We start from the raw sequence: 108,729 nt of genomic DNA, 5'->3' as shown, positions 1-108,729 counted from the left end.
CACTCGAAGGTTCGTCTTTCGGCCGCATCCCTTGGCAGCGCGTAAGATAAACATTGCGAATGGTGAGTATACTGCTATCGTGTCATATTTTAGACGGAGAGCCTGTACAACGGAAACCGAAAGCGATAAATATACAAAAGGACGAAGCCGCCTTTAAGGCGGCTTGGTCCTTTTAAATGTCTATCGCATTCGCTTAGTAATCGCAAGGCGATTACTAAGATGAAAGCATCGCATGCAGCGTGGCAGAAAGCTGAGCTCTCAGCAAGGTTTGAGTCTACAATCTCCCTCAAAGGTATGCGCACGTTTCACCTTTTCGTGCCATCATCACTGGCCACTCTTAATGCCGGGCTCACCACGTACTCAGCAGCACAGGCATTTCAAGTGGCGAAGACCATACGTCGGCAACGGAAGTAAGAACTGTAACCTCCGAAGAGATCGAAAACACAACCCAAGCTCTGCGCCTGTCGTACGTGTGCATGCAGTGACGTGGCAATTAAATCGTGCTCTGCTCCGACTACTAACCGGCAGCCTTTAGTGCCCTTCCGAAACATTCTGCCAACCATATACACTGTTTGCAAGTTTCAGCACCGTGAAAACTCACAGCAGCACACGATCGTGCCACCCGCGTGGGCGCTGCATACTTCCGTTGCCCCAAGGAACAGTGGCGGCGCAGTGAAGCGGACTTACGGGCCCGTGCCCAGGCACGTCGCGAACGCTCAACATAAATTTTTGTTTCTCGCCAAAAACAAAAAACACTCCGATGAAACTTTCACAAATAAATCTCCTTTGTTTACTCTTCCCAACGAGACCAAGCGTGCATTTTTACTTGGACTGCATCACCACTCTGCATGTGCCTGAACGTGGAGCACTTCACACATTTTTCAATGTTTGCGCCCCTTCCACTTCGAAACTACTCGGTCATCGACTTCAATACTTTTTTGACACGCTTACTGCCAACTATCCAGCCATGTGATATAGTCCTTTTTTTGTCTGTAATATTTGTGGAATTTTTAAAAAATAATCAAAATGGGCGCAGAATTGCAGCATTGCTTCACCTCAAAGCACATCGTGAGACAAAGTAGCGGTCGTCAATGGGTGATAATAAGATAGTGCCATTCCTTTTCAAGTAAACAGCAGATATTTAAGGCGTTCCGTAAAGTATTGTATTTTTAGAGTATTTTTTCGCAACCTATGTTTCAACCACTACGGCAAAATTCAAATCACTGTAACAGACAAGAAAAATTTTTTTTCCAAAAAATACTTTCCGAGGGCAAATAGTGCACTGATATGAACGTCCACAATTTTTTACAATACAATTGGAGAGGGTCGAGCGCAATGTCTGGGACGTTTGGCGTGGAATGACCCTCAGCACAAGTGACAATTCGTGTCAGTAATAGTGTGTATAAACTATTGTATACTGCGAGCCCATATCCGCACGGGCATAGAAGTGACCTGAAACGATTTACGTCTTTTTATATCAAGGACATAAGTTGCCTTCTAGGCGAAGCTTCGATAAAAAGTATACCATATATTTATACATGAAACAGTTCTTTTATTGTCTCTTTCTGTTTTGATACAGGCAAAGCACATATCTTTTTTTTTTTTGCCGTGCATTTGGCTTTAATGTGTCCCGCTTAACCAAACCCAAACATAGAACACGTCTGCCTAGCAAAACGAAGCGGCCGTAGCTGTACGATATAGTTATATATATAATACCCAAGGACACATTAATTACGCTTTCGCCCACGTTTACGGCACCTGCGCTTCTCTTCGGGGCAACGCTTTAACCCTTTTCCTGCGGCGTCTCTCGGAGACGACGTCGTTCGGCATTTTTCCCAGGAATAAGCACCGGCGCTCCAAGTTGTCCTCGGCTTAACGCGTCGGCTCCTCACTCGCCGCCAGAGCAAACTCACGAAGAAAGTGCCGAGGCGGCAATGAAATTACCGTTACTGTGTTACTGCCGTTGCGTCCTTCCAGGGATACTCGAAGAAGTCCTTGCCCGACGAAACCGTTTAGCTCTCGAGGGATTGGTCTTTCTCGGAATTTGTTTTTTTTGCTCGTTTCTTTGGTTTTATTTTTCTCTCGTAGTGACGGTGCATGGCGCATATACCTCGTTAATCAACGTCGGCCTCAAAATCCAGGCATAATACAAGCCCGCAAAAAACTCGCCACGTACGCGATCGTTCAGCACCCCCGTGTTGCTCGTAAGAAGTTATCGAAAATGCTTGCTCCCTGCGGCATCATTTCCCAGGGCTTTACGCTGATACATCGGTCGTGTCCTATGATGCGGTAATATTAATGAAAGTGAAATAACGATGGGTGGACGTTACAGCATAGACGAATTGAAAAGCACGTGAAGTCATTCGTGTGATCTAAGACTGAGCACCTGAGCACAACGTGCGCGCCGAGCAGGTATCGAAATATCACGGTTATCTCGGTTGTTGAGCAGGTTCATCTATAACGCTTCATGTTTCAAGACGGCAGTCTCTACCCGTTAAGGGAGATACCCTTAGAGATCGCCGTATTCGGCTTTCGTGATGAGCTTTCTGCTGTATTACTTGCGCTCACGTTTCGAGGCGTGGTGTTTTGCGACTGCAATAACTAAATAGTAATATTTTGCGAAGCCGAATCACCATTACTGGGACCCAGTGGGTGATTTAGGTGCTCTTATTTGCACTCATTGCGCTAGTCTAAAGTTGTGCTAGAGTTGGAGCCATTGACTCTGATCATGCGTGGGTGGTTCTTGCGTAACGTTACCTGTAAAACACCGATACAGTCAGGCTCTTGAATTTTTATCAATTCTGGCATCGCCGATCTAACGCATATGAGTCGGGCGGCGCATGACCTCGCAAATGACTTAGCTGGAAGATTTATGTTGCGTTTGTCAACTCATACTGCCCCTCACTCATTTGCTTCATGTAGGGTGATGGGGAGTTTTCGGAAGAAAATGTGAATATTTGTACTCTGACTGCATAGAGCGACTTCGAAGTGAGGAGCCGTGCTTCAGCTCCTTCGGGGGATTACCGCATCGGTATGTCATGTCATTACTTATTGCTTCGGTTATGCCGACAAACCATCATGCTATTCTTGACTGGTAGGCCAACTTTTAACTCGCAATATTAACTGCTGCGTCCTAACGAAATATATTAGTGAATTTTTGCAAACAAGATGTGCGCCGTGTTTGAAACGTGGCTCTCATGGCGAAGAACGGGGCCTGTACAATAATGCTCAACAGCATAACACGATAACCATTCAGTTACCATGGTATACTCTCTTAAAGGACAACGAAACAATGAGTGAGTGCAATAACAATAATTAATATTAACTTTTTCTAGCAAAAATAACATTTAAGGTAGTAGGTATACGCCAACCATAAAATTTCTGGAGGCTATACCTAGGTTTGCATTATTACATGAAACTTTTGGACTATTTTACATTTCGACGAAAAGTGTCATTTCGAGTCTCTTGTTGGCGGTGTGCTACAGAACAATTCATTTAGTACGCACCCATCACGGCGACATAAAACCCTTCGGAATAAACGAGAAGGCGGCCTCGTCTCATACACGTGATTACTGCACAGAATCCAGCGTCTAGTCTTCAAAACTTGTTCGAAAGTATCCGGAAGCCATCCCTCTGAACAGTGATGTACTACTCAATGTTGGTGATTACATTGCTACTACCTGACAACTGCGCAGAATGAATGAATGAATGAATGAATGAATGAATGAATGAATGAATGAATGAATGAATGAATGAATGAATGGCACATTATATTATCAGTGTCACTGCTCGACGTTCTCATAAATATTTTTTTTTTCGTGCAGGCCACCCGATTGACTGGTCGTTAAAAGCATTCTCGATAAGGTACGACGTCCTTTTCCTTTACTACATCACGAATCACCAACCATACTCATGAAACTTGTGGGGAAAAAATAACGCGAATGCGCTGATAGGATTTTAAAAAAGCACCGCTCGCGTCTACGACACTCCGAACCACGCCGAATGCGAGGTTCTATACCGCATAATTCGTGCATGACGAAAAGGGAGGCTAAATCCAACCAGGTACACGCACTTGCTTCATCGCAGATGCGGCACCTTCGAAGACAATGAAAGAGACGTCGTTCTGGTAACAGCGCAATGCACATCTGCGCCATGTGCCGTCTATCGTGTTTACTGCCGTTGTACCAACGCGGGAGCCGTTAAGGTGTGCCTTCCGAATTATCCCTGTAGCATCGATTGGGGTCCTCAGAAGACTTAATAAAACAGGAAGAATAATCTCTTGTAGGTCATTCTTTCTTGCGTGTATCTGAAGCTTGTGGTGATCGAACATATCGTATACAGAACACCGTACGCTCCTTTTCTAATGCTTCATTCGCGTGATCGCCTATGGCAACGGGTGCAAGCAGCAGAGGAAAGCATCAAAGGGGCCGTTTAGGGAAAACAAAGGCGGAGAACGTTCGCAACAGGAAGATGTTTTAGGAGCTGGCTCCTTATGCTCGGGGCTTGCCCATCGACGTAGTAGCCGCTAGTTCTCATTGCTCCCGCTAGCTTGGCTCAGCCCACGCTCACGCGAAAGAGAAGTCTTCTTCCTCTTGTTCTTCGAGCGCTTTGATGATGATATTAACGCAGGCAAAACCACATATAGCATAGCCAACTGTAGCATGCGGCGCTCACTCCACTCCGGCGCATGCTCTAGTTTGATAGGAGACCGCTAGAGGGCCACAACTGCGCGCTCTTTCGACAGTCGTCACTCGTCAGTCAGTGCGCTTCGATACTAATAACATGAACGAAGAAGACAAGGCGGCGGAGGGCTCGCAAGGCAGCAGCAGCGTGGGCTCGCCGCCAAGACCCTGCGGTGAGAGCTCGCGAAGCCACTGAGAGACGTCAGCATAGTGCGGACCCCGAGATAGAAGCCCGCGAAGCCGAAGCAGCGCGGAAGCGGCGGCAAGAGAACCTCGAAGAGGTACGGGCGCGGGATGCAGCGGCCAAGCGCCGAAAGCGGTCGCTACGTGAAGTTGGTGGTGCCGACGCGCGCTTCAAGCGCGAATCAACATATAAACAACCTAGCTAAAGCCCAGAAACGACCGAGAAGCAACCTAGAAGGAACACTCATCACCTAGCTAAGGCCTAGAAACAAGCTAGAAGCAACTCGATTAGTCTTTAGAATCGTCCAGTTTCGCTGTGTCAAGCAATATATATATATCTATATATATATATATATATATATATATATATATATATATATATATATATATATATATATATATTGTTAAGCGGTTTATTGGACGGGACTCGGCGACAATTCGCTATGGCGACAGTCAAGGCCAAAGCACGGGCTCCGAGAGCGAGCGGCGTTTATAAGAGGACGACCCACTAGGAGCCGCTGGAAAACGCAACCGTTAAACAGTACCAATTGCTTCGCCACAATTAGCCCGGGTACGAAAAGGGAGCCGTCCGGCGACCTAACAGCTCGTCACTATGAGTGGGTCATAGTAGGCCGCGAGGCGCTCCACGTGGACTATGTCGCGCCCTCGACGGCGCATGTCCGAAGCTGGTTCGATGGGTTCGATCAAGTAGTTGACCGAGGATGTGCGCTCGACGACCCGGTATGGGCCTTCGTATTTCGGCAGCAGTTTTGACGAGAGGCCACTTGCAGTGGTAGGAACCGAGAGCCATACGAGCGCTCCAGGGAGGAACGTAGGCTCAGAAGTGGTGGTGCCATCGCGAATGCTCTTCTGCAGCTCTTGTTCCTGCGTCGTAAATGTCTTGGCAAGCTCGCGACACTCTTCAGCAAGCCTGGCTGTGTCAGAAATAGGCGCACACTCGGATGGATCCGGCTTTTATAGAAGTATCGTGTCGATGGTGTGCGACGGGTGCCTTCCGTACAGTAAGAAGAAGGGTGAAAAACCAGTAGTGCTTTGAGGGGCGGTATTATAGGCGTAGGTGAGGAAGGGCAGAATGGCATCCCATTTGGTGTGATCGGCGGCGACGTACATTGACAGCATGTCGCCGAGCGTGCGGTTAAAGCGTTCGGTTAGGCCATTCGTCTGGGGGTGGTAAGCAGTAGTTTTGCAGTGAACAGCATGACACTCTTTCAGAATGGCCTCCACGACTTCTGATAAGAAGACACGGCCTCGATCGCTGAGAAGCTCTTGGGGTGGACCATGACGTAGTATGAATCTGTGTAGTAGGAAGGAGGCAACATCGCGCGCTGTAGCCGCTGGGAGGGCGGCGGTTTCGGCGTATCGCGTTAGATGGTCAACAGCGACCATGGCCCAGCGGTTACCAGCCGACATCAGAGGAAGTGTTTCATACAAATCGATGCCCACGCGGCCCAACCGGACGGTTAGGGCAAGGTAATGGTTGTAGACCTGCTGGCGACACGTGCGTTGCAGGTTTTCGGCGATGGCAATCGAGGCAGGAGCGAACGAACTTCTGCACGTAGCGGTACATCCCACGCCAGAAGTATCGTTGTCGAATGCGGTGGTAAGTTTTGAATACCCCAGAGTGCGCGCATTGCGGGTCAGAGTGGAAGGCTTCGCATATTTCAGAACGCAGACTGCGGGGTATCACTAGTAGCCACTGGCGGCCGTCGGCGTTGTAATTGCGTCGGTGCAGGAGGTCGTCACGAACGGCGAAATGGTGGGCTTGACGACGCAACGCGCGAGTGGATGGTGTTGCCGACGGATCAGTGAGCAAGTCGATCAGCGAGGTGATCCATTTATCCTTGCGCTGTTCGGTAGCGATGGTGTGAACCTTGATTGAAGCAACAGCCATGTGAGATACTGAGCAGGGGGCATTGTCGTCAGGCAAGGGAGAGCGCGAGAGGGCGTCGGCGTCAGCATGCTGGCGTCCGTTGCGGTACAGCACGCGGATGTCGTAGTCCTGCAGGCGAAGTGCCCAGCGGGCGAGACGGCCTGAGGGATCCTTCAATGACGACAGCCAGCATAGTGCATCATGGTCGGTGACGACATCAAATGGGCGACCATACAAATAAAGTCGAAACTTTGTAAGGGCCCATATGATCGCCAGGCACTCTTTTTCCGTGACTGAGTAATTGGTCTCGGCTGTGGTAAGCGTACGGCTTGCGTATGCCACGACATATTCGGGGAACCCTGGTTTGCGCTGCGCAAGGACAGCGCCGAGGCCTACACCGCTGGCGTCCGTGTGTACCTCCGTTGGGGCCGTAGGATCGTAGTGGCGTAGTATGGGAGGAGATGTCAATAAACGACGGAGCTTTGCGAACGCGTCGTCACACTCGGACGACCACGAATTTAGGGGTCCGTTACTTCCAAGGAGCTTTGTCAGCGGCGATATGATGTTGGCAAAGTTTCGTATGAAGCGTCGAAAGTACGAACACTGTCCTACGAAACTGCGCAGTTCTTTTACGGACGTAGGTTTGGGAAGTTCGGCCACGGCCCGAAGCTTGGCCGGATCGGGAAGGATTCCGTCCTTGGACACGACGTAGCCGAGGATTGTCAGCTGCCGTGCTGCAAATTGGCACTTCTTCAGATTCAGTTGGAGGCCTGCGTTGCGCAAACGCGTCAAAACATGCCGCAGACGTCGGAGATGCGTGGAGAAGTCCGGAGCGAAAACGACGACGTCGTCCAGGTAACACAAGCACGTGTGCCATTTCAAGTTGCGCAGAACGGTGTCCATCATGCACTCGAAGGTCGCGGGCGCATTACACAGACCAAACGGCATGACGTTGAACTCGTACAAGCCGTCGGGCGTGACAAAGGCTGTCTTCGGTCGAGCGTCATCCGCCATGGGTACTTGCCAGTACCCCGAGCGCAAATCAAGAGACGAAAAGAATTCGGCTCCTTGCAGGCTGTCAATCGCGTCGTCGATTCGCGGCAGCGGATAAACATCCTTGCGAGTGATCTTGTTGAGCCGTCGGTAGTCCACACAGAACCGCACGGAACCGTCCTTCTTCGCAAGGAGACCAACGGGAGACGCCCATGGGCTGTCCGAGGGCCGAATAACGTCGCGTCGAAGCATATCGTCGACTTGCTCATTAATGACCCGCCGTTCCGCGGGAGACACGCGAAATTGACGTTGCCGCAGTGGTGGTTGGGCGCCGGTGTCGATGCGATGCGTAACAGCGGAAGTGCGGCCGAGAGAAGTTTGCCCGACATCGAAAGAAGAACGAAATTCTTCCAGCAGGCACAGAAGTTGGGAACGCTGGACCGATGTGAGGTCATCAGCAATGGAGGACCTAAACACATCAGCAGGTGACGAATCGGACGCGGAAACAGCACTGAGCGTACCGGAACTGGGACAGCGCGTCTCATCGGGTGCGTCCATAACTTGTGCGTCTTCGAGGGGTTCCACTCTGCCAAGACATTCCCTTCGCACCAACGTAACAATGTACGGAGATGGGTTGTTAACGAAAATAGCGGTACTGCCCTGAGTGACTTGGACGGTCGCGAACGGTACCAGCAAGCCTCTCCTTGTGCAAACGTGGTCAGATGGCGAAATGAGTGCAATGGTGTCGGAGAGACCGGCGCAGTCGACTGACACAGCCGTCGACGAGTTTGGAGGCACTTTGGTATCGTCTTTGACGAGGATCTTGCTCGATACCGATGAAGTGTTTGCCGGCGTCAGATCTGAGAACGGGGAGTGATCGATTTCGGCTTGTGCGCAATGAATTACGGCGTCGTGGCGGGAGAGAAAATCCCATCCCAGGATGACGTCGTGAGAGCATGCAGCAATTATAATGAACTCGACGTCGTACAGAACGGCCTGAATGACGACGCGAGCTGTGCATATTGCTGTAGGATGAATACTCTGGGAGCAGGCTGTACGGAGAGACATTCCAGAAAGTGGCGTCCTCACTTTTCGTAGTAATCGGCTCAATTTTTGGTCCATAACGGATACGGCGGCTCCAGTGTTGACAAGGGCAGATGCGGGAACACCGTCGACAAACACGTCTATCACGTTCGATGGGCTTCGCTGAGGGCTTTCGCAGTTCGACAGCGTCGCAGCCCTTGCCTCCTGGACTGCGACTAGTTTTCCTGGTCGCGTGCGACCGGACGTGGGCGCATCGGCGACAGTGAGCGACGTCGTGGAGACGGAGAGCGCCAAGTAGATGGAGCTTGGCGTGACGTCGGCGACAGAGGCGTACGTGGGACGTAAAATGTGCGGTTTGATTGGCTGGTGGCGGGCGAAACGACTTGAGGCGGTTGGACGCGATTGCAGTAACGCGCCACGTGGCCGGCGTAACCGCATGCGAAGCATATGGGGCGGTTGTCAGGTGTGCGCCATTGGTTTGCTGGAGCAGGGCCCGCCCATGGCGCAGGACGTGATTGACCGGGTGGCGACTGATATGACTGCATCGTTGGCTGCAGTCATGGCCTCTGCATGACGTCGGCGTAGGTAGCCGGCACAGCCGCTTCGAAGGACTGATGTCTAGCGGCGGCTTCGGCGTAACTGTGTGGTGCTGCCGTAGGTATTACTGGGGACGTCCTGGCGACAACTTGGGCGTAACTGAGTGGTGCAGGAGCTGGATGGTGCTGGTGGTACTCAGGCATGACCTCCGCGATTTCCTGCTCAATCGCTCGACGGAGGGGAGGGAGAAGAGTGGTTGACGGCTGTTGAACGTACTGAGGTTGAGCAAAGTCCAGCAGAGAGAACTGGCGCGCAATTTCCTCGCGCACGAATGACTTCACCTCTGCGAGCAAGGCGGAGTGGTCGGATATGGTCGACAAGCCAGCGAGCTCGGCGTCGCGGGATGGAGAGCGATGGGTCATCGACCGCTGCCGGCGCAGCTCCTCGTAGCTCTGGCAGAGCGTGATGACCTCGGCCACTGTGCTGGGGTTTTTGGCGAGCAGCATCGTGAAGGCATCGTCGTCGATGCCTTTCATAATGTGCCTCATCTTGTCAGATTCCGACATAGTGGCGTCAGCTTTTTTACACAAATCGAGGATGTCTTCAATGTAGCTGGTAAATGTTTCGCCGGCCTGCTGAGCTCGTTCTCGCAAACGCTGTTCGGCCTGCAGCTTACGAACGGCAGGGCGGCCAAACACGTTGATGATGGCGGTCTTGAAGTCGGGCCACGTCGTAAAATCGGATGCGTGGTTGTTGTACCACAGGCCGGCCACACCCGCGAGGTAGAAAACCAGTTGGTCAATTTTCCCGCCTTGTCCCATTATTGGGGACACTCACGCGTTCATAGATCGCGAGCCAGTCCGTCCACGTCGGTCCCATCTGCGCCAGTGAAGACTGGGGGGTCGCGGATACGAGGGACACCGGGACATGAGGTCGGTGTAGGCGGAGGCGTCTGCTGGCGGCGTCTTGAGGCATGGTAGCTGGTAGGGTACGGATCGAAGCTCCAGAGGCATCGAATGGGAGCACAGCACTCTCCACCAATTTGTTAGCGGTTTATTGGACGGGACTCGGCGACAATTCGCTATGGCGACAGTCAAGGCCAAAGCACGGCTCCGAGGAGCGAGCGGCGTTTATAAGAGGACGACCCACTAGGAGCCGCTGGAGAACGCAACCGTTAAACAGTACCAATTGCTTCGCCACAATATATATATATTCTAAGGGATCTCCAGCTAGACCACTTTTTGGTAAGAAGCTTCGCAAAAGCAAAATTTTGATAGACCTAGAGAATACGGTTTCTCCATTAGCGCCTTCAGCAGTTTGCTATCTCTCGCTGAGCGCTACGAAGAAATCGCTAATGATGTATGTTCTCTAGTCTGCGAGGTGACATCTCAGACAAGTTCACTCTCTCGTTTCTCCCCAAAAGCAGTGTAAACAACGTCACTTGGTGCATACGCTCGTGACCAGAGCGTGTACATATCAGAGGAGACGCTCTTTTGAGCATACGCTTTCAATACAGACTTTCTCGGGTTTTCTTGGCCTTTTTATTTTCCTCTCATTCTTGTGCAGCGAGCAGTAGTACCCCGTTTACCCTAGAAAGCGTGCGTCAACACTGGCGCAAGAGGCCTGTCGAAACACTTTTCTTACACGCGCATCTAATTTTAGGCGCGTTTAGCGAGCAAATTCTGCAGCAAACTGTGCGCACCCTTCGGGGCATGTCGTTGTCACGACGTAGAAAGTCTGCGCGTCCGTTCGCTAGCTTTGGACTTCCGAAACCCAACCCGCTGCTTTGCGACACCACCACCAAGTGAATCAATGGAAGAGGCTCGCTTATTTGGTGGTGTTGTCGATGGAAGAAACCTCCAGAGCGTAAAAGTACATTGTAGTATTCCAAGTATTGGCGTAGCCAACCAAGTGGCGGATGGGGGTGGGTATGGGTGTTCCAACATCTTGAAACTTTTCAATTTCGCATGTGTACATAACATGCACACTACAAACGCACGCACGAACATACATAATGTAAAAAGTGTTTACATAGTGTAAAAGCTGGAAGCATTAGCGCCTCTGCAACAGCGTTCTGTCAACGAAATGATGGAAAATTCATCGAGTCCGTTTGCGGTTCGCTGCATGGATCACCGAAACTCCGTGTTTGAATATGACCCGGAAGATTTGTTCAGCGAAATCCTGCATGCATTATTTCGACATCTGCTCTGTCATCCCGTAGTCTTCCCGATGACTCATTCGCTAGGACAACCGCGTCGGGAAGGTGTTGGTCCCGAGTTTGATTCCCGGGTAAAACTATTTCTAAAACTGCGAATCTTCATCTTTTTTTTTTTTGCACATCTACATTTATCTTTTATTGTAACATTGTGGTGAAGACAGGTGAATGTTTTTTCTTGCTTTCTTAAGCCATTTGCTTTAACTTATTGGGCTTGATCGCTTAGCGGTAGCCGTTGTGTACGGTTAGCCGAGTCGTAGCCATGGTTTAATAGTCGAAGTCCTACAGTATCGCTATGAGGGCGTTTCTACTGTTTCTTAGAGAAGCTGCACGACAGCGTGTGGCTGTTCATAGACAATGTTGTTGTGCAGTACTTGGAGAGTGGTATAGTCATAGCGGCTTTGTAGCGCCGTCATAGACTTCTCCTCTTACATTCTTCCGGAAACCATTCTCCTTCTCAAGTACAGGGCAGCCAGCTGAAAATCTTTCCTGGTTAACCTTCCCGCCATCCCTTTACCTTTCTTTCTCTCTATCTCTCTCTCTCTCATGTAAAGAAGCAAGGTGGCCAAAAAGTAAGCTCACAGCTTATTAATGACCAACGCTATACGCGTGATACGCCTATGGGCTTGCATTCAGTGGAACCACCTGGAAAGCCGTTCCTTTATTTATTTGTTACCCTGGAACGCAGCATATACGCCCACACTTTAAGCCTAGTGCTAACATCTGAAAAGCACTCCCCACGGTCGAAACTGCCCAAGCTAACGCGTTTACGGCGCTGCATCGTTGGGGTCAACTGGCCAGAAGAGCGTGGTGAAATGTTTGCCCTTGAAGTTCGTGCGCCATACGGCCTGAATGATGCAAGTATGGTTTGGAAATGCGCTCGGTCTTCCGAGAAGCGAGGCCAGTTATGAATTCGTGCGTGCAACCCCCCCACCCCACCCCCACCCCTCTTTTCTCTCTTGGACAAGTCACATTGGGAATCTGAGTGCCGTTGCGATAGGACTTGGCGCTAGCGATAGTCGTAACGTTCGGCTGCAGACGGTTCGTAAACTTTATCGCTTCGACGTTGGGTCAGCGAAGCACGCGATGCTGCAGAAATCAGCGCCCGGCAACGTCGGTATATATAACCGGCGTGAGGCGATCATCGGCTTCGCTTACGGCTTACATCAAAGCTCTCTCTACAGCGAACTTGCATATCTCCTCTGAGATGTGTAAAGGAAACGCGATGTCAGCTGCCATTCACGGAGGCTACGAGGTTAAGGTTCGAGGCTGCAGCTAAGCCACGCTTGCATCTGCAGTTTATAGCTCACTGGTGCGGCTCGATGACGCTGCAGAAAATAAATATTGACGGTAGCGTGCCGATGATGTGCCGGATACTTGAAGAAATAATGCATATACACTCTAAGAAAAAAAAGAGTATGCGTGACTCTTTTCGGAGAGTTCTGACTTGCCACGTATACGACTCTCTTTAAATAGTCACGGTGACTCTCCTGGTGTGTCAGGGTCGGCTCGCTCTAGGAGAGTCCCCTGACCCTCTAGGAAGAGTGCAAAGACTCTCATCGGGATCACGTTATCACTCATAGGGAGTCAGACGACTCTTGCCGGTAACGCTCCTAGGGGGGTCAAGGGACCCACACCGAAGCATCAAGCGACTCCACAAGTATTTTAAGCTACTCATTTGATCCTTGCTCTACTTTTGCGCGACTACTGTTGAAAATAGTGGAGTATTCATTTTAAGCAAGTCCAATAATACTTGCCGTTCTGCCCAGCGACTGTAAAAAAAGAATAGTTCAGTTTTAGCATTATTTTAATAAAACTCGTCAAAACAACACATATTTTCCAACAAAGTTACATAGAAAGCGCGAAAAGATGGTCTGTGATTTCCAATTAAGAAGTTTGGGTATTCCTCATTTGCATGCTTCTATGAGTATAGCCAACTAAAATGTGTGACTGTGATGTGCACAGTGTCATATGGTGCTAAATGAACAGCAGAAATGGCCATCATGTTTCCATATTTATTCCTTGTGATTAAGAATAAATCAAAAAGTGGTGACAGCGGGAAGCATCAGACTTGTGGCTTGCTAGGTTGTCGCTCCTGTCCAGCGTGAGCACCATGAAAAACGGTATCTGAAAAGCAGAACGTGATATTAAGATGAGAAAATGAAATTGCAGTAAAGGTTTGCACAACCTACACAATAAGTGGTTCACACAGACAATAAAGGCTAACAACAAAACAACAAAGCACATCCTCCGGCAGCCAGGGCATGCCGTGAGCGGTTATTGACCGCACGTTTTACAAACGTAACCCACCCTTAAATACTCAGATAAACAGATGCGAGTACTAGGGCCCGAACGACACCCAGCGCGTGCGTACGCCGTCTACGTCGAGATCAGACATGTCATATGCTAGAATTAGCGCACATAACTCCCACAATCACGTACACTCACTCGATTCTGTTATAGCGCCCAACGTCATCGCACTGTATGCAAACCACGAAAACAGCAAACAGCAAACAGAAACGAGGGAAAAGAGTGCACGCCGGCGGCCGCAACAACGCGCGCCGTCGAAAGTCTAGAGCTTTTTCACTTCACCGGCGAGGCGTGTCCAACTGAATGACTACCGCGTACATTCTGGAAGCCACCGTACTATATCTGCACCTCAAACTACCGTCTTTCAGCCAACAAAAACCATTACATATAGTGCGTCTGAGCGTTCTGTACACAGGCTTTTTTTTTTTCCACGTTCCCACGCGTGGAAGCACGCCGCACACTCAAGGTCGATGGAAATGTTATTATGAAGTAGACTAAAGTGCATCTCAAAACGACATCTTGCACCTTCAGTAGTGCAGACACGACGTGCGATCAGCAAGAAATGACCCTCGATTATTGTTTGCATCGCTCACTTTATGGGAGCTTGTACAGCAACGCGCATAAAGGTGGTGGCAACTCGTTAACTGACAGCTATAGTTGGCCATCCGCAACAGCCCCGCGGACACAGGCTGCTGTTGGAAATGGCTGGCAGATAAACTTCCGCAGAGCTGCTGCAGACGCCCAGCTAAAGCTGTATAATTAGTGCCTACGAAAGCAGTACACTCACCGTTAACTGGCGCCCGTTGTCCGTATCCACAGCTCCATGAATATTCCGCCCTCCAAGCGTCACTTCGTGCACGCAGCCGGCGTCAATACCATCAATACCACCGAAGACGCGCAACCAACTCATCCACGCAACGCATTCCAATAGACCAGGAGACTGAGACGACTGAGAGAGGAGAGCGGCGCGCCACCCCGGCGCCAACCCCGTCTGCGTCGCCGAGCAATGCGCCACAACGGCGCCAAAGGGCGAGCGTGCGATATGTATGGCGTATACGGCGGCTCTTCCGTATACCGAAGCCAATCGAAACGCGCTTCAGGAGGGTCCAGTGACTCCTTCCCAAATGCGAACTCTTTTTTCTGCTGTACCTTCCAAAGGGGTCAGATGGACACCCGAGGAGAGTCACGGTTCCATGACCCTCTTTTGACTCTCTTTTTTCTTAGAGTGTACGAGGCGCATGACATTCTCTATTTACTGGGCTTTTCTTTGTCAGCAATGCGCGGAATTCCGTCCGTGACGTGCTCGTTGTGCCATGTCGCGCAGCCGATAACTACACTACGAATAAATAAAGTTCTAGTATATAATATATAATTGTTGGGGTTTAACGTCCCAAAACCGCGATATGATTATGAGAGACGCCGTAGCGGAGGGCTCCGGAAATTTCGACTATCTGGGGTTCCTTAACGGGCACCTAAATCTAAGTACACCGGCCTTTTGCATTTTCGCCTGCATCAAAAAATGTGGCGGCTGCGGCCAGAATAAATAAAGTTCGAACTGCTTCTATGATATACAAAAATCGATAACCTTTTCGTTGAAACTTCGGGATATTTCCAAGATGTATATTCGATTTAGCATCCAGTGAGAGCTTATAATGTTGTTGGAGACGTTTACGCGCCTTATTTTCTTAATGTGGTGCAAGCGTGTGTTTCGCCGCATTGCAAGGTCACGTTGCGACGGGGAACAGCCCAAGAGGGGTTCAAGAGGGGCCAAAGAGATGCGGCAATGCGGTTCACTTGGTCCGCATACGAGAGCGTTAGCCAGCGGTGGGCCGGCGTTCAATCACAACTGACACTAATCAGTATGATCTCGATCATGTACGCATCACTGCGCGATGAGACGGGAACGCAAATTTATTCGCTGCAACGCTAATTAATTGGATTCAAGACACTCAGCAGTATTGGCCAGCTAGAGCTTTAAGTGTGACGAGATGAATCGGACTCGTCACTTAGATGTTACGCAGTAAGTAGTTTTAATGGAATTTTTAAAAGGCTTCTACATGCGATATAGCATGCAGATCGTCGTGCATCTCGTCCAGACTTCCCACTTTAGTTTTGATATAAGTAAAGTCATCAAATATTGGAATAAACATACGATTCTTTTTCCTTGAAACAAGCGTAAGTAATAACGTTCAACAAACAGGAGAGTGAAAGTGAAATACCAGTGATTCCACTCCTGCGCCAACTGCGCCAAAGTGCGCCAAATTGTATTTACTGCGCCATCCTGATAATATCGACGAAATTTGCGCCAAACTGCTCCAAGGTCTCTGGTTGGGGGCGTCTATCACCGCAATCGCAACCGCCGGCGCGTCACAACATGTGCAGCTCGATCTTGGGGGCTGCCAATAAAGTCGCAATTATGGACCAAGAATTATTGCGCTGAATAAATAGCGCTCGCGCGTGCGTTCCGAGTAAGCCACGATGCCATGCACGGTGCCGACGCAGCTTCTGTTCTGCAAGTCGGCTCGACAGCAAAACGCGCTCTCCGCAGAGGCTCGTGACGTCTAGGCCTATCAGTAGCGAGAAAGTGCGACGGCGATTTATCGGCGGACGTCGTCTGTTCCAGAAGCGCTGCTGATAGCTCGTTTCAAGCGTCGCACGGCACGTAAGGAAAGCATGTTCAGTAATAACTACATGAGTGCCACTAAAATGTCTGTCACTTCTGTTTCCGGACATCGCGGAATGAAATCTGGGATCGCTCGCAGTAGATATATGGGACAATATCGAATTTCCTTGCTTCGCGTTTATGGAAGAGCACGCGAACGGTGGAAACGCGTTGACACTTTTTCTCAGATATACTTTATCCATGGATCTTCATCCAGAACAGCTTTTTCGTAATTCCTTCCGCCAGCACGTCTGAGTTTGTAATCACTCTGCGGTAAATACCCCCTAAAAGGCCCTGCCCTTTCGAGCTCACGTGCTAGGGTTCCAATTCGAATTTTTTGCTTGCTTTTTTAGGGGCGAAGCTCCTTAAGGCGGCACCCGTTCGTCCCTCGTCGACGCCGTAGTGCGTAACCAGTCTTACGCTTTGACCTCCAAGGTGGTGCCGGTGGGAGATTTCTCCTGTGCGTTGTTGAACAATAAAAAATTCGCAGCGTCCGCGTTAACTAAAAGCCGAATTCTTCTGTCTCTCATTCCCCATTAGCAGCCATTGGCGTGTTCCAGTAGGAAACGTTAGTAGAAGTAGAAGTGTAAGTGTTAGCTAAAAGCCGACTTCTTCAGTCTCTCATTCCCATTAGCAGCCATTGTTTACCTCCAAGGTAGTGCCTGGTGAGATTTCTCCTGTGCGTGATTAAACAATAAAAATTTCGTTCAAAACGCCGTTGACTGATGAAATAAACCAACGAAAGACGCCAGATGTTTTCTAAAAGCAAAACGAAAAGACGCTAGATGTTTCTAAAGCAAAACGAAAAGACGCCAGCTGCTTAACGAAAGACGCCAGATGTCTTCTAAAGCAATAGTTTTCTAAACAATGAAAATTCACAGCGTACATGTAAAATTAAAGTGAGCTGCAAGTCGTCATAACTCTCATCGAACCTTTAGTATAAGCCCGCCCGATCTCACGTCGGTGATGATGTACTGGGCAGAATTCACGGAAGATTCACGGTTTACCGATGAACCTCCGCAGCTTCGCCCACTCATCATCATTCACTCCGTGGATATGCTGTGATTTTTTTTTAAAATGTCATCTCACTAGTAAAATCATATCTCCTGGTCGGAGCAGCCGCAAATGCGCAGCTGTCAGTAGTGGGCCCGTCGCTCCGTCGCTGACGGCCCACATTGAAGCGGCTACGCCATGTTACACGTCCGCCCCTCGCTTTCGAGGTCAATAGCTAACGGTTAAAAAAACCCAGTTTCGCTTAAGAGCGAAGCAAGGAATGCGATACCAAAAAATTGTATTGTGAAACGAAGTAAGACTAGCAGCTAACTCTTTTGGATCCAATCTCGCGTAACTCAACAAAACGCTGGTGTAAGGGAATATGGCCCCTCCAGGAACCGAATCGTTTTCTTGCTGTGAGTTCTCTAAAGACGAAGTAAGCGTTGAGAGCACAGCAAGTTTACGAGCCGTCTCCTGATGCCTCGAGATAGCGCGCGCGCAAGCGACTGCGCCCTTCGAACGATGCAGTCCCCTTCCCCCCTTCCGCTCCCCTGGCGTCCCTTCATGCTCCTTACGAAAGACGGGCGGGGCGTTTCCTCTCTGTTTGATGAGCAATCGACGGCAGGCCCGCACGCGGGAAGGTGTTATCTCATGCGCTGTCCGTGCGACGGAGACAGACGGCCGGCTAGTTTAATCTCCGCATCAGCCGCGTTCGTCGCCAGCGCTCGCGAGCTTTTACCCGCGGCTAGACTGCGCGTGGTGATGTTATTAATTTGGACTTTATACGGAAAATTACGACAACGGCGACGGCAAAAATCCGCCGAGAGTGTCCATATAATTGCTATCGCAAGGGTCAATGTACGGGGCAGATTTTGCACCCCCCCCCTCTTAAGTGATTAGGGGGGGGCGGCCGCCCCCCCCTGCCCCCCCTGTGCGCACGCCTATGTTCCTGAGATGATTTTTTCCATGAGATGTGCAATGAATAGAAACATTTCTAGCCTTTATAGGAGCCCCATAATAGTACTCAGGTGCTTGAATGTTAATGCAATATGCTTCTGTATTGCACTCCAGGATGTAAAAGTCGCTGCTCCAAAGTGCTCCCAGATGCAAAATTATCTGCTCCAAAGTGCTCCAAGTTGAAAATTTTGGTGCTCCAATGTGCTCCAAAACGGAAATTTTGCTGCTCCAAAAATTGCTCCAAATCGGAAGTCCTCGGTAGCATCACTGGAAATACAAATGATGAAAAAAGAGTGCTAAAATGATAGATTCTTGAACGCAGAAATTTGGGCTAGTTGGCGGGTGTAGAATTCGTGCATCCTTAGCAAGCGCAACAGAACAAACACACACAAAAAAAGACACGTAAACAGGGCGGTAAAGAGGACGGTTTAGAAACAGACACATAGACCGTCCTGTCTAAGTGTTTCTTTCTTCTGTGGTTGTTCTGTTGCGCTCGTTAAGATTCACAAGTTCTACACGAAAGATTCGCGTAAGACGGTAGTCATATGTTACGAAGGTATATGCACTACTACTTATTATACAGAAAACCACCGACCAACGGCATTCTTGCGTGTGTATTAACAAATGTGTGTTAATGCATTCGCATTTATGCCAATCAATCAGTCAATCTAGATAATTAATTATTAATTAATTAATTAATTAATTAATTAATTAATTAATAAAACCAATCACTCAACTTTATTGTTCATTATACATGTAACGACGGGTTATTATTATACAAGTAGGACCCAGAGCCCTTTCAAAGCTTGTGGCAGGGGTCTGTCTTTTTTGTTATGTATGTAACTGAAATACTGTAAGAAAATAAACGAATAAATGCTGCAGGGAATGGGGAATGCTCTTTGCTGAATAAGAGCTGTGTGATCGCCGCCACGACCATTGAAATACAGCCAGCTTCATTAAAATGTTTATCTCTCTCTCTCTCTCTCTCTGCACTTTATTCTAGTTGCGACATTGACAGATATAATTTATTTGTCTGTTTTGCCTTGTTTTCATCTACTCCGTGTATTTAAAGAAGATGCTTCCACTTTCCGGCGCAAGCATCATCAACAGGCAGCATAGCAAAAGTGAATAACGTCTTCTAAAGACGCAATTTGCCAGATTGACGCGCCAGAGCAACGAATGCTTGTTGTGAATGCCTGTCACCATTCTTGTGTGTTTTCACTTCACTGCTTAATCAGCCAAACACATGAGGGGCCGAACTTCGGAAATCTGAGTGAGTGAGTGAGTGAGTGAGTGAGTGAGTGAGTGAGTGAGTGAGTGAGTGAGTGAGTGAGTGAGTGAGTGAGTGAGTGAGTGAGTGAGTGAGTGAGTGAGTGAGTGAGTGAGTGAGTGAGTGAGTGAGTGAGTGAGTGAGTGAGACTTCATTTTATAGTATGTTATAATCTATGCATATCGGTTTCCTTGCAAAGAAATGTCTTCGTGTCTGTTAAGCCTGTCGTTCTCTTGCTCCTCTACTGGCGCTCATACTACCCCTCTAGCTTCTTGGTTAATCTCCAAGTCAAGGTTCAAGCATCAATCCCCGTCGATTTGTCTTGATATACAGACTATTCTGCTGTTTAGAACTGAATAAACCAAGACATAGCCTGCGGCGGCGTCGGTCACACTTACGTACTGACAAATGAGCCATGCACTCGCAAAGAGAAAATTACTAGTCCTTGCTCAAGAGTGTGCTCACAGGCTTCAATTCATATACGTAGGGCTATTGCAGTGGCTGACAATTTGTTTCGCTTGCGTTGCTTACGGTGATGCGCTACATAAACCTTTGATGTCCTAGTCTCAGTCAAATCTGGTTGGAATCACCTGAAGGCACGTTTCTTCGGCTAAAATAAAGCACACAGGCGTTTGAAAGATACCGGAGAACTAGAGTTGTTTTTTAGAGCACTCGACGTTCTTGCGCAAGAGAAGTCTCTATAAAAACGCTTTGTCGTTGCAAGAAAACTTACCTCTGTGCAATCCCCGACATCGTTAACTCGTTCTCTTACTTCTTTTGAACGCTACGAAAAGACTTCTTGTCTGTTGCCATCCGCGTAAAGGCGCATGCGCATGCTTGCACAGGTCGCGTCTTTCTTGTGTATAATGGCGTGCAGTGTTAAAAAACACAGGCTGTTGATTCTTCCTTCCCTCTTTCTTGTCGCATGTTTCGAGGCCTCAGTTGAACTTTTTCCAGCGTATTGGTGAGAATTTCCCGTTGCTTGCCATAACGGGCGATAATATACTGGGCTCATATCCAAGACGACATCTTACGATAAAATTGTTTCTAATACAAGATTCAGTCAAATCCTGACTCTCTACATAGTATTAATCAAGGCGAAAAGCCAATCTACGAAGAGAACTTAATTACCGACGAAGCGCTTTGCGATCTCTGCCACATTTTGTTTTTCTTGTCCTTTCTCCAGAGCAACTTCCGTGTTGAAAAAAAATATTAAGCAAGCATACGCGGGGCAGGCAGCACAATCACAGCGTAAGCTGGAAGGGTGGACTCCTGAGAGCCCGCCGTAAACTATTTGAGGACGCTTAATTTAGGTTCTAATAAAAAAAGTAGATACAACCTTAAGGAGAACCAGCAGACAATGAAGCCAACGGGCGTATAGGGGACGTTATTGGTAGTGTTTTAGCTGTATCGTAGTAATTGGGATGTAAATGTGAACAAATCAGAGTGGGCAAACGACAACTTGCTGCCGGCGGGGACCGAACCTCCAACCTTCGGATAAAGCGTTTTCGTCCGCTTTACTTTCTTCACGTGTATATCATAATTACTTCAATACAGCTAAAAGCCTACAAATAACGTGTCATATACCTTCCTTTATTCATTGTTTGTTGGTTTTCAATAAGGTTCGGTCTAACAAAGAAACCGAGCCCTTAAATTCCCCTTCTTTAGTTAAGTCATGGAGCGTAGAGGTACTATGTGCAATCAAACTGCTGACCTCGTTCAGCTCAAGCAAACAATAAGGACTACAATGAAACGCGATTGGTGATTAAGTACAAATGCTCGGCATGCCACGGAGCGCAGGGGTAATAAGAATAGCGGGTATTTACAAAATCTGATAGCGCATCTCCCGTCGCCAGTGCACAGCTACGGCATAGGTGGCACATTACGGCCCACTCCGTCAGCTGTATCCTTAGGACGGAGCTTGTTCACCCTTTGTTTACTCCCCATAACGCGGGCATTCTGTGCCCAGCTGCTACGTGTGACGGTTAGGGCTCGGCTTTCAATAGAAACTCAACATCTGGCTCCTTCGAAGAGTTATTGTTGCGAAGATGTCATGCATATACCGGCCACTATACGGTGAAAGACGCCCAATATAAGATATACTCACACACTGCCGTCATCCACAAAGTGCCCAGACGGGCACTTATTAAAGCTCCAAATACTCGCCGCTTCACTCTCAAACAGGCGCCAGCAGAATTATATTGAAGGCTCACTTTAAGAGCGAGGGGACTTAAATATTGCGCTGGTCGCCATAGAGGAAGTTCTCAAGGCCGAAAAAAGATTAAGACTTTAATAAATTCAAGAAGCAGAGACTTTCATTATGAAACCCTGGTGGGCAGTTTGATATGAAATTTCGAAAGCTTGAAGATTCCTTTTTACTTTCTTGCCTTTTTTTCAACAATGTTGAATACTGTGTCAATTCACGCGAGAATCGACGCGATGGCACAATGACCAACACCGGCTGTTGCCGGTCCTTTGCAGTATCGGCCTTATTTCGGGCGGTGTAAAGTGAATTGAGAAAGTCTGCCTCTCTGGCGCATGGTCAGTACGGAGCCACGGATTGTACAATGGATCCCAGTGTAGGAGCTCAAACATGGCTCAAGACCACGATATCGTGATAATAGTGCATGCGCCGTACTGAGGGCGCAGAAGAAACGGGCTGTTGCACCTTGACACCTACCCGGCAGAGTCAGCTTAACATTCCGCAACAAAGAAACAAATTTACAGGCACTCAGATACCATGCGCTACATAACAAGAAACGCGTGGAAATGTTAACTTTTACACCGGACCTGTTAAATCCGAGCTTAAAAGGGCCCAGCATCCCTTTGTAATCATCCATTGGCTTCATCTATCTATCTATGGGATGGGGCTCATTCGGCAAGCATTATCAAATCATGAATGGTAGTCTACCACTATCTCTCAAGAGGAAGGTATATAACAGCTGCATCTTACCGGTACTTACCTACGCAGCAGAAACCTGGAGACTTACAAAGAGGGTTCAACTTAAATTGAGGACGACGCAGCGCGCGATGGAAAGGAAAATGATAGGTGTAACCTTAAGAGACAGGAAGAGAGCAGAGTGGGTCAGGGAACAAACGGGGCTTAAGGACATCATAGTTGAAATCAAGAAGAAGAAATGGATATGGGCGGGGCACCTAGCACGTCGGCAGGATAACCGGTGGTCATTAAGAATAACTGACTGGATTCCAAGAGATGGCAAACGCGTGAGGGGGAGACAGAAAATTAGGTGGGTAGATGAGATTAAGAAGTTTGTAGGTATAACGTGGCAGCAGAAAGCACAGGACCGGGTTGATTGGCGGAACATGGGAGAGGCCTTTGCCCTGCAGTGGGCGTAGACAAGCTGATGATGATGATGATGATGATGATGATGATTATGAGTTGAAATCAAGAAGAAGGAATGGATATGGGCCGGCCATGTAGCACGTCGGCAGGATCACCGGTGGTCATTAAGGGTAACTGACTGGATTCCAAGAGATGGCAAACGCGTGAGGGGAGACAGAAAATTAGGTGGGTAGATGAGATTAAGAAGTTTGTAGGTATAACGTGGCAGCAGAAAGCACAGGACCGGGTTGATTGGCGGAACATGGGAGAGGCCTTTGCCCTGCAGTGGGCGTAGACAAGCTGATGATGATGATGATGATGATGATGATTATGAGTTGAAATCAAGAAGAAGGAATGGATATGGGCCGGCCATGTAGCACGTCGGCAGGATCACCGTGGTCATTAAGGGTAACTGACTGGGATTCCAAGAGATGGCAAACGCGTGAGGGGGAGACGAAAAGTAGGTGGGTAGGATGAGATTAAGAAGTTTGTAGGTATAACGTGGCAAGCAGAAAGCACAGGACCGGGTTGATTGGCGGAACATGGGAGAGGCATTTGCCTGCAGTGGGCGTAGACAAGCTGATGAATGATGATGATGATGATGATGAGTATGAGTTGAAATCAAGAAGAAGGAATGGATATGGGCCGGCCATGTAGCACGTCGGCAGGATCACCGTGGTCATTAAGGGTAACTGACTGGATTCCAAGAGATGGCAAACGCGTGAGGGGGAGACAGAAAATTAGGTGGGTAGATGAGATTAAGAAGTTTGTAGGTATAACGTGGCAGCAGAAAGCACAGGACCGGGTTGATTGGCGGAACAGGGGAGGCCTTTGCCCTGCAGTGGGCGTAGACAAGCTGATGATGATGATGATGATGATGATGAATGATGATGAGTTGAAATCAGAAGAAGGAATGGATATGGGGCCGGCCATGTAGCACGTCGGCAGGATCACCGGTGGTCATTAAGGGTAACTGACTGGATTCCAAGAGATGGCAAACGCGTGAGGGGGAGACAGAAAATTAGGTGGGTAGATGAGATTAAGAAGTTTGTAGGTATAACGTGGCAGCAGAAAGCACAGGACCGGGTTGATTGGCGGAACATGGGAGAGGCCTTTGCCCTGCAGTGGGCGTAGACAAGCTGATGATGATGATGATGATGATGATGATGATGATGAGTTGAAATCAAGAAGAAGGAATGGATATGGGCCGGCCATGTAGCACGTCGGCAGGATCACCGGTGGTCATTAAGGGTAACTGACTGGATTCCAAGAGATGGCAAACGCGTGGGGGGAGACAGAAAATTAGGTGGGTAGATGAGATTAAGAAGTTTGTAGGTATAACGTGGCAGCAGAAAGCACAGGACCGGGTTGATTGCGGAACATGGGAGAGGCCTTGCCCTGCAGTGGCGTAGACAAGCTGATGATGATGATGATGATGATGATGATTATGAGTTGAAATCAAGAAGAAGGAATGGATATGGGCCGGCCATGTAGCACGTCGGCAGGATCACCGTGGTCATTAAGGTAACTGACTGGATTCCAAGAGATGCAAACGCTTGAGGGTGGAGACAGAAAATTAGGTGGGTAGATGAGATTAAGAAGTTTGTAGGTATAACGTGGCAGCAGAAAAGCACAGGAAACGGGTTGATTGGCGGAACATGGGAGAGGCCTTTGCCCTGCAGTGGGCGTAGACAGGCTGATGATGAGATCTATCTATCTATCTATCTATCTATCTATCTATCTATCTATCTATCTATCTATCTATCTATCTATCTATCTATCTATCTATCTATCCCCCGCCACGGTGGTCTAGTGGTTATGGCGCTCGACTGCTGACCCGAAGGTCGCGGGATCGAATCCCGGCCGCGGCGGCTGGTTTTCGATGGAGGCGAAAATGTCTGAGGCCCGTGTACTTAGCTTTAGGTGCACGTTAAAGAACCCAGGTGGTCGAAATTTCCGGAGCCCTCCACTACGGCGTCCTCATATCATATCGGGGTTTTGGGACGTTAAACCCCATATATTATATTATCTATCTATCTATCTATCTATCTATCTATCTATCTATCTATCTATCTATCTATCTATCTATCTATCTATCTATCTATCTATCTCAGAAGCCATGAGAAACTTCGTGATCACACACAAGCAGATATGGTTGCGTCAGGCTACCTTCTCATCCGGCAAACTACTTTACATATACTTAAAGGAAAACGCCATGTAAGATTACAAACGAAAGATAAAGAAAATATCACGGTTGATCCCTCCGTCATAGGAATCGGAATAACACGAAAGTAAAGCGTGCCCTTGCAGAAGTAACTGAATGCTTACTGTACATTGATATAAGAGAGTTTGCACATGTATATTGATGTCTGGCAGCTAATGGCGCCGTTTAACGTGTATGCACCCACTTTGATGATTGGTGGTACGTCTCCATCCCGACGACTAACGTCCGTGTTAAATGATTAAACAAACCCTTGTGGTAGCTGTAGTAGTTAACGGTGAAAGCGTAATCAGAGAACGACGTGTGATAAGCCAGAAGAGCGTCGCATATTGGACGCAGAACTTGGTCGCCATCCCGCGGCATGTTAAAATGTGATTGAACGCCACGGCCGGACTAGAGGGAAACGCAAAGCGCGTCGTGCCGCCCCGGTAGCACGGCCGCGATTTTAGGGGCGAAGCTCCTTATAGCGGCACCCGTTCGTCCCTCGTAGCGTAGTATGTAACCAGTCTTACGCTTTGACCTGCAAGGTGGTGCCGGTGGGAGATTTTTCCTGTGCGTTGTTTAACAATAAAAAATTCGCAGCGTTAGCTAAAAGCCGACTTCTTCTGTCTCTCATTCCCATTGGCAGCCATTCTTTACCTCCAAGGTAGTGCCTGGTGAGATTTCTCCTGTGCGTGATTAAACAATAAAAATTTTGTTCAAAACGCCGTTGATTGATGAAATAAACCAACAAAAGACGCCAGATGTTTTGTAAAAGCAAAACGAAAGAACGCCAGATGTTTCTAAAGCAAAACGAAAAGACGCCAGCTGCTTAACGAAAGACGCCAGATGTTTTCTAAGCAATGGTTTTCTAAACAATGAAAATTCACAGCGTACATGTAAAATTAAAGTGCGCTGCAAGTCGTCATAACTCATCGAACCTTTAGTATAAACGCGCCCGATCTCACGTCGGTGATGATGTACTGGGCAGAATTCACGGAAGATTCACGGTTTACCGATGAACCTCCGCAGCTTCGCCCACTCACCATCATTCACTCCGTGGATATGCTGTTTTTTCTCGGGGCGAGCGCGTGAGCATGGTACGCGCTGTTACAGCCAGATGAGGCAGACGAGCGTCGCAGAGCTATTTTTGGTTTGTATTAGCGTGATGCTGAGCGAGGCCGACGCTTTTACGACGCTTGGGATAAGGTCGCCACCTCGCGGTGTGTTAAGGCATTGACAAAATTAAACTTTTATTGAAAACGCGCCGAATGGGACGGACGCGCAAACGCGTCGCAGGTGCTAGTCGCGGAGGCCACAGCAATGACGAATTACTTTACCTTACCACTCCCAGAGGTCAACACCACCCAGCCGACCGGGAGAGTGGTAGATATAAGAGGCGCGTTCGTAAAGCCTCCAGTTTGTGAACGTGGCGCAGTGGATAGCGTGCCCGGCATGTGCTGTTGCGGACCGAGCGGTCGTGGGTTCGTTGGCGGTACCTTTTTTTCTTTGCCATCTGATTGTGTATATTTTTTCGACGTCATTTCCGTGACGGAAATACGTCACTGAAGTCTTGGTGGACACCGGCATAAAACACTTTCGTGTTAAAGAAACAGCAGCGCACATAAAGTGAATAGGCTTAACAAAAAGTATACAGCGACACACGGTGCTCACATGTGCCATTAAAACGTATGACTGCGGGCATAACGCTAAAAAGACATTTTGGCAGGAGGGCTGTCAAGTCCAGGTTATAGACTCGCAGTTGAGAGGAAAGAACAAACCAATGTGACTTATTTTTTGCCTCTCTTGTAGTATAACAGTAATAATTTCTTTAAACGTAGGTAGAACAATATAAACCGGTTGCTATGGCTAATTTCTTCACTGGTAACTAAAAGAACTACCTCTCTTATTTCTGATAAGAAGGACCGAATAAAATCTCCGCCAGTTGTTGGAGTGCTCGGTTCTGATTTCGTTTCAAGCAGTAACTGCGAAATGCCAAAAGCTGGCGCCGCTTTATTTATTTTATTTTTTTTTTCAGTTTGTAGGAGTTCTTGTGCATTTCGAAGCCGTTACTAGGGCTGTATTGTCCTTTTCATCTCTGCGATTGTGCTCAACTATTTATGTAAAGTGAAAATCTTACTACATTCGAATTGTGTCCCGCGCTGCAGTTTTTGTATATCAATACTCTGTCTGGCCCCCATGTTAATTATTCAACTTCTGCTTTCGCAGACGCTGCTTTAAAAGAGGCCAAGTTCTTAGGATGAAAGGGCCGAGTCTTGTCTTTACCTGGAATGAAAAAATATAGAAAAATTGCGAAATTTTCAGCAGTACAAATTGCTTTGCCGTAGATATGCTGAAACAAGGACGATAGATGAGGATATGAGAAAAGGGGCAAGACGTACGCTCCTTATATATGCGTGATATGGGCTTATGGAAAGATAGTGCACATTTTGTGTCCGCATTACTGACGCGTTCGTCTCTGAAGTTTAATCTAAAAGGTACTGCCAAAGAAGAATATTGCGAACTGAGTGTTTTCAACATTATGTGAGCTAATGCTCGGACGTTTTCGCCTACTGCTATCTTTTGTTTTGTTTGTTGAACATGATTGCAGAACAAATCTCTTCAAGTGTACCTGACCCAACCCCATGAATAATGGAATCTGCTGCACGGTTGCCTTTTTCTCAGGCTCCCTCTGTTCACACAGAGGCCCGTCCTCACTCGCTTCGGAGCTGCCGGCGCCCGCTGCTTGACGTCCGACAGCGGATGGCATGCTATTGGCCAATGGCCGGCATAAGTCAAGAGCGGCGTTTGGATCGCATGCGCTTCTTGCCACGGGGTGCCGGCACGTGCTGGCTCAGCGCTCCATAGGCTGCTAATACTACACAGTCAGCCAAACTCATGCACAAAAATAACAACGGGAGAGAGCGATCGCGTTTCATCAAGCGCGCTCAAAGTCAAATGGCGCGCTGACGTAACTTCTTTCGCACGTGCCATCCCTCACTGCTTAGCTTCCAGCGCGCAATGCGCTTAAAGTGCACGACAACCCCCCGTAACTCCGCTCATTCTTCACGGATTCGGGAAATTATCGCGGCAATATACGTGGGACGATAAACTCCGATACTGAAGTCATTCGATGGTTACCTGCAAAAGTGGTTCATGGTCATTTGAAGCATATGATAGAAATGTCGACAGATTGACACAAAATGTCACGCTACACCGAGCAAATCCTTCGACAATGCGGCTTACATGCCAGCACCCCTACAGCGTATGCGAAACTAACTACGGCCCGAGCAACCCACTCAGTGAAGCGAACGTACGCATTTTTCGATAGAGCTCCTACATTTTACACAACTCGTGTTCGGAGCAGCAGGCAATCTACACATATATAGTAACACAAACCACTGCGGACAGTCTGGTCAGACACCGCAGTGGCTTCGTGTAACTATCGCGTTCGACGCACTTTCGACGAACCTGGCGTTGCGACAGTGGTGATGCAATGGTACCCAAGTGGCACGCAGTGAAATAACGGAGGCAGCAAGGAATGACTCAAAAGTTTTTTTTTAATACCGCGAGTAAATCCCACGGGCCGTCGGGGCCAACGCCTAGTACCGCGCTTTTGATGTAATGTCGCAACTACAAGATTACTCCTTCAGAACGCGTAGCAAAGCAGGCGTACCAGCGAGAGATGCAATGAAAGAATAAAACGGGAAGAAATAAACAGCCAGTCCCGGAGGTGCGCACGCCAAGATGTCTGTTGCGGCATCGCAAGCCGCAGAGAGTCTGAGCACGTCTGGTTCTAACTCCTCCACAGCCCTTGATTTGGCCGTTATACGTCCCCTTGCTGGACACATCGGGTGGTTTCCTCGACAGGTGCAGTACAGGATTTGTGCGGGCAAACCACCGTAATCCTTCGGACATGTGTGTTGAAACACATCCGCGGCGAATAAGGTCGATGGACTGCGCTTGGAGGATACAATGGTAGAGATATCGATAAAAAGACGGCTTATTGGTGGCCGTGCGATTGCGCTCAGCGGCGATGCTCCACGTGCAATGACGTGAGCCCTATGAGAGCGCAGATACTCGTTGATGTTGATGGCTAACGGGCACTCGCAGCGGGAAAAAGCACGGCGAAATGGACATTGGTTTCTTTACGAGGCGTGGGACAGACATCAGGTGAAATATAAAGTATGATGCCTCGTATCTCGGTAACCCTGGCCAAGGCACATCTGATACTTACAAGGTTCATTTTTTTTTATTTGTCACTGGGCTTCTGGTACTGTGTTTCTATCCTCTTTAATGTTCCTTAATTGTTCGTTTTATTTATCTTACCCAGAAATAAATGCCCGCTTCCTAACGGAAGCCGGTAGTAGCAGCTACTGCGGGTTACCACAGTATATAAAGGGGAGAGGAGAGGAGTACAACGGCCCGATGCTCGGTGTTGTGGTGCTCATATCCAGAAAAGGTAGCCACTCCTTTCCGCTCTGGACTACCCCTCCCCCCGCCAGGCCCCCTTATGGGTCGCAGAAATAACCGTCCTTCCTATCAAAGCAGTACAGCTACTACTCCCTTCTAATCTGGTACCGAACCTGCCATGCTTCTCATTCGGAATTGTCATTTGTCATTGGTTAACCAGCTCTTCCAGCATCAGGATTGGCTCAAACATGCTCCTACGCCAAATGCAGACGGCCAGTGAGGAGCAGCACTTATGAACAACAAGCTTAATGGACTGAAACCTTGTTTTCTTCTTTTATATAACCTACCGTATGAGCGTCAGGTGCTGTAAGAGATCGCGTTCCACGCGCCTTATGTTGTAAGTGGGAGGCAAAAGCGTGGGCAGATGAAAACTGAAGGATTGCGGCTTGGTGTACACCCTCGCATCGCAGGCCCAATCAGTGTGCGTCTCCTCAACGTTTTTCCTGCTCTTTCTCCTCCATATTACAGTAGTGGCTGCCCACGGCAATCCGTGAAGCTCAGTGCCTACGCATCCCACGCACCATATCTATTATCTAAATTGGAAGTAAACCTCGGAGTCTGCAATGCAAAAAATAAGCAATGGCTGGTGGCTTCGAGTGCACTGTGTCCATACGCTCCTGTTTTGTTGACGGTCGTGCGAAGAGAGTGAGAGAGAGGGTTGTTATGAAAGAAAAGCTGAGAGGTCGGCCTGAATCAATTTTCCGACCTGCTACTCAGCATTAGGAATGGAGAGGGGTGGAAATGAGAAGAGAGAAAGTGTGAAGGGAAGTTTGTGAGACCCATCGAAGGGAAAGGTATACAACACGAAACGCTTCGCCTTCAGTTACAGGCGCTTTTCATCAGCACGCCAACATAGCGACAGCTTGTACCCGTTTTCTGGACATCGAGTAAGATCTCTTCGCGTTTGACTTTGAGCGTGTGGCACCCTGCTTGTTAAATCATATAGTTACTGAACGCCTACTGAATACGGAATATGTGTTCGTGCTATACAGGGTGTCCCAGCTATCACGCAGCACGATTTAAAAACAGAGGAACGGCGTTACGCGAAGCAAACCTACTGCATATTGTTCCTAGTACACTGGAGTAGCCACTACTATTTTTTACGTTAATGAGGTTTATTTAATTAGTGGTAATCATATTTGTAACTCGACAAGTACTCATTTAATTGTCAAAATGTCAATGAGGCGTATGTAGGCATGTCCAAATGGCATCTAACTGCACTACTTTCAACAACGTGCTAATTGCGCGCTCATTTTTTCCGCTTGATCAAGAAAGCCCGTGAAATATGAAAAGTGACACGTGACTAGACTGTTCCGCGCGTCGGGAACCAGCGCCCTCAAACAGGCTCCCTATGAGGTAGACAGTATCAAGGAAAAAATGCAGAAAGAAAATTCGGCAGATCCCACGCACTGTGGGAATCGATGTAATGCGAAGCAGCCAGCAAATAAGAGCTGCATACATCGCCATGTTTGTCTTTGAGCCAAATGAAATCATTCATGCCATGGCATCTAGTCCACCATATATCGCATGTTTGCCATGCACGCATGCATGCACAATCTAGTGTACACCATGCCAATGAAGCGCATATTCTGGTATATAAATGCATGACCTGTCGTTTATGTTCATCACGCCCTCGTGGCATGCCATACCAATTTTGGTATATATCACGTTAACAAAACGGCCGGAAGCGCACCATGACAGTGGCATGTAAATCATACCGCACATGACATGCATACATGATTCGCATGTTAAGACCTCTCATTTATGTTCGTCACACAGTCACATCGCGCAATACCAATTTTGGTGTATATCAAAGGAGCGAAATGGCCGCGAGTGCACCATGAGTAGAGCATGTAAATCATGCCATACATGACATGAATATTATGGTTTTTCATGTTACCACCTGTCACTAATGTTCATCATACAGTCTCATCGTGCAATACCAGTTTTGGTGTATATCAAGCTATCGAAACGGCCGCGAATGCACCATGAACGTGGCATGTAAGTCATGACATACATGGCATGCATGTCATAGTTTTCATGTTATCACCTGTTATTCATGTTCTTCATACAGTAACATCGCGCAATACCAATTTTGGTGCATATCAATCTAGCGAAACGGCCACGAGTGCACCATGAGCATGACATGTAAATCATGTCGTACATTTCATGCATGTCATGATTATCATGTTACCACCTTTCATTTACGTTCGTCATGCAGTGGCGTCGCGCAATACCAATTTTGGTGTATACCAAGCTAGCGAAACGGCCGGGAATGCACAATGAGCGCGGCATCTAAATCATGACATACATAACCTACAAGTCATGATTTCCATGTTTCCACCTCTCATTTACGTTTGTCATGCAGTCGCGTCGCGTAATACCAATTTTGGTGTATGTCAAGCAAGCGAAACGGTACGAGTGCGTCATGAGCATGACATGTTAATCATGTCGTGCATGTCATGCATGTCATGATTTTCATGTTACCACGCCTCATTTACCTTCGTCATACAGTCGCTTCGCGCAATAACAATTTTGGTGTACATCGAGCTAGCGAAGCGGCCGCGAATGCATCATGAGCGTGGCAATTAAGTCATGACATACATTACATGCATGTCATGGTTTTCATCTTACCAACTGTCATTCATGTTCTTCATACAGTCACATCGCGCAATACCAATTTTGGTGTATATCAATCTACTGAAACTGCCGCTAGCGCATCATGAGCGTGGCATGTAAATCAGGTCGTACATGACTTGCATGTCATGATTTTCATGCTACCACGTCTCACTTACGTTCGTCATACTGTCGTGTCGCGTAACACCAATTTTGATGTATATCACGCAAGCGAAACGGACGCGAATGCACCATGAGCGTGGCATGTAAATCATGACATACATGTCATGGATGTCATGGTTTTCATGCTACCACCTGTTATTCATGTTCTTCATAAAGTCACATCGCACCGTACCAATTTTGGTGTATATCAATCTAGCGAAACGGCCGCGAGTGCGCTATGAGCGTGGCATGTAAATCATGTCATACATGACCTGCATATCATGATTTTCATGTTACCATGTGTGAGTTATGTTCGTTATACAGAAATGTCTCGTCATACCAGTTTTCGTATGTATCCCTTCATTTAAACGGCCGCGAGCGCCCCGAGACCATGTCATGTAAATCATGCTGCACATGACATGCGCGTCATGATTTGCATGTTAGGACCTGTCATTATGTTCGTCATCAACTCTTGTCACGCCGTACCAATTTTGGTATATATGAAATTAACGGAACGGCCGCAAGAGCCGAAAGGCCGTGGAGTGTAAATCATGCTGTTCATGACATGCGTGTCATGATTTTCATGATATGACCTGTCATTTATGTTCGTGATAAGGCCATGTTATGACACACCAATTTTGGTACACATCCGATTAACGGAACGGCCAGGGAGCCCAAAGTCGTAGGCGGCTAGATAGATAGATAGATAGATAGATAGATAGATAGATAGATAGATAGATAGATAGATAGATAGATAGATAGATAGATAGATAGATAGATAGATAGATACGCTCAAAGTCGCAGAAGTTCGCTAAGAAATGCTTCGCATTTAAAAAAAACGCATCGCCCTATCTGCCACTCCCCGGCCTAAGAAACGCACCGCTTGGTTTTACAGAGTCGGGCCGTAATCAGAACACCTGCCGCGTTATCAGTGAGAACATTCGGCCGTGAGATATGGATGATTGTGGCGTACTATCGAATGGAATGAATCCCAGCGAAATTGCACGCATATTGTTGGCGCCCGACCTGTACTCTTGCCAAAATGCGGAACGCTGTCTCTGGCAAAGGACAACAGGCAAAGCGGTTGTTTGCAGTAAGCTTATTTGAGGGCGCTGGTTTCCTTTGCGGGTGGGAGCGTAGTCACGTGTTATTTTTCATATTTCGTGGGCTTTCTTTATCAGCCGGAAAAAATGAGCACGTAATTAGTACTTTGTTAAAAATTGCGCAGTTGGATGTCCTTTAAACATGCCTACATACGCCTCATTGACATTTTGACAATTAGATGTGTACTTGTCGAGTTACAAATATAGTTATGACTAATTAATTAAACCTCATTAACGAAAAAAATAGCAGTGGCTACTCCAGTGTACTAGGAACAATATGCAGCAGGTTCGCTTCGCGTAACGCCGTTCCTCTTTTTGTAAATCGTGCTGCGTGATAGCTGGGACACCCTGTATAACCCATGTACTATATGTTGTATAGACATTGTAATTGCGACTATAAATGGCACATCAACAGCCTTTGTTGTAAATTGTTTGAAGCTACCGCGGGGAAGTGAAGTGTCGACGACGTCGAGGAAGAAGAGAATGTTTTTCGGTGAAATGGAACACGCTTTTTGACATGGATGCGTGGTTTTGCGTCTCTTTACTCTGACGCCTTTAGACGCCGAAGCCTTGACCCACAGCCACAGCCTTTACGTGACGACGCTGTGACAAAAGTTGTGAGGCCATGGTTTCAGCTGCGCTCTGGAACAGTCACATACACTTGCCGCGCGCATAGTGAGCTTCGTTCGATTTGGAAAAACTCTCTTACTCTTGATTCAAGAAAGAAAGAAAGAAAGAAAGAAAGAAAGAAAGAAAGAAAGAAAGAAAGAAAGAAAGAAAGAAAGAAAGAAAGAAAGAAAGAAAGAAAGAAAGAAAGAAATGCTGTATTAATTGGAACCAACACAAGTGGGTCAGCGAAGCAGTACATACAGACGGCCACTTGTTCGTACAAAACAAATGGCACGACCTCAGATAAGTACACAGATTGCATAATAAAGTGTTTACGCTTTGGCTGTCAGCACTAAACATTTACGGTGACGGGCGGCGACCCGCCCAAACTAAGACAGCACTGTATTTATCCTCTTGAATCCCGCGGTAGGTAAAGCGGAAGCGATAAATCGATGCGAAATGGTAAACACTGCGTTCGCGGGGGCAATTATGAAGGCTTTCAATGCTGATGTTGCAAGCACGTCGAACAGCGTCGAGCGTAAAAATGCTTCGCCACTACCTGCCTATAAATGATTCCGATTATGTAGCCTGCAGAGTTACCAGCACGGATTTTTATTTTTAATCACAGTAGCCAATATTAGTTGTAGTAGTAGTAAAGTAGTAGTTTAGTTGAAGGGACGCTATAAGATAATATACGGACGATCTAGATTGAAAAGATATATATATATATATATATATATATATATATATATATATATATATATATATATATATATATATATATATATATATATATATATATATAGCTTCAGTAACAACTAATACATTGTTCACATCTAGAACAGCTTTAGTAAGCGAGCAAATTGAGAAAACTAAAAACACGCTGGAGTAAAACAGCCTACTTTAGACCGTGCCTCTAATGGGACGTCAGCGCTATAGCTGGTTCATCGAGAGCGGGGAAAATGGAGGTCGCACTGGGATGACGTCATGCCGTGTTCTTCCATACAAGCGATTTAAATTGAGGGGCAGCAAGGGGAATCTCCTTAACACTCTTCTACATAAGAACGTAATATATATCGCACACACAAAGATGACACTTAATTTCTTGACGAATAGTACATTCATCTAGTTAAGCGAACTGGTGCATATTCGTTATAAATATAATTGTTTAACGCACGTTTGCGAAACAAGAAGCTAAAAAAAAGAAATATCCCCTTCAGGCGCAACGTCCACATATGTGGACGCAACTTGTTTTTGCCAGTTTTTTGGACTAGTCGGAAAGAAAGGGCAAGATACATTGCGCATATCATCAATTGAACCTTCTGCATAGTGAACGTGCCTTGACTTAACCTCAATGTGCTAAGTATGACCATAACCGATCACTTTGGTGAAGGCACTACGATGTTCGAAGGGTTGTTCGACGTGCCGCATTCCAGGACCAACGTCATCAGTATTATTTTTCTCCGCACGAAATCAACATAACCAAAAACAAATAGCGCATGGATTTTAAGCCAACAATTTCCTTATTCTTATATAAAAATGGTACTTGACTGACTGCAGAGTAATTAAATATTCAATTATCATCTAATTAGGATTAATTAGCAAAACTCGCGCAAAACAGCATATTACTTTATTTTCTTTCTTGTAATGTAATATTGAGTGCCTTAGAATTACGTTGTGCGAATTTGAGACATTTGCAGACAGTGCATCATAATTCGCGCCTGAAGGGGATATTGTAGGCATGGCATGAAACGGTGTGGAATGACAGTCAACAATGCGCGATCTTCGCGAAGTAGCAATTTGTGAAAGCAAGTCAACGAAGAATCGCCTAATGTTTTGTGGTATATTTTATTTTTCGATTTGTTTTCTTAAGCCTGCTAAACTACAAAGAGTAACCGATGCTACCTAAGGGCGCCCATCTCTCCTATTTCAGAGTTCCGATAAAAGAACAAACGACCTAGCCTCTTTGTTGAATAAATAGAGAAGCACTGTCAGATGCGCAGCTGAAAGCCCCCCACTTTCCTTCGTCTCGGCCACGGTGTAAGAATAAGTTAGGTGATGACTCTGCCGCCGGCGCCGCGTCCAGATTGTGTTCGCCGCCTTGGCTGTTTCCTTTGGCTGCGACAGGTGGCGCTAGCATACGGGGGCTCACTGGGGAAAGGCGCCGATCCGCGCGTAGTAGGTTATTGCTGCGCAGCCTCGCTTGTTTATTACGTTCGATATACCTATGCACATAGATGTGAATAAATTAGTACACTGAGATTCTGCAGTAACGAAATTGATTTTTAATTGTATCGGAAGATTAATTCCCAACAGCCTTCTCGTCATATAAATGTTCCGACAGCAGCAAACGTTGGTCTGCAGAGCGGTCGTATTTTGACGCGACCGCGTTAAGGAGCTGGTTTCGCTCAAATTCCGGTGTCGGCGGCGTAGGCGTCGGCGTGTTTGGTTCTGAGCAAAAAAGCAGCGTTGGCCGTGAGTGAAAATTCGAGGTAGCTGCTAAAGGATAGCAACTCGAAGGATAGCAGCTCGAGGGCGTTTGCGCTTTGGCTTACCTTGAGGCAGTCTCCACCCAAGAGCGCAGGCACGCTAGCGATAAGGAAGGCGATAGTGTGCGTGCGTGCTCGTGTGTGTACTTGCGCGCGTGTGTGAGCCTGTATATGTGTGTGTGCGTCACGTGCCTGCGTGTGTGTGAGTACATGCGTGCGTGCGCGTAAGGGCATGTGCGTGCGCGCGGGTGTGCATTTGCGTGCGTGCGTATGTGTGTGCGTCTGTGTGCATGTGCGTGTGTGCATTTGTGTGCGTGCGCGCGTGCATGTGTGTGTGTGTATTGCGTGTGTGCATGCGCGCGCGTGTGTGTGAGTGCGTGCGCGTGGGTAAGGGCATGTTCCTGCTCGTGTGTGTACATTTGCGTGCGTGCGTACGTGTGTGCGTCTGTGTGGATGTGCGTGTGTGCATTTGTGTGCGTGCGCGTGCATGTGTGTGTGTATTGCGTGCGCGCGCGCGTGTGTGTCTGCGTGTGTGTGAGTGCGTGCGTGTGTGCGCGCAGGGCATGTGCCTGCGTGTGTGTCCATTTACGTGCGTGCGTGCGTATGTGTGCGCGCCTTTGTGCATGTGCGTGTGTGCATTTGTGTGCATGCGCGTGCATGTCTGTGCATGTTTGTGTGTATCGCGTGTGTGTGAGTGCATGTGTGCGTGCGCGTGTTTAAGGACATGTGCGTACGCTTGTGTGCATTTGTGCGCGTGCGCGCGCGTGTGTGCATTTGCGTGCGTGCATGCGTATGTGTGCGTGTCTGTATGCATGTGCGTTTGTGTGCGTGCGCGTGTGTCTGCGTGTGTGTGAGTGCATGTGTGCGTGCGAGTGTGTAAGAACATGTGCGTGCGCGTGCGCTCGTGTGTGTGCATTTGCGCGCGTGCGTGCGTATGTGTGCCTGTCTGTATGCATGTGCATGTGTGCGTTTGTGTGCGTATTCCGTGTGTGAGGGCATGTGTGCGTGTGCGTGCGTATATGTGTGCATTTGTGTGTGCGCGTGCGTATGTGTGTGTGTGTGTTTGTGTGTATGTGTGAGTGTCTGCGTGTGGATATCGCTGTTGCGCTCTAGTTGCTTAGCAAGCTGAACGAAAAAAAAAACTTCGTCAGAAAGTTTCAACCAATGTATCACGAAACTTACACGTGTTCTATTAAGAACTTCAATCGACACGCGACCCCTGCCAGTTTTGCGGATAGCGTCTCGCATTTGCTGCATTTTGGCCTCTGGCAATGTCGGCTGCATGATATGGTGTGAAGAACTTCATTGGGACCCGAAGGTCAACCCCTGGCAAACTGATTATAATCACGTGAATACCGTGAACGTAAAAAACGCGACTGCATCAGAGAAGTAGTATGTACAATGATTTCTGTTCACTGATTGTTCTACAATATTTAATGTTTCTTTGTCCTAATTATAGGCATAGATGAGGCAGCTCAAACAGTGGCATCTGAATTTTGAAACATAAAGTTGCCTTTCCGGCTTGATGACGACGTGTGTCGGTAGCGCATAGGCCACTCACACTGTCAGTGTTGTGTTCAGAAGCCTCCTGTTCTTCACGGGGAGGAGGCTCGTCGCTGCTGAAGTCGAAACGCGGCCTCTTGCGTTGCGTGCCCTTTGATTCAGCATCGCCATGCCGTGGAGTCGCTGTCTCTACGTGCAATACATTTGGCGTACATTCAGCGGTCGGGTAAGGCACTTCCGAAGCAGTTGAACCTTTTCGCCCCCGTTGCTTCCGAGAAGGCGGCAGCAGAGCCTGCCGTTTCGCGGAGGTTTCCTGGTTCTTTGCTGCAAGGTCAGGTATTTTGGGCAGCCGTCGAAAATGCTAGACACAGCATCCGAAGAGAGCGTTGGTCTCTTTCGGGCGCGCAACAGGACGTTTCCCTTGTACTCTGCATGATATGGTGCAGAGATCGCTTCTTCCGGGAAATGCTTGCGCACACATGGTCAGTATGCTCCAAAACTCTGTCTGCTCTCGGAATCGCCCGTTGCCACTTATCTAAGCGCTCTGGTTCACGCGCCGAGCCTTGAAAAGCGACACACGCTCCGCACAAGTCCTATACCCCGACTTGCAATTCGGGACAAAACATTTTTTGCCCATTTCGAGGCGCAGCCAGCGACAAGGCCGTTAAAGGGTACTCGGCATCATACACAGCGTCGAGGTATACGTGCACTCAGTCACAATAGAATTAGCAAAACAAATGCACTGACAGGGCTCATAGGCACAGGGCAACGCTTTTATAAATCACAAAATGTCATGCACACAAAGCTTTCAGGAAGATCTTTCTTTGCGCGCGAATTTCAGAATGAGCGCCGCGCGAGCCCCTGAGACCCCTGACCGTAGCGCCATCTCAACGCGCGCCGCGAAAACTGCTCGTGGTTCAAGGTCATCGGCGAACACAATCTGCCCGCGCCCTCTCCTCAAGCGGAGCGGCGAGTGTCAGCACCTAACTCTTTCTTACACCGTGGTCTCGGCATATCAATCGCGAGTTATTACGTCACGTTCCCGTTGTACATGCATTTCATTCACACGGCCTGCCTGCTGCTGCTGCTTAGGCCTCTGATTTGGCGGCGCGCCCAGTTGAACGAACGGCGTATCGGGAAATACCGTATGAACTCGAGTATAACCTGCAGTCACCTTAGGAGTCACACCCCCCACTTGAAATTTGAAAAGAGCGCTAGGGCGGGACACAGAATAGGAGAGACAAGACAACGCAGCTTTTAACTTTCAGTATGCATCAACAAGACCGCATTAATGCACTTCTTCAGTTTGTCCCCTACTTGACATGTGCTGGTAGAGACTATTATTATTATTATTATTATTAGTAGTAGTAGTAGTAGTAGTAGTAGTAGTAGTAGTAGTAGTAGTAGTAGTAGTAGTAGTAGTAGTAGTTGTAGTAGTAAACTTTATTGATTACAGCAAGGGGGATCTTCGCCAGAGGTGGGCGAAAACGCGAAATGCGGAAGAGTTTTGGCAAAAGCAACGTTGCTGCAACTACTCTACTCGCTGTGCGCGTGTGTCGTCCCCGGGCAACATAAATCTTATGATTAGCCTAACTGACACCGTGCATTTCTCGAACGATGAGACTGACACAGAGATGAGACGGACACAGGGAATACAGAAGCGTGCAATGCTCATGCTTTAAGCAGTATAAATATCCGCATTATAAAAAGTACAGCCTGCGTTCTCTTGGCAGAAATGAGTCACGTTGATTGCGCATGGCAATAAAAAAACTGGTCCCCGTGCGGGAGCCGCAACTCGTAATAATCGCGAAAAAACGAGCGCGGCCCGCACGAGTGCATACGGTATTCAAGTCGGGATAAACGAAACGACGTGCACGGCCATTTCTGGGCCGCACCACTTGAGACGCTGATTGCTCCGGCCCCCGAAAGGACGCCGATTGGTAATTATGAGAGTCGCCTATTTTTGTCTTGTCTCGTTATTCTTATTATTCTGTCTTTTTTGCTATCTCCCTCTGTCGCTCTTTCTGCTACTGCGTCACGCCCTTCAATGGCGCAACACTGGAGATGCCCATGCACGACGCTGCCGTGGTCGTCCGTCTATAGCGAAAGCAAGAATCAGGAAATTACGTGAATGTGCGGAATGCTTGTGGCCAATGTGTGCAGCATCACTCGCGCATTCCTTCTATATCACTTTCCCTGGCCTGCGAACGTGCGTGCTACCGCGATGTGGCAATATTGCCGAACACTAGACGTCTATGCGACAGTTCTGTGGGTCTCCTCTGTTTTTGGTGTCGCCCATATTTGCTTTCTTTCCTCTATCGCTTCATCGGTTCTTCCGTCTCTGCCTTTTAATATCTGGACGTCGGGTGCCACGTTGTCAAGCTTCCTGACGTGCTCTCCGTTACTCACGTTTGTTCGATTTTGCTACCCGACGCGCACAAACAGCTCTCTGCTTTTCATGTGGACGAATCAAGAGCGTGCACCCTTACGTAATTGAAGTCCCGTGATCCCTAGCGAATTTCGCTCATCCGTATTTGCGGCCCACGCGTATAAGTACCATCAAACAAGCCTTGGTATAATGCTGCATGAAACACGTTATCTATATGAACCGGGATCATATCTTAGCGCCAGCACTCAATGACAAAGCGATGACGTAGACACCACGTAACTCTGTCGACGTTTGGTTGTCGAGAAAGGGTGTAGCTTTGTACACCACGGTGTACAAGCCGAGCTTCATCCTTGGTCCGAACGCCACATTGTTCCTTCCAAAAAGGCGGTCTCTTTATCAGCAATATTATAGCAACTTGAGCTAGTTGATCCATCATCACGCGTAAAGTGCAGCGCGCATTGGAACGATGGACAAAAGAGAAGAAACACATGGTTTTGATAATCTAAATATTTATAGTGTTTCCTTTCCAACAGAAATTTTAGTTGAGAGTCAGCGCTAGTCATATTTGCTTCTTCTCTTTTGTCCGTTATTTCCGTGCGCGCTGTTCTTTATCAGGCAGGTCGACAGACGCAGCATTAGCACAGCTTAGAAAATTTGACCCGATAGCTCGCAACTCTACTGTTTAGCGAGAGTCATTATATTTATGTCTGACAAGACTACCGCAGTTATTAGACAAAGTGGCCCAGGCGCACATTTGAGGATGATCTGACCATCGCGGTAATTCCTTAATTATAAACTGTGTTCTTTTAAGGGACCATAAATGCACAGCCGAGCTGCATTTTCATTTCCTACTACATGAGAATCGCGTTTCACGCCCTCCACCTTTAGAGGTTCTACACATCTCTCCATGACTAAGCCTATGGATAGCAGTTCATGAAATCCTGGATAAGGACCGCGCTGTTTGCGTAGCGCGTCTTTCTAAATATAAACTGCACGCCAACTGCGCCAGCGATATTCAGGTTCGAAGATTTCATTCCAGATTGTGCAGACATTCAGGTTCCAAAGTTTGCCTCGCTCCGTACAGATTGTTTGCATATGCTGATGCGTCAACTATCATCTTCGCCTCCCAGTGACGTGTCCTGTTGAGTTCCGCAACTTTTCAACAACAACAAAAAATAATAATAAAAGGGATATATTGAAGGGCGAGTAAACTTCGTGCTTGATGTGCTTCAAGATTGCACCGTACGCGTTCTTACTTTCTTTTTTATTTCCTCGCGCCCATCCCTCAATTTCCTAGTGCATTCAATTCACTGCACCTACGTATAGGTATCTGGTGGCCCGAGAATTCATTCGTGTTTGACTAGAGCAGGCTGGTGTACTTATATTTTTCTCTAACGTTTCTACTTATGCTGCCTTTATGCAGGATTTTTTAAAACTCTCGCTCTGGTGCAAATGCTGCAAAACATTCCTTTCCTGCCTATCTTCATGACATTTCTTTCAATGTATCGTGTTTACAAAGATGCTTACACTCATGGAGTCGTGTGCAAACTGACTTTGAAGTACTCAGCACTTTGCGTTTTGTGTTGTTGCCTTGCTTTTGTCTGCTTGCTTGCTTGCTTGCTTGCTTGCTTGCTTGCTTGCTTGCTTGCTTGCTTGCTTGCTTGCTTGCTTGTTCATTTACTGGTCCTGTTTGTTTCGTGTATTTGTTTGTCACTCTTTCTCTCTCGCTTCGTCACGCTTTTAGCGTTTCCAGTTCAATGAATCCTAAGAACAACCAAAAAATAGGCGATCGAGGCGAGCGGTCAGCACTTCGAAAGCAGGGCGCACCGGTCGCTTCTCGATATTTTGTGATGCGTAAGTCGTCGCAGTATATATTTATCTGTCTACATGGGCAGACAAACGCCTTTCGTAAGCGTCTTCCACCGCACCGCCGGCGGCGACGTGGCAAGCTTACACAAAAAAAAGTTCCCGTTGGGGTTTATAAACGCGCCGTTCCAGACTGAACTTTTGTCGCATAAAGGGCTTTCGACTTTCCAAAAGGGCGCCGCGACGCGTGCTCTTCTCTGTACGCTCCTCTTACGGTCAAGCAGACTTGATACACACAGCGACGTTTGACGGTCGGCGCGCCTTTTTTGGTCGTCCTACGCACGCACGCAAGACGACAACGCCTGGAGGGTGACCTTTTCCTATCAACGTCCTTTTTTTTTCAATTTTTCGGTTGCATCTCGTAAAATTCAATGTCCGAAATGACCGCGCCAGCGCAGCTTCGCGCGGACACCACTGTATCAAATTTTCCCAACGTCTAGAGCCAGCAAAGTCCTCTAGACGTCAGAGCCTCGCAAGCGCTCCAATGTTTACGTTTAAGGGTCTATACTTCTTGCCGGAGGGCAGTAGCAACGCAACGTAGGCGAACTCTGGTCTCCTGCTTGCTTTTTTCTTGTCTTCGTTTCCTTTCGCTTCGAGATTCTCTTGATTTTATTTAGTCGGGTGCGTTGAAACATGGGTCCTGCGAATCCTCCGATGTAAACATTGTTGCGCCCTATCAAATGCTCGCCCTCTCTCTCGCTGACTGGTTTTCTCAAACAAATCTGTCATTCAATGGAATGGCTATACGCTGGCACTGTGTTGTAGGAGACACTGGCAACTTTGTTTTTCGTTTTACTTCTCCTTGAAGCACGGGGTACTTATTAGAGAAGCCGGTGACACTATTGATAATATCGCATTTTAAGTGCAGCGGCGAAGAATTGGTCCATGTGCGATCCTTATGGATTGAACACAGACTTATCGAATTCAGACTCATGAATTTCATGCTTCAGTGACAAAATAGTACTGTGGGAAAAAAAGCGCGATTTCATGCTTTCCTTAAGTTCCTTGAGTGTAAGAGCCGACATTTAGGGAATTTGGTATACTTTTCACCGCGAACGATCAAGTATGCTCCTCCAAACCAATTTAAATGTATTTTTATATTACTTTATTAGGTATGGGCAACGTTGTGAAAAAAAAAAAAAACTAACAAGACGAACCTTGCAAGGACTCACAAGACTGTGCTTGGCCCGGGTAGCATCTATGCAGCACAAAAAAAAAATACCCTCCATCAAACAATCCTTTTAAATGTTTAATAAAGCTCGCCACAGAAGAATGCGTGTCGCATAACATGGTATGAATAAGAAAATTACAATCTTGTACGACCAGAGAAATTGCATGCCAAGGATATTGGCGATAAACGATTGACGGTAACGCTGTTGTGAAGAGCGCTTGATAAAAAAGAAATCCCTCGAGATGAAATGCTTGCGTTCACTACATCATTGTCCGCTTCGCGGATTACCGCCGAACACGCCCTATACAAGGATTCAAGCGAAAACAAATGTGTTTTCCTGGAAACTTTCTTCTCCAGAATTCGAGTTTATGTCGACGTGTATGCATTAGTGTATTCTTTTATTTTGGTTCACACCTATTGCTCACGGAAACATTTACCGCTCCTCTTGCGTTGCTTTTTTTGTCGCTTTCCGACTTGACGCGTAAAAGAATTTCAAAGGAAAAAAATTGAGGGTAGCTACGAACTAGTGGTGCGAAGACTGGGGAAACAGTGGAGTGGGTGACGTTTCCCACCTCCATTCCCTCCTCCTGACCCTCACTTTCCTTTCCCATCCGCTTGCTATAACTATGTACTATACATAATTACTATACTAACTATACATACTACTATACTTACTATGCCATGCTGTACTATACTATGCTATACTATACTATACTATACTATACTATACTATACTATACAATGCTATGCAATGATTTATCCTCTCCTCTCCTCACTCCTCCTCACCCTCACTTCCCTTCCCATCCCCTTGCTATTCTATATTATAATGCATGGCTACGCTATGCTATAGGAGCTATTTGCCGCCGAGTTTTGTGTTTATGCTACGCAGACATACCTCGAGCTGAAACAGTTAAAAATCTCGTTGAGCAACATGTCGACACACTAGACCTCTCTAGGTTAGATAGTGGTTCACATGAAGCTATGAGGTAGCACCAATATATTGTAGTCAAACACGTTTGTTGGTCTCCAGTATACTCCGCGTTTCTTTTATGTCTTTTTTTTTTCTTTTTTCGTTTTTTTTATTTATTGGTCGACACCTGCGCACGAAATCAGCAGTTCGGGATCATTGTAAGCCTGGCAAGCAGCTTTGCGAGCTCTGGCTCCCTAAACGACATACCGTACCATGTCATAAAATTGGACTCTTAGGTTTAAGGAATAAAATTCTAGTTCCAGTCATACACCCGACGTCCCGCTCGTCAGCTGTGCACAGTGTTGAATGGCGCAAAAAGGACATTCGACCTTTCACTGACTGCATCTATAATTCTGAACAAAACACTGAACAAAATTATCGGAATTTTTTCCTGTGTCAACGTCAAAATGATTTGTAACCTGAGACGCGACGTCTAGAAATTAACGTTCACTCGAGCAGACAAATTCGTCTGTGCAAAACTGATTAATCTGAAAGTAAGAGTGATCGTCGCCATTTTTACCTTGAAAGGTTAATGCCGAATTTACGAATATTCGCATTGGTCGGGGGTAACACAGCACAGGACGTCCTGATCTTGTTTGTCATAGTGGGCTCTTGCTAACAAATTGCCAAAACATTAGTGAGAACGCAAGTATGAATGCCTTTTCCATTCAAATTTTCTCTGAACGTATAACAAAGAAACGAGCCCCTCGGAAGTGTTCTTCTTTTGTTCTTTCATAGCGAGGGCCTTGTCCCGGAAGACTTAATGCCTTTAGGTAGTGTGCGAGGGTTTATCAGTCAGCTGCTATCTCGTGCACACATCACGTGCCACGTAACTCCATCTGGCAAATAGAGTGTTCCACACTCGCCGCCGTGGCTACGAGTGGCGCTAGCTAACACTCCCGCCGTAGCTCAATTGGTGGAGCATCGGACGTGTAATTCGAAGGTTGTGGGTTCGGATCCCGCCGACGGAAAAGATGACTTTCATCCACTTTAATTTATTTCAATTGGTCGTAATTACTACCCTACAAGTTTAAAAGACAAATAATGTCCCCTATGTTTTCCCTGGCTTAATTATCTGTTTGATTAACTTGGCTGTGTCTAACAAAGAAAGAAGCCCCTCAAAAAATTCCCTTATTTCGTTTTCCATTGAAATAATATTACGAGCTCTCTGGCTCTCTGCTCGAAAGAAATAATGCAGCCTTTCTAAAATCTGAGCATAGCTATGAACGTTCTTTGCGCAAAACGGCCTTTAACGACAGGTTTCCCCAACAATTTTTCCTACACTACTTGTCCGGTCGCATGGAAAGAGTGTCCTTTTATGTTGTAAAAGTTGACAAAGTTGGCGGCAGGCTTTATGTTCCCGACAGTGGCACTCAGGAGCACTGACTGGCAGGCTAGCACCCACCTTCGCCACGCTGACGAACTTGAGGACGCGGGTTCGCTTCCCAGCCTCGGCGACCGCATTTTGATGTGGGCGAAGTGAAAAAAAACGCCTGTGCTTAGGATTAGGTACGCTTAAGAACGTCATGTGGTAGAAATTAGTCATCAGTCTCCCGCTATGGCGTGCCTAATAATCATATCGTCGTTCTGGCACGTACAAACCTAGCAATTCATTACTAGCAGCCACCTGTAGAAATAGCACTATGTTCCCTTTAGAAAACTGCGGCAAAGAGTTCCGCTTTACGTTCTGGAAAGTACATAATATCAGCGCTTCTGCGCCCCTTTTTTTATTTAGCATACCGACAACGACCAGGAGGGCTAAGCTTAGAAAAGAATGCTCGCAATTTTTTTAAAATAACGCAACAAGGGGTCGCGAAGCCATATACGTAATCTTGACTGCATGACTACGCTCGACCGGCGAAATCGCACGCCCACGTGCTACTAAGGGACACGTTCTCTATTTACGAACGGGCCACGCGCGCAAATCCGCTGCGCAATTTCTATAGCACTGGTGTTATCTTACCGCAATTTCCCACTGCGACTATACGTTAATCGCAACTCGCGAAAGAAGGGGCGAGAGGATTTCGGGCATTCATCATGCACGCCGCCTGATGAGAAAACTGTAATGGCGCGGGCCGTCGCGAGACTCGGATAACCTGACGCGCGCCGTTCTATCCCGCCGTGGTCCCAGAACAGTCGCCCAGAAGGTTGGGCGACGACTCTATCACCATGCTGGTGTTTGAGCACTAAACAAAACAGGCATAAGAAAGAGGGATTTAATGAGTCAGGCTTAGTGACGAGTCGTACCAAGTCTCAGCTTAGTTAATCACTCAACGCCGTGCATATTTCTTTGCTCTTTCTTTTTCACAGCAGTGACTCGTCCTTCATTTTTAGATTGAACGGCACCAAGATTGTTTGAAAGGTCGACAAATGTGCGAGCACGCAGTGGACTCGGGTTCTCGCGAAGCCCGAATCTCATGTGTTTCACCAAGGAAATCCGTCGCGTGACAGCATTTTCCGCTTACCTCGCTTCGATGAGATGCTCGGACAGGTGCCCTGCTCTCGAGACTTTCGTTATCTTAAAAGGAGAGGGGCTGTCCATAAAAAGGCACATTCGAACTCGCATATATCGAACTCACAAAAAAACGGGAATTAGTTCAATATATCACTTAATTCGATATAAAACTTTCATACAATAACCTTTTTTCCGTGCGAAATTTGGTGCGCAGGTTGACTTCACGGCACTACTTTACAGTATTGCAAAAAAGGGGGCTTCACAGCAATATGCGGGAACATTCTTTCAGTTTTATTTTTCAGAGGTTCGTAACTGGGGGTGCGGGTTATACCTGAAAACTACCGTATCGGTGTAAACAGCGCCTCAACATATTCATACGCGACTATGCGTACCGTCGGGGGCCGGAAGCCTCTAGTGCGCCTTGGCCCAAAATGTCGGCTTTGTTCTTCAATATCGCAATCTACGTGCTTCTTGGGATGCTGCACGCAGCGGCGACGTCAGACTTATTTTCTCCGCGTTCGACGGCGTTTATTATCGCCAGCTTTTAGAGAATCGCGGTAGAGAAGCGAACGGCGCAGAGAGCGAAGCGAATGGCGACCGCGCACGACACGCCGACGGGCGCGATCAAGAGGAATCCTGGGAGAAAGCAAGTGATGGCAAGCAGTACATGCTAGTCGCTCCGTACGGCGCCCTGCTAATCACACCGCTCGCTCTCCCAAACACATGCGGGAATGCCCCCTTCTGTGAGGAAAAGGCAACTTTCTGTGAGGGAAAGCCAACATCACGGGGCGTTTCGTCCCGCCCGATGTTCGCTGTATGAAGTGTTCCGGCTATTTTTGTTCGATGTAGGCGTATATTTTCCCACGCATTAACATTAAAGCTTCGATGTGCTCGAAAATAGTTGGATTCAAAGAATAATTCGATTTAAAAGAGTTTGATATAGTCGGGCTCGACTGTATACGACCTCTCCTTAAAACGCAGGCGGCTCCGCTCTCACTTTTCTCATACCCTTTCCTCACTGCCTTGAGAAAACCTCTGCAGCGGTTGTCTCCCAAGTGCATCACGCACTCGTTTTACACCCACCGGCAGAACTGAACATATACGCCGTGATTTTTCTGCATACAGCTTGCAATACAATAAACATCAGTCTATGCATTCAACTCCTCTAATCTTATTGCGATAGCAATTATATGGACACTGGAGGCGCATTTTTGCCGTCGCAGTCATGTTCCATACAAAGTCCAATTCGATAACATCGCTCCGCGCGTACTATGTCCTACGTGTACGTGCTAGCGAAAGCTTGCGAATGCTGCAGACAGGAGCTACTCAAGCAGTGATGAAGCGCGCCGGCCGGCTCCGGCGGGCAAATGAGCTTGAAGGGGTGTCAGTAGGGGGCTGCGTCACACGAGCAGTTACTGCGAATTTTGATTTAAAAAATTGCGACAAGTTTGCACTAAGCCGCGCAATGCGTGGCACAGCGAAGCATGGGCCCGTCGCCGCTCGCCGGGCAACCTATTTATCTATATTTCTCTACAGAGCTGGGCGGCCTTCTTTGTTTCTCTTTAGTTTTCTCTTTCTTTCTCCCTTGCTTTCTTGTTCTTTTTTCTCTATGTTCTTTCTGTCATTTTTGCCTCTGCTGATCTCTGTTTCCTTCGTTCTCTCTCTCTCTCTCTTTCCTTTCTATTTCTCTCTTTCTATCTTCATTTCCCTTTCTTTCTTATATTTGTCTCACTCTCTCTCTTTCTCTATTTCTCGCTTGCTTCCTCTTTCTTTCTAGCTTTTTTTTCATCTCTTTATTTCTCTCTTTTTTCTTTCTTTCAAGATTCTCTCTCTTTCTCTTTCTGCATTTCTTTCTCTCTGTTTCTCTGTTTTTCATTCTTTATATACTATGCTCTACACTCTCCCCTCCCCCTCTCCCTCCTCCTCATCCTCACTTTCCTTTTCTACAGCCTTGCTATTCAAGGCTATGCTATGTTCTGTCAACGTGCCTGGATAGCCGAGTTGCTGTTTCTTCTTTAAGCCTGGATAGGCCAGTGGTAAAGACGCTCGCCTTCGGATCGCGGGTGGGCGGGTTCGAATCCCGCCGCCTCATGGGGAATTTTTTTTTTTCGCCAAGATTTTCTCTTTCTTTCATCCTGTCTCTGTGTTTCTTTCTTTCTTTCTCTCTCTCTTCACCCTCACTCTCACATTTAGCATTCGCTTTGCGCCTCCCCCTTGCTATGCCGCACACATCGGCGCACACGTCCTGGGAGCGAGGCACCAGAACACGTGCGTCCGTATCACCCGTCTCTCGTGAGATATAGATAGGGTAGATACCACTGTGGCTTTGCATACATCATAATAAGATGGCGAGAAAGATCAAAGTTGAGGAGCAAGCCACGAGGCGCAGCCTTGAAACAGGTTCGTCTACGCGCCTAGCAACCTTGACAACCTTAACAACCATGACCGTTCACCCTCTTCGTCAAAACATTACAGACGAAGCCAAGCGTAACCGAATCTACACCTATAGTTTACCGTCTGTGTCCTGTCGTATAGCCACCGAGCTATACCAACTGCGAAAATCAAGCAAAAGGTTCTCTTCCTCACCTCACCTAACCTTTTTCGTACTCATAGTTGCATTACACTGAGCTGAGGGGGTAAGCCGTCGCCACGCGCCAACAGTGCTCTACCTCTAATTACACTTTCGACACCACGTGTGAGCTGAAAAAAGGGTGCAGGTACTCCCAGAAGCCACCCCGTCCTCTTCCATTTCGCTTTTGTCTGTTCATCTCGGCTTCTTCGGTTTCATCGAAACCTCGCGCAACGTTCTCGGAAAGCAACCACCCATCGCGCTTAACTCGCGCATGTTCGCGTTTACAGCAGCAGGCACCTCGTTACCCAGCCAATAAATGTCGTTGACATGGCAGGCAGGTGACGATACCTGCCCTTTCACACCCAACTCTCACTCCCTCAGCTCCCTGTTATTCTCCTTATTACTGTTTTCACCTCGTCATCCTATTCCTGAGACGCGGAGCCAAAACGACCGGGGTCGGATAACTCGAAAAGGCAATCTCTTCAGTTGGTAATCGCCTCTGCTCCGCATCAGCGCACGCTCGCGTTAATGACGCTCGAAAAAGACAAAAAAAATGCACCTTTGTAATCGCTATAGCCTGAGCCGCGATGGCTGCAGCGGCTGAACATGAAACTCCCTCCATACTTTGTCTGTTTATCATTTTTTTTTAAACGACGCGTGCGCCTATATAACTAAGCACGATGTCAGCTTTTCGCAACGACAGTGGCTGCAAAGAACTCAGAGGTGCGCGCACAGAGTGACAATTAAGGCAAAGAATTGAAGCTGACGCCCGTCTGCGAAGAAGCCACCTTTCGTATTACCATTATGTTCTCCTCCATTTTTTTTGTTTGTTTATTTCGTGTCATTCCGCCCTGCGTTTCCCTGCCCTGCTTCTTACTCTGTCTTTCCCTTCTCTTATTCTCTGTTCTCGACGACTCAAAATCAGCCTGTGTATAACATCTCGCGGCCCGCTTAACGACTCAACTCGTTATGCGGGTAACACGCGTGTCGTAATTCTTGCGCCGCATGTTTGAGTGGCGACGCTCCGGTAGCAGCTAACCGCTCTTACGTTTCATTATTCATTGCCACGCTGACATTGTTTTCTTTAGCTTCTTTCTTAGTCAGCTCTTTGTTTCTCTTTTTCTCACCTCGTAAAAAGGCGACCGTAAAGGATGCCAATAATAGCTATATCCAAGCGGCCTGTCATCGGGCCAAAGCTCATCTTGCAGGCCTGCCACGTATGTTCTTTGTTCTCAGTGTGGGCTGCGTCTCCAATAATATATGCAGGTGAAGAAGAAGAATAAACAGGGAACAAGCCGCGGGACGTATCGAGGACGCATGATATACCTGAAGGGTTTCGGTTTCCCGTTAAACGTTATCCCGGGCTTTAATGAACACTGTTCGCTGGCCGCCGTTGGACCAGAGAACTTTCGCTATCTCGTCCGGTGCAGACTCTGATCTGTGCCCCTCAGGGGAAACCGATATTATTTCTTCGACGTATTCCTTCGCTTCCCTTCAGCCCCCCCCCCCCCCCTCCACACTTCTTGGAATCGATATACTGCTTTGCGTGGCAAAAGAAAAAAAAAAAGTAACGAGAATAGTGACTGTGGACGAGACCGTCGTTCGCTTAATTGAGTGCCCAGTCCCTCAGGTTTCAGATCACGCTGGAAAAGTTCAGACGCAACGCCAGCTCGCGAAATGCGGAAGTTTTAATTAAGAACTAACTCGCTTGCACTATGTTTCTAGGACTTCAGGTGAGATTGAAGAAGAGTGGGGACGAGGCAGAATTGAGACAGTCCTTGGAAACCGATATAGGCGGTGTGTGGAGCCCAGGTGTGTCGAGGCGGGCAACGAGACGTATTGCGTAACATTACGATCAGTGTCACCCGCTGAAACCTTATCTTCTATATGTACTTTACACGAGTTTTTAAATGGTCGTACAACATTTAGTCATATGGAGCACAATGTGAGCTAACAGCTATGATACTGCCGCATCCCTATCTATCTATCTATCTATCTATCTATCTATCTATCTATCTATCTATCTATCTATCTATCTATCTATCTATCTATCTATCTATCTATCTATCTATCTATCTATCTATCTATCTATCTATCTATCAATTTCTTTAGTATAAATGTTCCGCGAACAGGCACTGCCTGAAGAGGTTCTATTTCAATAAAAAAAGTGGAACCTGCTTCTCAACTATTTCGAATTCTGATTTATTTCTCGCGAAATGGGATGCACGAATGCTTTCGATGTCTGTGATATGCGGTGTGAATAAAGTGCCTGCGCTGTCACACACTTTTCCGTCCACGTCACCAACGTCATTGTGATCTGTGGGCAATGGCGTACAAATCGTTTTGCCCGTCTCTCGATAGCGGCACGCCATAAAACGTTCCGGAGAACATTCCCTTAAGCTTCCGTGGCAAGCGAGTCATACAAAAGGCTGATGATTATCAAGATTACTGCACGTAGATGTCTTAGGAAGCTTGGACGAACAAGGCAAGAGACGCCAGAGCTACGTACGGTGCTTCGATTGGCCACAGTGCGCGGTGACGCTATGTAGCAGCAGTTAGCTGGACCTACTATAGCAGCAGTTAGCAGCGGCCAAGATAAATCAAAGGCATAGTATAATAATATCTGGGTTTTACGTGCCAGAACCACGATATGATTATGATGCACGCCGTAGTGGAGGGCTGCGGGAATTTTGACCAATCGGTGTTCTTTAACGTGCACTGACATCGCACAGTACACGGGCCTCGAGCATTTCGCCTCCATCGAAAAGCGACCGCCGTGGCAAGGATCGAACCCATCATTTTCGGGTCAGCAGCCGAGCACCGTAACCACTATGCCACCGAGATTACTATGTAAATCTGTCGTTATTGTGCGAAAAATGTTAATTCCGCGCCATCCTGCAACCACGCGTATCGGAGTCTGCCGGTTGTTTTCATTAGCATATAACGTACGTTTCCAGCCACGCTCACTTCTTCATACAAACGGTGCCATGGCGCGCATCGCCCGACGGTATCGTCTGTCAGTGTGGAAGACAAATGTCCCGCGCACGTGTACTTGTAATCGTTAGCAGCTTATTAACAAGAAATTCATGCTGTTCTCTTACCCTCCTCTCCCTCGTTTCTATCTTATTTCTCTTTCCTGTCTCGTTTCGCAATCAGGTATTTAGTCACTCGACCCGTATCTTCCGCCTACTGCACGGCGACCAGTTTTTCAAGGTTACGTATGGTGCATATTGGTTCGGATCGACGTTCACGTTGAAGCCGTTTCATTTCGGTTTTGTCTTTCAGACATTTTTTTTTCTCTCTCTCTCTGTCTCTCTCTCTCTCTCTGCATTTTCGCATCAAATGATGCAAGTATCGCCGATCGAGTGGTGTGCCGTTCGCTCAACGCATACGCGAATAGACTGGAGAGCATAGGCAGACGCGTTTCGTTTTATGGAAAGAGTGCGTAGTTGTAAGTTTTTCGCCGTAATCCCATATAACGTGACTGGAAAAACACAAGTTTCAATAGCGCAGTGCTCTTCTGCAACCAGCAGCCTCAGCGTTCTTGCTCTTTCTCGGGTTGCACAGGAGACGCCAGGAGAAAAAGGTGGGTCATTGTGTCATTGCGATAAGTTGACAAGAAGGCATAACGCATTATAGCCCTGAGCACTGATGAGACCCAGTAGTACAAGTAGTAGTAGTAGTAGTAGTAGTAGTAGTAGTAGTAGTAGTAGTAGTAGTAGTAGTAGTAGTAGTAGTAGTAGTAGTAGTAGTAGTAGTAGTGGTGGTGGTGGTGGTGGTGGTGGTGGTGGTAGTAGGAGTAGTAGTAGTAGTAGTAGTAGTAGTAGTAGTAGTAGTAGTAGTAGTAGTAGTAGTAGTAGTAGTAGTAGTAGTAGTTAGTAGTAGTAGTAGTAGTAGTAGTAGGAGGAGGAGGAGGAGGAGGAGGAGGAGGAGTAGAAAACTGTGCTTGGGGAGCAGTTGGATGAAACTTTTCGACTGTTAAGGAGGGAAGAAAGAAGGAAACCAGGAGAGAAGGGAAAAGAGGAAGGTTAACCCGTTAAGAATAACCGGTATGCTACCCTACATTAGGAAGAGGGTTGAGGGAGTTAGAAGTGTAAAGAAAGAGAGAGAGAGGGCGGGAATGAGGGAGGGAGGACGCACACAACGTCACAGTCAGTCAGTCGGTCTGTGTTGTGCGGCGTACGACATCACCATTATAATCTACAGCCATTTGTGCAAGCCTGTTGGCCTCTAGAAACGTTCCTTCGTCGCCTTCAACAGCGATGAGTTTTCAGGACGACATTCTAGAACAGATAGACACAAGGCCCTGAAACAGGTATGCCACACGAACGGCTCTCGGTTCATTAGATTTTGGGCATACTGCCCCTTTATCCAATGTACACATCGAGAAGTCGTGCAACTATTTCCTTGCTATACTGCTCTTTACACTCCGTCTTTGACATGTTACGGAGACACGTAACTATATTTTACTGGCACATTGGTCGAGAGCTCAGAAATAAGATTTATTGTGCCCATGTCTTTCCTGCCTGTTATGTCATCGTCCTGTCGCCATCGTCATGCCGCCGTCTCCCCCTGTTTCATATTGATGCTACAGTGAAGAAATTCGACTTCTCTTGGCCCATACGCCTAAAGTTCAGGAATGAGGGCGTCATCGGCATGTTTGAGATGCCGAATAACTGTCAGGAAAGTCTTGTCCGCCGAAACGTGTCACGGTGCAGAAGCACCTGTCGAAACAGCAAGCTCATCTGGCTCTGGGAGTATCCTGCAACAGGTGATAGCTGAAGAAATCATTCTACCTCCTTCAGTGTTCCCGACAAACCGTTAAGTGTGGGTGTACTTTTCTATTCATAACCCGCGCCTTACCTACATCATGAAGTCTGGCCTCGATACGACGGTGTAGGAGATGGAGCCTAAACCAAACAAACCCCGCGGCTACTTTCTTTAGTGAAGACGTTTATATACTACTACATCCCTTACCGTGATTAAAACCGAACCCATATTAAAGGGCCATGACACTTGAAGACACGGACAAAGAAGACAAACGATACAAACGCTGTAGACGCGGCGATCTGCAGGTACATGGTAAGCAGCGTGACTCGCTTGCTGCTGAAGTTGCGCGTTCTTTCGTGCGTCGCGAGGACTCCCTAACTGCTGGCGCCAGCGAGCGCATTTTGGAAGCCGCAGCAAGCAGCACCGTAGCGTGCTAATACGACGTTGCGCGATAAGGAGTTCCTGCAGTAATGAGTTCGCTGCTTGTGGAATCACTAGGGCAACGTTTAGTATCGTTATCCTTCACTGATAGCACTGTTGATGTGTGTTTCTTTTTTTAAATGCGAAGCATTTCTTAGCGAACCTCAGGGACTTTGGCCGTTTCTATATACGCATCTATCTATCTATCTAGCCGCCTACGTCTGGGTGCTCTCCTGGTCGTCTCCATAACTTGTAAAATACCAAAATTGGCATAGCAGAGGATCAGTGTATGGCGAACACGATTCACTGGTCATGACATGAATAACGCAAAAGTACCTGTCGCGTACGTCATGAAACCCTTTCTCTCAGTCACGTGTGGCACATACCCGCATACCAGAGTTCATGTTATGCGGGTATGTGCCACAGGTGATACAGTCTCAACCAACACAGTAACGGCGAACACGCACATTGACACGCAAGGGAGTGATAATAATAATAATTGTTGCGATTTTATCTCCCAAAATCACTATATGATTATGACAGGCGCCATAGTGAAGATCTCCGGAAATTTTGATCATCTGGTATTCTTTAACGTGCACCGAGATTGCACAGTACACGGGCATCTAGAATTTTGCCTCCATCGAAATGCGACCGCCGCGGCCGGGATCGAACCCGCGACCTTCGGGTCAGCAGCCGAGCACCGTAACCGCTACACCACCGCGGTCGACGCAAGGAAAGTGAGGGAGGTGAAGACAGAACGCCCCTGGAAGAAGCTCAACTACCATCCACTCGTCCACGTGGTCCGCAACGTGAACTACGTGGATTACAAAAAAAAAAACCGGGGTGGATGCTTCTCTGCAATAAATATGCCAAGAGAACGAGGCCTCTCATCATAACCAGTGACTTCAACATTGACGTATCAAGACCCAACAACGCCTGCTCCTTATACTGCGTGAAAGACGGCGTGGATGTGGACAGGGCATCAAAAGACATCGCTGCCACGTCCAGGACTGGCGGAATAGACCATTTCATCGTAATAGGCATCCAGGATTTCCACCAGCTGCACTATACCTCGCACTTCACTACACTTAGACTCCTCATAACCGCAATCACGAACGGATCCGATAACAAGTCCGGCCCAGCTGCTGGTGCTCACCGATCACGGTGATGATGACCATGTTCAAGAACTGTCAAGAACCCCTTCTACACATACACACGGGTTCGTGAAACGTGCGTGCGTTCTCTGTCATAACGGACAAGTATAAGCATAACAACTGTAACGCAACTGTAACAACTACAACTGTGACTGTAACGTACGTGCAGTTCGCCTGCACGTGCCACTCGGCTGCGTAGTATATATCTGGGGAAGCTTTCCTAAATGAAGCTTCGTTGCGAGTAACGTCTGTCCTGTGCATCTGTGCTCCTTCTTTGTCCTGTTCGGATTCGCGCTATCCAGTATTGAAGAATACAAGCACTACATATCAGCTAACCGCGTCTGATGTTGGTAACACCCATGTTGCTGTTGGCATCGTTAAGTAACTGGAAACAAGTGCTTACATAATACATATGCGACTCTTCAACATATGAGTGTGCGTATACCCCTTCCACATTTCTCTAGCGTCATTCCGTAACGTTTCGCTCAATGTGAAAAATGACGCCACAGTCACCATCCCGCGCATGCTTCGCATAACATCAATTCCCACGGTACGTGGGATCTGCCGAATTTTTCTTCTTCCCACACTCAGAGTCGCGCATTTTGCCCAGGTTCAACCATGGCTAAATGCAGCCAAGAAGCGGGGCATTTCCTTGCTGAGATGTTCACCCTCCGCTCCGAAGGTTCGAGTGCGAATGAATGCAGGGAGCTCCACGTGGTAAGACCTTTACAAATGGTACCTCAAAATGCTATGCTTTCCTTCAGTAATCTTGGAACACCTTACCTTCTATTGTATCTATATTTCTCGAGTGATGAGACAATCATTGGAACACTTTCGCGTGGCTCAATATGAGTGAAACTCTATAGACTCATGATGAAAATAATTTTGTGGTGTTTCTGTGCGAGGGCATTATATTTACGTAAGTAAGCGAGACCTCAATATTTGTGCGCGACGTATTTAGGCTTATGTAAACACGCGACAACGCAGAGAGGAATGCAGTACGTGTTAAACGTAAAGCGCATAGTTTCGCAGCGTAAGCACCAGAAAATGTAGTTGTTAGAACCGTCAGTATGGTAAGCAAACACAGCACCATGGACTATAGGAAGAAGACCTAACATGCATGTCCTGATCGGACAAGCATCTTTGGTCTTTTTGCAACCGTATACATAGATACAGCGTATCACTAGCAACACATTTATTTTCATCTGATCACCCTGCCTCGGTTCTTATGTAACGTCGCATGCGTGGCACAAATACTTTAAAGTATTTCTCCTTCTTCAGAGCGCTTCAAGTGTCCGTGATACCCAGAACTTCAGCTTCTCTTTGACAGTCAGCTCCATCTATATAAGCAAGCACCGAAGGCGAAATAATTCAAAAGAACTGCAGCGGTGAGCTAAAGGGCGAATGAGAGGTGTAGCTCCACTTTGCCATCCGAAATCGCCACTTCCACCAACGGAGGTAACTTAAGCTCTCAGAGATTCCTTGGAGCACATTTGTGAACGCTATGCTTTGTATAACATGTCACGCGACACAGATGTGAGACTTACTTAAATCATTGCACTGGATGTGACGCCATCGCTTCGTTCTAAAGAATGAGCTGGAAATAGTTTTAAGGTTTCAAAACTCTCGCCCCCTCGAGAAGACGTTCGCAGAATGGCTTCGCTATGGTGAGGGATCTATCGTTTCTGTGACTGCGTTTCATCTCGCAGCTTAATGCAGCATACAGCTATGGCATGTTGTCGCACCACTTGAAGCAATCACTAGACGGTACTAAAACTGCGATGAGGTGAAGAACGCTAACCAACACTAAATTGTTTCAAATAGTAATCTTTCCAATTTGTTCCGATTCTTGTTCAGTCCCTCATATTTGGTAAATGCCATATCAACAGAAGAAAACTAACCAATTTAAACTTCTACGTCTCCGTGATGCGTGGCTACTCAAACTCACACAGCTCACCCCGATATGTATACATTAATTATTTTTTTCTTATCCAGCAGTATTGTCTGCAGTATCAATACCACTGCTACTTTCTCTACACCGTTGCACATTGAATAACTGTGTATCTTCTAATGTAACAAAATAGTCGCTATGGTGAATTGTAGTGTATTTCCGTGTCACTGTGAAGTCTTTAAGAAAGGTGTAACGCATCGACCTCTACTAAAGCAAAACTGAGACAAAGAAAGGAAATTGCGTCTATTGCATCCGTCTGTCTCACCAACAGTGCCAGTCAAGAGACATTTATAAAGTTGCACTAGAACAGCTTTGTTAAATTGATCATGTCCTTTTGGCACTATGATAGGAACCATGACTGCGTGATGCGGAAGTCGCTGTGGGTATTTAAAACACACACACACACACACACACACACACACACACACACACACACACACACACACACACACACACACACACACACACACACACACACACACACACACACACACACACACACACGTGCGCACACGCACACGCACACACACACACACAGAGGTGACTATCGCGTCGTCGTTTGAGGCTGTCATCTCCGTTAAGGGACCGCCGTTATGTTTCCTATTTAAATGGTCACTGAAAAACAAGTAATAACAAATAATGAATAACTAAGCGCATCGTTCTTGAAAGCAGCGATGTATACTCGTCACATCTCTGGGCACGACTTCCTTTAGCGTTTAATTTAGAGCACTGACTAAACCGACAACGGCAAGACGTCAAGTGTATCATCGTTGTCTGGTACTGCATGTTATGTGTTATTTCACCAAGCCTTCAGCTTTCTACTTCAGGATCTTGATTTGTTTCAAGATGTTTAGTTGTCACCTCCTCCTATCTAACCGTGGATACAGGACAAAAGACAAGACAGTGAACCTGGAGCGGGACAACAACCGGGTCACCATCATCGTTTGTATTCCGTGGACATGAAAAGCACGAAAAACACACTTAGAAGCGTGGTACATCGTAAAAAGAAAAGCAGTGACCATGTTACTTGGCTTATGGCCTCGGATTAAATTCTGGTTAACTACGCGTAGAATGAGCCACTGTCCTTTAATATGAGTGTCTGTGTTTGTGTTTAGGAAATATGTGGATGATTTAGAGCACCATGCACTCTACCATGGGAGAGCGGTAAGTGGCCCCTGTGTGGTTTTGTTTAGAGTTTCATCTCCATGTTCAGCACATCAACAAAAAGTTCAACAGCAGATCAACAGAAGCTCCAAGTAGGCTTCTCTTTCACATTCTTAGAAAGTGCTAAGCATTCCCCGAGATTTTGTTGGTGTATTGTATCTCCTATTGCAAATCTCCGTGTGGCTTACGCAGCAGACATCATTCGCTTGCAGAATACAGTGGTGCGCCTAACCACATTACGATCACGTGTTAATTCTCTAATGTTCACGTGTTAATTTTCAGGTCCCCTGCGCACGGAGTTGAGCCCTGAGCGAGTGAAGACATCTCACGTGACCCATACTGGTTGCTTCATCATCACCCGAAGACAGCATGCTACTCGGGCATCTTCAAATTCACTTCGTTGCTTCCTTGGTGAGTTTTCAAGAGTCATATATTTGGCCTAAAGACGCGGTTTCGCCTTAAAGTTGCTGGAGGTGTTGCGGTTTACGCGATTATTAAACCTGTAAAGACTGCCAGACGCCATAATGAAAACTCTTCACTGGTGGACGTGTCTGACGAAGCACGAGAACTGTATGACAAACGAAAGCCTAGATTCATTGACAACTTGTATACATACGCGCACACACGTGATCGTGAGCAATATATATAAACGAGGGCTGTTCAGGTGCATAGAAATTATGACGGTAAGTAATGCTCGTATTCGTACTGAGACTGCAAGTTCATTTGCATCACCTATACTACAGATTGTTCAATTCAAATATCAATATTCCATTTTTGTTGCAGACAGGCCCATATCCGTGACTCTATCGTCGGACGAAAAAAAGAGAAAGGGAGGGTGAGGGGAGAGGAAAGAGCGGTGGCTTGGCTACAAGTTAGCACCTTAACCGCTATGAACGAAGTGACCAGCCACTCGCAGCGTTTCTTTAGCATCTGATTATGACTGCCGAGCTGACTTGTCGCGCATGCTTTTTGAGATTCTAAATTGTCCACGATTCCTTTAGTAATTCAGTGACAGCAACCAGCCCAATTGTATTCGAAACAAAGCGAAACTGGTTGACAATTCAGATATTGATTTTATTTAAGCGCGAACAATGCTGCTGCGAATAACAACGAATAGCCAACTGTAGCCATCCTTAGTCATCGTTCGCTGTCGCTCAGCTAAAATTAGCACATAATTAGCTATCGTTAGCCAATGGTCGTAGCATGCAAGTAAATAAGGTAATTGAATATGGTCAGAAATAGGGCCACCGGATTGTGTATGGAAGAGCACCAGGATGACATTGTCATCAAAATGTATAATGCGGCAGAGGGAGCCGCTCTGTTCTCGATTCGGGAGTCATTCTTTCTTAATTCTGTTCACGTTGATTATCCCTTTTGTTGCACAGCTTGCGGCTGGAGCTGTGTGCTTGGTCTCAGCGCGGAGGAACCTGTATGAAAAGACTCCCGACACGTGCCGCATGGAAACCCAGCATTACCTGGAGCCGCACGTATTCAGCAGGCTGACGTCTGCGCGTTGCTACAAGTACATGCCAAGCCTGGCCTTCAAAAACGCCTCCAGGCTCACGTAAGCACCTCCGCAACCTCTACGATAGTTGCGAAGCCACTTAAAGGGGTCATGAAGCAACCCTTGGGCTTGTCGAAGAAACACATCCCGCGGAAAGCTGACACGGCTATGAACTGCTCTGCCAAATATTACAGTCGTGCTTGCCGCGTAAAGGCCACAAGCGGAGCGCGAAGTTGCCGTTTCCTCAGGCTCCCTCTTTTCAAACAGAGGCCGGTTCTCACTCTCGTCGGTGGGCGGGGCGTCTGCCCGTTGACGTCGCGGATCTGCCTGTTCACGTCGCAAGAGACATAGCATGCTCATTGGCCGATAGCCGACATAAATCGAGAGCGGCGTTTGGATCAGATGCGCTTCTTGCCACGAGGTGCCGCCACTTGCCGGCGCCGCACTCCTCAGTACACGGTAGCCACACTCGCGCACGCGAATCACAGCGGGAGAGCGATCGCGTTTCATGACGCGCGCTGACGTAACTTCTTTCCCCCATGCCATCCCTCCCTATGTAGCTTCCAGTGCGCTCGTCGGCACTAGAAAAGAGAGAAAGCGGTGAGAGCGTGCGCCAAACCCTCGTAACTCCGCTCATGCTTGACGGATTCGAGAAATTTTTGCGGCAATCGATTAGGGAGGCAGTAAACTCCGATACTGAGGTCATTAGATCATTACTTGGAAAAGTGGTTCATGACCCCTTTAAGGCCTGTGTAGAGGATATACGTATTTTACGATTCGTGTTTTCTGTTGTTCTCTTGACGTTGTGTACAGGGTCGTCAACATCTAAGGTAAACACTTTGTTAGTATTCATGACCTCGTAGAAGCTGCTGCTTAATATATAAATCTGAAAATTATTGTGTTTATAAACACCATATTTAGAAGTAATATAACATACATTTTCTTTGTGAAGTAGAATAAACGATCTAGTTTTACCGGCTTCAATGATAATGAGGTGTTCGTTCACCTTAGACAGGACTTAAAGTCAGGGGGCCCGGGGGGGGGGGGAGGCGGCCCCCCTTCCATTTTTTTAAAGAGCCCCCCCCCCCCCCCCCTCGGCAGCCCGACGGTGGCAGTGCGGCACCCATTTGACAAGTGCTGGAGTTGAATTCTTGGCAATAGTGCTTTGTGGGGGGAAATTATACTGTGCGACTTTCCGAATAATGATTTAATCGCGAATGTTTGGTTCACGGTGTGTCAGCAAAACAGAAGAAAACAGGTATCGTCGTACTCCTGAATAAATTCACTGAGACACTGAACACCACGGGCAACGCCTCCTGAAACCACTGGTCACCACCCTGTTCGACAGAGCGTCTTGGCACAGCATACTGTTTCACGAGTCATCTGAGTGTGAAACTACCTGCTCGTGAATCAGTCATGGTTCATCTTGGTCTGTTTAGTTTGCCACTCAATTTTCATTCTCTTAGTTATGCATCACAAGTCTGCTGTAATTGCAAAGACACATGTATTTTGACAACTTTATTGGGCAAGTGGTAGTGAAACAAAATATACCATTGTCGTGCCTGAGCTCAAATATCTTTAAGCCTTTAGATCCCGAAAAATCGTTCCCAAAATCATTTCATTACTGTTTGATTGGGTTGACACGTTCAATAAATGCCCGAAATACATTCGGAATAATATATGTATTTGTATAGCATTCGTACGCACTCGTTCAGTTCTAGAGACAGTTTGTTTCACTCAGGGCTGGGCAGTATCGCGATACAAGAGTATCGCGATAGTATTTCAGAGATACTTTTGAGTATCTGTATTTCTGTATCGAGATACATTTGAAAAATGTATTTGTATTTCAGTAGTGAAATACATTTACGATGTATCGTTTGTATCGCGATACTATGCAGGACACGAGCATCTCGTTACATTTCTTTTTGTCGGAAATGAGTTGAGGCGTGTTCGCAAGGGGGGAATGAGGTTTTTTTTTTTGTTTTTTCTGTGCCAAGACAAGCAAAGGCGCGCCGCCGGTCGCCGACAGAAAGGGTGGCGATGGTTTCTCCTCATGCACAGAATGGCCCATGTGGTAAAGCACGCGACGCCACAGACGGCAGAATCGCGGAGGCAGTGTTGTCGGCCTCTGCCGACAAAAGTCGCTGTCTCTCAAGGTCACTGCAGCACGCCTAATTTTTTTCGGGTGGCAAGCAATTACTTCGTGACCCCCCGCACGGATACCGCCTTGGACAAGAGGCTTTGCAATGCTTCGCGTGCGTTCAGTTCTCAAAGCGGCGGCACTTCGAAAAGCAGTTCCCGTTGTCGCGGTGGAAGTGACTAGAAGATGGCTATCTTTGTCGCGCTTTCAGCCACCTCTCCAGCGTGTCAGGGTGCGTTCCTAATTGATCACAAGCGTGAAACGGTCTTTTGTGGTACCAGGCTCCCCCACCGCCGGAGCCGACTTCTCCTGTTGCGGCTTGCTGAAATGGGTGCTGGTAGCGTCGGTGGTGGCGACACTCTTTCGCCCCAGGCGACGAGTGCTTGCTGTAGTTTGTGATGGGGCGCTCTGAGCAGCTGTCCCTGTTTCCATGCCTGTTTAGAGAGATGGCAGGAGCGACTTGGGAGGACTTAAGCCCCCTCATCCCCAAATAACGTGATTTTAGGAAGCCAATGTTTGAATTGTGCAGACATATTGGGTTCCATTGTGCGTAGGTAAATATGACCGGCCTATATGGGCAGCGGAATCCTCAGCCGTCTGGCCCGGCGCCGCGGCTTCTGAACGGTCAGAACAACCCACGTGAGGCGGAAGTGTTTCGGTATCTAGATAGCCCGAAAAGAGATATCGCCACGCTGCAGGGCTACCCGGCTTTGAAGGCGGTATTTATTCACTATAACACGAATTTGTGCCAGTCTGCAGCGGTATAGAGACTTTTTTTTTCTTCTTTCGCAAGTCTTGTGCTGAGGACGAACGGACACTGTCTAGAAGACAGCCTATTTGAGATGCTCACACAGCAACCTTCTCAGCAACGCAGATCTTATGTGCAAAATAAATGCATACTTTTTTCAATTCACTGGAGTTCATGAGCGATTCGAGTGGTTTGTTTAAACTGTGCTGTTTCTAGCATGGCTCATTTTGTTGTCACCAAGTATGTCGATTTCGGTGTCTAATGCTTGTTACTCTTGCTGTGAAATAGTGTACTATTTATTCAGTTGATACGTGTAATTATGTCATTATTACTAATTATGTACTTTGTAACCCCCCTCCCTGTTTAATGTCTTAATGGCACTGAGGGTACTGTAAGAAATAAATAAATGAACTGAAAGTATCAATGTACTGCAACTTTACTTAAAACATTATGCTGCACTTATAAATGTCTTTGCAGAGTATGAGCATCCTTGAAATAAAAAAAGTATTCCAGTATCTGTATTGCTGTATCTGTATTCCGGAATACTTTTTTCGTCTTATTGCAAAAGTATCTCTGAAATATCCCGTTACGTTAAAGGCAAATGTATCTCAGTATCTGTATTTTAGGCTTCCAGTTCATGTATTTCGATATCTGTATTCCGGAATACTTTTCCGAGTATCTCTGTCCAGCCCTGGTTTCACTGCACTGTGATCATCGAGAACACCTCTCTTAACGCTTAATCTATAGCATATATATATACAGTGGAATCTCGTTGATATGATTCTGGATAATGCGTTTTTCAGCCTAATATGTTTTTGTTTTTATTTCCGGCCAACGTCCCTTGGAAATAATGCATTTTCGTGCGTTTAATATGATCACATTCTTGCCCAAAATTGAATAATACGACCGCGAAAGTGGATCTTGACAGATATATCTAGAAATACTGCGTATATTCTTCATATGCCAGCTCGCACCGTGTTCCAACAAAGCACGTTCTGCGGGCCACAGCAACAACGGTTTTGTGGCGGAAAGATCTAGGCGATCTCTTTTCTTCGATATTATATATATATATATATATATATATATATATATATATATATATATATATATATATATATATATATATATATATATATATATATATATATGCACACTGCCGCTTTATGAGCCCCCCCCCCCCTCCAATGAAGGGAGACTTTAAGCCCTTGACCTTACATGTGATTGACCTTGTACATCCGGGCATCATTTTAAGAACAACTGTCTTACGAATCCTCCGAGAAAAGCGCGAAGTTAAGAAGTCGGGAAATAAGTTGCCGACAAGTTAAAGCTAGCAAATCAGCCCTGCTAAAGTTCGGCAGGTGGATGAAGATTCACGAAACAGGAAACTGCCTTCCACGCAACTGTAGCACGACGGTACATGTAAAGGGTACACATACAGGCTTCTCAAGAAAAAATTTGCGGAGGTGGAAAAATTTGAGAGAATAAAACTCGGGACCAACGCTTTTCCAGGGCGGTCGCTGTGCAGTCGAGATAACCAGGAGGTTAACAAATTTAAGTGAGAGGCTGCATAAATCGACAACACAAAAGATATGGATATGGATATGGAGATGGATATGGATATGGTGATAGAGTTCTGCGAAAAAGCGTTTGTCACAGTTTATAGCACCACCCAAGTAAAAAGAAAAATGTCTTATTCGGCTGCGAGGTTTTTCTTTCTGAACCACGTACATGTGCTCATTCTTTTTTTAGCTTGGTGCAGCAGTCGGCTGAGTGACAATTTTCGCTTACACCACCATTTATGTTTGATAAGCGTGGCTTGAAAAGTCTTAGTTCCGTCTTGCACTCTAAGAAAAAAAAATTGAGTATTTTGACTCCTTTCGGAGAGTCTTGACTAACGACGTATATGACTCTCTTTAAAGAGGCATTTCAACTCTCTCTGGACATGATTATACTCTCTTCGGAGAGCCGTGTGACCCACAAAAGAGCTGACGTGCCTCTTTAAAGAGTCATATTCGTGGCAACTCAAGACTCCCCGAAAGGAGTCACACGTACTCTTGTTTTTTTCTTAGAGTGTGGTAAGTAATGAGGAAATTATAAATCACACGCGTAGAGCATGGGTAGGTGCGTCGTTTCGGGAGTACACGTTGCAGGGCTACATATTTTAGCAGCAGAGGTTGTTTAATTCGGTGCGCTAGCTATATATTCTTCAGCGTGATCGAAGCCAGGAAGGTAGTTAACCAGACACATGTCCAGTTCACTACCCTGCACTGAGCTAAGGAGGTAAGAGAGAGAGAGAGAGCGAAACAAAGAGAATGAGGGCGCTCTAGTAGAGCGCAGAGATGAAGATATTCGCCAGGTATATGAATGTCAGCGGATGTGCGTCAATTTCAAGTACGGTAGCGACGTCCTCGCTGATTTCGGCCGCCAGTAATGCGCACGGCAATGATTTAACAATCTTGGCTTCTAAACGCAGGCGTGAATTTAGCTGCTTGAATGTGGACCGGAGAGGGCCTGCTAGACGTCATAACGTGAACAAAGACACAGGACAAGCTGAACAGTTTGTTCTATCGAGGGCGATTTTTACATAGGTATTGCCAGTCATGTTAATGAGTGAGCTTTCGTGAATGTCACCCCGATCCGTATGAGGCAAAACAACGTTCCATTGAAACAAGAAACTTACAATTGCAGTTGCGCCTTCATAGAAGGGTCCAACTTAAGTAGGGACACTTTGAAAAAACCGCAGACGATAAGTAATTGCGTGTAATAGTCCGATCCAGAAAAGAAAATGGCATTGCAGTGGTCGCTTCCTTTTGTGGTCGACGCCGTATCTTCATGGACGGACCGGACCGATTGGTTAGTGAGCTTGACACCAATGACGCCAATATTTCTTGGCACCCACTGAAACATCGCGCCGCGTTCCTTCTCATGAACTTGATGACCATTTATCATATCATGAATCAATCGCTCACGAGTCGTTTTATATCATGAAAAAATCGAAAACATTTAAGGGCTGCCTTTAAACCTCAAAATATGACCCTTTTGCAAGGTTCTAGAGAACTTCTTTATGTAGGGTGTTGCTCATTCGCTTCGTTTTCCTGTCTAGGAGACAAGCTCACGGAGTCCTTCTTTCTCTTCTTACAGATATTGTGGCAAAGGTTCCCTCTGTCGGGGTGATTGCGAAGGCGAGTGCTTCCAGCCCTACGGCAACGACAGCGATGTTCAAGTCCTGGAGTCCTTCAAGAAAGGTCTCTATGCTGACCGATGGAAGAGCTGCTGTTTGGCGGCGCGCGAGTGCTGCCAGGAGATGCTCGCCAACAACCAGGCCGGACAGAGCGCGGAAAAAGGTAATATGTCGTTGGGATTTACACGTACCACAGTGCGCCGAACTGTGAACAGTCGCAGAAACAACCAGTAATCAAGAAAATATGCAGTTTTAGGTTCATTGTCTAAGTATTGTGCAGAAATGCACGAACACCAAACAAACAAGGGCTCCGGAGGACGGCACTTCATTCACTGCAACCCCCTAAATAGGAGAAAGTGTGTACCAACGCCAGAACTGACATGTGCAACTGAGTGCGCGTTCCGAAACGTGCCCTCAATAGCATAAATGTGCGTCATTTGCGCATCAACGATTTCAGTAATTGTCTGTAGAAACAAGAAAAGGAACGCCCCTACATGTCAGAAGCACCTTTTCAAAATGAATTCTCTGCTTTGTAAAAAGAAATGAAATTAAAACAGCAACACTCGGACAGTTGGGCAAATAGTGCGTGTTGCATATTGCTGCATCTAGTTAAATTTTGGCAGCACTACCTCAAGCGAAGATAAATTGCAAGGTTGCCAAGTTCTTACGCCTGTGTGAGCACTCGCGTTTGAACGGCGCGGTTCGTGCTCGTTCTGCCAACAATGGTACGCAATTTATCGTGCATGCACCAGTACTTTATATGCCTCATACAGTCAGTTCAAAACTCGAGCGAACTGTCTCGTTTGCGTTTGGACCGTGCTGTTGCTATAAAAGTTAATTTTCAGTTTGTCTTTATAACATACAATATACTCTACCACTACTCCTCTCGCAAATCTTGAGCGCGAAAGCGTGCTCTGCGGACGGCCTAAGTAAATTGTAACAGAGCCAACTTCAGCGTGTGCGTTCTGAGATGGATTGTCGCGGCTGCTTTTCCTTCTCGCTCGGCCACGAAGAAGGATTCGCGTTATTAAACGCGTCCGGCAAGGAACTTGTGCTTTGTGAACATTATGTTGTGTGAACTCTTCTGCTCCGTGAACATTTTTATTTCGTGAACATTCGTATTGTAGCGCTGAGACTTGAGTGTTTGAATGTCTGCCCGTGTGTTATCATCTCAACTGCATCTGTTGTTGACAGCATTACGAGGAAGTCTGTCGCCACCCCGTATCGGCAGCAACCTCTGCTTGCGTTTCGTTCTGCTCTAACTTGCTTGCTGTTAGAGGCTGAGGTTTACGTCACATCGGCTATACCATTTCTCTACGTTCTGCAGCACAAAAGAGAGTGATATTGAGAGAGGGAAAGGAATGGTCACCCAGAAACAAAAATGAACCAGAGAAAACATATAGCAAACTGAAATCAATAAAGAAAGTAATACATACTTCAGCTTGTTTTCTATAAGTTGGCATGATCAACATTTCCCTTAAGTTCATTTTTGTAGCTAAATATAAAAATAGTATGACAGGTTTACTCGAACGAATATGGAAAAGCGAAGTACCGGCCTATTAGATATGGGAGGAAATGCATGAAAGCAGAAAAAAAAATGAGGCAGCTTCGAACTAGTGCCAAGCCTGAAGGAAGTGCATATATGGGCAGCCTGCCTTGCTTCTCTTTATTTTTGTCTTTCTCTCTTCCTCTCTTTCTTTCTCTCTCTTCCCTTTCTTTTTCTCTGTCTCTATTTCTCTCTCTAATTCTTTCCCTCTCTTTCTTTGATTATCTTTCTTTCTTTTTCTGTCTTGCTCTCTCATTTTTCTGTTTCTTTCCATATCTTTCTCTCTCTGTCTATTTATTTCTCTGTCCTTCTGTCTTTTTTTGTCTTTCTTCCCTTTCTTTCTCTGTATGTCTCTCTTTCTCTTTCTTTCAATCTCTTTCTCTCTCTCTACTCGTTCTCTCGCCCCTCAGAGTTATTGTGTTCTGGGGGCGAAGCAGAAGACGAAGAAGAGGACGAAGATAGTGCGTGCCGGTTCATGATGATGATAGTTTTCGCTCTGCACGGACTAAAGGTCGGCTTAAACATCTTCGCTGTTAAAGTAAAGCTGGGGGAGGGGGCATAGTTTTGCAATTCGGAACAAGGTAGCTTCAAGCGCTTCTTCGACGTAACATGCGTCCATCGATAAAACATGAATAGTTCTAACTACAGTGCACAAAAACTGAAACGTGAACACTTCGGCAACTATTATTCTACAGGTCTAACCGCATTCGTAACAGCGTCTCAAATTGAGTCTTCGAGTTATAGAAATTTAGCCGCACCATCCTTTAACACAGCCACTTTGCAACGCAATTACACATCGCACTTCCACGTAATTACGGGCCATGGGCATTCGTTAATGTTGTTCACATTTTTATATTTTGCGCTCTGTACGTACTGCATCTAAAGAAGCACGAGGATGTGTACATCCCGAAGCACCAATGAGCTAGTGTTCTCATACGAAATTGCTGGTGTACTCTGAAGAGAGCACTCTCTTTGTTTTCACAAATAATTTCAGATTATAAGATCGCTTCGGCGTTTTTTTTTTTTGATACCATAAGATCCATTCTTACGTGTTGACTCGTTTTTTTTACATCTTCCAAAGCTCGTCGATGCCATAATACTCTTTTAATAGATGCATTATGCAACATTTTCAACTCTATAACCGTACATTATGATTTGTACTATTATACTTTTGTTGCAATATGAAATTCTTATCGCGTCTGCTTTATTTTCGTGATCTGTACTTCTTACCTCTCCTACTTAGGCATGGCGCACACACAATATTTAACGAAGGTTAGTTCACTAATTTTTTGATACTTTAGTATTCAAATGAAAGCAATTGTTACCTATGTGTATACTCGCTTTTCTTACGCATAAAACAGGCATTCGTGCGTACCTATATTCTTCAAATTCTTCCGTGCTTTCGTTACAACACATGTCAAATTGAACGACGACTGCCAGTGCAGTCGTGTGATTTCATGCTTTTGACTTTTGCTGTCCTCTTTTTCTTATAAATTTCCCCTTTTTTTCATTTCCACAGCGTAATGCAGCAAACGAACCGGCCTCACTCTGTTAACCTACCTGCACTTTTCTTAATGTTCCTATCCTTTTTCTTTCTTTCCTTATTTTTTCAGATGGACTTCACTGTCCTGCAACGTGGGATGGCTGGACGTGCTACAAGGACACTCCCGCGGGGACCACTGTACAGAAGCCGTGTCCTGCGCATGCGTACTTCATCACGGAGACGCCACAGTGCATCAGTAAGCTGCGCGCTCTGTATGAACCCCTGCACTGTCCGCTGAGTCGCTGAGAATGCCTCAGGTCATCTTATAAAATGGGCACTTAGCAATAGAATTAAATTAAGCTGCGTTGGTTCTTCGCGCCATCACTGGAGCTAAATCACGTTTGCCAAAACCGGAAGCTTTATTATACTAAAGAACGATGCAACTCCGAAAGGATGCCTTCGATTCCTATCGCTGCTTTGAATTCCAGTCGATGTATTATCATGAGGCCGCACATTTTGATAACGTGTGAGCGAGGATTGCTGTGTACTAACAAAAACGAAACAGCGGTGTTATACCTTTCATCTGGAAATGAGTGAAAACAAAATTCCGGTACTGTAAGCCTTCCAGCACAAAAACCGTACAAACAAGAAATGGAGCAATGTTATTCGACTTCGTGTTGCAAGCATCGGCGTTACCGTTTTACGGCAGTAGTTGAAAGGTAAAAACTTCATCGCTCATCGATAATAGGCCATGTCTTGGTGTCACTTTCTGCGATGAAGAATTGAAAAAAAAATATATTTTGAAACCGTAATTCGTTTTGCCTTAGCCGGACCTGGTGTTCGTTTTATGCGTCCCTCCCAAACTATGATCCTAATTTATATGTCGGCAGTGGGATTCAGGCATTCGACGTTAAACGCATACGGATGGCTGGTTGGTGAACAAGCTGAAAACTTCGACGCCACGTAACGTGACATCCGCATTTAAAGCATCTACTGATATCTGAACGAAAGATGGAGTATTGATCAAAGGCTCGTTTCTTTTGTTGGGCACAACCTCCTGAACCCAGCTGACTACGAAGCTAAGCAAGGTATAGGCGACATTACATGTATGTTTTAGATGTAGTACAGTAATTATGAAATAAATTGAAACTAGTTAAAGTGGGATGAAAAATCAAATGCGGCAAGTTGATTGTTAATCCACTTTCATTCATTTCCATTTATGTAATAATTACTACACAACAGGTAAAATGTGCAAGTAATTTCCCCTATACCGTTTTTTAGCTTCATTTACTGATATATGCGACAGTCGTACGCGCGTAATCTTTTACCGGTTACGGCCGCAAACTGGCCGGAAATTAAACGTTTCTCACAGATTCCGATGTCCGTACAGTCTAATTCCGCCGACTGGACAATGGAGAAGCCAATCGCGACACCGTTAATTATGCGTGTTCTACTTTCGCGCATTGGGAGTTGGTTCACGGGCGTACGATCAGTACCGAAAATCCGATTAACTGTGGCATGAGCAACGGCTCCCAAATAGACGCCTTCTCGCGTCCTCTGTGTTCTTAGAGCAAACGCGTTACTATCGCAGGGACCTTAAATTGTGATAGCGATGGATATTCATCAAACAATTCTGGTGTCCGCGCTTGTAACTTTATTTGCGAAAAAATATAGCAATGCATTCATGTAGAGTTGTTTATTATAACGAAGTTAGCGAGAAGAATAAGGGTGGCCCAGGAGCTCAATTATTTTCTGACCTTTCGTAGGCATCACGTCAAAAGACAAAGAAGCCCAGAAAAGTGTGGGGAAAGTTATAGCATAAGCTGAACGGTAGGAGTACTAATGAAAGGAATAATGATAATGAACCGCGGTAAGTTGGTATTTTCGTCCACTATCAATTTAATTTTTTTTATCTCCCTGCTGTGATTCACTACAACAGTAATTTCCGTTCATCTTTTCTCGGCATGACTGCCTGTTTGGACTTATCTGATCCGATATATTACAAGGGATCCCAAGCTATATAAGCGCCAGGAATAGGCACGAAAGAAACTGTAGCCGTCACCAAGCAATGGTGACAACAACTCCTTCATTTATTTTGCATTTCAATAAAAAAAACTGCGGCCCCAAAGGGAGCCAGCGCTTGTGGTCGAATGAGTAAGGCAGTAATTTTTATTTTTCTTTCTTCTTTTTTTTTATACTCCGGAGTACAAAATAAGCCTATCTCGGTTCCAGTCAAATTGTTATGTTGGTTCTTGGAAAATAGCGAGTGGCACGTGAAATGCTCAGGGCGCATTTATCAAAAACAACAGCATACTTAGGATTACTGCAATAAGCAACCACACTTCCGACATCTCTATAATTATATTGCCGAGTCTTTGTTACATGGTTGTGATATTCATATTCTCCACAGACATATTTATTTCTATCAGAGAGACGAGGAGACTAGAGCCTCTTTATATAAATACAGATATTTTTGCCGGCGTCATATACCGCGGGCATGCTACTCTGTGGAGGGATTGACCAGATTAAAGAAGAAGGAGGAGGAAATAATAATAGAAGAAAGAATATAAAAAAATTAAGTAGGCAAGTGGACCGATAGAAATATTTACAAGGAGGTGTCAGGTAAGATAAGGCGCTTTGCTATGTGAAATCGCCACAACCATTAAAGCTTTTCGACTAGGCCGATTTTTGATAGGTAATTAAACAGTGCCTGTAAAACCCGTCGCTGCTTTGAAGGGTCTGGTCACTGGGCCTATAAGTTGTGTAATGTTAACTGATCGTGACAGATCATGGCCTTTGTCGCTCAAGCAATTTTCTCTCATCGCGGTACGCGGAACATTCCAGTAATTATGTGCTCCACAGCCTCTATGCTGCCACAGTTATCACAGCAGGGACTAGTGGTGCGCCCTATGCGGTACAAATAACTGTTCGTGTATGCCACATTCAGTCGAAGACGATGGTACAGCGTCTCAAGTCGGCGAAGAAGTGTTGGGGAAATTTTCACTCTCACTTCTGGGTCAATGCAGCGCAGACGTTATCTTGTGGAGCGGCAGATTCCCAGAGGTGGTCTTTTTCTTGAGAGGCATATTTTCTTGCGAACTTCGAGGCGTCGACTTTAGTAAAAAATATTCTTCTGAAATTCCGGTACTGGAGTTCATTTCGGGCTGCTTCATCCGCTTTTTCGTTTCCTGAAATACCAGCATGGCCAGGTATCCATTGGAACTTAATGTTATGTCCTGCAATCTTAGCCTTGTGATGAAGATAGGCGATATCAGATGCTACACTTTGGTGATTACCATGCTTATTTATACCTGTTCCACATACTTTGTAGGGCTGCTTTAGAATCTGTAAATATCCCCCATTTTTTTGGCAGCTGCTGTCGTAGTATAAACATAAGAGCCTCTTTAATGCCATATAGCTCAGCTGACGTAGAATATGTCGCTCTCTCAAGACGATACGAGAGGGATTGTCCTGTAGAGGGCACATAAACTCCGTACGACGATCTACGTTGGGTTGTAGAACCGTCTGTGAATATGTGCGTTTCGGCTGCGTATTCTTTATACATATACTCCAACGCTCTCTGATGAGTTGCTGCTTGGGGCATTTTCCTTTTTGCACTGATTCCGGGGATATATGGCACAATTTCTAGTGGTGCCAGTGTCCAGGGTGATATGTTCTTTGGCATAATAGGTGATGCCTGAGCAGGGATCGAAATACGTGCGCATATGCTTCCGACGGCCTGCCCGAAGCTAGATGTGGCATTAGCTGTAGAAATATTCTCCAAAAAGTGGGTCTTGTTGTGAATAACGTGTCTGAGGTGAATCCGAAGTGTCTCCTGCGAAGGTATCACTTCAAGAGGCAGACATCCGGCTTCTGCTACAGTTCCTATTCGAGACGATCCCTTTGGAAGGCCAAGACATATTCGAAGACAGTTGTTGCGTGCTGCCTCAAGTTTTCTCTTGCTTGTATAAGACATATTATGCAGTATGGGCAGGTAATAACGCAAGGTCCCGTCGACGTAGGCCTTTTGGAGGAGCACCATTGATCGGCAGATGCTGCCCCACTGTGACCCGGCTAAAAATCGGAATACGTGCGACACCGACGAAATCTTCTCAGTCAGTTTCTTCACTTGGGGAGACCATGTGAGATTCCTATCAATCGTAACCCCAAGGAACCTTTGTGTCTTCACGTATGGAAGGGTGCGACCACCCAACACTAGTGGATATTTTTCCATTCTCCTCCTCGAGAAAGCCATAGCAACGCTTTTGTCGGGGGACAGTTTGAGACCTCTTGAATTTAGGTAGGCCGATATGTTTGCCAGCGCTCTCTGGAGACGTTGTTGGGTGATTCTGCGAGAACGTGCCGCACTCCAAATGCATGATATCGTCCGCATACAGTGTGATGCTGACGCCACGGGGCACGTTTCTTTTCAGATGTATAAGTACTAGATTAAATAATACTGGGCTCAACACAGCTCCTTGCGGTACTCCCTTTTCGACGGCATGAAACGTTGTAGGGCCCTCAGGTGTACACATGAAAAGTTGGCGCCCTTGAAGATAGTCTGCAATCCATGTGTAAAGCCGTCCTCCAAGACCAAGGGTTTCCAAAGCGTCGAGTATTGCTTTATGATATACGGAATCATATGCGGCCTTAATGTCTAAAAATAATGCAGTAGGTGTGTTTCCACAAGCCAACTCTTCTTCAACTGATGCGATCAAGGCAATGACATTGTCAATGGCAGACCTATTTTGACGGAAGCCATTCATTTCCTCCGGGTAAATTTTCTTAGTCTCCAGAAGCTAATTGAGTGGTTTGTGAATCATTTTTTCGAATAGCTTCCCTACGCAACTAAGTAGAGATATGGGTCTGAAGGAGGCGTAATTTGTTGGCTGCTTTCCTGGCTTCAGTATAGGAATAACTTTGGCTAGTTTCCATTTCTTCGGAACCTCCCCACTTATCCACGAGGCGTTATAGTACTCCAAAAGACGTAGGCGAGATGTGGTGCTTAAATTTGCGAGGGCTGCATAACTCACGCCGTCATGACCAGGAGTTGATCGCTTGTTCGTGTCGCCGATTGCTGCCTTGAGCTCTTCAATTGTGAAAAGTTCCTCTAAGTCAGAAAAGGTCGCTCGAGGAGTACGAGTCTGATGATTTGCAATGTTCAGAGATGGTGTTGCCCCGCTGGAAAGGAGCCTACAGTACTGCTCTGCTACCTCTTTCAGCGATGCGCGCTCATGTAGTGACAGCGCGAGGAAAGAGTAAAGCTGTTGCGGCTCTTTGCGAATGCCTCTGATGACTCGCCAGATTTTGCTCAGCGGTTTTCGTATATCCAGCGTACCACAAAAATCTTTCCACCTTTTTCGGTTCAGTTTGCTTAAGTACCGTCGTATGTGCCTTTGTGCCCGTCGGCAAGCTCTGAGGTCTTCGATATTTTTTGTACGTAGAGCCTTCCTTTCGGCACGCCTTCGAATGGCACATAATCGTTCGAATTCTTCGTCGTTCGTTGGCAGATTACAACGTTTAACGACAGAGCGGGTGCTTTTTTTGAGGCAATGAGCTATTGTCTGTATTAATTCTGCATTCGTTGTCGAGGCTGTGATCCCTTTGTCTACCACTGCTGCGTAAGCGTCCCAGTCTACCGACTTCAGTGCCACTTTCCTGGGCGGCGTCCGAAGATGACGGGCAGAGATTAGGATAGGGTAGTGATCGCTTCCTCGAGTCTCGAAGTCTGTACACCAGCCAAACATTGGGACCACTTGACTTGATACGAATGTGACATCAATGCAGCTGACAGTGTTCGGATTTTTAGGTAAGTTATGCTGCCATCATTTAAGGGCTATATATTGTATTTTGCAAGAAGTTTGGCCAGCTTAGCACCACGAGCACACGTATATGAACTGCCCTAGATCTCGTTATGTGCGTTGAAATCCCCACAAATAATATGCGGAGACTGAGTGCTTGTCAACAAGTTTTCGAGTCTTGATACGTCGAACGGTGATCCTGGTTCCAAGTAAACGCCGATTAGGATAAACACTTCAGATCCAATCATTGTGGTTGCGCAAACGTATTCATTCTTGTCATGTGGTCCTACGTCAATCACAGATGCAGGTACGTCGTTTCGAAATCCAACAAGGAGTCGGCTAATTCCGTTTTGCCTCCTTGAATGATGAAAATAATAACCTTTTAACCTAAACTGCTCGTCGACGCGAGACTCAGAAATGACCATGAACGGGAAATGGTACACTCGCGCAAGATACTTAAAGTCTGGTAACTTTGACCGCAAACCGCGAGCATTCCACTGGAAAATAGTACATGTGCGAAGGTGCTTGTTGGTGGACACCGCTGGCGAGTCAAGTGGTAGTGGTTGTTACTCAGAAGAATCACGGCGTTGCGCCGTGAAAGAAGTCGTCACTAGTGGTTCAAAAGCCAGGACTGCCTGTACCTCTGGGATGTCTTTCAACGATGGGTTGGCACATAGGAGAGCCTTGATTGCCGCGAACATCTTGGGGATCAGCATTCTTGATATTTCCTGTACGGTGCTGCCACCCAACAGCTTTTCTTGGCTCTTCCTGTTCTGCTGCGACCTTGGGTACATTTGTTGTTGACTTGCATCTGGATCACTTGAGGACTTTTCTTGGCTCTTTGCAGATGATCTCTTCTGGTTTCCTTTCACGATTGATGCAAAAGACTTTTTCGAGGTTGTGTCGCTGCACTGTACTGTATCTTGTTGCTTTTTTTGATTTGTAGATGTGAATGTCACATCCGGATTCGGTGGTGGTTCTCGTCGTTTCCGCGCTTTTCCCTGGAATTGCTCCATTGTCCGTGCTAGAGTAGCTGCTTTCTTTTTGGGGCACCCGCCATATGATGCTGCATGGTCAGCTCCACAGTTTGCACATCGAGGCTGAGAACGTGACGTACACTCCTTGTGCGTATGTGCGCCAGCGCATATCTTGCAGCGGATGGGGCCGTTGCAGTATTTCGCTATATGCCCATGCCTTTGACATCTGAAACACTGAGAAGCGGATCCTATATATTCCGTTACAGGATAGCTGCAGAATCCAAATGACGCTCGGTTTGGTAAAGGGACGTCTTTAGAGAATTCGAGGATGACCGAGCGTCTTCGGGTCTCCGTTACAACGCCATCTCCGTTTGTAATGTAAGCAACTTGCCTTTTAGCAGATATGACTCCTTGTTCGCTCAAATACTCCTTGAGGTCGTCATCCGAGTACTCAACTGGGACGTCCTGTATCCTCCCGTACGTGGCAGAGTAGGAGTATGGAACTCGTGCTTCTACAGCAATACCCGCCAGGTCTGTCACCGCGAGGAGGCGATTAGCTGCAGAAACTGAAGACATTGTCACCATGAGGCTGCCATCCTTGTTGAGACGATGGCTGAGTACCTTTTCTTGGGCTGTTGTCACGACTGCAGAAGCCAGGAGATTTGGGTTGACTTTCCAGAAGCTTCGGTCAGGTTGAGTTGGCTTGAATATGACAGGAACACCTGCTGCTCTTTCCTTTTTGTAGGAGACAACAGTGAAGGCTGTCTGGTCCATCTCTTCGTTGTCTTCTGTAGAAGCCCTTGACTGAGCGTCGTCTTCACGCAGCCTTTTCCTTGATTGTTCATCTTCTTTGTGGTCTACTGAATGAACCTGGTTACCCGATGCCTGATTACTTGCGGTGGATGCCATTAGAGCATCATGAAGGACGGGCGACAACGGAGGGCCGCCGCGCTGCTGCTTCTGGCCGACCCGTTTCGGGAGTCGGTCGCTGTACTTGCTTCGCAGTACGGTCACTCCCAGACCGTCGTTCGTTGAGGTCGAGGCACAGAAATTAAAAGATGAACTCTCGCTAAAAAAGACTGAAAATTACAGACGGGCGTTGGGAAGCCAGCCTTTTATACGTCGTCGTCTTCTTCTTTCCCTATCTTCTATCAATTCTTTCTTCCAGCTTCTATCTTCTTCTATCTTCTTCTATCAATTATATATGTAGGCCGTTCAATTCAGCGCATTTTCATGTACCTTCACCTGCAAGGGTATACAACTAACAGTATTCTCATCTGAAGTATAAAGCAGCCTATAGCGCCGGGTTTTCTTTGTTCGTTTAATATTTCAAAAACTCGTTTCAAGAACTGTAAAACGTTTTGTTATTCAACGTTCATGTTTACTTTTTTTTAATCTCCCATGTTCGAAACTTCCTAACTGAAACACGCATTCAATGCTTAGCGCTCAGCACGCTGGCTTTGCCGCACTTGACAAGTGTAACACAGTGAAGCTTACTCCAATTGATGCGAAGAGCCGTCGCGGCGTCAAGTAGCGTCACCTCGCGATCGCTTGATATACTGTAGAGCGCCCTGCATCTGAGGCAAATTTGATTGTAATATGCATTCGGTTACTTACAAGAATGCGAAACTACTTCGGGATTTCGAGTGTTTTACGACCAACGACACGTAGCCTTCAAATAAAATTGACACATCGTGAATACATTTCTGAGAAAAACCGATACCGTAGCCGTGGTTAGCAGCCAACTTAAGGCAATGCCCCTTCGCGCAGAACGCTTACCCGCCATTAATCTTCATCCTTAGATACTTAGCACCTGTTGAGGAAGTAGCAACGTAGAAAAAAATAATGCCACAGGTACATCGTTCACCGACATAAGTTTCTCGATACCTTCTGAGATAGCAGGTATCTTGCCGTCTGGTATATACATGTCCATCTCATACAAGGTACAGCTCTATGATAGCAGCTCTCTGTAAGCTTTTCTGAAGCATTTGATAAAAGTTACTTAATAAGTAAATATCACTATCAAAATTTTGTCGTCCACGTGTTAGGCAATACTTGTGTTTGTATATTGTTTTTTTATTTGCTATTTGTTGTATGTACTTCTTGCTGTTCCCTTAGAATAACAGAGAGCTGAGCTCGTTAGTAAGTATTCAGTGTAAAAAGACAGGGCGTGCAAACACGGACCCAAGAAAGAAGTCAGGACACCACAAACGCCGACTAACAACTGAAGAGACGCACAACGGCGGAAAAGAAAGAAGGCACGAAAACTTATCTGCGCATGTCCATGCATGCCCCACGCGTGCCGGATTGATAGGTTTGCCTATTGCATGGGCATGCGCAGATACGTTTTCGTGCCTTCTTTCTTTTCCGCCGTTGTGCGTCTCTTCAGTTGTTAGTCGGCGTTTGTGGTGTCCCGACTTCTTTCCTGTGTCCGTGTTTGTACGCCCTCTCTTTTTAGATTGCTGTTCCCAGTACGGTCAATTCTCCTCATGCGTACTAACCATAATTTGCTAACACAACAATAAAAAAGTGCTACATTTGATGCCAGTGCAGATAACTTTCGCTGTGGTGTCTCTTTTTTTTTTCTTCATGTACATATTTTATGTTTACCGCACGCCAGGCAAATCGTTTGACAACTGACAAAGCAAACCTAGTAGTTAATAATATCTGGGGTTTAACGTCCCAAAACCACGATATGATTATGAGAGACGCCGTAGTGGAGGGCTCCGGAAATTTCGACCACCTGGGGTTCTTTAACGTGCACCTAAATCTAAGTACACGGGCCTCAAACATTTTCGCATCCATCGAAAATACAGCCGCCGCGGCCGGGATTCGATCCCGCGACCTTCGGGTCAGCAGCCGAGCGCCATAACCACTAGACCACCGTGACGGGGCCAAACCTAGTAGTTGCAATTCGTTTCACAACGCTGCCTCCGCACTTCCTAATGTAGTGAATCTTGCGGGCAAATACGCTATCACTTCCCGTTAACGCATTCATTCCGTCAGTCACTTCATTTAATTGCGCGCATTTCTGAGCACGCTCTGTAGCACTTTCGTAAGGTCTTTTCTTGTGCGATCCCCCACGAGAAAGCATAAACGCCCTGCCTGAATGAAAACATCTAAGACATCCGTAAACTGCAGCTCTTACAGAGGCCCACCGCACGCAGTTGCTGTGTATAGGAATACCTATCAGCAACGTAATTTTTTCGAATAACATTCCCCAACTAAAAGGGTGTTGTTTAGTCGGCGATGCGTGCTTAAAGATCCCGTTCGAGAAAAGACGCTACTCCAAATGTTCCCCAAGTCAGCTTGCTTCTCGTGATAAAGAGTTTATTCGTATCTCTTGGGATCATTGGTGTGGGTACTTCGTTAAGGACTCGCAAAGTTCCCCAGTATCTGCGCTGAATCTTTGTGCAGATACTTTTCACTTATTACATTTTTTATTACATCTAAAAGGTTTCGAACAGTGTTCGTTATGCCAGAAATGGGTTTTAGGGATTACTGGAGCTGTATGCGCCGGAAGTAACTGCGGAGCCCAGAACCCGTCATAACGGCTACCTTTCAGATATCGCCCATTGTTCCTATGCGGAGATTGCCCTCCTCTCACTTATACGGCCGATGCCGAACAACACCGCTCTGCATGGAGGAGAGAGATACGTCGACGCCGACTCGAGATCAGTTCTGGAGCGTGCTTCGCCTCACATATGAAAGGATCATGAGCGTGCTCGAAATCCTGAATGGCCGTACTTTACGATCGAGAAGCTTTTGTGGCGAAACGTTCATATCTTTTGTCTCTCCCACAACAACAGCAACGAAACACATAAATAAAACGGTGTTGCAGGCCACACGTTTTCGAAGGTCAGAATGTGTTTTCCTTTTCTTAAAACGCGGGGAAACGCGCGCGACAAACACTTTGTTTTGTTTCTGTGGGCTTCCTGCGGGACGTGGCATTTTTATTGCAGTCCCATCGTGTTCGTAGAGGATGGAGGGGTTTATTATTATCGATTATCCATTTTACGCCGTATCCCCATCCCCACGCCAACGGGGATTTGGCCCCTGGCACGTACGGCACATTACAACGCGTTTCCGCTACTTTCTTCTGTAAAGACCATTACGGGTGGCAGCTGCATTGTATGAAAAATGAAATCAGTGTAAATTTTCTTTCGCTGTATCTTTTTTTTCCGCGCTGGAGTCTGTCGTCGTCGTAAAAGCGTGTGACATGAAGAAAGGTTAGCACGCCAATCGCTAACGCTTGTGAGCCCAGACGTCGTGCGAATGCCTCATACAAAAGTGATTTCGATCAAGGCCTATAGCTGATGCTTGACTAACGCTTTTTGTTTGTCTGATGCTTGTCGTTCATCTCACGAGGTAATAAATTTCACTTGTGTACAGTGAAAGTTTGCTGGCAGTGAAAAAAGGTATCCCCTTCTAGTGCAAGTTCTCATTGATTATCGATAAATGAGTCGAAATTCTATTATTCTGTATTTCAAAATGGCACAGACATTTCAGAAAACCAAAGTCAGAATGGTAGAACGTTTCTTGTTGCGCTTTCTAATTAGTGCACGTCACAAAAGATTAAATATTGATTGATTCTACGTTCAGTCTTCTTGCTTTATTTAATTAAATAATTGCACCACTGACTCCGAGAACATGCACAATTTAATTATTGTCTGCAAACTATAAAAGCTACTATTTCGCCATCGGTGACGCAATGCGCCATGCCGAACTTCTCGTCAAGCATAATGATGTCTTGAACAAAGTGGTCGTGCATAGAAATACTTGCGTTATTAAAGCGAAATGGAGGCACATTGGGCAAGTTCAGAGTGTAAATAGCACATTTTACTGAAGTATATGAAGTTCTATCTATCTATCTATCTATCTATCTATCTATCTATCTATCTATCTATCTATCTATCTATCTATCTATCTATCTATCTATCTATCTATCTATCTATCTATCTATCTATCTATCTATGTGCCTGTGTGAGTGTGTGCGTGCTCGCGTGCATGTATGTGCGTGTACGTGCGTGCATGTGTGTTTGTGTGTGTGTGTGCGTGCGTGTGTGCGTGTGCGTGTGTGTGCGTGTGTGTATGTGTGTGCGTGTGTGTGTGTGAGAGAGAGAGAGAGAGATAGGAGAGAGAGAGAGAGAGAGCAAAGGAGAGGGAGGTAGTGGCTTGCCCCTAACGTGGCATTACAAAGCATAATCGTTCACTCACCAATAAAGCTTTCTTACCATGAAATCATCATTTAAGTATTGGTTACCTGCACTTCTTCTTTTATTATTATAAAGTTTATAGCGTTTAGTGAAACAGCTGAAATAAACCAAACATGATTAGAACTGGCCCAAAATGGGCATAAATCAATTAATTTCGATGTTTTGTGGTTTCGGCTCTTAGGCTGGCAATTCTGCTGTGTGTGTCTTTCCTGCAACGTACGTGATTTTTGAGCACAGGCGTGTGTAATAAATAAAGCGAATAATAGGAAAAGCACCAAATTTACATTGAGAAATAGTGCGTGACTTCATGGCGCTTATTTCGCGCTTTCTTCAACGCAGAAATGTCGAAGAAAACCTGCTGGGAGAATGGCACATGGTTCTACAGTCAGGAGTACGAGAAGGAGTACACGTTCTACGACTGTGGCTCACTGGAGGTGTGTGCATATATTAATGTATCCTATTTAACCTCGCAAACAACATGCGTTCATGGCAGGCCCGTAGCCAGGAATTCTTTTCGGGGGGGGGGGGGGGGGGGGGGTGCACTTGCTGCAATCCTTGACTATTTGAGAAAAACACCTATTTTCATTACTTATTTTTGGTAAAAACACCTACTTCATGATTTCGGGGGGCGGGGGGCCCTAGGGCACCCCCACCCCCTGGCTACGGGCCTGGTTCATGGGAAACTACAAGGGGTGATGTGCGATAGGTTATGTTGACAAAATATGTTAACTCTCCTAATAGTTATATAATAATAGACATGTAAGTGGCTTCTGGGTTCCTTGAAAGCGAGGCTTCGCGTCGACAAGAAAATGTTAGCCCTCGAACATGGCAAATTTTATTTGGAGTACATTATTTTATTTTTTTACGATACATTCGAGTCTCTGGTGGAACAATTGGCAACCATGTAGCAAGCCTGACTGACCCGCCTTATCATCACTGCAACCACCACCAACACAACAACAGCGACAAACACCGCTTTTGGCAAACCCTTATGAAATGTTTTTGACAATAAATCGGAAATGTGTACCTTAAAGTCTCACAAATGCAGAAAACTGCATCCATATCGGCCCCGAACTTCCCCACGGTAGCAGTTTTGCGTTTGCATGTATTCATATAGGCAGAGTCGGAGTTGGCTTCGAGCTGAAGCTTCCTATCAATTGGGATGCCTATATGCTGTGTCCCTTCATCGCCTCCGCTATTCAGTGAGAAGCCAGTACTAGAAGTATTGTAGACTACGTCACCAAGTCCACGTGACCCAAACCTCAGTACGCGTGTCTTTATTTGCGTTTGTTTGCCTTAAGAATGTGAGAAAGGTTTCCCCCGCGAATGCGTGTAATAGCATTATTCGTCCTCGCACAAAAAGATAAAGCGTATGAAATTAAACGCAATATTACCTTTCTCGGTTTCAAATTAGTCGCTCATGCCTATATTTATTTCTGTATTGCGCTTTATTTTTTGTAATTTTTTAATACCTACTTTGTCTGATACTTTACACGTGTATTGTCACGCTATATTTGACACAATTAAATACTTCTCATTATTTGGTTGCCAAAACTTGCTGTTTTTCCTTATGACTCGTTTAACAAGGGGGTGGGTCCACCAGACAGTCTTGCTATGCAACCTCCCTCCGTACCTAAAACATCTACTCATAGATAATATTGCACGTGCTTCATAAACTTCAACTTCGTTACTTTAATAGCGTGCTTATATATCAATTTCTATATCCTTTTCTTTCTTTTTTTCAGTACCACCGCTCCATGACCATCTTCTCAATCGTTCTACACTCACTGTCCGTCATCGTGCTGGTGCCCGCGATAGCCATCTTCTCTATCTACAAGTGCGTATATCTTCTTCATCTTTACCGTTCATTATCTCTTTCAAGAAACAGAAATCTAATCAGCATGCATCTGTCACACTCTATGGCGAGGAGATTTGCCTTTTCCCGACTAAGCTAGTTAAGAAGCAAAGCAATGACCACCAGGAATACCGTCAAGATGGTTACGTTCCGATGCTGTTCCCTTTGGCACTTAGACGTTGACCTCCGCTGCAGAGCTCTACCTGCGATATCACTCGCATTGGCTGAATCGAGAACGGTGCATGTTAAGAAATGGGTAGAATCGAACCAAATTTCGCTTAAGAGTCTCTCAGGGCAGGACAAGCTCACATATGTGTTGCCGTTCGAGCAAACGCCGCGAAATGCCTTGCTGCTTCGTTTTCGTGATGCATGCAGGCAACTGCAAGTTCACCGCATCTCCCTGCACAAGAACTTCTGCGTCGCCATGGTGCTGTACGACATTAGCGTCATACTTGTGGACGCCGTTTTCATACTGGACCACGTCAGCGAGGAGAAAAACATACGAGTCAACGAGAACCCGGTACGTCCACTGTCTTCTCCTCGATCTCATTTACTGAACAAAAGTGGAATACGTAATAAAAGAGGAATACGCGACTGATAATGCACCTTTTACAACTCAAGGATGACGCGTGGCAATGTTGATGGGTTTAATGCGATCATTTGCTTTAGTTTCACAAGAACCTTAGCGTAAGTTCAGTAATCAAGTTTTTGATCAACTGTTCACGCTTTCGCTTAGGCGCACATTGAAGTTCCGTTGTGCGAGACTTAACCTCCGCATACCGGCGTGTTTGCTTGCAGAACCTGTGCAAGGTGTTGTACACCCTTTCACGATATTTCCGGTTGTGCCAGTACGCATGGATGTTCTGCGAAGGCTTCTACCTGCACAAGCTGATCGCATCCGCATTCGCCGAGCAGAAGTCGCTGCTAGTCTTCTACGTCATCGGCTGGGGTGAGTAATAAGTGTCAAAGCTTACATAAATGTCTTGCTGACGACTGACTTGTCCGCTTTACGGTGCACTATATATATATATATATATAAGCCTAGCAGCGAGTACATTTCATAGCATCTATGGGCTAAATTGACTTCACGCAAAGTTTTGCCATTCGCTTGAGTGCCGTAAAAATGGAGAGCATAAAAACTTACTCTCTTCGTTTACTTTTTACTGCGGTTATACGACATAAAAATGTCCTATTCTACGCCACCATTACTACCTTTATTCAAAATTAAACGAGAAATTCAACGTGCATTAAAAACATTTAGCGCAACAAGGCTGGTACTGAAAGCTACAGCTCAGCTGGGTAGAAACATTCTCAGAGTGGCATTATCCACACGAGCCACTACACGATCCCCCATCTCGCTTTCGTGATGCGTTCCTTCGAATGCACTCTTAGTGTAAACACATTCGTGACTATGAACATACTCACGACCGTGGCTCCCAATTTACATCAATATGGTGTGTTCATTATCCAGTCCCTTCTCTTTGTTGTCCACACAGAGAAATCAAAATTTATCGACACTGTCGCATCAGAGCAGGCGCGTAACAAAGGTGGTTGTGTCACATTGCCTCTAAAAGAAAGCATGCGGCGAAGTGTGAATGTGTGACACTGCATGAAGTTGCATAACGTTGTATGTCTGCATGTGACCTTCTGCCACACAGTCTGCCAAGTCTCTACGCTACACCTTGGCAGACTTTGTTACAGCACCCAGCCAGGAAGCGTTACAGTTTCGGCAAATATTTCGTACCGCTTGTACGAGTAAACGGCCGCCTTACGAAGATGACCTCTAGTAAGCCGCCGTATTGTTGTCGTGAATGACAGAAAAGACCACAGCTGGCCGTGCTCTTTCTGTCATTCGTTTATGTCCCGTAGGAATTTAATTTCCGCACTAACGCGTGGCGTGTAGCGCGCATAAGAACATTAAGCGAGTCGAGTGGAACTAACGACCTTCCCGAGTTAGAAAGCCAGCGCATTCCAAAGACGCTAGATTAAAACGTCCCAACGTATACGAACGCGGAGCCAAATATTTCGCCACACCTGACTGGAAAACCTCCAGTCCTGGCAAGAGAGCGGCCATTTCGGCCAGCGCTGCTTTGAGGAGCACGACTTGATATAGGCCACCTCCCTTGTTCTGTCTATTTTCGTCAACCGCGGCGACAACATGAAAACAACCTGCTATTGCAACACGTGCGTAGTCTTGCTCGTATTGTTGTTGTTGCCGCCCTGCTGCGTGATTTCTTTTTTATACTTTGCGTCGCCGAAGACAGAGAGCACGGGCGAAATCGCACCACTTCTTTTAAATCCAGGTTGCCCCGCTATTTTCGTCACCATCAGCGCCGTCCTTCGAGCCGTGCGAATCGGACACCCGTAAGTTGATGCTATCTGAATATTGTTGTTGTGCTTTATGCATTGCTTCTGTTAATTGTTATTTGTTTAGTCCAAACTGACGCACCCACCTTTACTGAGCTTGATTTATTGCTTAACTACTCCAGATTGCTTGTCTGTAGCTGCTGAATGAAACGTTAAATCTGGCTAAGTAGAACGTTGTCGGGCGGTCTCACAGCTCAGCTTCTTGTGTGTTGTTGTTGTTGTTGTTCTGTTAGGTGAGTGTCTGCTTACCCCGTGAGCGGGAGCTCGGGGCTTATATGGTATCTAATTGTGCCAACAAAACAGATCGAAGAAGCAAAGTTGTAGCTTTAAGCCATCTTGACAACCAGGAATAAAGAATTTGACGAATAGCATGCATATCCCGCGTGAAAACGGAAGTGATGCTTATAACGTTAATGGCATTCGCACAACAATTACGACAACTACGGCTTATCGAAAGGTCGGCGAGTTCAAGAACTTTACCCGAACAAAACAGGACCTGAATATTCTCAGAAACGTTCACGAATAGCGAGAATTTCAAAATGTGCCTTTTCAAATGGTAGGTTTGAAAAAACAAAAGCTTTCACAAATAGGTTAGAGGAGGTGCCTGATTACTACTGTCCCTACGAAAAACATGAAAACATAACTATTGTGTCTTACAGCGTAACATGATTATTGTGGTAGTCACAAGTATTGTGGAGATGTTTGAGTTAGGAATAAATTAGTGTACGTCTATTCCCATGGAACAACCGCTGAAGAACTCTTTTTTTTTCTTCTCAATTGCGAAAACAAAATAAGCTTGGCGTATTCCTTCAGACTCTCGACCAAAATTATGTGTCTTTCAATTCTTATTAAACAAACTCATCCAAACGGAAATAGTCATTAGCTAAAAAGATTTCCTTTTGCAAGCCCTCATGTGTTTGTTCAAGGCACCAAATCTACTTCTCAACTTGATGTCTGTGGCTCCTCGGGGCCTATAATCGGGTCGCAATATCACTAAACCTAGAATAATTATTACACCGCACACTGTCGTCATGATTATTTTGTTCCCGAGGGGCTCGTTTAGCACACAATATGTACAAACCAGCGTTTGCGAGGCGAATATACTGATTGGGAAAGAAAAACTGTCAGTCTAAATGATTATTCTGTGTTCGTTTTCATACCCCACCAGAGAGGACTCTAGGTAAGTGCAAAAGAGAAGCGAAGTAGTTCCCGGGTTTCCTTAGCTTGGGTAGAATGCCTGGCCTGCCTGATTCTACACTTCCCCTGCATCTTGTTGGAATTTCTTCGTAGGCGCGTAGGCTGGTCTCTTGAGGAGCATTGTAACGCCGTAGAATGTAGATCTGCATCCTCTCTCTGTGCCCGATGTCGTCCACGCTTTTTTTTAGTATTTTACTTTTATGCACATTGTCATATTGTCTTATTATTGCAGCAACAAGTTATTTGCATTCACCGAAGCTTAAAGAATGCAAAGAAACATAATCGTTGTTTTAAGGGCCACCCGAATATTTAAAACGTGGTAATCGTTGCGTGAAAATCACGCTCACGTAACGTTTAATGACAGTAAACCAAGCAGTTCACCCTAAATTGTTGGAAGTGACGGAACGGACATTTTCAATCAACTTGCTGGGCTAATACTTTCTTGTTGCCTTATAAGAGCACGCGGCAGCGATTAGGTGTCTGAAATTGTGTAATTTTGGCAGTGCTTATCTTCAGAATTGCTGTAGAAAGAAAGAAAACAGAGAAGAGATATTCTTCAACGGACGCCACAACGACTGGTTCATCACGTGACGCATAGCGCACTCGTAACACAAGTGCAATATTGTCAGAGGTGTCATGGGTTTTCATTTAATCGGAACCTGTTATGTATATTTCGAAGGAAGGCGTCAGCACAGCTGTAGGAAAATTTTAAGAGTGCTGCTACATCGATCTTAGAAACGGCGAAATAAGATATTTCGTAGAAGTATCAATGATCCTTCTTTTGTAATAATGTTGCCATCCTTTGGGACTAGGTTAGGTTAGGTTAGGTTAGGTTAGGTTAGGTTAGGTCATAAATATAGTACTCTCTAGGTGGTTAGCTTGAATTATGCTAGTTAATTTAGCTTTTCTGCAGCAGCCTAGCAGTACAGGATGTAAAGACCAAAAAAACTAACAAAATAACTCGTTCGACGAGAATAACTGTACATTGATATTATCGTGCAGAAACATTGTCACAATTTCGCCTAATATTCAGTGAGCGCTGTACTTGTGGACACGGCCAATGGAGCGCAAAGGGAGTAGTTAGGCCACATATATGGGAACACTCACAGTTTTCTCTCTGACGTTCGGTCACATACGCAATAATATAGGGCAGCCGGATAGACTGCCTTGCATGGAGAAATGATCACTGCATGCGGATTTATACGTGCTTAGCGTCACTATATGGCTGAAGCCCTAAAGAGACACTAAAAGAAAAAAACGTTTTTTTTTTCATTTGAGATATGAGATTTAAAACAATATGAGAATTTAAAAAATCTCTTGCCTTACAAGGAGGTCCTGCATTATTGAAAAGCACAGGAACAAACGACTGGTGGCGACGCCACCGTTACACTACTGCAACAGTTCGCCGTGACGCCATAGACTTACGATGCCTGTTCACGCTTACCTAATTTAGTATTCTTAAGGGACGAGCCAGTGTTTAATTAAAAAATAAGACGTCATGCATGGAATGTTGGTAATTTTGAGAGAATATGCCCGGCCAGTGGCGTAGCCATGGGGTGGCACACCGGGCCCGTGCCCCGCCCCCTCCCCCCGAATCTTTTTTTTTCTCCCATGGGATACAGAGCACAAAATGACACTCGACCACACTTACCTGCCTGGACCCCATGTCAGATCAAGTGGATACCCTCCCTCCCCCGAAAAACAGTTCTGCCTACGCCACTGTGCCCAGCCGCAATGTTTCACTAAAAAAAAAACGTAGTTAACATACGTGACATCACAATGATGTGCTGTGGTGTCGGTACGAATCTTTAAAAAATTGAAGTTGGGTGAACACTTTTTTTGTTCTAAATTTCACTAAATTAAAACAAATGTTCCACAAGAAAAGAACTTTCAGAAAGAAATCTTATGAAGAAATTTGGCGTTTTCATTTAGTGTCCCTTCGGTGCAATGTGTAAGGGTGCACGGCCTTCTTGTCTTCGTATGTCTCCACAGGGATGGCTTAGCACTTTGTTAGCACGTCCCCGCACCATTGCTTCTTGCATTGTCTGCATGCGCACTAGAAATGGGTACTTTTCTGAACCACTCTCCGTTCATTTGACCAATTTGCGCCTTGTCCACGCAGTTGCTGGATGGACAACGTAGAAGGATACAACTGGATCACGCTGGCCCCGGGTCTCTTCTGCCTCTTTGTAAGTATTTCCTTCTAGCGCGTTATGTGCGCGAAATGGAAGTTTCAGCATTGATGTTTTTGAGCAATATAGTAATGTCTGTTGCTGACCGTTAGTTTTTGTGTTTTGAATGGGCGTGCGTACCACGTCGTTGTACTTCTCAACTTCAGTACCGTCGCATTGCACTGGTGCCTGACCAAAAGTGTCGACACACTTGTTCTCTTACTTTATGAGCAAGCTGGCTTACGTCTAGCAATTTTAGATGAAAGGTAGCTTCTCAAATTACTATTAGCGTACTTGTTTTGAAACTAACACTTTGAGACGTTATGTGAGGTTTTTACGACATTATTGATTGCTTCAGGTCGTAAAGAAATAGGTTGAAGGGTTACTTCAGCGTATCAAAATTAAGCAGTCATTAGATGACCGCCGTATTTCTCACCTTGCTGCAGCTGTCAAACATGTGATCGCGTCACGTGCGCTGTATAGGTTGCCTTACAGAAACATGTTGGCCCGTCTGGTAAACTTTCGCAAAACCTGAAATGATGGTCGATTGGTAACTATCTATACCCGCAGATCGCCTCGCATAACATCGATACCCAGATTGCTTGAATTCTGCAGGATTATTTTAGATCTTCGCGACAGAACTGGCAATGTTTCAGCTCATCGGTACTGCAGACTAGCCACACACGAGTCGCATCCAGTACAAGGTCGGTAATACAGTAACCATTTCCCGGACATTTTAAGATCAAACGCCCAGAAGCACCGTACACGTGAGATGTTGGAGTGACAGTTGGATAAAATTAAGATTGCTCTATGGGTTTCATGTTTAAGGATGGCGTCCTGCTCTCGGATCCGTGTTAAATCTTGCAGGCGACACGATATTGAAGGTTCGTTTTAAAACCAACAGGAAGTTGTCACTGACGGCAAGAGTTTTCTGGACACATCTGCATGATTTTTTTTTTCATTCAGCCATCTTTTGATGAATATGTAGGAATACTCTAGTCTTGCTCATTAGCTGTCGTGCGTTTATAAGATAACACTACTACAGAATTTATTCACAAACGTCTAAATTTTCACCAGCACGTAATACACGTGAAAATGCGCTACTGCGCCACCATAGCGCTAACGTTAACTACAGTCGCACTGTTGTCGTGCGGGTGACCGGGCGCGACATGCCAGCCTGCCAGCTGACGATACGATGCGGCTTGGTTCCTGCCGCGTGTGGCGATCACGTATGCGCAATATATATTCACCGACTGGAGCAGTGCGTCAGTGCGCAGTAAATTATAGCCGCATGTCTATCCGACACAAAATTAAGCACTCCTGGTGGGCTTTCTTTTCGGTTTTGGGGGCCCGAGGCGCAAGAGTCGACCCCATATCGAAGTGAACGCCAAGATGATGCACGATACTACCCAGCTGCTTGGCACTGCGAAAAAAAAAAACGTACAGAGCATACAGAACTGACACATCGCACACCACCGAGCATGCCGAGAGGAAGGCATGCGGTCAATAAATCTTTTGTTCTCGGAATAGCACTTCCCCATGGCTGTCTGTATGCACGAAGCAAGGGCACTCTTTTTTGTGTGCGAAAAGGAAAGGCTCAGCTGTTTCGCTTGGGCACTATTAAGCGTAACTGCGTTCTGACAGCGTAATGTCACACGCCACACTTTCACTTCTACGACTGACATGAAATGTCGGTTATAGAATTGGACGAAAAAGGCATCCCGTTGGATCCAATGTTTCGACAGGGGCGTTTGCCTCGGCTAGTACAGCAGCCGCTTTCCATTATAAGTTTTCTTTTTGCTGATAAGTGAAATAGTTGCTACCGTGAATGAGGCGACAAAATGTTGGTTTCAGTGACATATCTGGTTGACGTACCACCCCATCTGTTCCTGCAAGCTTCCGTCTTGTATGGAAAGAAATTGTTTCACACAGCACGCTACGTTGATTCTACCTGTATAAAGACATTGAAAATTTATGTACATCATCGAATTCTGTAAGTTTAACAGATCCGAAATCGGTGCTACTATGTCGAAACAAATTAGTTTCCTACGGCAACTTTTGTACATTGTCTCAGGGCAGGTCTTTCCGCATTCCATGATTTCTAGAAATGTAACTTCCAGAAATGTGATTTCTAGAATGTAAACATACGTGAACTTCAGCATATGTCATCACTGATATATACTGTTTCACTTGTTTCTTTCAACTGCAACCACGACAAATGTTCCTACAAGGATGGGGCCAAGCATTTTCATTCTTTCTCGTGGACAGCTAAAGGAATGAATTCGTAGCCAGTACAGGCAGTGGAATTCCAAGTTTAGCCAGGGATCATAGATCAATGTCTATAGCTAAGCCATTACACTGACTCTATTCTTTAGTCACGAGCATAGTCCGTAATAAGGGACGATATACGATAGCTTGGTATGAAGCCACAGTTAGAGACCATAGGAACATAGTCTTTAATTTTTTATGGGCTTTACGGTGACTATGTTATGAAATAGGGAACTTTGAGACGGATAATTTGTCGCTCTAATTATTTCAGCAGAGACATGCACCTATTGTCGTATGTGCTAAAGCGGGTATATCAGCCTTCCAACCGCTGTTGGTTGGCTGCCCTAACATTCAGACTCACGTTCTTGAAGGCTACTTCAAATATTAGCGCAAGCATGAGCTTGAAGTTCGGTGTTTTTACTGTCGTGCTGTCGTCTCATTTTTTCAGGCAAACTTCGTATTTCTGTGCAACATCATCCGCGTCCTCGTCACCAAGCTTAGGAGCACCCATGCAAACGAGCCTAGCCAGTTTCGGTAAGCTCTTCCCAAACTTTGTTTTTTCCTGCGCTATGAATGGAGATAGCCGCTGACCTAGCGAGAATAACGAAAACCTTCTCGCGGTTCTGCACATTGCGCGTTTATTCCTCCTTTTGTATATCTCTTTCTTTCTTTCTTTCTTTCTTTCTTTCTTTCTTTCTTTCTTCTTTCTTTCTTTCTTTCTTTCTTTCTTTCTTTCTTTCTTGCTGGAGAGGGCACGGAGTTTCTGTGTGAGATAGGATTCAATTTTGTAAGTGTAAGTGTGTAAGTTTGAGCGAAACAATAAATGAAGTAGCGAGGCAAAAGGCATAAAAAGGTTCGCTTTAAGTTAGTTTAAAACATCCGTTGCCTATCCGGAAAACATTCATCGATGCTTTGTAGCGAGCGCTTTGATCTTGATCAATGAAAGATGGCTGTGCTGTTCCAGCGAGTACTTACTAGAGTGTAATATTCTAAAACACGCCACATACGTATTACCTTTTTTTAATAACGTTAAAAGCTCAGGGAAAATGACGTCGAAAAAAAAAAGGCACGCAGTCGTATACTACCAACAATTTATTTTTATTTCTGTGCTTTTACCTTTTTTTTAATAATGCATTAACAACATGCTCAGGCTGCTATCCCGTTACAGGTAATCATTTATTTACCTTTTTTTTTTTAATCTTCGTTGAAACGAATCGCCAGTGCTTGCCTATATGCACAAGTGTACAGGAAACCTTTTTTTGATTCTTTGATGAAACTCTATGACCGGTGCTAGGCCATTCATTTACGATATTGGAACTATAAGCTGCTTTCTGAGCTTTAGTTCATTAGGAGAACTTAATAAACGTAACAAGACATCCTCTGCGTTAGTAATTACGTCTGTGCTTAATGTTCGTAAATGCAAGTTTCGTACGAACTGTGCAATGCAATAGATTTCGTGTTCACTTGGCGGAAGCACTTCTTATTCATTTCCATTGACTGCCCCTCTCCTCATCTGCCTCCCTCACCGTCGACCAACATTTCAATGTGTTTTATCATTTATACGCCGAACTTCGATATCGCTATGCCAACGTTACTCATTCCCAGGAAAGCCGTACGCGCCGTGCTGGTGTTGTTCCCTCTATTCGGCATGCACTTTCTGATGACGGTGTACCGAAGTCCAGCCAACTGCGGAGCTTGGGAGATCTACCAGTACATCAGCAAAGCATCCGATGGTCTGCAGGTATGACACGTGGGCGTTTTAAATGCGAAGCATTTCTTAGCGAACTTCTGCGACTTTGAGCGTATCTATCTATCTATCTATCTATCTATCTATCTATCTATCTATCTATCTATCTATCTATCTATCTATCTATCTATCTATCTATCTATCTATCTGTCTATCTATCTATCTATCTATCTATCTATCTATCTATCTATCTAGCCGCCTACGACTTTGTGCTCTCCTGGGCGCTTGGTTAATCGAATGTGCACCAAAATTGGTATGGCGTAACATGACTGTATGTGGAACATAAATGTCTAGTCATAACATGAAAATCATGACACGCATGTCATGTACAGCATGATTTACATGCCACGCTCATGGTGCGGTGGCGGCCGTTTCGCTAGCTTGATATACACCAAAATTGGTATCTTGCGACGTGACTGTGTGACGAACATAAATAACACGATTTAACATGAAAATCACGACACGCATGTCATGTACAGCATGACTTACGTGCCACGCTCATGGTGCGCTGGCGGCCGTTTCGCTAGCTTTATATACACCAAAATCGGTGTCTTGCGACGTGACTGTGTAACGAACATAAATAACACGAGTTAACACGAAAATCATGACACGCATGTCATGTACAGCATGACTTACGTGCCACGCTCATGGGGCGCTGGCGGCCGTTTCGCTAGATTTATATACACCAAAATTGGTATCTTGTGACGTGACTGTGTAACGAACATAAATAACACGAGTTAACATGAAAATCATGACACGCATGTCATGTACAGCATGACTTAGGTGCCACGCTCATGGAGCGCTGGCGGCCGTTTCGCTAGCTTGATCTACCCCGAAATTGGTATTGCGCGACGTGACTGTGTGACGAACATAAAAACACGAGTTAACATGAAAATCATGACACGCATGTCATGTACAGCATGACTTACGTGCCACGCTCATGGGGCGCTGGCGGCCGTTTCGCTAGCTTGATCTACCCCCGAAATTGGTATTGCGCGACGTGACTGTGTGGCGAACATAATAACACGAGTTAACATGAAAATCATGACACGCATGCCATGTACAGCATGACTTACGTGCCACGCTCATGGCGCGCTGGCGGCCGTTTCGCTAGCTAATATACACCGAAACCGGTGTCTTGCGACGTGACTGTGTGACGAACATAAGTAACACGAGTTAACATGAAAGTCATGACACACATGTCATGTACAGCATGACTTACGTGCCACGCTCATGGCGCGCTGGCGGCCGTTTCGCTAGCTTGATATACATCGAAATCGGTATCTTGCGACGTGACTGTGTGACGAACATAAGTAACACGAGTTAACATGAAAGTCATGACACACATGTCATGTACAGCATGACTTACGTGCCACGCTCATGGCGCGCTGGCGGCCGTTTCGCTAGCTTGATATACACCGAAGTCTTGTATCTTGCGACGTGACTGTGTGACGAACATAAGTAACACGAGTTAACATGAAAGTCATGACACACATGTCATGTACAGCATGACTTACGTGCCACGCTCATGGCGCGCTGGCGGCCGTTTCGCTAGCTTGATATACACCGAAATCAGTATCTTGCGACGTGACTCTGTGACGAACATAAGTAACACGAGTTAACATGAAAGTCATGACACACATGTCATGTACAGCATGACTTACGTGCCACGCTCATGGCGCGCTGGCGGCCGTTTCGCTAGCTTGATATACACCGAAATCGGTACCTTGCGACGTGACTGTGTGACGAACATAAGTAGCACGAGTTAACATGAAAGTCATGACACACATGTCATGTACAGCATGGCTTACGTGCCACGCTCATGGTGCGCTGGCGGCCGTTTCGCTAGCTTGATATACATCGAAATCGGTATCTTGCGACGTGACTGTGTGACGAACATAAGTAGCACGAGTTAACATGAAAGTCATGACACACATGTCATGTACAGCATGGCTTACGTGCCACGCTCATGGCGCGCTGGCGGCCGTTTCGCTAGCTTGATATACATCGAAATCGGTATCTTGCGACGTGACTGTGTGACGAACATAAGTAACACGAGTTAACATGAAAGTCATGACACACATGTCATGTACAGCGTGGCTTACGTGCCACGCTCATGGTGCGCTGGCGGCCGTTTCTCTAGCTTGATCTACCCCGAAGTTGGTATTGCGCGACGTTACTGTGTGACGAACATAAATAATAGGAGTTAACATGAAAACCATGACACGCATTTTCCTCAATGACACACAAGACGATGTGTGCAGCTCTTTGTTGGTTGCTTCGCATTACATCGATTCCCACAATGCGTGGGATCTGCCGGCTTTTTTTAATGCATAGGGGCTCTGTCACGGTCGCGCTCGAATGCTGGAGGCAGCGCACGAGCTCTAGTGTACACGTTCGAGTTGTGTTGCGACAGCGTCTGCAGTGCTGCTCCCCTTCGTGCCATTATGAAAACGAGTCGTTACAATGTAGGAGGAACGTGCTTCAATGCCTCCAATTCGCAACGGCACAACTATTAATTAGCCATTGGTCCAGGATGTCGCGCACTGCCGTCACACACGGTCACGCACACGGTCACGCGCTGCTGCCAACTTAATTGGAAGTCATGGCGCATGTGCCGGCGAAATTAGCGTTCATTGCTGCTCACGTAACTATATGAACGGAGATGAAGCAACAAATGACAGACTCTTCTGCCTTTTCATAAAATGATTACCATATAATTCTAATAAAGGAAACGAAATTCACAGTTTTGTTCGTTTCTTTTAAATTAGAGGAATCTACTATTCATGATGAATGAAAATAACGCGAAAAAACGTAGGACGAGACGAAGAAAGCTACAGCACAAGCGCATTGCTGTAGCCTTCTTCGTCTCGTCTTACGTTTTTTCGGGCTATTTTCTATTGAAATTTACCTGTTGTATAATATACATAAAATCTGTCTTCCATCTAAAATGCAAACCTTACAAGGCATGCATTTGATGCCCTTGCTGACTCATTTGCATGTGAGCGCAAAATTTGGGATAAGCGCTGTTCTCCGCGTACTTGTACGTGCTGAATGTTCCAGTAACGATATCTTGCATTTGTGCTCGCAAATTTTACCCATAATTGCACAGATATCAGGATAGACTACTTGTCAGTACATATTTATAAGGCAGTACGTGGCTTGATTTTACGATCAAAGCAATCAAAGGGCTGGGTTGGCAGGTGGGTGGGACTCCACTGGCCTAGCTCGACGTGCTTGGTCAAGGAGCGCCGTACGGGCCTCCCTTTCCTCACTGGCGAGCCAGGTCACCCTTTGCTCCATCCTGAATATCTGCGCCGGAATGTGAGGCGTATCAATTTTGGACGGCCTGAGCTCGCATTCTTACGTAATGTGGGCGAGAGTTGTCTGGCCTCCACACCACGGGCAGCTGCCTGCGTATGCGGTGGGTTGGATAGCATATTTTAAACGCAGCTGCGGGTATGTATTTCTCTGCACGTGGCGCCACTCGTATGACTCTTTACACCTATAGCTCAGGGTAGTGTGACGGATAGCGCAATGCCGCAATGAAGGCATCAATGCTATTCAATCTTCATTGCGAACGTCCTACGCTGCTCGGTAGGCTGTCTGTTTCTAAGCTCTTTCGCGCCAAAGTATACCCGTATATCATGTTAACCCCTTAACCGTTTTATTTTTCGAGAGATTGCTGTCTCAAAATGTTTATTATTTTTGAATTTCGATATTCAATCTTTTGCTTCTAAAATGAATGTTTTGAGTGACGAAAAAAATTCAAGTATACATTAATTCAAATTAGCATAACGAACATTATTGTCCAATGGTCTATTAGCGCCTTTCACGATTCGCGAAATAATGTCATCATCGAGAATCTGGCGAACATAACACGTCGAGTCATCAAAGTAAACTTCGGTGTCTGAGTAATGAGCGCCTGAAAAGCTGTACGATGACGAAAGGCTTCTTTTCCGCAACGATGCGTGAGCAACGCACGCGTCGCCTTCACCGCCTTCACTGGACAACATTTTCTAACCACAAGTCGCAAAAACAATTTCGAAATGGCGGTTAAAATAAAAGGAATTGTCAAGCAAACGCTGCCATCTGTGAAGCGACACATGAACTAGCCTAGAAACGAGCGAGTCTCGTTCTAAACGCCCATGGGGAGATGTTGTCTCAAGCCGACGAGGATCCACACTCGTCCAAAACGGTTTGGGCACAGTTCGGCAAGCACGAGCTGTGCTCGTCCAACACGATTAAGCGGTTAAGTTATCGCGCGTGTCACTGGCTAAAGCCCAAATAAATAATTTGCGAATATACAACATGGAACAGTGGGTATGTTGCAACTGGGCACGTGAGACTATGGGTATGTCGAAACTGTTAGGCGATCTTCCACAATGGGTCACACGGAGGGTGGTGCAGTGTGTCTGGAAGACCACTGAGTTGGCAGAAAGGCCTGGACTTAGTATCACCCAGGTTGAGCGTTGAGCTAACTGGTGCTGCGTGTGCGATGTTTCCCAGCGCATCGAGCAAGGACGAACACACGATAAATCGCCAGCCTAAAGCATGCGTTTCGACGAATGATCAATAAAAAAAATCACTCTTTCCTAGGGACACTCACAACATTAGGCCGGCTGCTTGCTTCTCTTTCCGTAAGACACATACTTGTTCCAACCGCGTTGTATTCTCATTGACGCTTATTGAATATTTCCAGGTGTTGAGATGCCCTCAGCTCATTTTAGTACATCGTGACCCAAAAGAACGTCCAGTGTTGGTGGCTCAAAACTGATTCTTTTCTTTTCTTTTATTTTTGTGCAGGGATTCTTCGTAGCTGTGATATTCTGCTATCTCAACGGAGAGGTAAGTAGAGCGTCTCAATTAGATTACATACGATCAAAGATGAGTATTTAATGACGGCTCGAATGGATTAAAGACTGGACTGGTTTTGCCTCTCACGAGAAAATAAATATCAGAAATACCATTAGTTGAATACAAAAATTGTGAAAATATTTATTAATAGCACATGTGCGTATATTGTTTTTAACTGCGACTTTAGACATTCAGCAGACCCGCAGTGACTGTTTAAAATTTTCTAGATATGAAGATCAGCATTTTTTATTGCATATAGCAATATGGTTTACTGGCGTCGGCTACTTCTCCTTTCATGACATTCATAACTGAAGGCACAAAGAAATCTTGAAAATATGTCAAAGCGAGGGTACGGTCCTAACTACTAATCACGTTCAGCACACGTGTGAATAAAAGCACTGAAAGGGAACATTTTTCATCGTCTAAGCACCATGTAATCTATGGATCTCGCGTCCGTGCATGACGTATACTTGAGTTCCGAGTTTGAGATGCATTAAATGGCAAGCAAACTGCCGAAGAAACGCCATCCGTGTCAACAACTTCTACCTGCCTCCGAAGAGAGTAGTGAGCTAGTGCCCAATAATGTGGGACGAAAATTTTGAAATGATGTTTATAAGCATAACGCGCAATGAACGTCCTGTCGCTGAAATTTTTGTACACTATCTCGGGTCACTTAGATCAAACATCCAGGTAAAGTAGCAAACTATGAAATAGTAATCTATGAAATTTAGTGAGTTGTTACAAATACCAATTTTCGAACTACACTTCATGTGACTGTTCAATATAGGGCTACATTCCTTCCAGATCATTTTATTTTTCTCCGTTTGTTCGGCTTAACCCTTATCTCGTTGATTTACAGCATGCACATTGCCACATTTCAAGTGCTTGTTTCATACTCACTAGTACTTGACATTTGTTGCGAGAAGCAAGCTTTATGTGTAGTGCCCGTAATCATTTATAGCAACGTCTTTTTGTTCATTTCTTTTTTGTCAAAGGATAAAACGTTAGCGCCTACAACGCATGCAGTGAATCTGTGTTGTATTAACAATTCTGAAGATTTGTTATCGTGCACGACCTAATTCGTCCGCAAGCTAGCACCACACACAATTACAACGCCAGATTAAAAGCGTGCGCAAGGTCAACAGTAGCAACAGTTGCATGACCACTGCCACGCAACAGCGCCATTTCGTACTTCGTTTTGAGCACATTCTGAAGAATGGGTCTGACTCTGAAGTACGGTTCTGCTTAGTGACTGTAAGTCAAATCATAGGTGGCAAAACATTAGCTCAACAGTTTGTTGTTTCCCGCAATCTAGACTGAGCATCACAAGCGCAGAAATGACACAAAACCGAGTAACAGAATAAGGGTATGCAATCTTGTGTATAAGTCGTTCTATTTCACACTATACGCGTAATCTCGCATACAAGTTCTCCCATTTCATCAAATATTATTCTTATAGTTTCTGTTGGGGGCAGTAGTTACAACGGTTGTACACTATCTGTGCACTTGTAAAGAAGCACTTTCTCTCACTATCATGAGGACCACAAAACAGTCGGTTCATCTACTCCTTCTATGTAACGCATAACACTTGTGATGTTGCCTAACTAGGTCGGCGTCCTGTATTACTACAGTCAGGAAAAATATCTTGCAGAGACTATAAGCGAAGCCACTAATGTTCAAATTCTTCTCCCAACACAAAACATGTGGAGGCCTTGTGAGATAGAGAGAAACGTGGAGAGAAAGAAGTCGTAAGAGAAAATGCAAGGAAGTTCTTGCTGAGCCCAGTCGGCTACTGTGCACTGGCGAAGGCGTAAGAGGATCGAAAGATGAGGACGTCGAGAGAGGCTTGCGCTGGGCTGCCGCTCCCTTATGGCAGCAGAAATAGCTCATTTTCTTCCTGCGTAACCTGCTCCTCTGTCGTACTCTGTACAAACAAACGCGTACGAACAAGCGTTTATCGTCCAGTTCGTCAGCAGCTGTCGTACAGGCTTTTGTAGCACAGCAATGCATTTAGAGCTAAGTCTCTACTACGGCTATGACTCCTCAAGGTCATTGTCCGCCTCGGTGGTACCACTGGTTACGGTGCTCGGCTGCTGACCCGAAGGTCGCGGGTTTCGTCCCCGGCCACGGCGGTTGCATTTCGATGGAGGCGAAATGCTAGAGGTCCGTGTACTGTGCGATGACAGGATGACAGTTCACGTTAAAGAACACCAGATGGTCGAAATTTCCGTAGCCTCCACTACGGCGCGGCTCATACTCATATCGTGATTTCGGCGTGTAAAACTTCAGATATTATTATTATTCCAAGGTCATTCATCGTGTCGCAATGACCTTGAGCCAACGGAGCGCAAGCGAGGTAGGAGTGACGTCAAGCCACGTGTTTCCTTTGCGGAGAGACGTCGCAGCTGCGCTAGCTCGGAGCTTCGCAACTGCAATACCACGTGACTAAGCGAAGGTTTAAGCACTTTATGTACAGCCTTTGCAAAACCAAGCTAAACATAAAGGCCTTTTGCTCGTGACAATCGTTTACGAGAATTATACTTCAGCAATTTTCTTGTAGCACTGCACATCGCAGACACACGAAACCTCGTGAAGCCAGTGACAAGTTATTTGACCACGTTTATTCATGGTTTCGATAGATGCAACCTGTTAGTCACTCGATCTTAGTCTTAGCCAATACACAGGGCGTAACCAAATACTAATTTGTATGCATGGTAAAGGCGAAGCGCATTTGTGTAACGCAGCACGTCTTGTGAAAAAAAAAGCGAGTGAAAAAGAAGCGCGTTACACTGTCGTGTCCTAACGCGCTGTTGCTATACCGTCCCCCGACAGATTCAGGGCCAAATCACGCGGTCCATCGAGCTCGTGAAATTGGAGTCTTCACTGGCCAGGGCGAGCGACCGGCGGCGTTCGACGCGCACCCAGGTCCTAGCTTGCTGAGTCGGGGGCCTCAGCGTTGCTTGCCCTCCTCGCCGACAGGACGTCGCTGCTGCCGGCGAAACGTGCACGGCGTTGTCCCTGTCTCTCGGCCGAGCCCCGTGAGTGAAGTGCCCGCTTACCTTCTTTCACTCAGTGCCTGCCTGATTTTGCACCACCGACGGTCTTTTCCTCGTCGCCTTCCCTAACATAAAGCGAGAAGTTTACCTTGTTAATTGCCTGTGCCATTTAAGTCCTTGACCTTAGGCCACTGACAGGAGTCGAAGCCCTAATACACAACCCTTGTCCTCGCCCTTGTCGTCGCCCACTTTCCTAATGCCCCCTGCTGCCCACCTTAGATTTCAGTGCAGCTCTTACGTCGTAGAAATATTAACAAGACAATTCAATGACCGGACTAAGATTGGCTATCTGTTGCTATAGCAGTAGATAGCCAATATTAGTTAGCACTAGCCAACGATCACCATCAATTAGACAACGTTAACCATCCCTTAGTAACAGTGGCCAATATTTTCCGATAGCTAAAAAACTCTAGCCTGCTTTAGCAGCCATCCAGCGAACATTAGCCGACATTAGCCATAATTTAGCCAACTGTACTCAACGTTAGCCAGTGCTAACGAATGCTGGCAATAGGCAAGTAAATATGGCAGCTCAGGTCACCTGGCTTAGCGAGATGCTCGGTTATACTGCACTGCCTTCGGGATCGGCCCACATTTTTTTTCGTCCTGAATCGGACACCGTGTAACCCTCTAATTGAATGCGGTTGAAGGAGGTCGATGAATACATTGTCTTCGATATACGTCGGTCAGATAGGCGTGAAACCTAACGCAGGCGAAAGGACCATACGAATGCGACCTTCGATTAATGTAACAAAAAAGAGGAGAACGGCTCGCAAATTCTCAACATATTATTAGCATTTTCACAGAATAAAAACGAGTCATGTTGGCAAAACGCTAGTACAAGACGACAGCCGTCTTCTGTCCTTTTCTGATCTCTTGGCTGTCCACGAGGCGTGCACACACTATGTCAGAAGAGGTGACGTCACGTGTACATACGATCGGAAAAAGGCCTTGCCGTGGCTGCTTTTTTGTAATTTGCAAGTCACTGGCTTCGCCGCATGCGACGTTTTATATAACGGCGCTGCAGACAATTGACATTTTCGTGGTGTAGCATCCACGCAACAACAAAACACGGTTCAACCTTCGTTTATAGCTTATTTTGTGGCTCGCGATATCAGCGTCCATGATGAATTATGTGCAAGAAAAGTCTTAAATGGGCACATAAAATGGCAAACATAGTGGTGACATTTGGGATCCGGGAATTAACTTTTTGTTTGGTATTATTTAGATTGTTGTCTTTGAAATCGTTTTAGTCTAACGTCATTTACGTGCATGAGTTTTAGGTTAGCCGTCGTTCACGCTGAATGCCACTAAATGCGTTCGAGGGAGAGCAGTATTTCAGATGAAGTTAAACTGTTGAGCCCCAAATCATCACTTCGTCGAACTAGCTTGACAAAAGATTATAGCATCACGTTAAGGGGCCCGTTATTTTATCTCAAAAACAATTTGCAGCAGCGTTCAGCTTACGTTAGCTTTCAACGCTCAAGCACGCATCTTATAGACGCTGATCGCCCATAGACGCTGCTCGCCCAACGTAGCGTATTGTGTTGAACGAAACGAAATGGCGCTGTTGCTCGGTTGTTGCTCTCGTTGAATAGATTGCAATGTTCTCTAGCTTTTGCTTCCTTTTAAGTATGCCGATGTTCCTGCTTGGCTGATTACATGTATATTAAAGGCATGTGCAGATTTTAGGGGCGAAGCTCCTTAGGTTGTGGGTCGTTGCCTCCTCTGTAGTAGTAGTAGTAGTAGTAGTAGTAGTAGTAGTAGTAGTAGTAGTAGTAGTAGTAGTGTAGTATGTAGCCACCTCGCCCGATCGGCAACGGGCGAGGTGGATCGGCAACGGGCGAGCGCCGATCGTCAACGGCGCGAGGACCCTGCCGTACGTGAATTATATCACACTAAAAGACATACTTTGCGGGCGATATACTTAGTGAGCTTTCAACTTTTCGTCTTAATGTACATGATAAAGAAATTATTTCTACGAAAAACGCAAAGCACACGTTGAGCAAGATGTTTGGTTTTGGGACGCTAAATGGGACCATGAGGCGATGCGAAGCCGGAGCACCTGCACGATCGCGTTCCGTTGGCTTTCGTTGGGCATGCTACCGACCTCGCGTCGTGGAACGCGAGGAGGAACGCTACGCGCGTCGTGTCTTCCCTCTAGCCTTGCAGTTAATTCTCACAGGGCGAGCGGGGAACGCGGTCGCTCTTGGCGCACTTTCTCTTTCGCTCGGAGTCGCGCTCGCTCTTGGCGCGCTTTCTCTTTCGCTCGGGAGCAGACACTTTTCTTGCATTTCACCGATCACAAAGCGGTGATAATGAAGGGACCACGTAAACCAAGAATACAATAAAAGTTTGATGTTTAATATATACACGGTGTTTCACACTTTTATATGATGTACTGAGCGAATTTCATGGAAGAGTTTCACGGTTTACCGATGATTCCCTCCGGAGCTTCGGCCCACTCATCATCATTCACCCCGTGGATATGCTGTGATTTTTTGCGAAGGCAGGCACACACTATATATTGTGGTTTCTCTCTTTTGAGCCCAGAACTCACCCCTGGTCGTTGTTTTTAACACGATAGCGTTAAAGAGCCCGTGTCGCGGAAATTCCGGTGTTGCTGTCAGCGTCGTTGGCTGTGAGCGAAAAATCATCATTGTTCGTGACCGAAAAATTGCCATGGCTGCAAATAATAAAAACAGATGATGTACCCGAGGCGGAATCGTACCCAGGCCTTCGGCGTGGCAAGCAGGTGTTGGTCGCGCACAGTCGTTCGTTTCCTTACGGCACGGTTGAGAATTGCATTACGTTGATTACGTTGATTACGTTATCGCGTTCTACTCTTGAAGGCGAAGCAAAAGCGTCCTCCAAGTTTTTTCTCTCTTTTTTTTTTGTTTGTGTGCGTTCTTTCCCCCCTACCTTCCTTTCCCCTATGTTTCCCCTTTCCCAAATGAGCAGGCAGGCGTTGTGCCCCTTTAGGTGGCAGATGTCAGCCTGTTCCCTCCCTATTTCCTCTGTGTCTTTGTGTTTTCTATGTATTCAAACCAAATAAATAAATAAATTTCAACTCTTCAAGGCGAAGCTTAAGCGTACCCCAATTATTTTTCTAATTAAATGTGTGTGTAGAGGATGTTGACGCCATGTGTGATACCCCTTCCTCTTTTTCTCTCAAGCACGCAGTGCATAGCAAAAGTAGTCCGGCTTCAATACAAAAAAAAAATTGAGCAAGCGAGACAGACACAGGGCACACGAAGTATTGGCCGGCTATAGCAATATATTTCACGTGGTAGACACCACTAATATCACTGCTGCAAATAGTTCTTATTTTTGTTTTAAAAGTTATTTGACCGCTAATGCACGACGAGTTAGTCTTCTTGCAGGTTTCAAAAGCCGTTGTAACTAGTACCCAGTAATTCGTTGGCGCCTGATATTACCTGTGAACGCTATACTAACTCTCTCTTTTCTTTCCACTGCTTTCTCTTACAGGTGCTATACCTGTTGAGGCGCTCGTACGGCCGCTACCGGCTACAGCGAGGGTTCTCAAGCAGGAGGGGCAACAGTCTGGCCATGACGCGCATGTCGGTGTCCACGCACGTCACCTCAGTCGGCGACTCGCTCAACCCCAACGGCTCCGTCAAAAAGGACAGCTGTCCACGTAACGGCGCACCCGAAGAAGAACCCTTGAACTGAATTGAACCCTTCGAACGTCGAGTGCTGCAGCCATCTTGTTTTCACCCTGCGGCAGCCAACTCCGCTAGCGCTCTATATACTTCGTGACATTGCAACGTCCTTGTGTTAACGGACGCATGGTGTCGTCTTTCTGGAGAACGCATCATCGGGGACAGAGTGCTACGTTTCTCCTTCATCGAGTCATTGATACGTCGCTTTGAAGTTGCGCTGCGATGGGAGTTACGTGAAACAAGATGGAACGCCGCCACTTAGGATGGAGGATACGTAGATGCTGATGTGGCTGTTGTGTCTTGTAAGAGAACGCCGCGTCATTCCTTCGTACCGAGTGCATGGACATGCTCCTTCACAGATGTGCTTGGCAGGGACGTCGATTGACGCCAAACACCGTGTTGTGATTTAGTTTGTGCAGTGTGGTGGTGTTACTTCAGACGGGCGACGACTGCTGACTGCCGTACGGGACATAGTGCGCGCAGTTTCGTGCGGAATCATTGTTGATTCAGACATGCGTGCCAAAGAGAGTTGTGTGTTTCTTTCGGACTCTCTTCCTTAACGTCCTTGTCTTGAGGTGCTCGTGGTTGTGCTGCCGGAGTGAAGAACGGTGTTCATAGAGTCGAAGCAGTGAATTCTCTCGCATCTTTTCTTAATCAATGCGGACATTTCTCGTGCCAATCCCACACACACACACACACACATAAAAATGCGCTTAACGTTATTCCATCAAACGTGAATGCATAATACGTCGAGGTCTCAAACATTAATTCCTTGTTGATGACAAATGAATTGAACTGCGGGCAGAAAACGAAAGCCTCGCGTTCTGGGGGCATCGGCAGTATTGCGAACGCGCGTGTGACGTCGGGCGACTTGGTTTAAGCGTCCACGTGTAATTATGAGTATTGTTATTCATAACTTGCTAATAATTACACGACACGCTGAGCCTGTGTTCTGTGATGAACGTACGTCACCAGTGCACTGAGCGCAGTAATACTGACAGCAGAACTCAGTGTGCAGGAGTTACGCATGACCGCCTAGATGTAAGTGACCACTTGTAAATGTCTTCACCATCTATATATCTAGCATAGTGACCACTGTTGGAAGGAGCTGACAAGGTTGAAGTCCTGATATGGTACTGTAAAGACGCTAGAACCGCATTGTAGTCTATGGATTTCTCTGTGAGTTGACTGTGAGCCGAAGGCGCTCTGTGAACTTGGCGCCCCCGGGCGTAGTCATTAATCTAACGAAGTACGCACTTGTGTAGCAAATGAAAATTTTAAAACTCAAAATGCAATTTTCGCGCGCATTTGGCTTGTTTTGTACATAATACAACTCTGTTAAGAATATCTCATTGACATCCTCCCTGAAATGTGCTTTCATTTTCCTTTTCCTGTACCGAAATACGTCCCTAAATAACCGAGCGTCGTTCATGCAACGTCTTGCGGGAAGAGGTTGGCCGAAATGATGAGCACATTAAGACAGGCCCGCACGTATTAAACCAGCGGGAGTATAAAAGACAAAATAAACAAAACATAGGAATACGAGGAAATTATTATGAACGCACTACTGTTCATCTGTTCTCCCTTGGATGTCTTTGTTTTAGAGACCGTTCTTCTGTGCCATAAGAAACCCTTCAAAATGTGCAATCGTACGTGTGGTGGCTTAGAATATAGTAATGATGGATACATTTTTGAACAAGCCGCTAAACGCTGTGACCGAGCTCTGTCGCTGTTTATTCACTCTCATTCCGTGAAAGTACGCGCAGGTGCTGGAGAAAACCTCATACTCTGAAGCGAAGATAGCGCAAGAGATCTTCATGTAAGGAAACAGCACCTTAATAAAGCGTTGCAGGCTTTCATAAAGAGAGGGGGGGGGAGGGGAAACGAAAGGGAAAGGCAGGGAGGTTAACCAAGCTTTCACTCGGTTGGCTACCCTACATGTGGAGAGGGGTAAACGCGGAATATATAAGGTAGAGAATGAATGACAAAAGGAAGAAAAAGAAGAAATGGGAGGCTTTCATAGCGTTTCTGTAAGCAGATCGGCATTCTTATAATGTGTTTATATTTTAACTTCGGACCGAACACAAGCATGCAAGGACAGTAGGGGTATGTTCTTCAAATGCCAGTTTCCTTCGTTTTTTTTAAGCGTGTCGCCAGCTACTGAGCTAACTGCATGCGCTGAAGCCTGTGAAGATAGCACTTTGAGAACTGTTGCTCTGTTGTACTGTAAGATATATACATATTTTTTTAAAATATTGCCCATGGCAGATAGAACAATCCTATTCCTTGACCTCCATTAGGCTACTTGAAGTGGGCGTTATTCGCAAGCTAATAATATATACAAAATTTAGTAAATCATAAAACCTAACACTACGTTGGCTCGTATTACAATTTACGAACTGTAAACAGCGAGTTGTTGCCGCCAGACTTCCTCGCTTTTCATTCACTTCTCTAAAAAATTGCCAAAGAAATGTGTTGAGTTTAGTCACTATTTCAGAACAACGTGATCTCATAATAATAATATTTGGGGTTTAACGTCCCAAAACCACGATATGATTATGAGAGACGCCGTAGTGGAGGGCTCCGGAAATTTTGACCACCTGGGGTTCTTTAACGTGCACCTAAATCTAAGTACACGGGCCTCAGACATTTTCGCCTCCATCGAAAATGCAGCCGCCGCGGCCGGGATTCGATCCCGCGACCTTCGGGTCAGCAGTCGAGCGCCATAACCACTAGACCACCGTGGCGGGGCCGAACAACGAGATCTCGTATATTAATGTATAAAATTAACCAGAACGCCAATCTATTCCAACACACAATTTGGGAATGAAAATTTTCAAAATGCCATCATCCCGAGAACGTGTTCCAGGTTGATGTTCCCTGAACACTAACAGGCTACAATTGGTTAACTAATGTAGTACCAGTAATTAGTTTCATCATGAAATTTTGTCATTCACTCAACTAGAAATTCCGATTTCTCCAGCAAGTAATGCCCGCCCATTATAGTAATAAAACTCAAGGTGCACGCTGGTGTTTGCTACCACGGGCGAAGTTTTTTGTTTTTTGTTTTTTTAAGCCGGCCAGTCTAAAACCAAACACCCTGTACAAGCTGGCTGCGCAAAGATTGAAGTGCAGTTATGTGGTTTAACCGCACAGTTGCTGCTTTGCCATGGGCCTAGAACATGTCGCAACTCTAAGCACGATCCCCGTTGAAGCTGCAAGGCCGCCTTCAGAGACTGTCTCTCTGATGCGTATCGCTTGCATTCACAAAGAACATGATGTAGATCTTATTGGACGTTACATTGGACGCACATTGGTGAGTACGACAGCTTAATCTTGCTCCTGAAGTAGTTGGTGTATGCGACGTTTAGCCTGATGCGGTGCAAGCATGTTTCATCTTGTCTGTTTAGGTCTCGCGGCATATCGAAGTTACACGATGGGTCGATCTTGTAAAGTGGTCCATACTGGTGATTAGCATATGTCCAGAGAGATCGCTGGAGCCGCCAAGCGTGTGCCGATACGAGTGTTGCGGCATCTTTTCTCGAGAAAGGCATCTCGATGATTTCTCTCGAGGCGTCATGTCCAGCTTTGGCAGCGTCATCAGCCTGGACGTTGCCTTCTATTCCACAGTGGGCAGGTATCCACTGCAGAGCAATGCGGTGATGGAGGTCGCAGGCTTTCTTGCATAGATATTTGATGTCCATGACGAGTTGGTCCTGCGGGCGTGGAGACTTCAGAGACTGCAGCGCCGCTCTTGAGTCGGTGAAGATGACCCAAGACTCAGCTGTCTGATCAACAATGTAATTAAAAGCAGCCCG

At 46.1% G+C, this 108,729-nt stretch overlaps 1 protein-coding gene across 2 annotated transcripts; it reads left to right on the top strand.

Moving 5' to 3' along the window:
- Nucleotides 1-56,610: 56,610 nt before the first annotated feature.
- LOC119387815 (calcitonin gene-related peptide type 1 receptor) lies at nt 56,611-107,399 on the top strand. Of its 2 annotated transcripts, XR_007415462.1 has the most exons (16): nt 56,611-56,719; nt 59,400-59,528; nt 60,503-60,681; nt 66,651-66,853; nt 69,850-69,975; nt 82,053-82,147; nt 83,459-83,550; nt 83,944-84,088; nt 84,367-84,517; nt 85,872-85,932; nt 89,255-89,321; nt 92,020-92,105; nt 93,177-93,312; nt 98,125-98,166; nt 101,008-101,213; nt 104,718-104,923. XR_007415462.1 is itself a non-coding variant. In XM_037655337.2 (15 exons), exons 2-15 carry the CDS (start codon nt 59,487-59,489, stop codon nt 104,919-104,921), a joined length of 1,629 nt encoding a protein of 542 aa, XP_037511265.1. In that variant the 5' UTR covers nt 56,611-56,719; nt 59,400-59,486; the 3' UTR covers nt 104,922-107,399. The 2 variants fall into 2 exon arrangements, 1 of the variants encoding a protein (XP_037511265.1); XM_037655337.2 differs by lacking the exon at nt 101,008-101,213 and having other exon boundaries at nt 104,718-107,399.
- Nucleotides 107,400-108,729: the final 1,330 nt, after the last annotated feature.

Source organism: Rhipicephalus sanguineus, chromosome 3 (assembly GCF_013339695.2).
Source record: "Rhipicephalus sanguineus isolate Rsan-2018 chromosome 3, BIME_Rsan_1.4, whole genome shotgun sequence".
NCBI classification, from domain to species: Eukaryota; Metazoa; Arthropoda; class Arachnida; order Ixodida; family Ixodidae; genus Rhipicephalus; species Rhipicephalus sanguineus.
Note: the sequence above shows the minus strand (reverse complement) of the source record. Positions and strands in the feature narration are given on the sequence as shown.

Excerpts from the sequence above, each read along its gene's own strand:
- LOC119387815 (XM_037655337.2), top strand. The coding sequence starts at position 59,487 with ATGCTACTCGGGCATCTTCAAATTCACTTCGTTGCTTCCTTG. Across the intron at positions 82,148-83,458 it reads ACGACTGTGGCTCACTGGAG|TACCACCGCTCCATGACCAT; the intron begins GTGTGTGCATAT and ends TCTTTTTTTCAG. Across the intron at positions 85,933-89,254 it reads GCCGTGCGAATCGGACACCC|TTGCTGGATGGACAACGTAG; the intron begins GTAAGTTGATGC and ends TTGTCCACGCAG.